The sequence below is a fragment of the Sebastes umbrosus genome, chromosome 21 (genome assembly GCF_015220745.1).
Source record: "Sebastes umbrosus isolate fSebUmb1 chromosome 21, fSebUmb1.pri, whole genome shotgun sequence".
Lineage (NCBI taxonomy): Eukaryota > Metazoa > Chordata > Actinopteri > Perciformes > Sebastidae > Sebastes > Sebastes umbrosus.
Genome location: NC_051289.1, coordinates 24,901,955 through 25,046,133, shown reverse-complemented (window position 1 = coordinate 25,046,133; position 144,179 = coordinate 24,901,955). Strand labels below are relative to the sequence as shown.

At 41.0% G+C, this 144,179-nt stretch overlaps 4 protein-coding genes and 2 long non-coding RNA genes across 12 annotated transcripts in view; 5 read left to right on the top strand and 1 right to left on the bottom strand.

Moving 5' to 3' along the window:
- The window catches only part of LOC119480346, a 6,630-nt gene extending 1,819 nt beyond the window's left edge, over positions 1-4,811 (top strand). Inside the window, exons 3-5 of the long non-coding RNA XR_005204879.1 lie at positions 3,538-3,540; positions 4,218-4,228; positions 4,799-4,811. This is a non-coding gene — a long non-coding RNA (uncharacterized LOC119480346). The remainder of the gene's footprint in view (positions 1-3,537; positions 3,541-4,217; positions 4,229-4,798) is intronic.
- The window catches only part of LOC119480319 (NACHT, LRR and PYD domains-containing protein 12-like), a 109,189-nt gene extending 83,641 nt beyond the window's left edge, over positions 1-25,548 (top strand). Inside the window, exons 9-16 of the mRNA XM_037756465.1 lie at positions 15,702-15,742; positions 15,934-15,989; positions 18,224-18,270; positions 23,144-23,361; positions 23,702-23,967; positions 24,276-24,392; positions 24,522-24,666; positions 24,859-25,548. Coding sequence (XP_037612393.1) covers positions 15,702-15,742; positions 15,934-15,989; positions 18,224-18,270; positions 23,144-23,361; positions 23,702-23,967; positions 24,276-24,392; positions 24,522-24,666; positions 24,859-25,229 — 1,261 coding nt within the window. The 3' untranslated portion in view covers positions 25,230-25,548. The remainder of the gene's footprint in view (positions 1-15,701; positions 15,743-15,933; positions 15,990-18,223; positions 18,271-23,143; positions 23,362-23,701; positions 23,968-24,275; positions 24,393-24,521; positions 24,667-24,858) is intronic.
- Positions 25,549-39,837: 14,289 nt separating this feature from the next.
- LOC119480963 (NACHT, LRR and PYD domains-containing protein 12-like) lies at positions 39,838-137,448 on the top strand. The gene is made up of 11 exons (XM_037757622.1): positions 39,838-39,856; positions 41,620-42,949; positions 43,007-43,480; positions 50,169-50,342; positions 61,377-61,550; positions 62,664-62,837; positions 63,688-63,861; positions 131,149-131,322; positions 131,984-132,157; positions 134,653-134,699; positions 136,493-137,448. Exons 1-11 carry the CDS (start codon positions 39,838-39,840, stop codon positions 136,897-136,899), a joined length of 3,321 nt encoding a protein of 1,106 aa, XP_037613550.1. The 3' UTR covers positions 136,900-137,448.
- LOC119480339 (beta-adrenergic receptor kinase 2-like) lies at positions 74,975-88,643 on the bottom strand. The gene is made up of 10 exons (XM_037756509.1): positions 88,514-88,643; positions 88,195-88,296; positions 87,089-87,163; positions 80,787-80,848; positions 80,633-80,684; positions 78,503-78,594; positions 78,298-78,397; positions 77,577-77,655; positions 77,025-77,155; positions 74,975-75,117 (listed from the first exon to the last, which is right to left on the bottom strand). The coding sequence occupies exons 1-10, from the start codon at positions 88,559-88,561 to the stop codon at positions 75,019-75,021; spliced, it is 840 nt and encodes a 279-aa protein (XP_037612437.1). The 5' UTR covers positions 88,562-88,643; the 3' UTR covers positions 74,975-75,018.
- On the top strand, positions 82,746-85,930 carry LOC119480323 (trichohyalin-like). 7 transcript variants are annotated; one of them, XM_037756478.1, is made up of 3 exons: positions 82,746-84,157; positions 84,380-85,303; positions 85,388-85,930. In XM_037756478.1, the coding sequence occupies exons 1-3, from the start codon at positions 83,510-83,512 to the stop codon at positions 85,811-85,813; spliced, it is 1,998 nt and encodes a 665-aa protein (XP_037612406.1). In that variant the 5' UTR covers positions 82,746-83,509; the 3' UTR covers positions 85,814-85,930. The 7 variants fall into 7 exon arrangements, with proteins under 7 accessions (XP_037612406.1, XP_037612405.1, XP_037612404.1 ...); XM_037756477.1 differs by having other exon boundaries at positions 82,749-84,157; positions 84,380-85,345; positions 85,430-85,929; XM_037756476.1 differs by having other exon boundaries at positions 82,899-84,157; positions 84,380-85,345; positions 85,388-85,929.
- Positions 100,301-101,564, top strand: LOC119480355. Its single transcript, XR_005204888.1, has 3 exons — positions 100,301-100,682; positions 100,789-100,959; positions 101,075-101,564. It is a non-coding gene; the product is annotated as an uncharacterized LOC119480355 (long non-coding RNA).
- Positions 137,449-144,179: the final 6,731 nt, after the last annotated feature.

The window sequence follows — 144,179 nt, the reverse complement described above, 5'->3', positions numbered from 1 at the left end:
AGTGAGAAAAGAGGCATACCAGTGAATCAAATAGGGATTCAGTTCCCGCTGGACCATTTTTGACACCAAGATGTCTGTCTGTATTGTATTGAAGGCTGATGAAAAATCTAGAAAAAGGGCTCTTGCATAGGTATTTAAGCTCCTCCAGAACAACAGAAGTTTTCCGTGTCTTGTGAAGTGACGGGGCTCCGAAGCGAGAAACGGTATCGTCTCCGACCAAAACTCCGGTGTCTCCCCTGTTCCCTCCGGCCGCGGTCGGGAGGCTGAGGCAGGAAAAGACAACACTAGGATCAGCATTGATTCATGGAGAGACCTTTGTCTAGTCAGCTAACATTACTGCCAAGCAGGTGAAATATAGAGTGATATTGTGGTTTTAGCTGACGTGTGTCGCCTCACTGTTTTGAAAGATGCTTGTTCATGTCTATGTAGAGCGAGCACAAGCGCGAGCCCAACGCTGACTTTCATTGACTTAACGGCCACAGGTGTCGCTGTTAACAAGCATTTCTGATTCTTACAAACAGTCCCTTTAACAATAAACACTTATAAAACAGGGAAACTGTGTCAGACCTCTCTGACTTCTTTCGTCTTCTAGTAGTTATAGTTTATGCAAGGGTTGTACATTGAAACAGAGAGATCATGACAGGATTTCAGCGCATGTTGTGACGGTGATCCTGCGGCTAGCGACCATGCTAGCAACAGGCACGGCATATTGGTATCTAGCTAGTTAGAGTAGTATAACTAATTCCATAAATACAGTCCTAGACTTTTTTTTTCCACGTATAGCACAGATGGAAAAAGTCTGAGATACCTTACTGGTGTGTTCATCACTGAGCTAGCTGCTGCCCAAATCCTGTCATGATCTCTCCGTTCCAGTGGACACTTCCATAAACTATAACTACTGGAAGACTAAAGAAGTCAGAGAGGTCTGACACAGTTTCCTTGTTTTATAAGTGTTTATTGTTTACACATAAAAAAAATCAGAAAGTAACAGCATGCTTATTTATATTGCAAATGTTGTTGTAATTCTATACTCCATTCATATCACCACTGGCAGGCAGTCACTGTTTACCGTGATGAATCTGCCACCTTGTGGTTTCTCGGAGCGTCCTCTCAATATGTGCGTACATGAGCAAGTTGCAGTTCTTTTATATAGTTATATAGTATATAAAGTTATTTAGCCTTCAAAATAATATACATTTTTTAAAAATGTCCGTTGTTCCTCTTTAATTAACAAACTTCAGCCAGATCACTAAATGTTAAATAAGACAGTCAGATAGGAAAAGCAGCTAATTCTTGTTTATTAAAGCAGGAGAGTTAAAATAAAGAAACATTTTCATTACAGACTGAATGCTGAATTCAAACAGAGAAGTAACAACACTTTAACTCTTCTCTGTGACCATCTGAGCTTCTGGACATTATCAGCCAAGTCTGGATATTCTTCACCAACAATCAGCAAATAATTTTAGTAATGAAGTAATGTCTCCACAGAGAGAAGACGGAGGAGCTGATGTCCAGATCCAGAACAAGACCTGGACCTCAGACAGCCAGTCAGACCAGAACAAGACCTGGACCTCAGACAGCCAGTCAGACCAGCACTGTACAAAGTAAGACTGTAGATCGGTCTGCTGATGTCTTCATGTCTGGAAACAGGACCGTTAAGATCTTCTCCATCATACATATCTGCTCTGCATCACTTGTCCTGTGTTCTCCTTTGAGAGGAAATCTGAACCCAAAAGAAATAATTTTACATTTTGTTTTGTTTTCATGATAGCACTCTGTCTTTGCATCAACCAATCAGAATGATGTTTGTTTTCCATCTGCATAAATGAAGATGGAGAACTATTAATTTCTGTTAAGGAACAACATCACTGTTCTATCACACACAGACAGTCACACTGATGAAAGACGAGTTATTTTCTTGCCATTGTTGCATAACAATACATGCTCATGGGGAATCTCTTGTTGGGTCTCTAAATTAGAGTACGGTCTAAACCTGCTCTATATGAAAAGTGTCTTAAGATAACTTCTGTTATGATTTGACTCAATATGAAAATAAATTGAAGTGAATTGAACTGAACTGAACAGGAGCCACAGACCTTGAACAACATTAGCTTTCCTGCTACAGTCTCCTTCTCTGACTTACAAACATACGTCTTGTCCTGCAGAGCAACTTGTTGAAAAAATATTAAAAATAAATAGAAAATTCTCTATGACGTTAGTTTTGACTTCAAGAAGGGATGATGACTTTATAACCTTTACTTCTTTATAGGTTCTTATATTGATTATTTTCATATTGGCTATTAAAATAATATGTGTCTTTGTTTTGTCTTAAACTGTTTTTTTTCTCTCTTTCAGCAGATAGTAGTCTGCAGGAGGTTGTAGATGAACATAAGATCAGTCTGAGGAAGAGATGTGAATGTGTGACTGAAGGAAGTGATGAAACAGGAAGTGGAACCCTCCTCAACAGGATCTACACTGAGCTCTACATCACAGAGGGACAGAGTGAAGAGGTTAATACTCAACATGAGGTGAGGCTGCTTGAGACAGCTTCCAAGAAGAAGACCCTCCATGACGCTCCAATCAAGTGCCACGACATCTTTAAAGCCTTAGCTGACCAACAGGGACACATCAGAGTCGTTCTGACGAACGGTGTAGCTGGTGTTGGAAAAACCTTCTCAGTGCAGAAGTTCACTCTGGACTGGGCAGAGGGCTTGGAAAACCAAGATGTCAGTCTGGTGGTTCTGCTTTCGTTCAGGGAGCTGAACTTGATCAGAGATGAGCAGTACAGTCTTCTCATGCTGCTCCATGTTTTCCATCCAACATTACAGAAGGTCACAGCAGAGAAGCTCGCTGACTGTAAAGTTCTGTTCATCTTTGATGGCCTGGATGAGAGCAGACTTTCACTGGATTTCAACAACAACGAGGTTGTGTCTGATGTCACCCAGAAGTCATCAGTCAACGTGCTGTTGACAAACCTCATTGAGGGGAATCTGCTTCCCTCAGCTCTCGTCTGGATAACTTCCCGACCTGCAGCAGCCAATCAGATCCCTCCTGCATGTGTTGACAGGGTAACAGAAGTACGAGGCTTCACTGACGCCCAGAAGGAGGAGTACTTCAGGAGGAGAGTCAGTGATGAAGAGCAGTCCAGCAGAATCATCTCCCACATCAAGACATCCAGGAGCCTCCACATCATGTGTCTAATCCCAGTCTTCTGTTGGATCACTGCTAAAGTTCTGGACCACATGTTGACTACAGACCAGAGAGGAGAGCTGCCCAAGACCCTGACTGACATGTACTCACACTTCCTGTTGGTGCAGACAAAGAGGAAGAAGCAGAAGTATGGTGAGGGACATGAGACGAGTCCACAGGAGCTGACGGAGGCTGACAGGGAAGTTCTTCTGAAGCTGGGGAGGCTTGCGTTTGAACATCTGGAGAAAGGAAACATCATGTTCTACCAAGAAGACCTGGAGCGGTGTGGTCTTGATGTCACAGAGGCCTCAGTGTACTCAGGAGTTTGTACAGAGATCTTCAAAAGAGAGTGTGTGATCTTCCAGAAAACAGTCTACTGCTTTGTTCACCTGAGCATTCAGGAGTTTCTGGCTGCAGTCTACATGTTCCACTGTTACACAAACAGCAACACAGAGGTACTGGAGGCCTTCCTGGGAGAACACTACAAGCACAGAGAGTCAGACCCAAAGTCTTTTCTCAATAACATCTCTAAGCTTTTTGGAAACAATGCTAGTCGTGGCCCATCTCTGGATGTCTTCCTGAAGAGAGCCATGGAGAAATCCCTTGAAAGTAAAAGTGGCCACCTGGACCTGTTTGTTCGCTTCCTTCATGGCCTCTCTCTGGAGTCCAACCAGAGACTCTTAGGAGGTCTGCTGGGTCAGACAAAGAGCAGTTCAGGAAGCATCCAGAGGGCCATCAACAACCTGAAGGAGATGAACAGAGATGATACCTCTCCTGAAAGAAGCATCAACATCTTCCACTGTCTGACAGAGATGAACGACCACTCGGTACATCAGGAGATCCAAGAGTTCATGAAGTCAGAGAACAGATCAGAGAAGAAACTCTCTGTGATCCACTGCTCAGTTCTGGCCTACATGCTGCAGATGTCTGAGGAGGTTCTGGATGAGTTGGACCTGAAGAAGTACAACACAACAGATGAGGGACGACGGAGACTGATTCCAGCTGTGAGGAACTGCAGAAAAGCTCAGTAAGTCCAGATGTGATTAACTTTGTAAATCAGTGTACATTAGTTTTGTTCTTGAAATATACATACTATAAAATTATTCCTAAGTGTTCCACGTGTTTATTACATAAATATGTCAGTTTTATTTTGTCACAGATGTTCTTGAGCGTTTCAAATGTTGAGTTAAAAAATGTTTCACAATGTAAGTTGTGTTTCTAGCTGTCAAGTTAATGAACACACTTATTCTATTTATTTCTAATATTTGTTACATTTTACAGTTTTTTCTTATTTATCTTTTTGGGTGATGGAGACGACATGTGAACCTCGTAAAACACCAGGGATCAATAAAGTATACCTGATTTTGATATCACTGATTAAACAGCATTTAATAAGTTTTTTTGTTTTTTTTTTACCAGCGCCCCCGTTGGTGCATCGGTAACAGTTCAGGCTGAGAATGGTACTGCAGCAACGAAATGCCTCCAAAACAAAAACCCAGAAAACGTTAAAAAAATTCAAATGAAGTTCTGTGAGAAGTTGATGAGACAAAAGCTGCTAAAATCAGGAAGACACCACAGTAACTGTAGAATGAGCTGAAGTGGTGTGAAGAGAGAGAAGAGTCACTCTCACCGGACTGCTTTTCCTCTCCGTCTATTGACGTTACAGAGACACACGGTAAAATAACACTTTAACACGTTATAGAGACACACGGTAAAATAATACTTTAACACGTTACAGAGACACATGGTAGAATAATACTTTAACATGTTACAGAGATACGTGCTAAAATAATACTTTAACACGTTACAGAAACACATGGTAAAATATAACTTTAACACCTTACAGAGACACACGGTAAAATAACACTTTAACACGTTACAGAGACACACGGTAAAATAATACTTTAAATTGTTACAGAGACGCACGGTAAAATAATACTTTAACACGTTACAGAGACACACGGTAAAATAATACTGCTGGTTGGCAGTAGATATCTCTGCAGCACAATACATTGATGTATTAAGCATAACGTCAAAACTGTTACTTCTTCACGTTCTTTTTGATAATGTTAATTTTTTAATGTTTTAAACTAAATTCTGGCCATATGTTTTTACATGTTGCACCTTTTAAGAAACTGGACCAAATAATTGTATTTATGTTTTTGAAGCACTTTGTACAGTTGTTTTTGAAAAGTGCTGTATAGATGGATTCTTCTTATTGCTATTGCTCTTATTATTATTATTATTGATTGAGTATGTAACTTTATCTGAAGGGTAATTTTGATTGCTATGCTAACAGTGATTTGGTAGCACAAGTGGAGAATATTCATCAAGTTAGTGAACTGATTAAGTAATGTCAGTTGCACGACAACATCAATCTAAAGTTTTAACATTAGCATTAGCTTGGGTTGTGCCGGTGTAAAATATTTCAAACCAGTTTGATATTAAGCCAAACATGGGACCGGACTGGTATATCGAATTTTACTACTAGGTGTAACACTTGACTCAGCCGCCGCAGAGAGCCCATACGTGAGAGTGGAGCGACTCCAGTCTACTTGGTGACAGTAATGCACCTCTAAGGTGGTTTGTCAACCACCAATAAACACTAAAGAAGAAGAAAAAGCGGCACCACATTACACATTACCTCGTGTGTTATTGGGCTCACCTCTTTCGTTGGCTTCAAATCCAGAATGTTGCCATGTTGATAGAGTTTTAGTTTTCTTTGAGACCAGATCTGCCATGTCTCGTCTCGTCACCCCAAAAAACACATGAACTTTCTAGTAAACAAACCACTTCTTGTTAATAAACCAACATAACATCATAATATCACGTTAATCACGTTGTCATATTGCTTATTAGTAATGCAATGCAGGCTGGATTTAGCACTGTGACTCCGTCGGCACAGGTTGTTGATGTAGGCTACTTTTTAATTTGCCAGAACGTGTCATAATAACAAATGTCGGTTCCGCCGGTTAGCATATAATCAAACTGGTTAAGCTCGTACACCGGACCGGACCGGACCGGCAAAACCAGAAATTGGTCCAACTCTAGCATTAGCCACCGTAAACTACTGGTCATACGAGACAAAGATTGTCGTTGTAAAACCCCTGAGTGTGTTGAATCGAGCAATGGTGCATTTTATTGCTCATGAAGTCAAGTTGTGTTCCATCATCTTGTTTTTAAGTCTTTCCTTTTATTCTGTTACTCACTGAAGGAAACTCAGGTGTTTCACCTCTTGTTGCTGTAGAGAAGAGTAGTAACAGGAAATACACAGCTTCCACCAATAACAGCGGTCTGATGAATATATAACAGCAAAATGGTAGAATTCAGACTTTTTAAGAGATCTTATACACACCAAAGATCAATGTTATGTTTTTAATGCAGATACACTGATAACATCTTTCTGATGACATTATTTTGAAAATAATGCAACCTTATTGGTTCTTTAATTGTGTTTGTGAGCTGAATACGTTTGATGCTCAGAAAAAAGTGTTAATGACAAAACGCCATGCTTTCATCAAAATATCTAATTGTATGAATGTTTAATATGTACAGGTCTAATATTATTACGCGATTTGTCTAATTTCTCTACCGTTTGGCAGTAGTCACTGAATTTTCCCAGTTATAGACGTGAACCTGACAGCAGCAGGTAGCTAGCAAAGAGAGGTCATCTTTATCAACTGTATTATTAGTACTTATTCACTGAGTTTTAAAAATGCTTTTCTAATCAAGAAGGCCTCATGCTAACTTTTTGGCGACAGACCTGGGATCAGATCACACTGACAGACTGGACATTATGGAAGCCTCAATGTAACTACATTTTCTCTCTCTTCATCTGAAAGATTAAAGAAAAACAAAGATTAAAAGTCTGCAGGCTTGAGAGAGAGTGATGAGAATTATTGTTTCATGTCAAACTATGAGATAAGATTAGCTGAACCACTGATGTGAAGAGTAAATGTTAACCAAAGAAGTATATATCATGTTTAGTCATCAAATGCATGAAGTAAATACAAACTCTCCTCTTTCATAATAACATATTTTGTCATTTTTGTGTCATGACAGACTTTCTGACTGTGGACTCTCAGATACTCACTGTGAAGTTGTGGCCTCAGCTCTGAAGTCCAACCCGTCCCATCTGAGAGAGCTGGACCTGAGTAACAACAACCTGAATGATTCAGGAGTGGAGTTGCTGTCTACTGGACTGGAGAGTCCAAACTGTAGACTGGAGACTCTGAGGTCAGTTCACTGACTGTAGCTTATGTAGTTTGTACACACACACTCTACACACTAGCTCTGCTCCAGATGGCACTAGTGAGGGACATTCACGTTTTCACGTTTTCACGTTGGCCACCGTAGCTCTCCAACACGCTTGGCACATGGGAGAGGCTTCAGTTGGTCGTAATCTCTTCACCTCACCGCTAGATATCGCCAGATCCTACACTCTGGACCTTTAACCACAGACCTTATTTCAGGCATCTAACTAAAAACCCATTGACTTCCAGACAAGGGAACAGAAAGGGCTAAAATGCTAACTCATTTCTGGGTTTTAGGACTCAATCCTGCAGCACTCTATTTGAACATGTCTAAAGGTGCAGCACTCTTCAACAAACACGTATTGCACCAACTTAAAGGCACATAAGTGATGATTATGAACGACACCATCTAATTAGAGGATTTTATGGGTCTAAGTTATTCCCACATTCTTTTTGACAGCAGATCTAACTGTGCACTGTTTTCATGTCAGCATTGTTCTTTTATTTGAAGCCACAGACATTTAGATCAAAAACCAAATACATATTCTGCATCAGAAACATCTTTGCATGTCCATAATTTTTTCAAGTCTATCTGAATACAATACTCACATGTTCATATGTACATTCAAAGAGTTATTGATGTCTGTCATCATTCCTTCTGTCTGTGAAGCAATCCCCGTATAACCTGAGTGTTACGAGATGAGGACTAAATCCACAGCCTTGTTCCGTGTAAAATGACCTGTAAAGTTGATCTTAAACTAATCGGGGGCTTCAGCAGTCTGAGTTAGATGTATTAGGGCTGGGTGACTTCGACAAAATCAAGTATCACTATATTTTTGACCAAATACTTTGATATTGATATTATGACGATATTTTAGGATTGACAATTGGTGCTTTCACAAAATATTTACACATTGAGATTTCTGATAAATAATCATCAGTAATGTGGATCTCACGACTAAGTGTAAATGACAAATAATAGAACAATAAGAACAGTCTGGTAAGTTCAGAAAATTACATCACTTAATGTAATGTAGCCTTTAAAACCAGGAAAACACAAAACTTATGCCATATCACAATATTACAACATCAAAAATCTAAGATGAAATCTCGTTATAATATGGACATATTGCCCGGCATTAGTATTTATCCAATAAGTATGTTGTGTTTGACAGTTTCCTTGTTGAGCTGCAGGAGGATTAGTAACACAAAGAGGGAATTTGGTACTAAACAGTCTGTAACTTTGGTAAACACTAGGGGTGGGAAAAAAAATCTATTCACCTATGTATCTTAATTTTTTAAAACGATTTTGAAATTGATATTTTATCAATATATTTGCTCCATTTGAGTCTATGCGGAGGTAGAAGGAAGTTACAGCTTTTATTGTTGTATTCTGAGTAACGTGACGTCATATCCATTCCGTATCCGTCACCCAAAACAAACCTCAGAAATTATAAAACATTGGAGGGTCAGCGTGGATACGACCTGCACCCTCACATGTTAAATCCAGCATGGTAAACACTACACATCCAGTAAAGGATGGAAACACTTTGGGTTTCACACATTGCAGAAAAAGCAGAGCTAGACATCACGGCTAAAGCTGCATGCTAACTCTGTCACAGACAGGAAATGTTATCGTATTGTGGTAACGTGCGGTCGAGCCGGCCGTCGCCCTCGTCTCCGTGGTTAAATGGGCCGACGCGACAACTGTAAAGTACCCATATACTGACATTTATGTTGAATGCATTCAAACGGCCCCGATGGAGCTGACTATGGATGCATAAAGAGAACGGAGCTGACGGGAGAGCTAGAGACCACCTTGGAGAAGTTAGAGGAAGTAGACACGTGGGATTACGTCCGCTCTTCAAAATAAGGTGTTAACAAAGGGAACTGTATATACTAAATACATATATGGAAATAAGATTGATTGGATTATATTCACCAGAAGTATATAACGTTACATGTCTCTTATAAATTAAAAAGAAAATACCACTAATTTGTGAGGGAAATTTATTTATTCTTTGATTTTTGGTTGCTGGATAAAAAATTTAATAAATAATTCCTGACAATGACTGCTATATTTGACTTTAGGACATCTCTGACTACATACATGCTTAAAATCAAAAATTTTTACTGGATTTATTTAGATATTTTCCAAGGTAAAAGTCCCTAGAAGTGTATGATTAAACTTTTCCCGCGGTCTAGTGTTAAAAAAGTGAACAAAAATTAAAATAAAACGCAAAATCGAATCACAATAAATGAGAATACATATAAAATCGTGATCAGGAGATAGTTAAATCGTCCGAGCCCTAGTAGACACCCACTTGATTTGTAGGTCTCAGACTGCTGAATCTTCATATTAGTTTAAGTTGAACTTATGACGTCATTTCTTACAGTGTAGTTGTGTTATGGAGGGACCACTTCACAGGAGGAATGATAACTGTCACCAATAACTCTTTTTATGTACATATGACATGTGGCTGTTGTTCATAGACACACTTGAACAAATGTGGACCTTTCCTGTAAATTACATAAACCTACTAAGCTACCAGATACAGTGAGAAGAAGGCCATGTAAGAAATGAAACTGGAATGGCACTTGGAGAGCGCAGACCTCCGCCAAGGTGCCCGAGTATGATTTCCCCCCTCTCTGTGCAGCTTGCGACATCATCCACGTGTAATTTTGTTTATGTTGAGACCAGATGTACGTAGCAGAGCATCGTAAAACACTTCATTCAAATTGGACAGAAACAAAGTAAAACTCACCTAAACGGTCGTTGTTACTCTTTCCAACAATCACCAAATGTGCTTTGGTCGAACTCAATGGTAATTTCACAGAGTTTAATGTGAAAAAATGCTGAATCTACAGTTGTCCCCCCCTCCCTCCACCTCTTGCTCTCTCACTGTCCCTCTCTCTCAGGGTGACGCGTCATGAAAGCGTTATCAGTTACACTGCACATGTCTTAAAGCCTGTGGTGTTAATGTACAGGCTGAGCGGAGCTACTAAAAAAAAAATTCCCGAAGCCGGATCATGATCCGCATTGCCACCAAAATCGAATGGGTTGTTCATTGTGCCATACCACACCCTTCCAAACAATTTCATTCAAATCCATCACGGACTTTTGGAGTAATCCACCAAACGGACAAACCAACAAACAAACAAAGAAACCAACGCCGGTGAAAACATAACTTCCTTCCTAGGCCTTCGGCTTTGGCGGAGGTAATGATGAAGTCCAACAAGTCTGATTTGATATTGATCCTCTAATTCCAGACTTGACAGTGATCAGCAGCATGTTATTGATGTGTGTTGACATGAATAGGTGTATGAATGTTGTGATGACATCTGGATGATGTCTGTAGAAGGCTGACATTATGATGATCCACAATAACACAATGACAAAGTCACTCTACTCATTTTAGGGAAAAGATCATTGATTAGGACATAGTAATGTTGAGCTACACATTTAAAACCTGAACACATCTGATTGGATTATAAAGTGATTTTTATCTTCATCATTTATTCTTTATTCAGATTGTGGAACTGCTGGTTGTTGAAGATTAGCTGTGCTTCTCTGGCCTCAGCTCTGAAGTCCAACCCCTCCCATCTGAAAGAGCTGCAGCTAGGTGGAAATGAGCTGCAGCATTCAGGAGTGAAGCTATTGCGTGGTTTTCTGGATAGTCCACACTGTAGACTGGAGACTCTGAGGTCAGACACCATTTTTTACTTCTGTACTGAGATTAATATGATGAAAGTTGTGGTGACACTAAACTGCAGACATAAGGCTGCTATTATACTGATCCACACTTACACCTAGCCCAAAGCACCGCACAGCACATTTTCATGCCTAGCGCCCACGTTGTGTAAGTAGCAGATGTACTTTTGCTGATTTTTTTGTTGCCTGATTTTCTTCCCTTCCCCCCAAAATCAATCCTGACATATAAACACATTATTAAACATTGAATGATTTCAAGTAGGAACGTTGTCTTCTAAACTTACACAATTTACTCTTTAATCAGACTGAGTTACTGCAGGTTGTCAGAGATCAGCTGTGCTTCTCTGGTCTCAGCTCTGAAGTCCAACCCCTCCCATCTGAGAGAGCTGCAGCTGGATGGAAACGACCTACAGAATTCAGGAGTGAAGCTCCTGTGTGGTTTTCTGGAGAGTCCACACTGTAGACTGGAGACTCTGGGGTCAGTTTAGTGACTCTCTGTTATTGTTATAGATCTTATATCTTTAATTAATAATTGAACCTGATTTATGTACAAACATCCATAAAGTTGTTAATGTCCTTTTCTTCATATTTTCATATTTCTTGAACTAAATTCAGTCTGCAGTCACAAAAGACTTGTTTCTTAAAGAAACTGTAGAAAATGTCCCCTTTTAGTTGTTATAGTAAATGGAATGTTTATCATTGTTGGTATATGGTCACATCTGGAAACCGAAGATCCTTTGAACTAATATCTGTTTTACATTGATCAAGTTTACTTCATTAAGTAGAAATATTTCTCTGGTTTGTTTCAACGTATTCCACAAATAATGTCTGATCATTGATATTGATCCTTTAGAACACACACACACACACACACACAATCACACACGACATTTGGATGATGTCTGTAGACATCATGATTGTTGGAAAGGATGTTGACTGTTGAAACAGCGCCCTTGTGTGGCAGAATGTTAAACTGCGCAGGACTTTGATTGAGCCTATTGGTTTATGTGATATAGGCTGTTTTACAGATGCTGAGCTAATCTGCTCATGCTAATGCTTGTTCATGCTAATGCTGTTAGCTGCTCTTTTTCTGGCAAACAGTTGGATTTAGTTAATGTTGGGATTCTGCTATGTATGTTTAGATGACATGGAAGCCTGTTTGTACTGCAACTTAAAATAGCAGTCAGTGTAATTTCTTCCTGTATATATCTGTTACTGATTTAATGTAACTTTACTGTCTGCTTGTTGATTAGGCTTATGAAGCGAGTGCTAAGTAACCAGATCATGGGAAATGAATTCCTATTGCTAATAATAAGCCATTTAAGTTAATTATAACTGGTTAATTGAATGCTCATTATATTGTGGCACTTTTGTTTGTTCTTCTTGTTATAGACCACACATTCAAGTTCACACATCATTCCACTGGACACCTTTAAGCCTGTGATTGCAATACTGTGCTGTTGTGTTAAGATAATTCAGTGAAGAGGAATCAACCGTATCAGAGCATCTTGAGTGTTCTTACCAACACACCAAGGCTACATCGCTACCCTTCAACCAACACCTATACAGTTCTTAGTGAATACCTATTCAATAATGATCCACAATAACACAATGACAAAGTCACTCTACTCATTTTAGGGAAAAGATAATTGATTAGGACATAGTAATGTTGAGCTACACATTTGAACCCTGAACACATCTGATTGGATTATAAGTGATTTTTATCTTCATCACTTATTCTTTATTTAGATTGTGGCGCTGCATGTTGTCAGAGATCAGCTGTGCTTCTCTGGCCTCAGCTCTGAAGTCAAACCCCTCCCATCTGAGAGAGCTGGAGCTGGGTAAGAACTACAAGCTGCAGGATTCAGGAGTGAAGCTCATGTGTGGTTTTCTGGAGAGTCCACACTGTAGACTGGAGACTCTGAGGTCAGACACCATTTTGTACTTGTGTACTGAGATTAATATGATGTGAAAGTTGTGGTGACAGTAAACTGCAGACATAAGGCTGATATTATACTGATCCACACTGAGTATCTTAATGCTAAAGTACATTTTCTTCTTCAGTGGTTTAGTCCATTGACTGTGGCAGAGCAATGTTGAGCTACACATTTAAAACCATCATATATCACAACACTTGACTTTCATCATGTTTTCTTTTTTTCAAAGAAATGATAATAAAAATACATAAATATAAAGAATAAATAAATAATCTCTATTTCAGCTATCAGATAATAACAAATATATTCAGTATTTACTTTTTCTAAAAAAATTTATGAAGGTATATGATGCTGATACTGACTGAAGAGTTTAAACTGAAGATGCTTTGATTTTATGACTCCACTATTCCTAAAATATATATTGTAGATGAGTTTTGTTCACATTTCCCCAAAATCCATCCTGACATATTTGGCATCTTTAGAAACTTTTAAATCTTGAGTTGAATCTTGAATCAGTTTCTGTGGTATTTGTGTTTGGCTGCTCAACATGAGTTTGTATAGATGGATCCACTGGTGGAGCTGTCAGAGTTTAAGAGATGAAGTCACTACGTCTTTATTGAAGTAGCAGCACATTGTTATTAATATTAATGAGAGCTCTGTTTCACTGTTGTATTTTACAGTTTTTAACCTGCATCCTGTTGGCTTCAGGTGTTTGGAGTTTACATTTTCTAAACTTTTACATTCTAAACTTTCTTCAGCTCTGAACACATTATTAAACATTGAATGATTTCAAGCAGGAACCTTGTCTTCTAAACTTACATCATTTATTCTTTATTCAGATTGAGGGACTGCAGGTTGTCAGAGATCAGCTGTGCTTCTCTGGCCTCAGCTCTGAAGTCCAACCCCTCTCATCTGAGAGAGCTGGATCTGAGTAACAACGAGCTGCAGGATTCAGGAGTGAAGCTGCTGTCTGATCTTGTGGAGAGTCCACACTGTAGACTGGAGACTCTGAGGTCAGTAGAGGGTCGGAGTCGGTCCATGCTGGTTCCAGCAGTATTGCACTAAACACTCAACAGTCAGTGTGATACTCCCGTGGGGTATCCCTGCAGCTCCACTGTGTGGGCACCCCAACCAACTAGTAACGCCTGGTTTATGGTGAAGTAGTGAAGCCGGCGTAAGGTGCGCTGTTCCAGTGTGCGCTGTCTTTCATTTCAACATGGACGCCTTCGAGGGAAAACTGGCCGATCAGCTTCGCCTGTAAAGACATCTCTACAACTGTTCATTGAGAGACCACAGGGACAGTCACATGACCACAGGGACAGTCACATGACCAGAGGGACAGACACCTGACCACAGGGACAGTCACATGACCACAGGGTCAGTCATATGACAGTAAATATTATAATAAAGAAATATTCCTCACGCTGGGTAAAGAAGAAGTTTTCTGCTGCAGGCTGTGAAAGAATGTGAAAGATCATTTTGTTAAAGATAAAAAAGGTCTGATGTAAAGAGTGGCGACCCGAGGGGAAGCACTGAGAGACAGGAAGTCATTTAGACTTGGAGGTCAGGGACAGTAATAATTACAGTACACAGATGTAATGTTTTGGCGGTACGTACGTCGGTGTTTACTACTGTTACCAGGCAAAATACTTTCCTCTCCGGTACCACTCGTTGACTTCTTGCTTTTCCACTTGATATTTTATTTTTACGCCTCCTGGCGTTTCGGAGCATACTGCAGAGAACAACGCTCTGAGCATAACCGCCTCTGTGTATGCTCGTAGCGTGCTCGCCATCTACGCAGGCCCTCGCCACAGCGTCTCACGTGAGTATAAACAAAGCTCGAGAGTTGCTAGTGCAGCAATTAGGATGAGAAACCTCACAGCCTAAATACCAGAGGTACTTATACTGGGATTCAAGGTATTTCTACTGGGAATCGAGCGTTGGGTTTCTGCACTGTTGGATGAGAACTGTCACACTGCAGAGGAAGCTTCACCTAGCACAAGAAATCAGGGATTTTTCCCACTGAGTGCAGTTTCTCCTCTTTTTCATGTGTAAATGTGTAATTGTTATTGTCACACAGTACATTGTACACAGCACAGCACCCAGTGAAGTTACCTTCTGCATTTACCCCATCCTAGTATTAAGGGCAGTGGGCAGCTACTATACAGTGCCCGGGGAGCAGTTTGGGGGTCCGGGGCACCCCGACAGGAACCGGCGACCCTCCGGTTCCCAAGCTGTCGGACTGAGCTACTGCCGCCCCCCCCACATCCTATGTTTCTTTTCTTCTCTGCATTCTTTCATTCTTCCACAAACAACAAAAAGCAAGCTGATAATGCAAAGCAACATTTTACAGTCAGTCAGCAATGTTTTTACAGACGTGTGAAAAGTGTAGTTAGTTGTGTTTTCTTTTGATGTGTTTTGGATCAAGACTAATGACTAGTTATTTCCTTTAATGTAGGCACAGAACATGATTGTCAGCAGTCAGTTGTAGTCTTCGTGGTGCAGATATGATGATAAGCATTTAATTCTGATAGATTGATGCTAACTCAAAGAACGGACAATTTTTCTAAACTTGTTCTTTAACTTTTGGGACTGTGTTGATCTCTACAGGACCAACAAGAAGGTCTACAAAGCTGCCAGACACAAAGAATGTGAGTATTGAAACAACTTCCCCCATTCATCAAACTATTGTACATTCACATCTGATCTTAAAATGACAATGTCCTCATTGTACAGCAAAACTGTTACTCAATCCCATCTTTGTTCCAGCTGTTAAGATCACGTCTATTTGAAGAATATTCATGAATATTTGATTTTTTTTTTTTTTCTCTTTCACTTTCAGATGACTCAGATGTCAAACTGAATGACGAAATAAACCTACCTAAGGACGACAAAAAGGTGAGAAAGGAGCAGTTGCACGGTGTGAAATCCTCCAGTATAAACTAGGGACCGACCAATTATCGGCCTGGCCGATATTATTAGCTGATATTCACAATTGCCGATTATCAGTATCGGCATTTTTTTAACCGATAACCGATAAAATACATTAATTTATAAATGCGCCACTTTGGCTCTGATCAGCCTGTTCTCTGTGTCAACCGGCTGTCAGTTCTCTCCACTATGCAGTCTGGCTCAATGTCCCGCCCACAGCACTATCTGATTGGTTGTAACCAATCAACACAGAGGGTTACCGTGCCTCAAACGTGCAGAGAAAAACAGACAAAGACTCAGCTCCGGTGAGCGAGCGGAGCCCTCTCGGTAAAACGGAAGATATTGATTATAAGTTGCAATAAACTTCCCAATCCTCTATGCTGAAGTTCCAGAACACCACGATCTTATGATCTATTTATATGATGACAAGCATGTCTAGTTTACCAGTTACACCTCTGAAAATGGCAGAATAATGCACGTTGTTGCAGTGATATTCAGTCAACTATAACGAGATAATAGCATTTATTTATTTAATATAGTGGCGTTAGTTATACCTCTGAGTAATATTGGTGGCATTGCAACTGAAACTTGCTTTAGCTGCTAATTTGCGAACGCACATTACTCGCCCGTATGAGTTGGTGTTTTTACATGAACCTTTACATGAACAACGTGAGCTAATGTTGAGCGTCGTAGAGCTTGAATGCGATAGCAAATGTCAATACGTTCATTTGTTGATCCATAATTTAGCCAGCTGACTAGCAAAACCATTGATCGGCTGGTCCTCTCAGTCTCAACCAGGACTAGTAACTAACGTTACTGCAGTCTGTTCTGTTTCTGGTAGAGACGTGCTGGATATTGTTGTTAGCGACTTTAAACGTAATTCATTCATTTAACTTTTATTTAAATCTCGAGGAATCATTGAGGACATGCCCTCATTTTCAATGATGTCCAGAGTACAATTAAAACTGAATAAATACACACACACACAAAAAAATAATTAACGAGAAAACAAACAGACAAAATCAGAACACAGTTATAATCAGTTACATTAAAGAGTAGAATAGTTGGTTAACATGGTTTTAAATTGACCTGGTTCAGTTGTGTTATAGTATCAGTAATATGTAATGTGATATATGATGCAGGCTTTATAAATAAATTGAAACCAGTACCGCTCACATGTTGCTGTTAGAGAGGCCCAGTGTAATGAATGTAATGGAACTGCATATAAGGCCTGTGTTAATCCATACATGCACTGCATAGATAGTGTACAGTTATCAGAGTTGAATAGTTAAATTTAAGTTTTGCCAGTTTTATTTATTTTTATACTTAATAAAACTTCATAGAGATATTGTTTATTTATTTATTACAATTTTCATGTAACTTTATAAGAAGCTGGGACCTCCCCTGCACTTTTATTTTAAGATAATATTGAAAAGTTCTCTTTTAAATAAACATATGCTTTAAGGCATTTCAACGAAGTTTTGTGTTATTCCCATTTTTGACACCAAGATTTAAATTTTTACTGCAAATGTATATCGTTTCAAAATATCTGTTATCGGTCTCCTTGACTACTAATAATCTGTATCGGTATCGGTCCTGAAAAACCCATATCGGTCGATCCCTAGTATAAACCATGGATGACTTTACTTGGACATTTATCAAGGATCTACCACTGAAGAACTGTAGTGCATTACACCTGCAGGCAGACATTTATTTAATGACTTAGATTGCACTCACCTGCAGAAGTTAATAGTGTGGAGTCAAGATCGCTAAACTATCATTTATTTACTAAACCTCGCCTCTGAGCTCTCGTCGGTGGCAGTACCATAATCGGTCTAGGAGCTGGAGCTGGTGCTAGAGCTGGTGCTGGTGCTGGTGCTGGTGCTGGTGCTGGTGCTGGTGCCGGTGCAGGAGCTGGTACTAGTGCTGGTGCTGGTACTGGTACTGCTGGTGCGTTAGTAAATCAGGAGCTAAATGCATGCTGATTATTGAGACCCATTTTCTTGGTGTAGTTGTCCTTCTGTGTAGCCTTCTCTAACACACCTTACACTGTCACTACATTGAAGTCATTTCCGCTCTGATTTATACAGGGTGCTTGAGTTGAGTATTGACAGTGTGGCTCTAGTATTTCGTCACTTTAACACTAAGACATGTTGGTATTTCTATTAAAATAACTAATTCTGTGCCTTTTTTAATTCCAGGCTCCAACATCCTTCTCACCTGAGCAGACAGCCGAATCTTCATACAGGTAATCGTATAAACACTGGACCCAGAGTGTGTAATATTGATTGCCAGAAACTATATTTAGTTTTGGACAAATCCGAATCACTTTGACAGGGTGGCTGGTGCTAGCCTGCATCGGTCACACACAGGATCGACACCAGACATGGACTTGGCAAGCTTTACTTTAGACCAGTGGAGACAATGTAAAACTTTTGACCTGGATAATTGTATGTCGTAAGGAAATGAAGAGGAATGTACCCTATCTGAAGCCTTCTTCTAAACTTTATCAGGAAACTGTGTCCCCAAGTCTTCCTCCCACTGAATCCTTCACAAAGTTGAGGGTTCCAAATTATGAGAGTTTAATAAGGAATGAACAACACCAATAGCGTGCTGCAGGGATGACGTATTTTTGTAGGCCAACCAGGAAGTTAGCATCACTCTGGTTCCCTCCACTAACAGCCAATGGGATTGTTCCACTGGGTTTTGGATTATTGCAGAAAATCAGGTCTGTGTTTATGATACTGACACGTTTTCTTCAGCAAGATAATCTCCAGAGTGAACACCACTTCATGATTAAGTGTGAATGTAATCACCAGAGGCCTGTACTACGAAGCCAGTTCAACATACCCAGGGTATCTTCTAGTTATCTGGCTTAACTAACCCTAACAACCGAGATCGAGAAGTTAAACACATAATCAGACTAATAGTAACACAGCTGAAGCTGCCAAATGCAGGAAGGACAGCTGTAAAAAAAAATAAATGTTGATGTATGAATGCGTAAATTAACAGACTTATTAATTTAACGGAACACTCAAAAGTCAGATACATTTGTCTAGATGGGGCAGGGATGTGTTAGGTTGTGTTTTTTCTTTTAATGTAAAAAAGTGTCTTGTTTCTGCAACATTTTTACCGGTTTTAGATTATGGAGGTGTTTTGTACATGCACGCCTCTGCTCAGTGCCTTCATATGCTTGATGTACAGTAGCTTACCATGCATCCTTAAGGTTAATCACAAATTGTAAATCTCTGACCCACCACTGTGAGTTGTACTCTCGGGTGGGATGGCCTGCACTGGCAACCCGTAGGCTCTCCCATTGGTACATCCTTATATATGAGGTGATTCTGGGTCTGCTCCCACAACACTTAAGTGTTTTTTGTTACGCAAAAAAATTGTGGACAGTATTCACTGCGTTCCCAGGACCTCTCTGTGCTCTCTGTCCCAAAAGCTAGGACAAAAATGTATGTATGAATTGTGGACCCCTGTCCGACACAATGTCCTGAGGAATACCATGCAGTCTTAAAATATGCAGAATGAGCAGGTTTGCAGTCTCCAAAGCAGAAGGTAGTTTAGGCAGGGGAATGAAGTGTACAGCCTTGGAAAAATGATCAACTATGGTCAAAATAGTTTTGTTACCTTCTGATGGTGGTAAGCCAGTGACGAGATCCACGGCGATGTGGGACCAAGGGCGGTGAGGGATGGGAAGAGGGCGAAGTAGACCAGCGGGAGCACGATCAGATGCCTTACTGTGGGCGCAGACGGAGCAGGCGGAGACGTACTCCTTGGTATCAGCTGACATTGAAGGCCACCAGAAGCGTTGCTGAATGAGGGTCAGTGTGTGATGAAACCCTGGATGACAAGCCACCTTGGACGCATGTCCCCACTGGAGCACTGAAGATCTCGCAGGCGAAGGCACAAACAGCCGGTTCAGTAGAGAACCTTCGGGAGCTGGATGATCCTCCAGGGCCTCCTGGACCACTCCCTCAACCTCCCATCTGACTGCTCCAACAACACAGGAAGAAGGCAGAATTGATTCCACCGGTGTCTCCTCCACCAGAGGAGCGAACTGTCGTGACAGTGCGTTCGGCTTGACATTCCTGGAGCCTGGCCGGTAGGTGAGGGTGAAGCTGAATCTTCCCAGGAACAGAGCCCACTGAGCCTGGCGTGAGTTGAGCCTGCGAGCAGAACGCAGGTAAGAAAGGTTCTTATGGTCAGTCCAAACCACGAATGGGTGAGCTGTGCCCTCCAGCCAGTGCCTCCACCGCCAATAGCTCCCAGTTCCCCACATCATAGTTCTTTTCTGCCAGTGTGAGCCGGCGGGAGAAGAGAGCGCATGGATGCAGCTTCTGGTCCGAGGTGGAACGCTGGGAGAGAACTGCCTCCACACCAGAGTCTGAAGTGTCCACCTCCACTACAAACTGAGCTGTAGTATCAGGGTGGGACAGAACAGGTGCAGAGGAAAACAAAGACTTCAACTTAAGAAACGCAGACTCAGCTGCAGGGGTCCACTCAAAGGAGCTTTAACAGAGGTTAACTTAGTTAGCGGTGTAACAACTTTACTATAGTCACGGATAAACCTACGGTAGAAACCTTTGAATTTGCTTTCTTGTTGTCGGAGGGGGCCATTCGGCCACTGCCTGAACCTAGGCAGGGTCGGTCTTGGTCAGCCCTTTCTCCACCACAAAACCCAAGAAACTGACAGAGAACAGACTTTATGTTAAGGCTGAGAAATGTGAGTTTTATGTGTCATCTAAGAGTCTTTGCAACACAAGTCTGACATGCTGGACATGTTCTTGGGGTGTACGAGAGAAAATCTAAATGTCATCTAGGTAGACGAAAACAGAACGGTTAAGCATATCACGCAGAACATCATTTATGAGAGCCTAAAACACAGCAGGAGCATTGGTTAGACCAAAAGGCATTACAAGGTACTCAAAGTGTCCCAGAGGTGTGTTAAAGGCAGTCTTCCATTCGTCCCCCTCCCTTATTCTCACCAGGTGGTAAGCGTTGCGGAGATCCAGCTTGGAGAAGATGGCAGGAACGAAAGCAGAATCAATGAGGAAGAGGATACTTGTTCTTGACCGTAATGTCATTTAAACCCCTGTAGTCAATACAGGGGTGGAGAGTCTTGTCCTTCTTGTCGACGAAGAAGAATCCTGCTCCCAAAGGGGAGGAAGAAGGACGAATTAGTCCAGCAGCAAGGGACTCAGTAATATAACTTTCCATAGCCTCTTTTTCAGGTCTAGAAATATTATATAACTTGCTGGACGGATAGGGGGCACCAGGGAGCAAGTCAAAGCCACAATCATAAGGTAGATGGCGTGGGTGTGGTAGTGACAGTGGTCGGAACAGCGGAGTGTAGACAATGTGAGTGACAAAAAAGACTCAAGTTGGTGATCGAAGCGGTAGTCCAATCAATGTGTGGGTTGTGAAGTTTTAACCAGGGGAGACCTAACACTAGCGGTGCAGTGGGTGATGAAATCATGAACAAAGAAATGGACTCGTGATGATTACCAGACAGGAGTAGTGAAACTGGAGTGGTACGGTGAGTGATGCGGGCGAGAAGCTTCCCATCTAGGGCGAACATGTCCTTGGGCTCGGGGAGAGACTCGGAAGGTAAGTTGAAGCGAGAGACAAAAACAGAGTCAATATTCATCGGCACCAGAATCAACCAGGACTTGTAGAGGTACGGAAACTTGAGAGCATGACACAGTACCTTTGAGCTGAATGCGTTTGGTGGAGGGTAATTCCGTAGCAGTATGGCTCACCAGCGCCCCTCTTGTGGCTGATGAGCCCGCTCTTTTGGCAGCGTGGGGCATCGGGCTATGATGTGGTCCGCCTGGACGCAGTAAATGCAGAGCCTCTGGGAGTAACGTTGACGTTCCGCAGGAGTTAGCCTCATCCTCGCCACCTGCATGGGTTCCTCAAAGGTGGAGTTACTTAAAGCCAATGGTGGCGAAGAGGTGGAAGATGGCGGCAGAGGAGATGCAGATGGTGCTGGCTGAAGAGTGGCCTTGGACTGGGAGAGGGAGAAGGGCACACTTTGCCTACCTGCTCTCTCCCTACGCCTCTCACGGAGGCGGTTATCTAAGCGAATGGCTACCGAAATTAGTCCCGAGGAAGTCCCGTCTCGGGCTGCTATTTCATCTTTTAAATCCTCACTTAAACCACGAAGAAAAACTCCTTGTAAGGGACATTTAGAACAGATAAAAAATGTGCGATTAATTTGCGATTAATCATTGACAATCATGCAATTAATCGCAATAAATATCTGAATCGATTGACAGCCCTAATATATAATAATAATTTGTGTTTAGGCTCAGTTAACATTCAAGATTATTTTGACTAGTTTATATGTGAATTTGCATATGCTTGATATATGGACATACATACCAATATTGTAATATTGCCTTTATTATACCCCCGCGACAAAGTAGTCGGGATTATATAGTGCTCCACGTGTCCGTCCGTCCTTCCGTCCGTTACGCTTTGGTTTCCGGAGCAGAACTCGAAAACTATTGAATTTATGAACTTCAAATTTGGTGTGATGGTTGACAGTTTGATCTAGTTGTGCTTTTTGGGGGTTAGAAGTCCAGGGTGCCCAAAATGTTTTACATTTTTCCAAAAGGGAAAAACCTTTGCGCCTTTAGCCTTGTTAATGTGGTGGTATTGATTTTAACATATCACCTAGCCCTGAAGGGTATTTAGTATTGTTTGTCAAGGTCTTAAAAAGCATTACATTTAATTTCAAAAAGTATGCAGACATAAGTGATAACGTTCTTTTTAATACAGGCTTTCCCTCTTAAAAAGGATTCTGTTTTTCCTTCAACAGGTTTGGGTTGAGGTGGCAGCAAACTAACAAACTCTGCGCTAGCATCCTGCCCAGATGCAGGCCGTGCTTCAACCTCAACATCAGAAATTAGATTTCAACATGGAGCTGTTTGGCCCCAGTTTTAAGCACAGATAAAAATGTGGATGGTGGTGATATGTCCCACCAACTTTAAAGAAATCATGTCATATCCCAACCAACCTCGTTTCCTTGCTGAGGCCTCGACTAACAGAGAGAGACTAACAGGCCAATAAATGCTTGTTATATCAGTTTGGCCCTCTTTGTCCTACAGCTTCAGATGTCCTGGTCCAGGTGTGTTCCAGTGTGCTTTGACTGGACTGGTGTTTGTCACAGCTCAGGAGGCGGAGCTACTGTACAGGACTGTCCAATGGGATGAGAGCCTCCTCCAATCAGCTGGCAAAATGGCTGCAGGGCCGCTGTTCAACATCAAGTGTTCTGAGGATGCTGCTCTCCGTCAGCTCCACCTCCAACACTGTGAAACAAAGGAAGGTAAAGACATTGTTAAAAATGATTAGTAAAATTGCAAAAATGTTTATTAATGTGTACTTTGTTGGAATTAGCTGCATTCGGTGACATGTGGAAATATATATATATAATTGTAATGGATTTTATGCACAACGCTAAATGCACACATCCACAGAGATCACACGTGGAACAGTAAAATAATAATGAATTCAAAAATACGAGGTAAAGAATAGAGTTGAAGTGGCACATCCTCGGGATGCTCCAGAGTTAGAGGCAATAGATTGCGGCAAGTGGTAAGAAATGAATTGGGTAGATGAATCTGTTCGCATTAAAACAAAAGTTTAACAGCTCTTTGCTTTCACAGCATTGCTCTGTGATGGCCTGTTGTCTGTCGTTCACATCTCTGATGATGAAATGAGCATCTTGGAGCCGCAGGAGATTACAGACACTCATGTGGTTGTGAAGATCTCTCACCTCTCTGCCTTTGGCCTGATCTGGGATATCGTTCATAGGATTCGGAACATCTTCTTGCCGATAAATGGACAAGTTCTGCTGTTCCTCCGACCTCCGAACAGAACACATCAAGTACTCGATGTCTTTCTGCTGAACAAAAACGTCCTTGTAAGCGAGGTAAAGCCATCTGTCATATGTGCTTATCATCAGCCACGCTCCCAGTTAGAATCCCGGGGTGATTGGGCTCCTTTGGTTGTTGGCCCTGAATGGAGGAACAGTTTCCCCCCTCACCATTACATCTCCTCCCTCCATTGATAACTTCAAACCTGTCTTAAGACCCATCTCTTTTCTTAAGTCTGTCAGTAGTCACCTTGAAGACTGGTCACATACTTTGCACTTTTGCACTTTGGTCAACATTTGTTGTTTTTAAGTGTAATCGACAATATGAGCATAAACGTCATATTAAAAATGATCTGTTACTGAAGGTTGAGGCCCAACAAGGAGGTGCTAAGAACATCAAGATCTCTGCCAAGTGTCTTCTCAACTTTGGTCAAAGTTACAGTGTCCACTGTGAACCTGAGGACTTCACAATACAACCTGATGTGAGTCAAGTCGCAGAATTATCATGAATATAATTTTGGCCGCATGTTGAAAATAGATTCACAATTAAGAAAGTACCAGATAAACATTTTTAATAAGATTGAAAATGACGTGATGCTTCTGGTTTTCAGCGTGCACCATTTGACTCAGATTATGGACCAAATTACCATCCGACATTTGAAGTTTTCCTGACTACGATCCCAGAGAAAGTGACTTTGATGGTCCGGGATCAAGAGAGGACAGGCGACGTCTGGAAACGTGATGTGTGTCTGACAGGTAAAGATTACCTTTTATTATTTTGATCAATTTTGAGATCACGATTATTTCTCATTCGCTACGAACACATTACATTACACTACTTTACCAACGTCAACATGTGGATACCATGACATTTCATTTCAGTTGAATTGCTCTTTAAAAGTGATTGTTGGTTTTTAAACAAAAGTCTTTTCCCTGGTTTTCTCCCAGATCTAAGAATGGAAATCCCTCAGAGGAACATCCCAGCAGAGGACAGCGTCCCAGCAGAGGGCAGGGTCCCACCAGAGGACAGCGTCCGACCAGAGGACAGCGTCTCAGCAGAGGAGAGGCTGCGGTTGGTTCGATCAAAGTTTGTAGATGTAATGTGTGATCCTAATCTGAACAAGCTTCTGGATGAACTCCTTCACCGTCGCGTTATAAGCGATGAAGAAATGCAGTCAATCAGAACAAAAACCAGGGCAGATAAAGCACGAGACCTGATCGACACAGCACGAAGAAAAGGAACTGAAGCCAGCTCAGTTCTGATCGCTGCTCTCCGTAAAGTGGATCCGTGGGTTTCCAGAGAGCTGAACTTAGGCTGAAACAAAAGCAAGAAGCTGGAGTGTGATGATGAATCTCTATAATATCTGGCTGTTAGAGACTCACATCACTTATTGTTATCTTTAAATGATAAATTCCGTCGTTGAAGCCTGTGTGGACTTTCACTCTGAAGGTGATTCACTGAAGTTTGGGGAAAAAAGTGAATTCATTTTCAAGCTCTTGTGGTTTGGTCTCAACATTTTATAATCATTTACTTGGGATAACTACTGATATGTTGTTGGTGATAAAGACCTGCGATAGAGAGCTTGTGACATTTCTATATGTTTTGGGACTGCCGTCTTATTGCTAATTTTTGGAAGTTGTTAATTAAGTTTTAATTAGGGCTGTCTAAGTTAACGTGCTCCTTTTTTCCCCCTGGGTTTTTTGTTGTTTGGTCATTTTATTTGTCAGTAGACCTTCTGTAACTTGTGCCTGCAATAAAGATTTAATTGAAAAAAAAATTGAAAAAAGGCATCACACTGTGATGGAACCAAATTTTGACTTATTGGATGGATGTTGAGCAGTGAAATTATTCCATTAAGAGATGGTGTCTGCAAACATGAACTAGACCAGACAGATGCTGTTATTAAATGAGACCTCAACTGAAACACAGATAGGCGTTAAATAGTTGTTCTAATGCAACAGCTGTAATTAACAGTGTGGACAAAGACCTTTTAAAGACAAAGACAAGATTTTGTCTCTTATCTGGAACAGATGGTGCCTTCAAGTGAAACTGGTGTGCTTGTGTTAACAACACAGGAAGTCGTGTACACGATATGGCGTTCAAGTGGTGAGAACACCGCTGCTAAGCAACGGCAATATTAACGTTACTGTCAGTGTCCAGAAGCCACAGATCATGTTTCACATATGAATAATATTCAGTTACTGTAATGCCTATTTCTCTCCTCACATGTTCTCAGAATCATCTTGTAGTGTACTGTTTAGCTGTAACATGAGACAGTTTGTGACCCGGCAGCCATGTTGAGATCAAGTGGAGGAGATACCAAGCACCGCCCACCAGCTGGAGCACAGCCAACAGGAACGCTCTCTCTCTCTGAAATGACCTGTGATTGGTCATGAGCTAGATGTTCTAAAGCCTGAAAACAGAGCAATGAGGAGGAGCAGAAGTCTAGTTTTCTCTCAGAACACTTGAATTACAATATGCTGAAAGGTTATTATGGGATTTTTGTCCAATGATGCCAAAAAAATTGTTGCCTACTGAAACTTTAAATTGACTTGAATTGTACGTCGCTTTATACAAAAGTATCTTCCAAATAAATGCCATGTTGGGTCTTAAGAAATAAAGCGGTTTCTTATAAATAAAACAACCGGTTGCATTGGCCGACACACACCATCGCTACTGGTTTCCTTTCCACAGCTTTGTTGTGAGTTTAGTTTCAGATATTTTAACAGATTTTTTGAACAATTTTCAGATATTTTTCAATATTTTTCTCACATATTTTACTTATCATTTTTGGACTTTTTTTCGGCTATGTTTTGCATATTTTACTAATAATTTTCGGATATTTTTTCAAATATTTTATATTTATATTTTATGAACAACGTTTTTAGGATATTTTCTACATATTTCTGAATTTTTTTTATGCTTTTAACTTGTAGACAGTCTTTTTTTGCAAATAAATGTTCAGTTTTCACATGTTCAACTAATATTTTTCAGACAATTTATAGGATATTTTACACATATTTTACAAATAATTTTCGGACATTTTTCGGATATTTTTTTATATATTTCTGAATGTTTTTTCATGCTTTTAGCTTGCAGAAAATCCCCTTTACAAATAAATGTTTAGTTTTCACAAATTTAACTATCTTTCAGACATTTTTTTATATATTTAACACATTTTTTGGATTTTTTTCACATATTTTTTCAGACATTTTCCCAGGTTTTAAGAAACAATATTAGGATATTTTTCAATATTTTTTCACATATTCCACTAAAAATTTTCGGACCATTTTCAGATATTTTTCAGATATTTTACTAATAATTTGTGGATACTTTTTCACAACACTGTGTGCAGCACATGGTGAAACATGTGGTGTCTGAACTCTACTGTTCTTATCTCTGTTAGAATCGTGATAATTGAAGGAGAGAAGAAGAACATCAACTCAATACAGTGTATTTGTTTTGGTTCATAACTTTGCTCTTCCTTGTCCTCACCAGGAGTCATCACCACCATCTCAAAGCTGACGAAGATGTGCGTCCTGCGACTGACTCCAGACAACCTGTTCTTCCTTCTGTCCGGTAAAGTGGTCAATGGAGGCGTCAGCATGTGGCATGAGCTGTCACAGGTAAGAGCTCCAGTTTCACCTGTCGGGAAATAAAACACAGTCACATGATGCTGACGCGATGGAGACTGACACCTGATCACATCTTAAATGGCAACTCTGTGGCTGTGTTCCTTTAATTTACTCATCAATTCATTGTTTGTTATTAGCATGACAGGACGGTACTGGAGAGTAGCAGAGATGATGTCTCTGTGTTTGAATAAATTATTTGTTATATACCTCCATCAGTGAATGGACGTTTGTATGGACTGCAGTCATAGGAGTGTCATAATAAAGAATACATCTGTAAAAGAATAAGAAAATAAACGTGGAAATGTAAAGAGGAATAAATGAAAGAATAAATAAATATAGAAAAAAATGTAAAATAAAGACAAAGACAAATAAGATATAAAAGAATAATCATAAGCATTTTCATTTATTTGATAATTTACTTCTGTAAATATTTATTTCTGTATTTTTAAAAGAAAAATCTATTTATTTATTTTTTGCATATACATTAATGTGTTTTTTTCTGTATATATTTTTAAATAAAAGTCATCAGTTCATGTGTGCAGGAATTGACTATTCAGCCTGGGCAGGAAGGCTCGCCCAAAGCCAGTTGATTGACAGCTTGTTCCTTCAAGGAATAGCAAAAAGCAATGGGGATACTGCTGGTAGTATAATCTATAATAATACATAATTTATTATTATATACTGCTGGTAGTTTAATCTATAATAATACATAATTTATTATTATATACTGCTGCTAGTTTAATCTATAATAATACATCAACATTTATTATTATATACTGCTGCTAGTTTAATCTATAATAATACATCAACATTTATTAGTTGATTAGATTTTCTTTTAATAAACTAAATTCTTAAAGTAACTAAAGCTGTAAAGTAACTAAAGCTGTTAGATAAATGTAGTGGAGTAAAAAGTAGAATATTAGTGGAGGAGAAGTAGAAAGTGGTATATGTAAGTATGTACACATATGTCAAAATTGTACTTGAGTAAATATACTTAGTTACATTCCACCGCTGATAATAGAACATAATAGTGAGTCAACATGAAGTTGGGTCAGATTTGATCAGCTCTGATTCTGCTTGTTGATTCTTCTTTTTATTGGAGTGAGAAAATCAAAGTGTGCTGTAAGCAGAAAGAAACCAGCTTTATATCCAGCAGATTCAGGCCAACATAAGTCATTGATGATAAATGAGGCATTGGATGAATTAATGAAAAGAAGTGGTTTCTTGCTGATATAAATGTAGTTTGGATGTGTTGTTGAATTGATCCTCCGTAGTTTCATATTTATAACGTTTATCCTTCATGAAGCCTGCCCAACCGCTCTGTCTGCGCAGGCACACTGTGTGCAGCCAACGGCTCCGCACGCTTTTTGTCTGGAAGCTTCTAGAAGGTTCCACGTATGAGACCGGCGCCACTTTAACTGTTTTCTATATATGAACGGGGCCATTTTAACTGTTTTATATCTATGAACGACGCCATTATAACTGTTTTATATCTATGAACGACGCCAGTATTACAGTAAAGTTTAGTAAAGTTTGACAAAGTGGACAAATTCAGGACGGTTTATGACAAGCTAGCTGGCTAACAGGCTGACATACTGGTAACCGTTACGTTCAGTTAGCTAACGTCTCTTCAGTGACTTGCTGATTTTTAGACCCATAAAGAGAGTAAATAGTTGTGTATGTCAAACGTCATTATAACTGTTATCTAGTAAACTAAACTTAGCAAGCTATGTTCATTTAGTTAGCTGTTAGATAGTTAAAGTGGTCTTTAGCTAACTAGACATGTTTATCTGATTAGCTTTAGCTAGCTAGTTGGGCTGAACATTTAAATAAATATATCAAGCTGTGATTTTTCTTACTAATACTGTATTGTGATTTAAAAAAAATATTTTCTCTAAATCAATCTCCTGTTTTTCTGCTGATTTGATGGTCTAATGTTACACAGTTACAGTGTTAGAAAGTACATTTACTCAAGTACAGATTTTAGCTACTTTGTTGTAAGGTAGTATGTAAAGTTTTACTTTTTACTCCATTTATCTGCATTTACACTCTACATTTATCTGACAGCTTTAGTTACTAGTTACTTTACAAACATATAAAAATGTACAGCCGAAACGATCGATTAACTTATTAATTGATTGACTGAAATTAATTCATGACTATTTTTGATTGTTGAAGTCATTTTTTAAGCAAAATCATTTCACAAATGTGTCGATTTGCTTCTTTTCCTTTTTAATTATTTTATTGTAAACTGGAAAAACAAAGTTTTGAAACTTGTGTTTGGTCGATTATTTCTCTGTTGTTACAATGCTAATTGGCATTGTATTTTACATCGTTGGAAAGCCTGTTAATTTACCTTCGCAATGATGTCCAACTTGTAAGGATCATGCATTTGTGGGATGAGCAGCACAGCTGATTATGTGGGGAGCGCCCAAGAAAAATTTGCCAAAATGCTCCGTCAATGGTAAACAGTGTATTCTCCTGTTGGAATTGACTCTTGCTTTGAGTTGTTTGGTGGATTGGATGATTGAACTCTCTATCAGTAACAAGGAACAAACAAGACATATTGGCAATTTTACACTTTATTAATGTAATACACAGTCAGGAGCCTCAGTAGCGGTGGAAGATCCATACGCAGCCACAACAGCCTGGCACCTCCTCCTCATGCTGGTCACCAACCTGGTCACACGTTGCTGTGGGATGGCGTTCCATTCCTCAACCAGGATTCGTCACAGGTCAGCCAGCGTGGTTGTGTTGGTCACTCTAACATGTGCAGCAAGCCCAAGCTGATCCTACAAGTGTTGAATTGGGTTGAGGTCTGGACTCTTGGCAGGCCGTTCCATTCTCTCTACTCCCACACTGTAGAGGTAGTCTGTGATAACCCTGGCTCTGTGGGGGTGAGCGTTGTTTCTTGGAGGATGAAGTTAGGTGCCAGATTGTGGCGATATGGGATCGCCACTGGCTGCAGAATCTCATCGCGATATGTCCCTGCATTGAGATGGCCTTCAATGATGACAAGCCTTGTTTTGCCAGAGAGGGAGATGCCGCCCCACACCATGACACTGTCCCCAACAAAAGCTGTTACTCGATCAGTTCAACAATCAGCATAGCGTTCTCCACGTCGTCCCCATACTTTCACCCTGCCATCCAACTTTCGCAGACAGAACCTGGACTCATCACTGAACATGACATTCCCCCACATGTTCAGGTTCCATTGTCTGTGTTGTCGACACCAGCGCAAATGGGCCTGACGGTGAAGGGCAGTCATTGCAGGCTTCCTGGCAGCCTTATGAGAATACACTGTTTACCATTGGCAGAGCATTTTGGCAAATTTTTCTTGGGCGCTACCCACATAATCAGCTGTGCTGCTCATCCCACAAATGCATGATCCTTACAAGTTGGACATCATTGCGAAGGTAAATAAACAGGCTTTCCAACGATGTAAAATACAATGCCAATTAGCATTGTAACAACAGAGAAATAATCCACCAAACACAAGTTTCCGAACTTTGTTTTTCTAGTATATATAAATCTATCTAATGATGTAATATGTCATAGTTTAACAGTCACAGGGGACGTTTTCTTTCTGTTAATATTTAAAGTACATTCTCCTGATTATACGTACATACTTTTACTTAAGTAACATTTTCAATGCAAGACTTTTATTTGTAACAGAGTATTTTTACAGTGTGGTATTAGTACACTTACTTCAACACTGCACAGTTGTCAACACAATACGTTTTATTAACAATCACAAACTTGCTTTGTAAGTAACCTAAGGTACTTTTTTAATTTTTTTTTTAAATTACCATTTTAGCTGTCATTCATATGATATTACATTAGCGGTTTACTTCATTAGTCAAAGATATTCAGTGTTTAAAGTAATTAGCTTGTTCAAGGTGAGACGTGTTCAACTTTAATGGTATATTTAGTTGTAACAGTTTGACTCTGATCAATAAATGTCAGGTTGTCCTGTATAATGTTAATAATTCATGTTGAGTCTAATTGTCTGATAAATGTTAGTTGTGAGTGACACCTACAGTACAGGTACTTATGGTTCAAACCTTGTTTACGTACAGTGCAGTAAATAACACCTGACAGGTGTGTTTTTGTTAAAAACAGCAGGAATGTGATGAAGCTGCAGGTGTTGGGAGTTCTTTTTCTTCATCTGTGCTCGTTGTGTTTTTAATGCAGTGTGTTTCTTTGCTTCACGGTGTGAATAGTTGACCTCATAGTCATATCAGTAACACTTGTTATGTGAATATAGACAGTAGAAACGGGTTTATCAAGAAAATCAGGTTAAACAAATGTTAAATCTAATGTGATGTAATGTTTTACTGATTTAATTTTAGATGTTTAAACTCTGTTTTTTTGTCAGCAGCTCAGATGTGGCGGAAGAGGAGCTGCAGGTGGAAACACTCGAGGATGTTGTGAGCTCAGTGGATTTGAGTCTTCCTGAGGACGGTGAGGCTCCCCTGTCCTACCACAATGATCTGACAGACAGCTGCATGGAGACAAAGAGGTCGAAGGAAGCAGGTTAGTTTTTACCTCTAAATCTTCTATGGATGACCATTTGATGGCTGCAGTGGTTGATGAACAACAAGCTGAGCTCAGGTAAACTTTAAGATCGGGATGCATCCATACTAGGGGTGGAACAGTTCACAAAATTCAGTTCATATCACGGTTTTGGGGTCACGGTTTTCGGTTTGGTTCGGTACATTTATGTTACAGCGGGGAGGTCATGTTCTGATTTCAACATGCTTTTCATTTATTTGGCAAAAATAAGTTAACAAATGTTTGCCTTAACAAAAGTATGGCTTACACAAGGAACATAAACACTTCTTCATTGTCAAATCTTAACTGTAAGAATAGGTCTTCTACAGTAATTCGTGCAAACAAAAAATGCAGCTTTGTTATTTTCATATAAATATGATGTAATTATAGACTATGGCCATCAACATAAATTGAAGGATAGGCTCAACCAGAATTATACAAAAAAAAAAAAGAACAGTATAATATGTGTCTCAATTCCCTGATTATCAGCTCTTAATGGAAAGATTAGTTTTTCCACTCAAAAAGTGCAGTATTTGGAGGAATATGGTTGGATTTCTGTGCCACTGTGTTATTTAAAAATAATGAATAAATATAAAACACATTACAGGGATTGTGCTGCTGGAATTACTGTGTTGCTTAAGTGTCGGCGAGAGGGAATATGATAGCGCAGCTCAAGTAACGTTACGTTAATCATATGCTGAATTCCAGCGTCCTCCATGACTGCATATGGCTGCATATCTTTCACTATAAACCTCCCCAATGCTGTAGTCATGTTTTTTACCCTCTCTGAGTCTGCATGTAGAGGCTGTTTAAATGCTGCAGGGAGGAGTTGGTCTTTCCTACCCGAAGTGTTGCCACTAGCATAAACCACAAATGTTGCACAGTGCTCACACAGTTGCTGTTTTATTCACCACATTTTCCGTCATTTTCATGGTAACACTAAATCCGTAATGCTCCCATACAGCAGAGCCAAATGATGCTGGTAGATCTTCTAACTGGACTTTATCTCGCCATTTCCTTAACTGACTGACAGCCACACTTGCCACTTCATCCGTGAAAGGGGCTGGGTCACGCTTCATCAACACATGCCCAGTAAAATCTGGTCTGCACTCGCCGAAATTGAGCCAATAGCAACGCACGACCGCAGCCTCAGTTACACTGCACATTTGTTTAACCCCACAACTGAAAAACCCATGGCTGCCCGTATCCCAGCCTCCTTCATTAGGCCTTGATTTCTAACTCTACATGAAAAAAAAACACAATCGGCCTCATAACTTATTTCAAATGAACCGAACAAGACGCTACCAACTGAAAGTGCCTGAACTGTACGGAGGCTCAGCTCAGAGTAGCAGGAGTCAGATTTCACACAGCGGTCCAGAGAGAGTTGACAGACAAGATGATTGCGGAGGATTTGTTGTCGAAGCGAAAAGCTAAAGCGCCTATTTAGTAATATTTCAAGTCAGGCAACTGGCTGATTGTATTTACTGCCCCAGCTCCATCGGGCAATCCATATTATAGGACCCTGATTGTTGCTCAGCTAATGGAACATTCATTCAAGATAGGAAAACCCACACAGCTAGCTTTAATAAGCTGTTAACTACGTTAGTTATCTTTGTAAGTGTAGTTAGCTGACAGCTATGTTTAGTTTGTTACCTCCGCCAAGGCCAAAGGCCTAGGAAGGAGGTTATGTTTTCGTTGGTTTGTTGGTTTGTTTGTTGGTTTGTCCGTTTGCAGGATAACTCCAAAAGTCTGCGATGGATTTGAATGACAGGGTGGGGTGGGGTGTGGTGCTTTGAACAGTCCATTTGATTTTGGTGGCGATCCGGATCATGATCCGGATTCAGGAATATTTTTAAGAATTCCGATCAGCCTGAGCATTAAAACCACAGGGTATAACACATGCGCAGTGTAGCTGATGACGCGTTGATGATACATGACCCCGCCTTCTTCCTTCAGAGAGACAGACAGAGGGTGGGGGGAACACCTGTAGATTCGGCCTTTTTTCATTATTTCATTAGTTTTTTCACATTAAACTCGGTGAAATTACAGTTGAGTTGGACCAAAGCACACTTTGTGATTGTTTGAAAGAGTAACGACGACGGTTTAGGGGAGTTTTATTTTGTTTCTGTCCAGTTTGAATGAAGTTTTTTACGATGCTCCGCTACGTACAGCTGATCTCAACATAAACTAAAATACACGTGGATGATGGTGCAAGCTGCACGGGGGGGGGGGGGGGGGTTTGGGTAGAGGTCTGCGCTCTCCGAGTGCCATTCAAGTTTTTAGCTACAATATCCCCCAGCTAACTTCACTTACCAAGATAACTAGGTTTAGCTAGCTGTCAGCTAACTACTCTTACTAAGATAACTGGGTTTAGTTACTTGTTAGCTACATTACCTACCAGCTAACTACACTTACTAAGATCACTAGGTTCAAATGCATTCTCATTGAATTAACAACTACCAAATGCTGTTTACTAGTAACTTTTTGAATGAGATATAAACATTTAAACTTTATAGTGCATGATCATCTTCTCAGTCAGGCTAGTCTTTATCTGTTGAGACTGTTTCTTTAGTCAATCTGAAAGTTGATAGTGTTACAAAAAAATAAAAATACATTGTTGTTAAAGTTGAAAGATATGTAATTTCTGGCTACTATGTTTAGAAGAAAGAATAATTTTTCTTCCAGATGTTCAGAAGAATCTCATAAACATAAAGATGTCATAACATTTGACCAAAACTCATTTTAGTTCAACCTGTTCAAGCTAAAAGAGATTCTTATAAACTGAGTGTAGCAGTTGCGTACTCTCTCTTGCGTTGTGTTATTAATGATGTACACACAGCGTGACTTTTGGCTCCAACTTGCCGTTTATTCTGGTAATACAGAAATTATGTTAGCTCTTCCACAGTCAGTCTCACAGCAAAAAAGCTTATCAAAGATGCACGGAGACGGCATATGCAGACTGTTCACAAGATTTTTACATACAAGCTAACATTAATAAAAATATATAAATATATACAACATGTACCTGGTAATACAGAAATGATGTTAGATCTCCCACAGTCTGTCTCACAGCGACAACGCTTCTCAAAGATGTTAAAACAAAATGAAATCAGTTGAAGTTGCTGTTGATTAGCCAGCTACAGCTCAGACTAAGCTAGCAAATGTCACCAACAACGTACATACAATTTACAGAAAACACACTTTTACCCATAAAAACAAGGCTTGTGATCTCTATATTTACGGAGCTAATTGAAAGTCAACCTACCACGGAGACGGCATATGCAGACTGTTGACAAGATGCGGGGCGCACCTGTCAAGTCTGCAGGGGCGCAGTAGAGGGCACTCATGCTAAGGACACACAACGGTCTACATGGCAACCTCCATTATAATCAGATAACAGAGTAAATAATATATAAAATGAATAATAATAATTAAATAATAAAGTAAATAATAAAGTAAATAACATGATATTGAAACAGATGACAAATAATAAATTAAATTCAGTGTACATACATTTAAACATGTTAATACAGAGTTAGTAATGGCAAGTGTAATCATTAACTCCGCTACATGAGCAACACACACAAACTTTCGTAGATAAACTCTGAGGTCAAAGATTTCCTGTAAATGGAGAGGGGAGGAGCCACACTGATCCAGGTGATCTAGGTACATGAGAACAGAGAGGCAACTCTGAAAGAGTTCAGTCTGTCAGCTCATTTTTAGTCGACGGAGCAGAAGGATGAAAACTGAAGACTGAAGCAGGGTGAGTGTTAATCCAACATTTTATTATTTTACTGTTAAACTCTCTGAGTCAGTTTTGTCCCTGTGGACTGTAGAAGAGAGAAATGTTAGAATGAACTCAACAGTTTGATTCATCTGTGAACACAACGTTGTGATTGGCTGAATAATACTCATTAAACCTGCTGTAACCCAAGAAAACAAGCAGAGATTTAAAGAGAACTGACCAGGTGGAGTTCTGGGTGGTTTTATTATACTGTATACTGTGTGTGTGTGTGTGTGTGATAGAGAGAGGTTGTGTGTTACTTCTCTCAGTCTTGCCTGTGACTCACAAACTTTTTTCCGTTAAATGTTCACAGTCAGTGTTCTGGTTTAACCTCTCAGACTGACATCAGATAAGAAGATGAGTGATTGTGTGGAGGAAGAGGAGGACAGAGCAGAGTCTCTAGTCTCTGGCTGTCTGTATATGAAGAGTGATCAGTCTAAAGATGATCCTCTGACCTTCAGTAATGAACCTGGACCCTCAGAGTCAAAGTAAGAGAGCTGCTACTAACTCATTGATAGGACTCATTTTCACTTTCCTCTACCAATACTGTTTTCTGTTGCTTTTGTGTTTGTATTTTCAAATTTCTACTAAAATGTATTTGCTAACTAAAGTTGAACAAACTTTTCTTGACAAAGAGAATTAAATTAAATTACTTCCTGTTTTTTGATTAATGCTCTTCCTCAAACAGTGAATGGGGAAGTGGTTAATAGTCAGACGTCATTCATCACCATGGCAACCAGATTGCATGGTTTTCCAACCCAGTTTAGATAAATTTACTGTTTATCAGACCACAAATGAGACCAAAATGATCTCAACACCGACTCTCTCTCACTCGCTCCCACTGCTGCACCGAGGAGCTGCACTGCCGCACACTGCCCACAGCGCACCGTAGGACGGGTAGACATGCTGCCAAGGTCCGCCGTTCTAAATGCAGTTTCAGGAAGTTTTGGAGGTTCACCGTCCACCAGTACCGGCCGCTCTCTCCTCAGCTTCAGCACCGACACTGCACTGGGCTGCACTGAGATTAGTTTATTTCTCTAATGGGACTTTTTGTCTTGTTTTCTCTTGGACTGAAAGTTGCACTCCCATCGTTCGGACCCGTTAGAGGCCCGCAAACCTCCAAAACAGCATCGGCTGTTTTCCGTTAATTTATCTCCAGCAGGAGGACACGGTAAAGAAAAGAGCGAGTAAGAGAGACAGACAGTGTGTTGTGTTCATTCTGATGGTGGGATTTTGTGTAATCCACTACGTTGATTGCAGCCGTTCTCGGCACTCACAAATGCCATTGTGAAAATAAACACACTAAACTAAGGTGGAGGAAAACTAGAAAATAAAATGAAAACCCTCAGTTAGTTAAAGTTTTAGCACAAAATTAAGTTATTTATCAAAAAAAAAATTGTCAGAGTGTGGCTTATCAACTTAGTCAGGAAATGACTCAAATAAATATGAAATATTGTAGAAATACCAAAATACACTGGAGGAGGGCTTTAATTTGTGCATTCTTCCTCTTTGTATCTGTGACAGCTGTCAGTCACCCAGAAAAGCTGTAATCTAAGAGGACTAATAGAAACTTTTAAACCACATTATTGACAGTAGCAGTAGTTTGTGTGTTTAGAGCTACTGAAATGACTTTGTCATCAGAGAATTTATCAAGGATTCATGTGATATGAATAAAATCATCTTGGTGTTTGCAGAGTTCAGTTCAGACAGAGAGCAGAGTCTCCAGTACCCAGCTGTCTGTCTATGAAGAGTGACTGGTCCAAAGGTTCTCCTCTGAACTTCAGTAATGAACCTGGACCCTCAGAGTCAAAGTAAGAGACTGTTTTTACTGTAAGCTGACCTGATGGACGATTATGTATTGAGGATGAGGACAAAATGTTCTGCTAAAAGACCTATATTCCTGATGCAGAACTATTAGTGCAGATACTGTTTCAAACTAAGATGGATCTTAATCTGGGTTTTATAGCCGCAAACTACTGATTGTATTGTACTGATTGTACTGAATGTGCTTCAAATGTGTAATTAATTTTTTTCATATTTATCCTAAAAATACTGTGTTGGTTTGACGTTTCCTAAAATCAGCTGTTATGACAGCTTTTTTGAAGGGGGGTTGTATGTATACTCCCGTGTTCTGGGAGGTAGAATTACTGCTTTTGTGAATGGAGTCTGGTGGCTTTGGAGAGAGCGATATAACGGCTTCAGTTCCCCGTCAGAAAGGGCTATCTGACGGGGAGGTAAAGCGGCTGTGGATGGGAGCGGCAGCAAAACGTATTTCAGCCACCTAAAAATATATATATCTGTTTAAGTGTACGCTATATTTTGAATATTTTCGCTGCTTTGCCTCGCCATCAGACAGCCCTTTCTGACTGAGAACTGAAACCGTTTTATCGCTGTCTTTAAAGCCACCAGACTCCATTCACAGAAACAGTAATTTTGCCTCTCAGAACAGGAGAGTAGCTGGTCTACCGCTGCATCCATCGGTTAGTTAGTTTGTGTTATTGTGTGACTTTCTGATCTGAATTAATTTAGCGTCCACAGCAGTACATCGCTTAGCTTCCTGCTGGTACTCCGGTCTGCTTCTCCAAACTGGGAGCACGCCGGCCGCCATCTAAGTAACTGTGTGTAACGTTAATACACTGACTATAAGGACGTATATACAGTATATACTGTACATGTAGCAGCGTCATCATGCAGAAACCTACGTCAGGTCACCATGTGGGAAAACGTTTTTAGAAGGGCTTGAAAGGAAAACAGCATTTTGATGCTAAAACATACGTCTGTAGTGTTCAGATTTGAATACATAAGGAACACCACTGGGGAGATACAGAATGATATAAAAACTAAATTATGCCATGCAAATGCCATGATTTTGTTGGTTGTGTGTTTGATCATTATATTTCTACTAAAATATTTTCTAACTGAAGTTTAACACACTTTTCGTGACACAAAGAGAATTAATTTATACATTCTTCCTCTTTGTATCTGTGACAGCTGTCAGTCACCCAGAAAAGCTGTAATCTAAGAGGACTAATACAAACTTTAAACCACATTATTGACAGTAGCAGTAGTTTGTGTGTTTAGAGCTGCTAAAATGGCTTTGTCATCAGAGAGTTTATCAAGGATTCATGTGATATGAATAAAATCATCTTGGTGTTTACACCTGAAAACCTCCATTTCACTATTTACACTTCAAGAAAATATTCATATTTTTGCCCGAACGTTGAAGTCATTGTAAAGATGTACAACTATTCAAAATCTGAAAGAATGTGCTTCAAATGTGTAATTAATTTTCTCATATTTATCCTCAAAATACTTTGTTGGTTTGATGTTTCCTAAAATCAGCTGTTATGACAGTTTTTTTGAAGTGGGGTTGTATGTATACTCCCGTGTTCTGGGATGTAAAATTACTGCTTTTGTGAATGGAGTCTGGTGGCTTTGAAGAGAGCAATATATATATATGTTAACAATACACACTTATAAAACAGGGAAACTGTGTCAGACCTCTCTGACTTCGTTCGTCTTCCAGTAGTTATAGTTTATGCAAGTGTTGTCCATTAAAGCTACCATATTGGTAGTTAGTTTGTAAAATAACGTTAGCTATAACTACTTCCATAAATACTTTACTAGACTTTTGTTGACCACGTATAGCACAGATGGGAATAGTCCGAGATACCTTACTGGTGTGTTCATCACTGTGGAAACTACAAGCTAGCTGCTGCGCAAATCCTGTCATGATCTCTCCGTTCCAGTGGACAGCACTTCCATAAACTATAACTACTGGAAGACTAAAGAAGTCAAAGAGGTCTGACACAGTTTCCCTGTTTTATAAGTGTTAATTGTTAACACATAAAATAAATTCAGAAAGTAACAGCATGCTTATTTATATTGCAAATGTTGCTGAAATTCTATACTTCATTCATATCACCACTGACAGGAAGTCACTGTTTACCGTGATGACGCTGCCACCTTGTGGTTTCTCGGAGCGTCCTCTCAATATGTGAGTATGTAAGCAAGTTGCATATTTTTATAGTTATATAGTTTATGTAGTCATTTAGCCTCTAAAATTGTATTAATATTTAAAAAATGGCCGTTGTTCCTCTTTAATAAACAAACTTCAGTCAGATCACTAATGTTCAATAAGACAGTCAGACAGGAAAAGCAGCTAATTCTTGTTTATTAAAGCAGGAGAGTTCAAATAAAGGAACATTTTCATCACAGACTGAATGCTGAATTCAAACAGAAAAGTAACAACACTTTAACTCTTCTCTGTGACCATCTGAGCTCCTAGACATAATCGGTCAAGTCTTGATATTCTTCACCAACAATCAACAAATGATTTTAGTAATAAAGTAATGTCTCAACAGAAAGAAGAAGGAGGAGCTGATGTCCAGATCCAGAACAACACCTGGACCTCAGACAGCCAGTCAGACCGGCACTGTACAAAGTAAGACTGTAGATCGGTCTGATGATGTCTTCATGTCTGGAAACAGGACTTATTGTTTTAATACACTGACAATTGTTGTGACAACCCTTTAAGATCTGCTCCACCATACATATCTGCTATGCATCACTTCCTTACTGAATCTGAACCCAAAATAAATAATTATATATTTTTATGTTTTGTTTTTATGATAGCACTCCATCTTTGCATTAACAATCAGAATGATGTTTGTTCTCCATCTGCATAGATGAAGATGGGGAACTATTAAACTGTGTGTGAAGCAACAACATCACTGTTCTATCACAGACAGACAGTCACACTGACTAACAGCCAGACAGCAGCCTGAGACACAACAAGAGACACAGACTTTGAACAATAGCCCACATTAGCTTTCCTGCTAAAGTCTCCTTCTCTAACTTACAAACACACGTCTGGTCCTGCAGAGCGACACGTTGAACAAGCGACCAAACAAACACCCACTGAGGAAAGCTGCACTGCTAACATTTGTTCAGGCCACAGTAGAGTGATAATTAGCTCGTCAGCTGCAGCACATTAAACATCTTAAGAAGTGCTATGATATAATATCTAATATCAACATTGGTTAGTTGAGATGTTTAACAGGGTCCTGTCACTTCAGTTCCTCTAATAACAAAACAGTGTCTGCACTCAGCTGGTAAGTTTCAGATTTCAGCACATTTGTTTACTTTGTCTTTTGCTGTTTTCTGCTCTGTGTTGTGCCAAGCCATGAATACATGCACTTCTACTGCAGGAAAAACTGAGCTGAGCTGTAGTCACATCAGAGGTTAATTTATTTACTGATGAAAACTCAATATTTCCTTCTGCTTCACATAATAGTCCTCCACCAGCGGGGGGCTTTTATTTTGAAGCAGCTATAGGTAACGCAGTGTATTGGTCAACAAGACAAGAACATATTCTGCATTATTTGATGAGGTTTAAATATTACAGGGAGGTAGGAACAGCCACAGTGAGCTGTTTAGATGAAGAGCTGCTGGCGAGCAGCTGAGGCTCCGCCTCCTCTGCTGTCAATCAAACATGTACACCAACACACAGTCAGAGGCTGAGAGGAAAAGGAACATTTCTGATGCTTCTCTTTACAAATATAAACTATTTACAATAAATGTAGAAATCATGTTGACGTTAGTTTTGACTTCAAGAAGGGATGATGACTTTATAACCTTTACTTCTTTATATGTTCTTATATTGATTATTTGAATATTGGCAATTAAAGTAATACGTTTCTGTGTTTTGTCTCAAACTTGTTTCTCTCTTTCAGCAGATAGGGTTCTGCAGGAGGTTTTAGATGAACATAAGATCAGTCTGAGGAAGAGATGTGAATGTGTGACTGAAGGAACTGATGAAACAGGAAGTGGAACCCTCCTTAACAGGATCTACACTGAGCTCTACATCACAGAGGGACAGAGTGAAGAGGTTAATACCCAACATGAGGTGAGGCAGCTTGAGACAGCTTCCAAGAAGAAGATCCTCCATGACGCTCCAATCAAGTGCCACGACATCTTTAAAGTCTTACCTGACCAACAGGGACACATCAGAGTCGTTCTGACAAACGGCGTCGCTGGCGTTGGAAAAACCTTCTCAGTGCAGAAGTTCACTCTGGACTGGGCAGAGGGCTTGGAAAACCAAGATGTCAGTCTGGTGATTCTGCTTTCGTTCAGGGAGCTGAACTTGATCAGAGATGAGCAGTACAGTCTTCTCATGCTGCTCCATGTTTTCCATCCAACATTACAGAAGGTCACAGCAGAGAAGCTCGCTGACTGTAAAGTTCTGTTCATCTTTGACGGCCTGGATGAAAGCAGACTTTCACTGGATTTCAAGAACAATGAGGTTGTGTCTGATGTCACCCAGAAGTCATCAGTCAACGTGCTGTTGACAAACCTCATCCAGGGGAATCTGCTTCCCTCAGCTCTCGTCTGGATAACTTCCCGACCTGCAGCAGCCAATCAGATCCCTCCTGCATGTGTTGACAGGGTAACAGAGGTACGAGGCTTCACTGACGCCCAGAAGGAGGAGTACTTCAGGAGGAGAGTCAGTGATGAAGAGCAGTCCAGCAGAATCATCTCCCACATCAAGACATCCAGGAGCCTCCACATCATGTGTCTAATCCCAGTCTTCTGCTGGATCACTGCTACAGTTCTGGACCACATGTTGACTACAAACCAGAGAGGAGAGCTGCCCAAGACCCTGACTGACATGTACTCACACTTCCTGTTGGTTCAGACAAAGAGGAAGAAGCAGAAGTATGATGAGGGACATGAGACGAGTCCACAGGAGCTGACGGAGGCTGACAGGGAAGTTCTTCTGAAGCTGGGGAGGCTTGCGTTTGAACATCTGGAGAAAGGAAACATCATGTTCTACCAAGAAGACCTGGAGCGGTGTGGTCTTGATGTCACAGAGGCCTCAGTGTACTCAGGAGTTTGTACAGAGATCTTCAAAAGAGAGTGTGTGATCTTCCAGAAAACAGTCTACTGCTTTGTTCACCTGAGCATTCATGAGTTTCTGGCTGCAGTCTACATGTTCCACTGTTACACAGACAGCAACACAGAGGTACTGAAGGACTTCCTGGGAGAAGACTACAAGCACAGAGAGTCAGACCCAAAGTCTTTTCTCAAGAACATCTCTAAGCTTTTTGGAAAGAATGCTAGTCGTGGCCCATCTCTGGATGTCTTCCTGAAGAGAGCCATGGAGAAATCCCTTGAAAGTAAAAGTGGCCACCTGGACCTGTTTGTTCGCTTCCTTCATGGCCTCTCTCTGAAGTCCAACCAGACACTCTTAGGAGGTCTGCTGGGTCGGACAAAGAGCAGTTCAGGAAGCATCCAGAGAGTCATCAATAACCTGAAGGAGATGAACAGAGATAATACCTCTCCTGAAAGAAGCATCAACATCTTCCACTGTCTGACGGAGATGAACGACCACTCGGTACATCAGGAGATCCAAGAGTTCCTGAAGTCAGAGGACAGATCAAAGAAGAAACTCTCTGATATCCACTGCTCAGCTCTGGCCTACATGATGCAGATGTCCGAAGAGGTTCTGGATGAGTTGGACCTGAAGAAGTACAACACAACAGATGAGGGACGACTGAGACTGATTCCAGCTGTGAGGAACTGCAGAAAAGCTCAGTAAGTCCAAATGTGATTAACTTTATAGATCAGTGTAGATTAGTAGTTTAGCTCTTTAAATATACACACTATAAAATTATTCCTAAGTGTTCCAGTTGTTTATTACATAAATATATCAGTTGTATTTTGTCACAGATGTAGACTTGAGCTGTTTCAAATGTTGAGTTAAAAAAATGTTTCAGTTGGTTGTGTTTCTAGCTGTCAAGTTAATGAACACTTATTTTATTTATTTCTAATATTTGTTACATTTTACAGTTTTTTCTTATTCATCTTTTTGGGTGATGGAGATGACATGTGAACCTGGTAAAACAAATAAAAAAAGCAAAAAATCAGCTGGCTGGTGGGGCGCTGGGTCTAACCAGTGTAACGGCAGCAACAGAACGTTTGCTGATCCGGTGGGGAGTCGGGGTGTTCCTGGGATCAGAGCCCTGGTGCAGGGGTTTACACTGGCTGAATTTGAGCTAATTGCTAACTGGGGTAAGTCTCCTGGAGCTGCCGCACACTCTACTCCCGGCGAAGCAGCCTCCCAGCGGCGAGGAGGACGAGGCGGGGGTGCGAGTTGTTTTCTCGTTTCTGCTTCTTCTAATTTAATCCAGACAGTGCATTGTCCGCTCAGAGCATGTCTGTTCTCGGGAACCGCTCCTACAAACAACTTCACACTCGACATTCTGCTGCCTTGGGTCCTGAGCAATACACCTGCCATGACATAGTGGCGTCACACACCCAAGTCACGGCTGCTCACTGTTAGGAACACCGGTAAAATACACTCTGTTTCACAGGAAAAAACAGACCCTGGTAGCTATTACTCAGTCACAAACATCTGTGAAATACACTTAGCGGAGGTAATTTCCAAATAGGTGTATTAGTTGCTTGCTTTGACATAACCACCGCGGTTGTAAAGTAGAGCATGGATTTAATTATTGGAGGTATTTTCCTGGAGGTAACGTTATTAGTGTTATTTGTTAGTATCAAGTCTGACACCGGGGAAATACCGTCTTACTCACAGGGGAAAACACACACAGATCACAGCTTACTCACGATCACACCGGTGAAATACATAGAAGAGTTTGGTTGTAAAGTGAACTGCAGTCAATGAGCTGTGGTCTGCCTGCTGTGGACGACATGCTGGACTCAGTCTGCAGAGCTGTGAAGCCCCGTCCCCGCTGCTGCACAGAGTGCTGGTTGCTCGTTTATTCAAAGTTTAATAATATTGAACGTGTTTCACGTCAAAATTGCACCAAATTTGACAATGCACGTCCTTGGTAGTTCCATATCATATCATGTTAGCTTGTCAGGAAGGAGGCTAACACTCAAAACACTAAATTTTGGTGGAGAAAAACTGGCATGGAAATTTTCAAAGGGGTCCCTTGACTTCTTACCTCAAGGTATGTGGCTGAAAATGGGTTCTATGGGTACCCACGAGTCTCCCCTTTACAGACATGTCCATTTTATAATAATCCTATGCAGTTTTGGGGAAAACATGCAGTTCTTTGAATGCAGTATACGTGTGTTATTTTTGCCTATTTTAAAAATGGTGTATTTTAATATTTCTACATACTGGGGACCCTAAACAGTCTTGGAAATGCATAAATTGCATAAATGAGCCCAATTGTATTCAGCAGGTGGGTTTTAAGGAGCTAACTATGTAAAACATATTCAATTAAGGGAACTTGGGATCCTAGTACCATTTTGCATCTTTATAATAAAATACAATAGGTGCTTAATTTTGGCCCGTGGCCCACCATTGAGTTCCAGTTTTGGCCCTCCAAGGGAAAAGTTTGTGCACCCCTGCTCTATGGGGTCCGAAACCACAACACCAGATACTGTTTTGATATTAGTAATCAGTCTAGATAGAGTCGTAGCTCAAGCCTGATGAGCCAAGAGTTTCCCTGCTTTGTCACCCATTTAAAAAAAACGTTGCTTGGATTGAAATAACTGTTTCTGTATCTTGCTAGTAGAAAGCACATCAAATTTAGACTGAAGCTGAAGGCATTCTTTGTAAAGTGACGGGGTCGGAGCTGAGGTGTACTTGTTGTCAACTCTGAAAATGTCATTAATTGTTGCAGCTAGCTCTGCCTTTTCTATCTTATTCAGGTTGGAGGTATATGATATGGCTTGTCCACGCATATAAGCTTTAAAGGTTTCCCACAAAATTGATCTAGAGATCTTCGGGACGTCATTAATGTCAAAGAAAAAGGAAATCTGTGCAGCTAGGAATTCTTTAAAAGGAGCTTCGGCTAGCAATGAAGAGTCAAATCTCCACTGTCTGTGGGCTTGGACACTGCCAGGGAAACTGATGTCAACTGATGTAGGGGCGTGATCTGAAATCACTATACTGTGATATTCACAAGAATTTACCCCTTGCAATAAAGAATTATCCAGAAGAAAAAAGTCTATCCGGGAGTAAGAATGGTCGACATGTGAAAAAAAGGAAAAAGCTGTCTAGGGTGGGGTCTTGAACTAAATTGAAGTCACCGCCAATAATGAAACGATGATCGTCAACATTGGGGAGAGATAAAAAAAAAAGTAAGAAATTAATTTATCATCATCCCATGTAGGTGCATAGACATATGCCAAGACCACGGGCATGTCACAAAGCCTGCCTGATACAATCACAAATCGGCCATTAGGGTACGAGATGGTATTTGATAGTTCAAATGGTATGCTTTTATGAATGAGAATAGCAGCACCCCGTGCCCTTTCTGAAAATTTAGAGTGGAATAAATTCCCCACCCAGGGTCGCTTAAGCTGGAGGACCTCTGAGGAACAAAGGTGTGTTTCTTGTAAAAAGAAAATATCACCCCTGAGATGCTTTAAATGCGCCATCACTCTATTCATTTTAACTGGATGGTTAGCACCCTTCAGGTTCCAAGAAATGAAGCGAAAATTCTTACGTTGACTTGTCATATAGAAATCCTACAATATGTATGAGGTAGTGACCCTCCCTGCCCTGGCAGACTCCGGAGCCAAAAAATGAAAAGAAAAAAAAAAATTATAATAATAAAATAAAAAACTTTTGGCTTCCCTAAACTCTCTAACTAACTCAAGCGGTCTCTCAATTAAATGAAAAGTAAACACCATTACTTCAAAAAAGGACAGCTGATTATAGTGAAAAAATATCAATTTACAGACATAAATAAGGTGTAGGGACCCTCTAGTAATACATCTCAATATTTATTATGAACACTTAAACAGTAGCAGAACAATCTTACCTTGTTAAATATTATAAACCCCATTTGTTTTAAATGAATGAAGAAATGAATTTGAAAGACAGCATACTCAAACAGGCCTGCTCCCGTATGCTCAAACACACAAAACACCTCCATATGCATTCTTATTAAAGCACCCTTACGTTTGTACACTTACTCAAAAAACAAAAAAAACAAACAAAAATAAAAAGTATATACTCCATACCGAGTATGGCTACTGTATGCTCCGTAGCACTCAACTACGCTTATTCTTACAAAAAAAAATAAAAAAAGCCTAGTTGGTAAATATGACCAGACCATGAACTTAACTTGAGGTAAAGTCGGTTGGATATTAACAGCTTGTTTTCAGAGAAATAATGTGTGGCATAAAAAAATGGAAAATATAAGTAATATTAAGTCATGTCTTGGTTTAAATATCCCAGAGACACAATGGGTATACATCAACTACACAGAAAAAAAACACAGTTAAAGATGTAAGTGTGCATTAGCTGCTACTTTCGCTACATAAAGAAAAAGAGAAACAAAAGTGAGCGCTATCATCCCGACTTGTCCAACAACGGGGCAGTCAAACAATGCTACCTGTTGCAGAAATAATAACCATACACAGTACCGCTGAACTCTGGAGAGTTACAGTAATGTAAAAAAAAGTGCTTCTCTTAACCGTTCCAATGATAAAGAGGAAACGTAATGAAAAGAAAATGTCCATAGTAGTCCTCAACATCCAAAGGTTTGAATAAAGAGTAAGAGCATCAATCTCACTCCAATTAAACCGGGAGAAGGATAAAGTCCAGGAAACCGAGGGATTGCCTACTCCGGGTAGAGCTGAGCCGGAAGGCAAAGCTCTCGATCTACCGGTCAATCTTCGTTCCTACTCTCACCTATGGTCATGAGGGTTGGGTCATGACCGGAAGAACGAGATCGCGGTTACAAGCGGCCGAAATGGGTTTCCTCATGAGGGTGGCTGGCGTCTCCCTTAGAGATAGGGTGAGAAGCTCAGTCATCCGTGAGGGACTCGGAGTAGAGTCGCTGCTCCTTTGCGTCGAAAGGAGCCAGTTGAGTTGGTTCGGGCATCTAGCACGGATGCCCCCTGGGCGCCTCCCTTGGGAGGTGTTCCAGGCACGACCAGCTGGGAGGAGACCACGGGGAAGACCCAGGACTAGGTGGAGAGATTATATCTCCACTCTGGCCTGGGAACGCCTCGGGATCCCCCAATCAGAGCTGGTTAATGTTGCCCGGGAAAGGGAAGTTTGGGGTCCCCTGCTGGAGCTGTTGCCCCCGCGACCCGATCCCGGATAAGCGGTTGAAGATGGATGGATGGATGGATGGATGCCTGGTCCATCACAGAACCCGTTCTTTCCCTTGGAAACCATGAAAACATACCACAAAGGGTCTGGGGGTACCACCTGGTCTGGGTTTAAGCTCATATACCGGACTGGACCGGACCGGACTGACAAAACCAAAAATCAATCCAACTCTAGCATTAGCCACCGTAAACTACTAGGGGTGTGACGAAATATCCTGCGACTAAATATCACGATATAAAAACGTAACGATATGCATCGTCGCGATATCAGAGCATAATAGGTACTACGTACATACTGGCTCCAGGGCTAAGGCAAAGCTGTAATCTCTTCCTGCTGCTGTTCAAAGCCTATGGAGGGAGGCTGAGTACGCGTCATATCTTTGGGGTGCAACACATGTGCAGTAAAATCTGGTCTGCCCTCGCAGAAATTGAACCAATCGCAACGCACAGCCGCAGCTTCAGTTACACTGCACATGTGTCATACCCCAAGAGCCATGTCCGCCCGTTACCAAACCTCCTTTCATAGGCCCACACACACACACACTGAGCAGTCAATGAACAGCTGATTAGAGGGGCCGCGGTGGAGACGAGTTGACAACTTTTCCCGTTGCTGTAAGTGCAATAAAACTTTACAAGTGTAAAGCCAAGATACGTTATTAAACTTGTTCAACAAGCATAAACACGATGAAATGGTTAAACATGAAGGAAAGCAACATTTCAATCTGCTCTGTCCGCTGTCTCTCATCCTCCACCGCTATGTTTACACAAGGAGAGCGCGTTAGCTCGGCGGCTAACAGCTAACTGTAAACACGTGTTAGTTATTTAATTGAGTTGTGACTGAAACTAAAGCTGGCAGTAGGCTGTGTAGTCTAACTGTTTAGGTTAGTTTGCCATGTATCTAACTGGTAAACTGATCAGCTGGCTGAGACAAAGCCTCCCCTCCCCCCTACCAGCCCTAACGTTACCTGCAGCAGTGAGTGACATCAGCAGAGGACAGGAGGAAGGATTGATACTGACTGATGGAGGACAGAGGACAGGAGGAAAGACTGATATCATAAAAAAAATTAACTATAAGGCAAACAACAGCATTGTTTTGCATTTTATGTCTTTTGAATAAAAGGCTATGTTTTCAGTCATATATTTTCATCATTCAAATTTTTAAAATTATTGTTATAATATCGTATCGTATCGAGATCGTGCACCCAATATTGTCTATCGTGTATCGTATCGTATCGTATCGTATCGTGTTTGTCGTTGTAAAACCCCTGTGTGTTGAATCGAGCAATTGTGCAATTATTGCTCATGAAGTCAGGTTGTGTTCCATCATCTTGTTTTTAAGTCTTTCCTTTTATTCTGTTACTCACTGAAGGAAACTCAGATGTTTCTCTCTCTTGTTGCTGAAGAGAAGAGAAGTAACAGGGAATACACAGCTTCCACCAATAACAGCGGTCTGATGAATATATAACAGCAGAATGGTAGAATTCAGACTTTTTACACACCAAAGACCAATGTTTTTAATGCTGATACACTGATAACCTTTTTCTGATGACATTATGTTGAAAATAATGCAAACTTATTGGTTCTTTAATTGTGTTTGTGAGCTGAATAAGTTTGATGCTCAGAAAAGAGTGTTAATGACAAAACGCCATGCAGTCATCAAAATATCTAGTTATATGAATGTTTAATTATGTACAGGTCTAATATTATTACGTGATTTGTTTCATTTCTCCACCGTTTGGCAGCAGTCACTGAATTTTCCCATTTATGAACGTGAACCTGACAGCAGCAGGAAGCTAGCAAAGAGAGGTCATCTTTATCAACTGTATTATTATTACTTATTCACTGAGTTTTAAAAAATCATTTATCATCAAGAAGGTCTCATGCTAACTTTGTGGAGACAGACCTGGGATGAGATCACACTGACAGACTGGACATTACGGAAGCCTTAATATAACTACATTTTTATCTCTCTTTATCTGCAAGATTAAAGAAAAACAAAGATTAAAAGTCTGCAGGTTTAAGAGAGAGTGATGAGAATTATTGTTTCATCTCAGACAGTGAGATAAGATTAGCTGAACCACTGATATACCAAACTGTTTAGTTATCAAATGCATGAAGTAAATATAAACTGTCCTCTTTCATAATAACATATTTTGTCATTTTTGTGTCATGACAGACTTTCTCGCTGTGGACTCTCAGCTACTCACTGTGAAGTTGTGGCCTCAGCTCTGAAGTCCAACCCCTCCCATCTGAGAGAGCTGGATCTGAGTGACAACAACCTGCAGGATTCAGGAGTGAAGCTGCTCTCTGCTGGACTGAAGAGTCCAAACTGTAGACTGGATTCTCTGAGGTCAGTTCACTGACTGTAGCTTATGTAGTTTGTACACACACTCTCTACTGATGCTCCAGATGGCTCTAGAGAGGGAAATTCACGTTTTCATGTCGGCCACCGTAGCTCTCCAACACGCTTGGCACACAGGAGAGGCTTCAGTTGGTCGTAATCTCTTCACGTCACCGCTAGATACCGCCAGATCCTACACTCTGGACCTTAAACCACAGACCTTATTTCAGGCATCTAACTAAACACCCATTGACATCCAGACGAGGGAACAGAAAGTGCTAAAATGCTAATTAATTTCTGGGTTTTAGGACTCATTCCTGCAGCTCTCTATTTGAACATATTTAAATGTGCAGCACTCTTCAACAAACATGTATTGCACCACCTTAAAGGCACACAAGTGATGATTATGAACGACACCATCTAATTAGAGGTTTCTATGGGTCTAAGTTATTCCCACGTTCTTTTTGTCAGCAGATCGAACTGTGCTCTGTTTTCTTTTTTTTCTTTTTTTTCATTTTCTTTTTCCTTTATTTGGTTTTACTCTGAAATTTACATAAACATACTTAATTACAGTATATACAAATATGAAGTGAACCAACTTTTCCACCTTTTACAATGAAATTATAGAACACACAAATAGAACATAAGGTGCTTTTCATGTAAAATAAGATCAAATAAATAATAATAATAAAAAAAATTACACTTAGAAAAAAAGAAAAATTAAACAAAAGAAGGGCGTTTTGGGGAGATATACTTTTCCCACTCCTTCCAAATGTCATCAAATTTTGTTTCTTGAAGCCTCATTGAAAAATTAATTCTTTCCATTACAAATATTTCATAAATAATATCGTACCAGTTCTCTAATGATGGGGTATCTGGTTTAAGCCATTTTTTAGTTATTGATTTTGTAGCAGCTACACTCAATATTCCAAATAAGTATTTTGTTTTAATATTTGTGGATTTTGAAAGTAGAAGACCAAACAGGAGTTCGTCCCACTTAAAGACTATGTTTGTACCAAATATGGTAACTAATTCTGTGTAAATCTTACGCCAAAAAGAATTTACTTTAGGACAGGCCCAAAACAGGTGATAGTGGTTAGCTACCTAGGAGCCACAGTTCCTCCAGCAGCTGGATGAGCCTGAATGATGAGACTTCTGAACAGGTGTAATAAAAAATCTACTAACAGTCTTCCAGCCAAACGCTCTCCACAAGGTTGAGCTCGATATCTTCCATGAAATTCACAATATTGTAACCAAACTTCTTCTGGAATGCAGCTATTAGTTTCACGTTCACATTTTTGTTTCATGTAGGTCGTGCTTGCTATTTCAGCCTCCTGAAGTCCTCTATATATACTTGAAATAACTTTAAGCCCCGAATCTGTTCTATAGGCACTTATAAAAACATTCAATAGGTTGTTTTCGAATGCCTTGTGACTCTCTAACATAGAACTGTTTATGTGATGGCGTACCTGAAGAAATCTAAAAAAGTCGCTATTATTTAGCCCAAATAGTCTTTTCAATGTCTGAAAATCAGTCAATGTCCCCTGGTTGAAAAAGGTACAGTATGAAGAGAGGCCTCGATTAGCCCAACCCTTATAGCTTGCATCCATTTTATTTGGGGTGAAACAAATATAGTACCCTAGGCAAGATATTAATTTTTACTGACTCAATTCTTGACTCAAAACTTAATATTGGAATTAGATTCCATCTATTTATGTCTTCTTTTATTTTCTGATTTAACAAATTAAAATTTAAGGCATACAATTTTGTTAGGTCTTTTGGGATGTTTACTCCTAGATATCTAATGTGATCCAAATCCCAGTTTAATTGAAACTTAGAACTTATGCTCTGGCTAGGCTTGTAATTGAAACTTAAAATTTGGGTCTTTAAAATATTCAATTTATAACCTGAAATGGAACTAAAAAACTCCAAAAATGACATTAATTTCAAAATTGAGCTCTCTGAGTTCGACAAATTAATTAAAACGTCATCCGCGAATAAAGAGTTTTTATGATCTTGGTCCAACAATTTTATACCTGTAATATTTTTATCCTGAGTGATCCCTTGACTTAATGCTTCAATAAACAAAGCAAGCCCTGTCTTGTCCCTCTTTCCAGGCCGAATAAGTTTGATACGGCTCCATTTAATTTTATTCTTTACTTTGGGCTATTATATAATGCTTGAATAGTTTTAATAAAGGTCTGATGAAATCCAAATTGCCGCAAAACTCTATATAAAAACTCCCAATTAACTCGATCAAACGCCTTTTCGGCATCAAGGCTCAATAACACTGCCTCGAGTTTGTTTTCAACAATATGATCAATCACATGTAATGTTCGGCGAATGTTATCTGAAGTCTGCCTTTGCTGAATAAAACCCGTCTGATCTAAACTTATTATTTGGGGGAGGATTTTTCCTAACCTCTTTGCCAAAATGTAGGTAAAGATCTTATAATCCTGATTCAGTACACTTATCGGCCGATAACTTCCACATTCAAGTTCATCTTTACCCTCTTTTGGTATCAAATAAATCATAGCTTCTCTCCAAGAAGGAGGAGTCATGCCAGTCCTGAGTACATGGTTAAACGTGTTCTTCATTATGGGGGTCAGCAGATCTCTCATTTCCTTGTACCACTCAGAAGGAAAACCATCTGGTCCTGGTGCTTTATTAGGTTTTAAATTTGATATTGTCCCTTTAATTTCTTCATCCTTAATTTCACTAATTAGACACTCATTTTGTTCATCTGTCACCTTTGGTAGTTTTATCAGGTAAAAAAAGGCTTCCATCTTCGGTTCATTTATTTTGTGTATATTAATTTTTTTATAAAAAGTTTCAAATGATTGTCGTATATCCTCTGCTTTGCAGTGTATGGAATTTGTTGTAGGATCCTTTATTTTATAAATTGTATTTTCTGCTTGTTGCTTTTTTAATTTATAAGCGAGTGATTTAGCCGATTTTCCTCCTGCTTCATAATATCTTTGTTTTAGAAAAATCAGCTTTCTTTTAATATCATTTGACAAGATTTCATTTATTTAATTCTTTTTCCTATCTATTTCCATTTTTGTTCTTAGATTCAATGTCTTTTTATGTAAATTCTCTAATTATTTTAATTCTTTTTGTAACCGATCCAATTTCTCTTTTCTCTGCTTTTTCAATTTAGAGCAATAGCCTATAATTTCCCCCCTAAGAACAGCCTTGCAAGCATCCCAAAGAATCGGTGGGGAAACTTCCCCGTTGTCATTTTCTTCAAAATAGTCTTTAATATCTTTCCTTATTTGCTGCCTCATTTGATTTAGAACCCCGGTGTTTAACCTCCAGATAGTGCTCTTCTTTTCAGAACCTAGTAGTAAATCCATAGAGATTGGGGTGTGGTCTGATAAGTCCATTGTCCCAATATTGCAATTTATAACCCAAAATAAATCTCTTTGAAATGTAAGAAAATAGTCAAGCCTGGAATAGACAGAGTGCGGATGAGAATAAAAGGTATAGTCCCTCTTTGGCGGGTTCAAATCCCTCCATATGTCTGAGAGTCCTAGCTCTCCCATCATTAATTTTATATTTTTGGTAGTTTTCTTTTCACCTGAATAATAAGATTTTGAAGTATCCAGGGTCATGTGAAGTCTGACATTAAAGTCCCCCCCCGCAAATTAGGATGCCCTGGGCCTCGGAGTTTATCAATTCAAAGATTTGTTTATAGAATTTCCATTCAGATCCTGGGGGAGCATAGACATTCAGAAAAGTAACTAAAACACCTTGCAGATACCCCCGGACCAGAACAAATCTTCCATCGATATCTTTCTTTTCAAATGTGCATTCAAAGTTTAATTTGCTAGAAATTAAAATCGCTACCCCTCTCTTAGAACCCTTTTTACAGCTAGATGAGTGCTGATTAAACCTCCATCTCTTAAGTTTTTCATGTTCCAGTTCCGTAAGATGAGTCTCCTGGAGGAGAGCTACTTCTACTCCCTCCCTCTTCAATTTTGCCATAACTTTGCTCCTCTTGATTGGATTTCCCAGACCATTTACATTATAGGTAATTATTTTAAGTGACATTGTGTATCTTTAAATATACTTTAAGCCCCCTCAAGCCTATACATGAATCATATCTTACACCCCTGGTGCTATAAGGAACAGTAGCATAAACAATAACCAATAACACAAAAACAAAACCATAACAGGTAACAACACTGACTTCCAAAATGAAGGCCTCGTTTACGGCCTCCTGACTCTGTTGGAAAGTGAGTATGGAGGGAAAGTCTCTTCCTCCTAGCAGTGAAAGAGGGCTCTCTTCAGCCCGTGAGCTGATGTATAGGTCCATAATGTCCAGTGAGAGGTGTCCCGACCACATATCTGACCTCTTTATGCCCTTAATAAAAATACTAAATTTGAAAATAAAATCCGTCCCATAATATTATGTACAACATTGTTCAAGATTCTTAGAAGAACTATTGTACCTAAATATAACCCTGTCGTAGCCAAAGTACGTTACTTATCCAGTGTCTTGTCGTCGGAATGCCCGGAGCCGGTCCCTGAATCCTTGCCCGGAGCCTGCAGTCTCCCGGTTCCTTCGTTTTCCGCTGACTCGCCAGGTCAGCCGGGTTATCTGGTCCAGAAGCGAGGTTGGCTTTTTCAGAACCGTCACCTGCATCCCTCTCTCTGCCATGTCCGCCGTCGCCTCCTCTGCCGAGTTGTAAATCTCAGTGCCTTCTTTATAAAACACTCTCAGTCTGGCCGGGAACGGAGTTTGAAATCTTATGTTTCTTTCTTTCAACACAGTTTTTGCTTCTGCGTACTCCCTCCTCTTCCTCAGCAGCTCCGGTGCGTAGTCGTGGTCCAAGTGTATCCGTTTACCTTGAAAATCCCTTCTTCTGCCAAGCTCTTTTAATCACCTCCTCCTTCATCCTGTAGCTGGAGAACTTGACCACCAGCGACCTTGGAGGGGCTTCGGCCGGAGGTTTTGGAGCTAGCGCTCGGTGAGACCTCTCGATGTTTAGCTCTGTAGACGAGGGGAACTCCAAACCTTTCCTTAGCAAGTCTTCCACGAAAGTAATCATTGTAATCATGCCTTCTTCAGCTCCTTCTCTTACCCCATATATTCTCACATTTTCGCGTCGTGACCGGGCCTCCAAATCAGTCAGTTTATTCTCCGTTTGTATCTGTAGCTTCACCAGCTCCGACAGAACATCCTCCGATGACTGGATTCGGGCCTCCGGCGTGTTGATCCGCTCCTCCGCTTCTTCCACTCTTCTGTAGATTTTATTTATATCCTCTTTTATGCCCTGTAGTTGTTTACCGGAGTCATTCCTGAATTCTCGTAACTCTTTCAGGATTAAGCACAGGCTGGCATCGGGACTCGGCCCCACGGCAGGGTCCGGCGTGTCTTCCTCCATGTTGCTAATGCTACTAGCTCTGTTTTCATGTCAGCATTGTCTAATTATTTGAAGCCACAGACATTTAGATTGCATCAAAAACCAAATAAGTATTCTGCATCAGAAACATCTTTGCAGGTTAATTTTTTTCAAGTCTATCTGAATACAATACTCACATGTTCATATGTACATTCAAAGAGTTATTGATGTCTGTCATCATTCCTTCTGTCTGTGAAGCAATCCCCGTATAACCTGAGTGTTACGAGATGAGGACTAAATCCACAGTCTTGTTCTGTCTAAAATGACCTGTAAAGTTGATCTTAAACTAATTGGAGGCTTCAGCAGTCTGAGTTAGATGTATTAGGGCTGGGTGACTTGGACAAAATCAAATATCACTATATTTTTGACCAAATACCTCAATATCGATATTGTAGGGTTGACCATTGGTGCTTTCACAAAATAAACTGGGAAAAAAAAGTTTGAAAACTTATGTTTGGTTGATTATTTCTCTGTTGTTACAATGCTAATGGTCATTGTATTTTACATAGTTGGAAAGCCTGTTTATTTACCTTCACAATGATGTCCAACTTGTAAGCATCATGCATTTGTGGGATGAGCAGCACAGCTGATTATGTGGGTAGCTCCCAAGAAAAAATTGCCAAATGCTCTGCCAATGATAAACAGTGTAATCTCATAAGGGTACCAGGAAGCCTGCAATGGCTGCCCTTCACCACTGTTTACCATTGGCAGAGCATTTTGGTAAATTTTTCTTTGGCCCTACCCACATAATCAGCTGTGCTGCTCATCCCACAAATGCATGATCGTTACAATTTGGACACCATTGTGAAGGTAAATAAACAGGCTTTCCAACGATGTAAAATACAATGCCAATTAGCATTGTAACAACAGAGAAATAATCCACCAAACACAAGTTTCCAAACTTTTTTTTCCAGTTTATTTACACAATGAGATTTCTGATAAATAATCATCAGTAATGTGGATCTCACGACTAAGTGTAAATGACAAATAACAGAACAGCTAGAACAGTCTGGTAAGTTCAGAAAATTACATCAATTAATGTAATGTAGCTTTTAAAACCAGGAAAAGACAAAACTTTTGCCATATTACGATATTACAACATCAAAAATCTAAGATGATATCTAGTCTCATATCAAGATATTGATATAATATGGATATATTGCCCAGCCTTAGTATGTATCCAGTAAGTATGTTGTGTTTGACAGTTTCCTTGTTGAGCTACAGGAGGATTAGTAACTGAAAGGGGGAAGTTGGTACCAAACAGTCTGTCCAAATCTATCCACCTATGTATCGCAATTTTTTTTTAACAATTTTGAAATCGATTTTTTAATGCCAGAATTAATATATTTGCTCTAATTGAGTCTATGCGGAGGTAGAAGGAAGTTACAGCTTTTATTGTTGTAGTCTGAATAACGTGACATCATATCCGTTCCGTATCCGTCAACCAAAACAAACCTCAGAAAGTATAAAACGTTGGAGGGTCCGCGTGGATACAACCTGCACCCTCACATGTTAAATCCAGCATGGTAAACACTACACATCTAGTAAAGGATGGAAACACTTTGGGTTTCACACATTGACAGGAAAAGCAGAGCTAGACATCACGGCTAAAGCTGCATGCTAACTCTGTCACGGACAGGAAATGTTATCGTATCGCGGTAACACGGCGGTCGAGCCGGCCATCGCTCTTATCTCCATGGTCAAATGGGCCGACGCTACAACTGTAGAGCCCCAATATACTGACATTTATGTTAAATGCATTCAAATGGCCCCGATGGAGCTGACCATGGATGGATAAAGAGAACGGAGCTGATGGGAGAGCTAGAGACCACCTTGGTGAAGTTAGAGGAAGTAGACACGTGGGACTACGTCCAGTTTTCAAAATAAGGCGTTAACAAAGAGAACTGTATATAGGAAATATATATATGGAAATAAGATTGATTGGATTATATTCACTAGAAGTATAAAACATTACATGTCCCTTATACATTAAAAAGAAAATACCACTAATCTGGGAAATGTCTTTATTCTTTGATTTTTGGGTTGCTGGATAAAAAATGTAATAAATAATTCCTGACAATAACTGATACATTTGACTTCAGGACATCTCTGACTACATACATGCTGAAAATCAAACATTTTTACTGGATTCATTTAGATATTTTCCAAAGTAAAAGTCCCTTGAAGTGTATGATTAAACTTTTTCCCCATGGACTAGTGTTAAAAAAGTGAACAAAAATTACAATAAATCGCAAAATCGAATCACAATACTTAAAAATCACAATAAATGAGAATACTTATAAAATCGTGATATTGAATCAGGAGATAGTTGAATCATCCCAGCCCATGTAAACACCCACTTGATTTGTCGGACTCAGACTGCTGTTTCTTCATATTAGTTTCAGTTGAACTTATGAAGTAATTTCTTACAGTGTTGTTGTGTTATGAAGGGGCCACTTCACAGGCGGAATGATTACTGCCACCAATAAGTCTTTTAATGTACATATGACATGTGGCTGTTGTTTATAGACACACTTGAACAAATGTTGACCTGTCCTGTAAATGACATAAACCTACTAAGCTACCAGATACAGTGAGAAGAAGGCCATGTAATAAATTAAACTAGAATGGCACTCGGAGATCGCAGACCTCTGCCAAGGTGCCCGAATACGATTGCTCCCCCTCCCGGTGCAGCTCGCGTCATCATTCACGTGTAATTTAGTTTATGTTGAGATCAGCTGTACGTAGCAGAGCATCGTAAAACACTTCATTCAAACTGGACAGAAACAAAGTAAAACTCACCTAAACCGTCGTCGTTACTCTTTCCAACAATCACCAAGTGTGCTTTGGTCGAACTCGACTGTAATTCACCGAGTTTAATGTGAAAAAACACGGAATCAACAGTTGTCCCCCCCTCCCTCTGTGGCCCGGGCCCAACAGCCAATGGCAAGGCCGCAACTTAAGATACCAGTTAATTTAACTATGAATGATTTTACTTGGAGCCGACAACGCCACCTAGGAAATACTTATAGCCTAGGACTCTAGAAGACTCAGGTTCTTTTAAAATCAGGTGAGCAGAGTTAAAAACCAGACAGAAGTCCAAAGTAAAATTAAAACCAGATTTATTACAATTTAAATAACATGGGTCTAAATTAATGATTAATTTAAAGGCTAAAAGGAATAAAATGCTACTAGCAGCAAGGTTAAAACGCTATAAAAAGTCCAGTCCAATCCAGTGATCCAGTCCAATCCAACCCGGCTCTCTAATCCAGTCCAATCCAGCGGCGCCTCCCGTGTCCGTGTCTTGGTTTCTCCCGTACTCCTACCACGCCGTCTACCCGTCGCGGCCTTCTCGCCAGCCCCGTCCGAATCTGTGGAACGACAGAGACACCAGGACCAGTAGTGTGTTCCCCACTGCTAGGCTATCACCAACTCCAGCTACGAGCTTCCGTGGCCTGTCTCAGTGTGTCTGCCACTCAAATGTACCAAAGGGAACTTACGATTTCCTTGCCGACCCAGGTCTGAGTGAATCTGCGTTGGCAGACACGGTCTGCTGCATGTAGTCACACCGCACTCGCTGGTCGCTGGGCTGGTAAGTGGTAGTCGTCAGGAAAGCTGTTCTGTCCCACCGCCGTCCCTGGACTGTTTCTCTGAATGAAGAACCCCCCGTCTGCTGCGAGCCACTCCCTCCTTTTCTCCTCTCCGTTTGTGTTGCATCTCGCTAATTGCATGCGGCTTCGCAACACCTGTCGCTCCTCCCGTGATCAGTTTTCTTAATTGGAGGTGTGGCTGTCCATGGGTCATAACTCCAGTTCATGACATCTCAAATAAAAACACAATTCAATCCATGTATTAAAAACAACCCAAACAATTAAAAGGTCGGTGCACCTACAACACAACATGCAGGGATAAAACATGCAAAATAATTTAGAATAAACAACCGTAAAACATGCAGCATGCACAAGGCATTTTTGACCCTGTCACACCCTCCAACCCCCGCTCTCTCTCTGTCTCTCTCTCTGCAGGGTGACGCGTCATGAAAGCGTCATCAGTTACACTGCGCATGTCTTAAAGCCTGTGGTGTTAATGCACAGGTTGAGCGGAGTTATTAAAAAAATTTCCTGAAGCCGGATCATGATCCGGATCGCCACCAAAATCTAATGGATTGTTCATTGTGACACACCCCACCCCTCCAAATGGACATACCAACAAACAAACAAACCAACAAACAAACAAACCAACAAACAAATAAACCAAAGCCGGTGATAACCTCCTTCCAAGGCCGGAGGCCTTGGCGGAGGTAATGGTGAAGTCCAACAAGTCTGATTTGATATTGATCCTCTAATTCCAGACTTGCCTGAGATCAGCAGCATGTTATTGATGTGTGTTGACATGAATAGGTGTATGAATGTTGTGGTGACATTTGGATGATGTCTGTAGAAGGCTGACATTATGATGATCCACAATAACACAATGACAAAGTCACTCTACTCATTTTAGGGAAAAGATCATTGATTAGGACATAGTAATGTTGAGCTACACATTTAAAACCTGAACACATCTGATTGGATTATAAAGGGATTTTTATCTTCATAATTTATTCTTTATTCAGATTGAGGCGCTGCATGTTGACAGAGATCAGCTGTGCTTCTCTGATCTCAGCTCTGAAGTCCAACCCCTCCCATCTGAGAGAGCTGGAGCTGAGTGGAAACTACCTGCAGGATTCAGGAGAGAAGCTCATGTGTGGTTTTCTGGAGAGTCCACACTGTAGACTGGAGACTCTGAGGTCAGACACCATTTATTACTTGTGTACTGAGATTAATATGATGTGAAAGTTGTGGTGACAGTAAACTGCAGACATAAGGCTGATATTATACTGATCCACACTGAGTATCTTAATGCTAAAGTACATTTTCTTCTTCCGTGGTCAAGTCCATTGACTGTGGCAAAGCAATGTTGAGCTACACATTTAAAACCTTCATATATCACAACACTTGACTTTCATCACATTTTCTTTTTTCAAAGAAATGATAGAAAAATACATAAATATAAAGAATAAATAAATAATCTCTATTTCAGCTATCAGATAATAACAAATATAATCAGTATTTGTGCTTTCTAAAAATTGTATGAAGGTATATGATGCTGATACTGACTGAATAGTTTAAACTGAAGATGCTTTGATTTTATGACTCCACTATTCCTAAAATATATATTGTAGATGAGTTTTGTTCACATTTCCCCCAAAATCCATCCTGACATATTTGACATGTTTAGAAACTTTGAGATCTTGAGTTGAATTTTGAATCAATTTCTGTGGTTTTTATTTAAGTTTGGCTGCACAATATGAGTTTGTATAGATGGATCCACTGGTGGAGCTGTCAGAGTTTAAGAGGTGAAGTCACTACGTCTTTATTGAAGTAGAAGCTCGTTGTCATTAATATTAATCAGAGCTCTGTTTCACTGTATTTTACAATTTTTAACATGCATCCTGTTGGCTTTAGGTGTTTGGAGTTTACATTTTCTAAACTTCTACGTTCTAAACCTTCTCCAGCTCTGAACACATTATTAAACATTGAATGATTTCAAGCAGGAACGTTGTCTTATAAACTCACATCATTTATTCTTTATTCAGATTGTGGGACTGCAGTTTGTCAGAGATCAGCTGTGCTTCTCTGGTCTCAGCTCTGAAGTCCAAACCCTCCCATCTGAGAGAGCTGGAGCTGAGTGACAACAACCTGCAGGATTCAGGAGTGAAGCTGCTGTCTGGTTTTCTGGAGAGTCCACACTGTAGACTGGAGACTCTGAGGTCAGTTCACTGACTCTCTGTTACTGTTATAGATCTTATATCTTTAATTAACAATTGAACCTGATTCATGTACAAACATAACTTACATCCATAAAGTTGTTAATGTCCTTTTCTTCATATTTTCATGTTTCTTGAACTAAATTTAGTCTGCAGTCACAAAAGACTTGTGTTTCTTAAAGAAAGTGTAGAAAATGTCCACTGTTAGTTGTTAAAGTAAATGAATGTTTATCATTGTTGGTAAATGGTCACATCTAGATACAGAAGATCCTCTGAACTAATATCTGTTTTACATTGATCAAGTTTACTTCATGAAACAGAAATATTTCCCTGGTTTGTTTCAACGTATTCCACAAATAATGTCTAAGTAAGGGATAATGTACAGCTAGCCATTCATTGTTGTGAAAGAATCTCCGACATGGTGATGCTGCACCCCGACACGAAGCGGAGGGGTCTCTCATCACCCTGAAGGGGATTCTTTCACAACAATGACCCGCTGGCCGTACATTATCCCACTTATTACACGGCTACTTACTGAAGAAATCAATATTTTGACACAAAAGCGGTCCTCCAGAGTCCGACATCAGACCTGCGTCCATAGCAGTGGTCTGTTACACATAGCAATGGACTGTTATACATAGCAACGGTCTGTTATACATAGCAACGGTCTTTTATAAAGAAATTACAGACCGCAGAACGCCGTGATTGACCAATCAGAATCGAGTATTACACAGAGCTGTGTAATAATCATTGATATTGATCATTCAAAACACATGCACACACACACACACACACACACACACACCAAATGCAGCTGTTTAAAGGATCACTATAATATTGATCCTCTAATTCCAGACTTGACTGAGATCAGCAGCATGTTATTGATGTGTGTTGATATGAATAGGTGTATGAATGTTGTGGTGACATCTGGATGATGTCTGTAGAAGGCTGACATTATGATGATCCACAATAACACAATGACAAAGTCACTCTACTCATTTTAGGGAAAAGATCATTGATTAGGACATAGTAATGTTGAGCTACACATTTAAAACCTGAACACATCTGATTGGATTATAAAGTGATTTTTATCTTCATCATTTATTCTTCATTCAGATTGAGGGGCTGCAGTTTGTCAGAGATCAGCTGTACTTCTCTGGCCTCAGCTCTGAAGTCCAACCCCTCCCATCTGAGAGAGCTGGATCTGAGTGGAAACAAGCTGCAGGATTCAGATGTGAAGCTCATGTGTGGTTTTCTGGAGAGTCCAAACTGTAGACTGGAGACTCTGAGGTCAGACACCATTTTTTACTTCTGTACTGAGATTAATATGATGTGAAAGTTGTGGTGACAGTAAACTGCAGACATAAGGCTGATATTATACTGATCAACACTGAGTATCTTAATGCTAAAGTACATTTTCTTCTTCAGTGGTTTAGGCCATTGACTATGGCAGAGCAATGTTGAGCTACAAATTTAAAACCTTCATATATCACACCACTTGACTTTCATCACGTTTTGTTTTTTTCAAAGAAATGATAATAAAATACATAAATATAAAGAATAAATAAATAATCTCTATTTCAGCTATCAGATAATAACAAATATATTCAGTATATGCTTTTTCTAAAACATTTATGAAGCTATATGATGCTGATACTGACTGAATAGTTTAAACTGAAGATGCTTTGATTTTATGACTCCACTATTCCTAAAATATATATTGTAGATGAGTTTTGTTCACATTTCCCCCAAAATCCATCCTGACATATTTGACATGTTTAGAAACTTTGAGATCTTGAGTTGAATCTTGAATCAATTTCTGTGGTTTTTATTTAAGTTTGGCTGCACAATATGAGTTTGTATAGATGGATCCACTGGTGGAGCTGTCAGAGTTTAAGAGGTGAAGTCACTACGTCTTTATTGAAGTAGCAGCTCGTTGTCATTAATATTAATCAGAGCTCTGTTTCACTGTATTTTACAATTTTTAACCTGCATCCTGTTGGCTTTAGGTGTTTGGAGTTTACATTTTCTAAACTTCTACGTTCTAAACCTTCTTCAGCTCTGAACACATTATTAAACATTGAATGATTTCAAGCAGGAACGTTGTCTTCTAAACTTACATCATTTATTCTTTATTCAGATTTAGGGACTGCAGTTTGTCAGAGATCAGCTGTGCTTCTCTGGCCTCAGCTCAGAAGACCAACCCCTCCCATCTGAGAGCGCTGGATCTGAGCTTCAACAACCTGCAGAATTCAGGAGTGAAGCTCCTGTGTGGTTTTCTGGAGAGTCCACACTGTAGACTGGAGACTCTGAAGTCAGTTCACTGACTCTCTGTTACTGTTATAGATCTTATATCTTTAATTAACAGTTGAACCTGATTTCTGTACAAACATAACTTACAGCCATAAAGTTGTTAATGTCTTTTTCTTTATATTTTCATGTTTCTTGAACTAAATTTCGTCTGCAATCACAAAAGACTTGTGTTTCTTAAAGAAAGTGTAGAAAATGTCCACTGTTAGTTGTTAAAGTAAATGAATGTTTATCATTGTTGGTAAATGGTCATATCTGGATACAGAAGATCCTCTGAACTAATATCTGTTTTACATTGATCAAGTTTACTTCATGAAATAGAAATATTTATCTGGTTTGTTTCAACGTATTCCACAAATAATGTCTGATCATTGATATTGATCATTCAGAACACATGCATGCTCACACACACACCAAATGCAGCTGTTTAAAGGATCAATTTAATATTGATCCTCTAATTCCAGACTTGCCAGAGATCAGCAGCATTTTATTGATGAGTGTTGACATGAATAGGTGTATGAATGTTGTGGTGACATCTGGATGATGTCTGTAGAAGGCTGACATTATGATGATCCACAATAACACAATGACAAAGTCACTCTACTCATTTTAGGGAAAAGATCATTGATTAGGAACACATTTGATTGGATTATAAAGTGATTTTTATCTTCATCATTTATTCTTTATTCAGATTGTGGAGCTGCAGGTTGTCAGAGATCAGCTGTGCTTCTCTGGTCTCAGCTCTGAAGTCCAACCCCTCCCATCTGAGAGAGCTGGAGCTGGATGAAAACTACCTGCAGGATTCAGATGTGAAGCAGCTGTCTGATCTTGTGAAGAGTCCACACTGTAGACTGGAGACTCTGAGGTCAGTAGAGGGTCGGAGTCGGTCCGTGCTGGTTTCAGCAGTATTGTTGTGATGTGTTTCCTCAGTTAAGCTGTGAGAGGAGAACGGTGACACAGAGAGAGAGAGAGAACAGTCAGCCAATCAGATCAGCCAGAAGCTGGTTGTGATCATGTGTTAGAGTTGATGTGAAGAAGATGTTGTTGTTGTGTTCATGTCTCCAGGAAATAAAGCTGGACTACAGCTGACGGCATCACATCATGTATAGAGACAGTGGTTCCCACCCATCAAACTGTCGTACCATCAAATCTGATCAGAAAGTCTTTGTTGACTCATTTATCAGTTCATCTCTGTCACAGCTCTGAGATCAGTCTGACTGAAGCCTCAAATCACTGGCTCTTATTTCATAGAACCATGGTTACATTTAGTAACCATGATGTGGTTTTTCTACAGACCAGAAGCTCTGCTGAAGTCCAGTAATCATTTGTCACTGTTTTCTAACATGTTTGAACCCTAACAGCAGTAAATCCATCATTAAAGTGAGCAGTGAATATCTCTCTGATTCTGCAGTAATGATGCGTTCAGGACTCTCAGCAGTTTATTTCCACTGTGTACTTCAGTGAAATCTACAGACTTGATGTCTAAAGTCTCTGCAGGTCTGTGAGTGCTGAGCTCAGTGTGTTCACTCCAATACGTTAAATTGAGAGCTGAAAGGAAGCTGGCTACGCTACACAGACTGAAGTCCCTGCTGCTCTTTATACTGATGTTTTATTTCTATTTTTATTTTACCTTTATTTAACCAGATAAGTCAACTGAGAACCAATTCTCATTTACAATGATGACCTGGCCAAGAGGCAGCGACAGAAGGCAAGGCCATACAAGATATTAGATCATAGAACATAAGTACGATAAGGGCAATAAAACATTAGACAACATTAAAACATCACAATATACACAGTATATACAATAATATATATATATATATACAGTATATATATACTGTATGTGGTGTGTTCCAGAGAGGCAAATTCAGGATCAGGTGCAGTGATCAGAAACTATCTCTTGTAATGAGTTCTTAAAGGAGGGTAACAGGATGAGGGTGTGGAGGTTTAGTGTCTTTTGTAACTCGTTCCAGTCACTAGGAGCAGCAAACTGGAATGAGTGACGACCAAAGGAGGTGCAGACTTTAGGAACGACCATGCTGATGAAGTAGCTAAAAGATAAATTGCGGTTACTGTTGGAGCTATTGAGTAGTGAGCGGAGATATAGAGGTTGGTTCTGCCAATTATAGTTTTATAAATGAATTGTGTGCTGCATCAGTGACTGACAGCTTATGAAGGCATTCTCTGTAAACACTGATTCATGACTTCTGTTCTCTTCTTCTCTCATCAGATGGAAGCGGTGATCTCTCTTGTTAGAGTGAGTGATCAGAAAAGTGGATGTGTTGAGAGGATCAGCCGTGTCCTGATGATCCACAGAGGTTCACCACCTGGACCTGCATCTTATTTTGTCTTTTTTATTCATTCATATATTCGGAACACAAAATGCCTCTGCAGAATAGTTCAGTTTATGACAACATAACTGTAGATTAACACATTCAAATAGATCTTTCTGCTCTGCTTTGTGTTGCACCTCCACCCTGTGGAACGATGGAGTTTGTCTGTTTATTTCCACATATTTCTAAATAACGGTGGAAGTTGATAAAGTTACCTTTCTAAACCCAATACCAGCCGTTTCTCATATTATAAAAGATAAATGTTTGCTTGTAACAAACAGAAATAATTAGATAAAATCTGAATTCAATCAAGGCTTCAGTGAAGTTTCTCAACTGACTACAAACAGATTATGTCTGGATTTTGGTGAAAAGTCAGCACCTTCATATTTTATTTAGTATATAATTTTGATATTTCTTCCATTTATCATGCTTATTATTCAATCTGCATTATGTAATAATTTGTATGTTGTATATGTAAATATTAAGGTTATATTATACAAGTTAAATTGATTGTGGGAGTGGGTATGTGCCCTTCATTGTTGGTATGGACCTCAGGTAGATATACCAGCTGGGAAAAGCAGTGTGGTGTGTGAGAGAGGGGGAATCAGGTTAAGTGTCACCTCAATCCTGGAATCTGCTACCTGTGTTACCCAGTTTTGTTGTCCAGCTACCTGCTAACTATTGGGGAGAGTTTTGTGATTGTTGTAACGCTTCTATAGTCTAAGTAAAAACCTGAGCTATGGAGACATCCTGGTTGGTCTGCTGCTGCTCACTTTTCCACCACGCTCGTTGTGCACCTCAATCCCGCTGGCCTTCGTCCTGGTTCTAAGTGTCCACCCCCTCAAAACCTTACAATAATGTTTAGAGTAAAATGTTTCTCTCTGACTGACTTTGTTTTGTAAAGATTAAGTGTCATCATAATGTAGTTAAACTTGATTTAAAATGATGGAACTGGATTTGAAATTAAACTCAAGTTAAAATTAAACCTGATTTTAAAAAGTTTAATTTTCATTTCAGGTCCAGCAGGGTGACAAATTATTTTCTCTCATGCCATCAAACTATAAAATGCTCACGATGAGTTTTTTGGTGGTGATGAGGATGACCTGATGTACTGCTGGTTGTTAGATCTTTACTAGTGCAGTGTCCGTTTAGAACACGCCTGTTCAGAACGGCCTGAGGTTGCTAGCAGCTAACGATAGCTAGCAGCTGACGATAGCTAGTAGCTAACGATAGCTCTCTGGTCTGACTCTGGTGGCCAACTAACTAACGTTAGTTATCTCCCAACAGAATGTAAAAATGGCCAAATATAACCAAAAACAATAGTTCAGACTTACTTATGAAAGGTGATTCCTGAGATCTGTTTTGGATCGTGTGACGGTTTGTACATCCCCAAGCTGCACAAGTTTCAGGTATTTTTCCATTCACGGCTTCTGAAAGTTGCCCAGTCCAATATGGCGCCCACGTTGACGTACGCTCCAGGAGTCAATGCGGTGTCTACGTATATACTGTATATGTCTATGGTTACAACGATTAAAGTCAAATAAAAACTTCCATTAACTGACAGCCCTGTAGCTACGACTGATGAATTCAAAGATGTGTTTCCTGTTTTGGTGTGATCTCCTGGTGGATTCACAGTGGAGTTCACTTCTTTGACTCTGACCCTGCATTGCCAGAATACAATCTGCAGCATTGCTGTCATTACAGTCTGTGATCACTCTGCTGTACATTTCAGAATATGTATAATATATATTTCTGACGTCAGAATAGTGACATTATAGCCCCTTTTGGTGCTGAATGTGGAGGAATATACCGCTCTCCCCAGGCAGGTCCCTCTCCACCCCATCAGGGATACAACCGTGAACACCGTGACGTATGAGGTCTCTCGTCCCAGCGGTGTTCCCTGGGTGTTGAGGGGACCCTCAGTCCCCCACGGAGAATGGTAACCAAGCGCTGCTTGTGCTTCCTGGCATCCAAGCGAAGGCTAGCAAACCACTTCCGATCTGAAGAGCCCTTCAGTGGCGATGGGGGCTCCTAGGAGATCATATCCAGCAATACATGGTGAGATGTCTGCTGTCTGAGGCAGCGGGGCGGGGGTGTTAGGCCCAGAAGACATCAGCGTACCGCCCAACACAGGTTCTAGATGCAGCAACTCTATGGTAGTTTTTATTGGACTTTATTAGTTGTAATCCACAGAAGACAATCCACAAATGTGTACCATGATTTCCAAATATTTCATTATCCACAAACATGTATTTGTGTTGTGTAAACTCATATCCACAAAAATAAAGGGCGATTTGCAAATACGCATAACTTCCTCATCTCCAGGTGAGTGTGCTGTGCTGTGCTTGCTGAGCCTTTACTGCCGTTACCTACAGTTGTTCTGTTAAGTGGAACTATAGTGAGGTTACATTAGAGGATGTGACACGGACCTTCTATGTGTGAACACTTCCGGGTCATGATAATAAACGGACTACGTTACTACACTGTTGAGCCGACTCGCTGTCTACTTAATCTGCACTCTCACACACACAGTAACGTAACATGGCGTCAGAAGAAACACGGAAAAGCAGAGAAGAAGTAAAGAAAAACTAAACCTGAAAACCGACAGAGAATGGACGGAGGTGCGGTGTTGCCACCGAGAGTGGACGGGAGCGCCACGGTGCAGCAGTTAGCGCCGCCAGGCAAGTTTGACTTTACCAATGCTAACGAATGGCCGAGATGGATGAAGCGCTATGAACGCTACAGAATAGCAACTGAATTGGACAAAAAATCACAGGAATTCCAAGTGAATGCTTTTATGTATGCTGCTGGAGACGACGCAGAAGATATCTTAAATGTGCTGCCGCTCACAGAGGAGCAGAAAAAGTCATACGATGCTGTTACGCGGGCTTTTACGGCGCATTGTGTGAGCAAGCGGAACGTCATCTTTGAAAGAGCACGCTTCAACCGGAGGAGTCAAGAGCCGGGTGAGAGCGTGGAATCTTTTATAACGGCTGTACATACACTGGCGGAACACTGTGAGTTCAGGGCTCTGAGAGACCAGTTAATCAGGGACCGAATTGTTGTCGGCATAAGAGATGCTAAGCTGTCGGAAAGCTTACAGCTAGACGCTGATTTGACATTGGGAAAGGCCATGACGAGAGTGAGGCAGAGTGCAGCGGTGAAAAAGCAACAGCCTGTGCTGCGTGGGACAGAGCAGACGACGGGACATGTTGAGGCTGTACACAAAAAGTACAATAAGGTACCAAAGACGGCGAAAGGAAAAACTGACACACCGTCATCAGGATGCAGCAGGTGTGGACAAATGAAAAAACATTTCTGGAAAGACTGCCCTGCTCATGATGCCGAGTGTAGGAAGTGTCATAAAAAAGGACACTTTGCAAAGAAATGCAGGTCAAGCGGCGGCGTCCATGACATCACAGACGCACAGACAGGGAGCAATGAGGAGGATTTTGCTTTCCTGGGAGAAATGTGCTCGGATGAGGAGGAGGAGTGGATGGAACTGTTGCAGCTGAACAGGGAAAATACTATTTTTAAACTGGATACTGGAGCCACTGTTACAGCAATCCCAAGCAGCACCTACTCCATCAAAAGTCACGGGACACTGCAACCGCCAGGAAAAGTGCTGTATGGACCAGGAAATCACAAACTGGATGTTAAAGGACGTTTCAAAGGCAAGTTGAACTTTGAAAGTAAAACAACAGAACAGGACATTTATGTTGTTGTTGGGCTGTCCAAGCCACTACTGGGTCTTCCTGCATTAAAAGCTCTTGCCCTGATAAAGCGTGTCCGCACAGTGCAGGCACATCAGGAGGATTTTAAAGCGCAGTACCCCGCAGTGTTTTCCGGTTTGGGGAAATTAAAGGAGCCCTACAAGATTGAGCTGGAGCCAGGGGCGGTTCCATACGCCCTGTTAACGCCACGTCGGGTGCCCCTGCCCATGCGTGATAAAGTGAGAGCAGAACTGAATCGCATGGAGGACATGGGAGTGATCTCCAAAGTGACCCAACCCACACCATGGTGCGCTGGTATGGTTGTGGCACCGAAGGTGCAGCCAGGAAAGATACGGCTGTGTGTGGATCTAACACACCTGAACAAGTGGGTGCGGCGAGAGAGACACATACTCCCAGCAGTCGACCATACACTAGCTGGGGCGAAAGTCTTCACGAAGCTGGATGCCACTTCCGGCTTCTGGCAAATCCCCTTGTCAGAGGAGAGCTCGCTCCTCACAACATTCATCACCCCATCCGGACGCTACGCATTCAACCGACTGCCGTTCGGGATCTCATCGGCCCCAGAGCATTTCCAGCGTCGCATGTCACAGATGCTGGAGGGGTGCGAAGGAGTCGTGTGTCATGCGGACGACATCGTCGTGTACGGAGAGGACATGCAGCAACACAACGAGAGACTGCACCAGGTCCTGATGAGGTTGAGAAAAGAGGGACTCACGCTAAATGAAAAATGCGTGTTCGCCAAAGACAGCATCATGTTCTTGGGTCACCGTGTCACAGCAGATGGCGTGACACCCGATCCAGACAAGGTTAGAGCTATTATGGAGATGCCTGAACCTACCGGGGTCGAAGGAGTAAGGAGAGTGATGGGGATGGCAAACTATCTGGGCAAGTTTCTACCCCACCTTGCATCATACACGCGACCAATCAAAGATCTGCTCAGTGAGAAAAATGAGTGGTGCTGGGAGGCGCCACAAAAAGAGTCATTTCAGAGACTGAAAAATGAGCTGAGTTCACCACGAGTGCTAGCTCCATACTCACCGATAGCAGAGACATGCGTATCAGCTGATGCCTCGTCCTTTGGCTTAGGGGGTGTCCTGAATCAACGACAAACAGATGGGACATGGAGACCAATTGTGTTCATCTCCAGAGGTCTCTCCGAGGCTGAAAAACATTATGCACAGATCGAAAAAGAGGCTTTGGCAGCTACATGGGCATGTGAGTGCCTGTCACCCTATCTGCTGGGACTGCAGTTCAAACTAGAGACAGATCATAAGCCTCTAGTGCCACTGTTGAGTACAAAGGCACTAGATGAGCTCCCGCCCAGAGTGCTGAGGTTTCGACTGAGGCTGATGAAGTTCACCTTCGACATAGTGCATGTGCCCGGTAAACGCTTGATAACAGCGGACACGTTATCAAGAGCCCCGGTGAAACACATGTTCACACAAGATGAAAAAGACAATGAGGCAGAAGTCAAAGTGTTTGTGGACGCTGTCGTCCATAGCCTTCCTGCTACAGAGGCAAGATTAAAGGGAATCCAAGAGAAACAGGCAGCTGACCCTACATGTGCAAAGCTCATCGAGTACTGTCAGACTGAGTGGCCTGAGAAACACGCCCTTCCTCCTGAGCTGGGGCCATACTGGCCTGAAAGAGAAACCCTCAAATTGGCGGGAGAGCTGCTCCTCAGAGGTCAAAGAATCGTGATACCCCACTGCATGAGGCCAGAGATTCTTCGTGACCTTCATAGCGGCCACCAAGGTATAGTCAAGTGCAGAGCGAGAGCCCGCCAGTCCGTCTGGTGGCCGGGACTGTCTGTACACATCAGTCAGCTGGTGGAACACTGCAACACATGTTCACAGCACAGAGCAGAGCACAGAGAGCCTCTGCTTACAACTCCGGTGCAAGCTAGACCCTGGCAAAGAGTGGGTACAGACTTATTCTTCTGGGAGAAAAAGACTTATCTCCTAGTAGTGGATTACTTTTCACGCTACATTGAAGTAGCCCAACTCAACGTCGCCACTGCCAACACAGTTATTGCAGCCCTGAAGGAGGCGTTCAGCCGCCACGGTATACCAGAGACAGTTATGTCAGATAACGGACCGCAATACAGCTGTGAACTATTCAAAGACTTTGCCACTGAGTATGGATTTACACATGTCACCAGCAGCCCGAGGTATCCACAAGCGAACGGAGAAGCCGAGCGTGCTGTGGCGACGATTAAAAGACTGTGGAAAGGAGGAGAGGAGAAGCTAAAAGCTTTGATGACATACCGCGCAACACCTCTTGAGTGCGGTTACTCACCTGCACAACTCCTCATGGGGAGACAGCTACGTACCACCATACCACAGCTCCCAGCGAGTCTTCATCCCCGCTGGCCGAATATCAGAGGGTTCAGGAAGTCAGAGAAGCGCGCAAAGGAGAACCAACGACGCAGCTACAACCGGCGGCACAGAGCCCGCCCTCTGCCACCACTGCAGGCTGGCCAAAATGTATGGCTGGCAAAAGAGAAAAGACCAGGGACAGTTGTTCAACATGCCACAACACCCAGATCTTATATTATTGACACTGATGAAGGACAGGTCAGGAGAAACCGCACACAGGTTCGCACAGTAAACCATCCACAAGTGCAGTCAACACCACCTGATACACCTGTCACACCCTCAGAGCCAGTTAACACAGAGACACACACTCAAGAGACAAACACACCATATGTGACTAGCTCAGGCCGAGTGTCACGCCCACCTGTGCGTATGGACTTGTAAGTGAGTTATTGGGTGGGGGAAAAGAAAAGGGAAAATTGTTGGAAATAAATGTTTTCTATTTTCTGTTTAGGAATGTTAGAAAAATGTTTATTAATGTTAGAAAAATGTGATAAGACATTCTAGGTGTTTCAGAGGTCAATGTCTGAGTTCAGTGCTAAGATACCTGTAAGAGGATGTTATTACAGCAGAGTTGAAGGTGTTAAAAGAGGGTGGTGTTCTTACTTAAAAGGGGAGGTGTTCTGTTAAGTGGAACTATAGTGAGGTTACATTAGAGGATGTTACACGGACCTTCTATGTGTGAACACGTCCGGGTCATGATAATAAACGGACTACGTTACTACACCGTTGAGCCGACTCGCTGTCTACTTAATCTGCACTCTCACACACAGTAACGTAACAACTAGTATCATATGAAACCATAAAGCCTAAAGGAATCCATCGGTACCGACCAATTTGCAGACCAGTATAACATAATGAAACCTGTCATACCTCATTTAAAATAGCCTTTTATTTGGGTTTAAACAGCTTTTTAAAACATGTTAAACCTCCTTTACAAAGATGTTTGTTGGGATTAACACTTAAAAATATCTCTAGTAATCTTACCAGTAACCGTTTTTCCACTTCAAAATTAATATTTTTATTCAAATTCAACAACTGCAATAAATCAATAAAGTCATTTTTGTTATATTGTTTTCAGGGCCGTCAAAGTTAACGCGATAAAAACATGTTAACACAGATTTGTTTTAACGTCACTAATTTATTTAATGTAATCGATATATCGGAGGTTGAAGCGGCTCAGTTTTAAAGCTAGAGTGAAGATACTGGTATCATAGTAAACTATAAAACCTGATGAATCCATCGGTACCAACCAGGTCAGACTAGCTTGTCAAGAAAGAGGTTAAATAAGACTCCAAACTTACACTAACATTTTGAAGAGGAAAAAACTGTCGTGTCCGTTTTCATGTAGAGCAACCTAATCCACACTCCGGAGGAAACGTTTATATAGTTGCATTAACTTATTAAATTATTCATATAAATCAATTCAGAGTGTTTCTCAAATGTTTCTTTGGAAGGATAAACCGCAAACAGATAGAAAAACATCCTGAGAGATGAGAGATGTTTGTTGTGCTTCATTATTAATGCATTCACTTCTAAAATCCACTCTGAGAGACGCACAATAATGTCATCGATCTTCTCCTTTTTAAGGTCCTGTTTGTTTCTAAATATGGAGCGATGTTGTTTTGGCTGCCTGCTGAGAAATGAATGGGATGTGTTGGTTGATAACAGCTGTATAAAACATGGACGTCGTCTCCGTGACGTCACCCAGAGGTTTCATTCAAATAAAAAATAATGACCTAATATAAGGTTCTTCTTCACCTCAATTCAGTGACATTTCTTTTGTTATTATTCGTTGAGTATATATCACTCTTTAACAGGCTGCAGCATGACAGCAGCCCAAAAACTGAAGCCAAAACATCTGGATCGCCGGCTGCTGGCTGGCTGTTAGTTTAGGAAGAGCTTGATTTGATATGTTTTCTATGAGCAGAGCATTTTAAACGTCAGTATCGCCGTCGATCTTGTTCATTTAGTTGTGAGAAGCAAAAATCTCGAGTTAGGCATCTTGTTCCCTCGAGTCGGGTATCTCGTTCCCCCGAGTCGGGTATCTCGTTCCCTCGAGTCGGGTATCTCGTTCCCTCGAGTTAGGTATGTCGTTCCCTCGAGTTAGGTGTCTCGTTCCCTCGAGTTAAGTGTCTCGTTCCCTCGAGTTAGGGATCTCGTTCCCTCGAGTTAGGTATCTCATTCCCTCGAGTTAGGTATCAACAATAACAATAACAATTAATTAATGGCTACACTTATTTTTGATATTATTTTTGCTACATTTAATGACAAATGTATTTATCGAATCATTTATTTATTTATTGATTGATTGATTTTTGATTTTGGCAGGTTCCCTCCTCCATTATAAAATGCAGAATTTAACTGCACCACACCGCAGTAGTGTGGACGCGAGGCATAAACGCAGCAAGTTATGTGTTTTAAAACTAAACCGTATTAGTGTGGATGTAGCCTAAACGGAAGTTTGAATCAGCTCATTCTTCTTCTTTTGGGGACAAATCAAATAATAAATATTAAGTTGGGTGTTTTTATCTCTGATTTGATCTCTGATAGTTATTACTGAAGGAAAGAAGAAGAAGCATCAATATAACGGCTGATTACAGACTGATAGACGTCAGATATTAGCGCTCTGGACGGATTCAAAAGGTGATATGTAAGTCAGCCCAGCTCCCCCTGGAGAAGTGAGTCCTGTGATAACGGGGTTTAACAGAGATACTTACACACTGGCATGAGGTTTCTTCTTGGAGAAGTCGCAGGCGAGGCCGAGGTCGGAGATACGAACATGACCGTGTTCATCCAGCAGGATATTAGCTGGCTGAAGGGAGAGAGAGAGAGAGAGGGTGGTACTGATGTAGAATACGAGAGATAAGATCATAAGCATAGGAAACAATGTTGGAGACCTCACTAATTCACAACTTAAGTCCCAATTTCCGCTGACCAGGAGAAGATTCAGCAGTGAAAGAAAACCTCCTGTCCTGGTTATCCTCTCGCTGTTTGGCAAAAACCCGTTGACTCACTCCCTCTCTCTCTCTCTCTCTCTCTTCCCCCTCCGACTCTCAGAGCATTATCTGCATTGTTCTGCACTGTTTATTGAAGCCCTAAAACTGTTCCCTGACTTCCAGCAAAAATATGTCTGTTATTATGGCAACCGGTCCAAACAGGAGAATCAGAGGAAACACAGAGGACAGCTGAAAACATGGCTGACGGGACTCTGTGGAGGTGTGATGGCGGCTCGGTGAGTCGCGGAGCGCACAACTAAAACGTCCAGGGTTTCGATCTGTGTCACACGCCCTGTTTACTAGAATGATCTAATAAATAATCTGAATATTAACCCTTTATAACCGGTTCACCTCCAGCGGGAGATCGTACATCATCATCCTGTTTGGTTCATTCTTTCTGCAGCAGAAAGCTACGGCTTCTGTTTTTAGCTTCATCACGTTGCACGATCCTGATGACATCATTACGTTACGTTTTGTGCAGAACGTAACAACAGGTGCAGTTTGCGTTGGTTCAGGGGGCCGTAGCCAAAAATGCATGTAGGGATATCTTTATTTTTCATATAAACACAGAACTAATTTATTGTAATAATGAATAATATCGACCTTATTGTGTCTTCATATTGACAGATTAAGAAGCCAACGAGATAAGAAGATAGATTTGTGGTCTTCCGGGGGACATTTTACCACCTAAAAGGGGCCCTGGTCCGGGGTTGGACTTTCTTAAAAGTACTTTAATGTTCTGTGTGTTTGTTTGACCAATCAGCGACAGTCATCGCTGCAAACTCCACCCCGGAAGTCCCTGTACTTTCAGAAAGTACGACCCCCCGATCAGGGCTTTTTTGGGGGTAAAATGTCCCAAGAACTTAATTTAGACACCGTGGTCCCTGCAGTCGAAATGCAATGAGCTCCTCAAAAGGTTCCTAGTTTCGGGGTGGAAGTTCCTGTAAAAACGAAGCTCAAGTACAGGAACTTTCAGGGTGGAGTTTGCAGGGATGACCATCGTTGATTGGTCAAAACACACACACACAACGCCGCTGCTTCAACTCGTGGGTGCTGAGGTGGACCAAATAACACTAGGTGCAGCAGACGCCTCCGTTCGTCTGTGAAGTTGGTGCAGTAATATTAAGTTTAAATGTAAAGTAGTAATTAGTCCGAGCAGCGCTAACAAAACATAAACCAGCCGGTAGTGCGCCATCTTTGTTATTATCTGGTGCACGCTCATTACACAAAGCACCGATAGGCATGAAATGCGGAGAGAGGACGTCTCTGTTTTACACACCCACACAGACACAAAGGAACCAGAGCTTTTACAAATCTGCACCTTAGAAGGCAAAGAATCCGTTTTTGTGACACAAAGCTCAGTGTGCGTTTGGACGAAGAACATCTGTATACCTGTAGACGTACCTGTACCTGTCTACTTTATTAATCTTCTGCATTTAACCCGTCCAAACACTCCGTACACAAACACACCAAAAGGGGGAGAGAGGCCTGAGGGCTCAATAGCAGGAGCTTCTTAAGCATCTGATCCTGACTTCTGGTTGCCAGCTGTTATTCTGCCAGAGATGTTTTGTGCCATCTGGCCAGAGATTCAAACCGGCAACCTTCGGGCTACCTACCGCCCAAGCTGCACCCCCAGCCCGACCTAATACAGCAGGCTAGAACCGGCCCAGCAGAACGGTGTATTAGTGGGACTGAGCCAGAGTAAACTCCAGTGTGCGTCTACCTTGAGGTCTCTGTAGACGACGAAGCGGTTGTGCATGTGCTCCAGACCCAGGATGATCTCAGCGGCGTAGAAACGCATCTCTTTCTCGCTGAACACGCCGTGCTGAGACAGGTGGTAGTGCAGGTCGCCACCTGAACACACACACACACACACACACACACAGAGAGACATACACAACACAGAGTAGGTCAGTATGACCTCATGATACCTGAATCAATACCCATCAATACGCTGTGGTAATCCTCTCAGAGGGGAGAGAAGGAGAATCGATGGGAGGCCTTCTGTGACCCTCCACCCCGACTGTCTCCGTCTTCACGTGCATCGACGAGCTGTATTTATAGCCTCATACTGTATCATGATGACTGTGTTGGCTTTAAAAAGGTGACTCAGGGCTTTGATCGGGAGTTTAACCTCTCATGAAGCTCAGAAAAACAGCCGCTCGCCGGTAAAAACCCTTAAGAGGAAGTAGGAGACGATGGCTGAGTAATCCAATCTGTGTGTCTCAGCCTGGAGTTTAATCTGGGGCAAGGACGGGGTCAAAGGTCATCCTACCGTTCATGAGGTCCAGGATGAAGCAGAGCTTGTCGGGGGTGTGGAAGGCGTACGTCATGCACACGATGAACGGGCAGTCCTGCAGACACGGAGAGTCAGAGTCAGAGAGATTAAACCAGATCACAAACTGACTCGTTCTGTTTTCATCAGATCATTTACTGAGGTCAAAGTACAAATACAACAACGTACAAGTACTCCATTACCAGTACAAGTCCTGCATTCACAATTTTACTCAAGTAAAGTACTCATTGTGCAGTAAAATGTACTTAAAGTATCAGCAGTAAAAGTACTCATTGTGATAAGGTTAACATGTTTTTTTTTTATGTAAAATCTTATTCTGTAAGGTAACTAAAAAGTACAAGTCACTCTGAAATGTAGTGAAGTAGAAATAAATAAAGAATGATGAAATGGATATACTATATATATATAAATAACTGTAGGTATGACTCATTAACCTGTGCGTACATGGAGAGATGTGTGTAATATTATTGATGTAGTTTGAAGGAGTGTGAATGATGCGGTCGTGTTAACCTAACCGGTCGTCCAGTCTGACGTGAGTGGTGTAATGTAAGATAAACAGCTCGTATATTACCTGTCAGTGAATGTTGATTAATTCACTGTGTGATGCAACCTTCTTTAATGAATCTCCTCTGAGTTCTAACACACTGAGTGTTTCCTGAACGTAGTGAAGCAGCTGCAGGTGTGAGTGTGTACGACTCACCCCTGTGCTGACTAACGACAGCATGATTCTCTCGTTGAGTGCTAGAGTCTCCCCCTGCTTCATCTTGATCCTCTTCTTGTCCAGACACTTCATGGCGTACCTGACATTCAGACAACAAAACGCCACAGGTTACACACCGTTGGCAAAGGTCACGGCGCGGCGACCTGACCGTGTCCCTTTACAGACGTTTATTCTGCGTCCTTACATCTTCCCCGTGTCGGCCTTCCTGCAGCCGTACACCTCGCCGAAGCCGCCCCTGCCGATGATCCGATGCACGCTGAAGTCGTTCATGGTCAGCTGAGGATGGACAGAAGGAGAGGACGGACTTAAACAGACAAGAACCCCAAAACAACCTGTTCAAACAAAGTCAGGTGTGAAAGCTGTCTGGTACGGTCCGATTAGACGGGTTTATCGGCTATCGGTGATTGGATCAGTACATCGCTGGTTGCTGTTTTTTTCTGCGAATTTTGTCATTTTATTTTGCAAATTGAATAGTCTGCTTCCGAAGATATGGAGGACTGAACCAGCCAAATAAACAAATAAATAAACAAATAAATAAATGTAGCATTAAATGTAGCAAAAATAATATTAAAAATAAATGTAGCCATTAATTAATTGATAAAATGTAAAATTGATATTTCTGTTTTAATTTGCTTCTTAATTTATTTATCTTCGCAATAATTCCCTTATTTATTTACTCTTTTGTTTAGTTTTCCCTTTATATTTATTTATGTTTACTTTTAATCATTTTTTTATTTATTTGCATTTATTTGTATATTTTTATTCATTTTTTAATTAATTAAATAATTATTTATTTTATAATGTAAGTATTTATGTAGCTATGCATATTTATTTATTTCTGTATTCTCTTTATACATTTCTGATTAATAAATAACTAAAAAATAAATGCAAAAATAAATAAATACATTTAAAAATTCATAAAGATAAATACATAAATAAATAAAAGGGAAAATTAAACAGAAGAGTAAATATATAAGGGAATTAATAAGATAAATAAAGACAAATAAAACAGAAATATAATTCCCTTATTTATTTACTCTTCTGTTTAGTTTTCCCTTATATTTATTTATGTGTTTATTTTTTATTGATTTATAAACTAATTAATTAATTAATTAGCATTTATTTTCTAATATTTATTTTAAGATGTATGTATTTATTTATTAATGCATGATTTTCCCTTTGCATTTCACCCCTTATTTATTTCCCCAAACTTATTTATTCCTGTATTCTCTTTACTGTGTATATTTCTGATTAATAAATAAAGAAATAAAAAAAGAAATGCAAAAAGAAATACATTTAAAAATAAATACATAAATAAATAAAAGGGAAAATTAAACAGAATAATAAAGAAATAAGGGAAATAATACAAAGATAAATGAATAAAACACTGTTCTGATGTTGAGTCCAATGAATGAGCTACCTGTCAGCCCGTATGATGTAATGTTTACACCTCTTGGTTCATTTGTAGTAAGTCAGTGTGAACATGAAATGGACTGGAACTAAAAGGCAACAGTGCATCTTTTATTTCTGTGTTTTGGTCTGGACCAGATGTTTTCATACGGAGGCGAGAGAGCTGAGGCAAAGATAGATGTCATAACGCAGTCAAATCTAAAAACACGCAGACATGAAACACACATTTTAGGTTCAGTTTGAATTACACTTTCCGAGGGTTTCATAATTTCCGACGTCCACCACAAATAAACTCCCAGAAATCCACTTAGAAATCAGAGGAAAAAGACGCTCCTTATATTACAGAACTGGCTTGAGAATAGTCACGTTTTTAACTTTTCTTCAGTATCACAGTGATAGTTGTCTGTACATCCATGAGTACACTGCAAACAGGAGCTGCTACTAGTTAATTTGGCATACCTTTAATGATGCTAATTTGCAAATATGGGTTTAAAAGTCTAAGCTAAGTGTTGAGTGAGAGTGGTGTGAAAAAACAACGGCTTGTATATCCGCCGTCCTCGCTCTTCCTGTTGCCCTTTCCTGAATGATGGATACAGATTACCGCCGCCTGCTGGTGTGGAGAGTTATTTCGCAGAACGTACGTGCTAACTGGCCGTCAGCTTCAGTGTTTGAGGTGTGTTCAAATGCAACTTGTCGGCCAAAACAAAGGAGACGTGAGGCGACGCAACAGTCGGCCTTCGTCACCGCTAGTTCTCTGATGTCGGCTTGGTCTCACGATGCATCGACACTGTTCTTCTATTCCTGGACACTCTCCTCTATCCATGCATATACAGATCATCTGAACCTCTGGACCAAATGAACCAAACTACAGGTTGAGAAAGTGACGTTTAAAGCGTGTACTCACATGGATGTTGAGCTCCACGTTCTTCCACTGGCAAAAACGAGTAAACTTGTCACTGAGGGAAGAAAAAAAAAAAACACAATATAATGTGAATTTACTGTATTAGGTGAAGACATGATGAAACTATTCCATCCTTCACCTCTCTCACCAGCCTCACCTCTCAATGAACTTCTGGAAGATCTTTCCTCTCAAGCTGTCGCAGATCTCCACTATGTATGGCTGCAGGGGGACAGACAGGTTTCTCTCAGTTACTGTGAGTGTGAATACATCCTCATGCAGTGTTGAAGTTAATTCACTTCACAGAAACGTCACAGAAGACGCCTCTTTGTTTCCACCTTACTACATTTGAGCGACACTGAGGGGCTCATAGAAACACACAGGAAACACTGACATGTAGTCAGCGAGGAGCTCCAGAAGAAGAGCCATGTTGTCTTCAGACGGAAGAAATAGTTGATTAGATTTACTGAGCTGAAAGAAAACAACCCTTGTTTTTAAAGTTGATTTTCCTGGGTGGCCTTTATGGCAATTTATGCTCCTCTCTATAAATGTATAATTACCAACGGCACGAATCGGGAGAATCTGAAAACAATGTTGACTCCCCGAGCTCGCACCCAAAGTTCAGCTGTGACGAATCCCCGCGTGGCGAATAGAAACGGGGCAGCCAGCCAGGCACGGAGGGCAAGAATGGAGGAATATTATTGTGTCTGACTGAATTCTCTGAACTGTAAAACACAAGTTCACGCTTGAATCGACACCTCGGGAGGAAAAGCACCGTCTCGGAAACACGTTTCCAACCAAGCAGGCATATCGGGTGTGTTTTAACAGGTAGGCTATATAGTGTAGAGCAGGGGTCTCCGACAAGTAGCTCGCTACCCGCTGACCGTATGGATATACATTTAGCAACACAAAGTATTTTTGTGAACCTGTTTGAATTTCTATCCAATCAAATTCACAGACATCCCGCCTCCTTCCGACACAAAATGATGTCAATTAAACGAGTTACGCTGCGTTCAAGTTCGGTTAACATCAGGCCGGTGGTTCACAAACTATTTTCCTAAAACCTCGAACAAAATCTTCAGTTTGAATAAATGAATTCAGTGTATTAAATGAGCTATTTGTTTTATTGAATCAACTTTCTTTAATGAATAGAACTCGTCAGTTTCGTCAACATAAATAAAGTGATGATGACAGATTTGCCAACCTAATGCAGTTACATAATATGATCTTTTACTTATTTACCATAATATGATACGACTAAATTAATTTACTATAAAAAAGCCAAAATACATTTTTTTTTTATAGTGATAATACAGTTATGTGACATAAATTTATATTTCTGTTTTAATTTGTTTCTTCATTTATTTATATTTGAATTAATTATTTTATTTATTTACTCTTCTGTTTAATTTTCCCTTTTATTTATTTATTTATTTATTTTTATGATTTTTTAAAATGAATTGATTATTTTTTTTGCATTTATTTATTTATTAGAAATGTATAAAGAAAATAATACAGAAATATATAAGTTTGGGGTAATAAATACGGGGTGAAATGCAAAGGGATAATTGAGCAAAATAAATACATTAATTTTAAAATAAGTATAGAATAAAAAATGCAAAACATTAACAAAAATAAAAACATAAATAAATAAAAGGGAAAATTAAACAGAACAGTAAATAAATAAGGGAATTAATACAAAGTATAAATAAAGCAAATGTGAGCATGGCTCACTATTTTTATACTGTAAAATACATTTGTAGAATCTTTTGTAATATACAAAATCTGAACATGTTTATGAACCTATTGTATTACATTTTTATATATAGATAAATGAAAAAAAAAAACTTTGAACCTCCATTTTTCAGTTTTTCCGTCTGGAGAAGTCATGTGACCACAGTGCAATGTGACATCACATTTTGAAAAGTGACATCACATCACATTCTGAAATGTGACATCACATCCTGAAACGTGACATCACATCACATTCTGAAACATGACATCACATTCTGAAACGTGACATCACATCAGAATGTGGCTTAGTGACATCACATTAAACAGAATGTGGCTTAGTGACATCATAAAGTCACTAGAATGTTGTGTGTGCACCAGTAGAAGCTCCTGCAGTCTAACAACTCAGTTATAGTCGAACCTTCACCAGAGAAGCATCTCTCAGTGATAACAGAGCGTGTGACCAGAGCGACAGTTAGTCAATCTACTACATACCTGCTATAGCTACTTCAATACAGCGTTACTACTGTATTGTCCTCGTATAATACTGCTGTATTATACTCCGTACAGCGTTACTACTGTATTATACTCCGTTACCACAACTAACACCTCCGTTGTGCTACGATGGAGAAGATCGTCCGTTCAAGAAACGAGGTGAGATCTTCTCAGCCAGACACCTTTAAACACACTTTGTTCAGCGTTACACTGATCTAGGCCTTTAAACACACTTTGTTCAGCGTTACACTGATCTAGGCCTTTAAACACACTTTGTTCAGCGTTACACTGATCTAGGCCAGCCCACATCTTCATCTGCTTTTTAATCTTTTGTCTAAACTTTTGACAAATGCATGAGCAGTATAAGATACGTATGTGGACTAAAACAGGGCTGTTTTTTACAGTTAAATTAACAAAAAACAGAACTGAAAACATATTCTAAGCTTCACCAAAAGATTTTAGATCAACCTGATCTCCAAAAAACTGATCTGAAACTGAAGTTATTGACAGTATAAATGGTGTTCTGTGTGTATAGTATAAAGGAAACAGTAGAAAGATGTGATTCTGTGGTGTGAGGCTGAACTTGGCTAGACTCTTGTGACCAACTGAATCAGTGTGTTTCAGAAAAAGTAGCTTCACAGTGCTCTTTAGAAGCAGATGGAGTTGGCTTCAGTACTTTCAACTGTCTCTTTGTGTGATCCAACGTTAGGACGGGACTGTTTTCTCAACCTTTACATTTGTGTCTTTCAGTCACTTAACCAAGAGCTGGTTGAAGCCGCTACCCAGCAGGCTCCCAGCAAGGAGATGCAGTATCTCAGGAGAGCCCTGATGGACGTCCAGAAACAGAACTTTGAGCACGCCGCTGAAACCGCTGCCCTGAGGGAGCAGATGGCCGCCAAGGAGTCCAGCTGGGAAGAGGAGAAGATGAGGATCCTGAAGGCTCTCAAGTTAGAGAGACTCATCAGGGAAGAAGCCCAGAAGGGCCTCAAAGGACAGGATGAGCACAACCCTGACCTCCAGGTTCAACTCCTCCAGACTCCCAGCAATCAGCTGAAGGACTCTCACCAGCACAACACTGAGCTGGCCGCCGAAATCGCTGCCCTGAAGCAGCAGATGGCCGCCAAGGAGTCCCGCTGGGAGCTGGAGAAGAACAAGATGCTGACACAGGTTCAGATCTACCTGCAGAACAAGGAGCAGGAGAATCAGAAGGTGATCAACTCTCTCAGGCAAAGTCTTCTTGAAAAGCTGAGTGGAACGATGATGGTCAAACAGACTCCCAGCAACCAGCTGAAGGACTCCCACCAGGTCACCGAACTGGCCGCCGAAAACGCTGCCCTGAGGGAGCAGATGGCCGCCAATGAGTCCAGCTGGGAAGATGAGAAGATGAGGATCCTGAGGGCTCTCAGGTCAGAGAGACTCATCAGAAAAGAAGCCCAGAAGGACCTCAAAGGACAGGACAAGCAAAACCCTGACCTCCAGGTTCAACTCCTCCAGACTCCAAGCAACCAGCTGAAGAACTCTCAACAGGTCACCGAGCTGGCCGCCGAAAACGCTGCCCTGAGGGAGCAGATGGCCGCCAATGAGTCCAGCTGGAAAGACGAGAAGATGAGGATCCTGAAGGCTCTCAGGTCAGAGAGACTCATCAGGAAAGATGCCCAGAAGGACCTCAAAGGACAGGACAAGCAAAACCCTGACCTCCAGGTTCAACTCCTCCAGACTCCCAGCAACCAGCTGAAGGACTCTCATCAGCACAACACTGAGCTGGCCGCCGAAATCGCTGCCCTGAAGCAGCAGATGGCCGCCAAGGAGTCCCGCTGGGAGCTGGAGAAGAACAAGATCCGGATGGCTCAGAGAGCCATCAAGATACAGGCTCAGAAACAGGAGGTGACCGACTCTCTCAGCCAAAGTCTGTTTGAAAAGCAGAATGAGATCATGATAGTCAAACAGACTATCAGCAACCAGCTGAAGGACTCTCAACAGGTCACTGAGCTGGCCGCCGAAAACGCTGCCCTGAGGGAGCAGATGGCCGCCAAAGAGTCCGGTTGGGAGCTGGAGAAGAACAAGATCCTGATACAGGTTCAGAACGACCTGCAGACCAAGGAGCAGGAGAAACAGGAGGTGACCGACTCTCTCAGTCAAAGTCTGCTTGAAAAGCAGAATGAGATTGTGATGATCAAACAGCTCTGGACTGAAAAGTGTATAAAGGCCTGTGAAGCTTGGAAGGAGGAGAACAGGGAGATCAGAGAGACCTGTGAGAGAGAGCTCCAATCTGCACTTGATCAAAAGAATCTGATGGTCAAATCTCTGCAGGACGAGTCGGACAGGAAGGTGAGCCAGGTCGTCCTGGAAAAGGATGATCTGATCACCCGAATGACGACAGCCAAGATGGCTCTGGAGGCCGAGTGGACAACGAAACTCGCCGCTCTGGAAGATCAGACTCTAAAGAACGAGGTCCGGCTGAAGGAGAAGGAGATGCAGCTCCTCCAGAGCGAGGTCCGGCTGAAGGAGAAGGAGATGCAGCTCCTCCAGAGCGAGGTCCAGCTGAAGGAGAAGGAGATGCAGCTCCTCCAGAGCGAGGCCAAGTGGTCAACGAAGCTCGCCCCTCTGGAAGATCAGATCCGGCTCCAGACCGACACCACCACAGACCTCCAGGCACAACTCCTCCGCCTCCAGGAGCTCCACCAGAAACTTGACCTGGGAGCACTGCAGATGACCGCGGAGGAGATGAATGCCAAGAAGAAGGAGTTAAAGAAGCTGATTGTGGAGAAGGAGAAGGAGGAGAAGAGACAGAAGAAAGAGAGGGAGGAAAGAGAGAAGAGAGAGAAGAAGGAGAGTGAGGAAAGAGAGAAGGAGGAGTTGAAAAGTGTGAAGAAGGAAAAGGAGGCTCTGGAGAAAAAAGAGAAGGAGGACTTGAAAAGGGAGAAGAAGGAGAGGAAGGAGAAAGAGAGGAGAGAGAAGTAGCATCCTTTCTCTCCACATTCTTCCCCCATCCCCCTTCTGACCATCCTGCCCCTTCACCCCCTACACCCCCTACACCTACACCTACACCCTCTACACCCTACACCCACACCCCCTACACCCTACAACCCCTACTCCCTACACCTACACCCTACCTGCTCTATGTGAAGTGATTTCACCCCCTACACCCCCTACACCCTACAACCCCTACACCCCCTACACCCTACCTGCTCTATATGAAGTGATTTCACCCTCCTCCCCACAGTGACGTGGTCGCCTCCTACCATCACCCCTCCATACTCTCTCCCTCCTCCCCACAGTGACGTGGTCGCCTCCTACCATCACCCCTCCATACTCTCTCCCTCCTCCCCACAGCGACATGGTGGCTGAGTGATTCGGCCCTTGTCTGCTGGGTTGAATCCGGGTGATCCGGTTTCCTCCCATAAATCATAGTATATAGTATATCATTAAAAAAAATATTAAAAAGTCATAGTATATAGTATGTCATTAAAAAAATATTAAAAAAGTCATAGTATATAGTATGTCATTCAAAAAAATATTAAAAAGTCATAGTATATAGTATGTCATTAAAAAAATATATTAAAAAGTCATAGTATATAGTATGTCATTAAAAAAAATATTAAAAAGTCATTGTATATAGTATGTCATTAAAAAGAATATTTAAAAAATCATAGTATATAGTATGTCATTAAAAAAATATTTAAAAAATTATAGTATATAGTATGTCATTAAAAAAAATATTTAAAAAATCATAGTATATAGTATGTCATTAAAAAAATATTTAAAAAATCATAGTATATAGTATTTCATTAAAAAAAATATTAAAAAGTCATAGTATATAATATGTCACTAAAAAATATAAAAAATCATAGTATATGGTATTTCATTAAAAATAAAAGGTGATAAAAAGTCTTAGACTTAAAAACGTAATTAAAAACAAAATCTACTACATCCATTTAGAAAAAGCAGCAAAGGTTAGTGTGTGTGTGTGTGTGTGTGTGTGTATAATTCATACCCTCACATGTGTTGAGGGTGTGAAGTACCAAAATAAGTGAAGTGTACAGTATTTCTAGTCAGTCATTGTCGACCAACACTGACCGGAGATCAAATCAGTTGTTGTGCTGAGAGTTCAGCTGTTTTCATTCCATTATTCTTTTACTGTTTCAGGTTATACAAATATTATTTTGAAAAATAATATCCGTATATTGCACAATAACATTAATATGTGATAAATGTGTAGAAAGGTTGTAGTTTTACCTGGAAGAGAGTCGGGGGAACCTGTTTCTTTGCTAGGTGGCTCTGCACGTGGTCCACGGCTTTCTTAGAAAATGGCTGAGACAAAGAAGAACAAATAAAAAGGAAGGGTCATTAAAAACAAAACAAAAAATGCAGCTTTACCAGTATTTTCACTTCTGTTTTCTGTGTGTGAGGATGTACAGTCCCCTAGTGCAACATGACCAGGACGCTACCACCAACAACAACACTAATATCTGTGTTTAATAACTTCCTCTCTTCAGACAGCAGCTCACTCAAATGGACGACGGACGACGGTAGAGGAGCTGTGAGGATCTTCCCATCATCACTCTGGGTTCCAGTATGTGCTCGGATGTTTAACTTAACAATAAATCCACTTTCTTTGAGTTAGTAAATCATATGTACAGTTATTTTATTATATTATCAACTGATCCTGGGGTCAAGTCTGTGACTTCATCTGGACAACATTTAGGAATTATGTCAACTTGATAAAAAAAAAAAAAAACTGAGAAATCAACAAACACTACTGTTGAACAGTTAATAATCAGCTGTTCTATTGATGCTTTCTTCTTTCCTTCAGTAATAACTATTATATTATATTATTATTACTTATAACAGAGATAAAAACAGAATAATTCAGACACCAAATCATTTATTTACATCTAACATCTAACATCCAACATCTAACATCTAACATCTAACTCAACTGTAGAGGGAAAACCATAGAAATATGAAATAGGAGTAGAAGGGTCGTTGAACTGTTCGACTATTACAAAAGAAAATGCTGATTGTTGTCATGGTGACAACAGAATGGGGCCATAAAGTGTGTGGTCGCAGCTCGCCGGTAGAGAACGGACGCAGCGCCAGGAGACAGCTGGCTGGCTAGTTAGCTAGGTAGCTTCTCCCCAGGCTCAACGCCACACTGCTTACAGAAAACTTGAGAAAAAAGTCGTCACTCATCTGGCGATAGCGTTGTGCTTTCCTACGCTGTGACAAGAGTGTGTGGACGTAGCATTAAGTTGTTCAGTTTGACTCATTTCCTCTGGCTCTCTATGCTTAATAACGTTACTGTGTACTGTGTGTGAATGCGGCCGTGACGGCGCCCTCACGTGTGAACAGGACAGCAGCTCCTTCATGATGTAGCCGTCGTAAATCTGCCGGCTGCGGCTCAACCTCTCCTCCTCCGAGTCCAGCTTCTCGTAGTCCTTAATCTGAAACACACGAGACACATGAGGTCATCGTCAACGCCGCAACAAAACAACGCTTCCTGGGAGGGCTAAAACCCAGAATGAGCGGGATTACAGGCCTAATCTCTCACCCATCCCACGATGCCCTCTAATCCCACGCACGCACGCACGCACGCTCGCACGCACGCACACACACACACACACACACACACACACACACACACACACACACACGACTTACTTCTTCGTAGAACTTGAGCTGTGGCACGGCCTCGTCGATCTCATTCATACAGAAGTCCTTGAACAGCAGGAAGCCTGGAGGACACAACGGAGAGAGACTCAGTGAAGAGAAACAAGCCACACTAGTGATACAGACACTCACTGCTGGTTACAGTGAACTTGATGCCACTGATACAAGTCTGCTATGTTTGGTTTTAGAGGAGACGCTGATGGTGCAGACTGAAATATCTCAACCATATCGGATGGATAACCGTAACATCTGGTAGATATCTACAGCCTCCTGAGGATGAATCCTACAGACTCTGGTGATCCTCTGACGTCATTATCATGACGATGAGTTGTAGGTCAGTGACGTGACAACGTGACAACGTGACAACGTGACAACGTGACAACGTCACCGGTAACACAGCGAGACGCCTCTCTCAAAATTTAACAATAAAAACATTACATTTAAACGCTAGACTTGAGTACAGGTTTGTTGGTAGCTCTCTTGAAAGTAGTCTTTGTTTCACTTTCAGTTCCCGTTGCAAAATATTCTATCCATCTACTGTAGGTAAAACACTGACCTCATACAACCCCACTGAGAAACATCCAAACTATCCCTTTAAATGTGCTTTTACAGTTGAGTTTTAGCATGAGGAGACAGGAAAACCCTCCCCTAGAGTTAATGGAATCATAGTGCTATACATGTAATGTAAAGGGGGACATCAGCCCAGGGCACTTAAAGTAATACAAATAAATGAGGTTACCAGTAATAAACCGGCTCCCTCGTCTGAAGTCAACGGGTTTTGAAGTGTTCATTTTGTCAATAAAAGATTTGACGATAAGTATTCGTTGATGTCTTTTTTATTTCATGACCAAATAGTAACAACATCGTAAATTAAAAAAATAAGACGAGACAAAATAGTCGTCTCTGTTCGGGCAGACAAGGAATGTTACTCTAGATCTTTTTTCTCTGTCTGATAGCCGACCCTTTGTTAACCGATTATTAACCATTAACAGAGATAACAAGATTAAAATGGGCTATTTAGAAAGGACCAATGTGTGTGACCCATTCAAACATAACCAATACAAACTAATGGTGTTGTTTTTAGTAATAGCGGACAGCCTGTCTGCTGGCTTTATGAGCAAATATATGGAATAGCAACATGTCCACATGCTGTGGGGTTATTCTGGTGCGCAGTCTGTTGACTGTGAGACCCACGGCAGAGTATATCTACAGGATATATTGACTCAAATTAGACTCAAAATAAAACCGACTAAAACAAAACAAAAAGACTAAAATGTGACTTTAAACTATAATCTCCAGTAAGAGACTATTGAGGGTGTTTTCACACCTGTAGATCGTTAGGGTTAGGGTACACCTGTAGTTGGTTAGGGTTAGGGTACACCTGTAGATCGTTTGCTCTGGTCTGAATCAGGGACTAAACTGTTACCATTTTGCCTGGAGGTTGGTTTGTGTTCACACGGCAGCATTTACAAGCGGACCAAAATGTTGGTGCACAAAGAAACTGCTCTCTGATTGGTCAGAAGTTCCACGTTGGAAAACTCCCGGAAGTAAACAAAGAAGAGCAGACTTCCAGAACACATCAATGGAGGGACGACTACATGGCTTGATCTTCGCCCTGGTCAACTTTTCTTTTTACCGAATAACAAGTTTTCACTCAAGGCAACGATACAGTTTGAGAATGAGGAGCGGCTGCGACTGGAAAACAATGTGTTGATGCACTGGAGTCGCCGATCAAGACGTACGGAGGACGGAGGAGGAGGCGTGCATTAACCCTCCTAAACTGTTACATGCTCATTGGCCGAACATATTTCCAAAGATCCATCAGGTATGCCCGAGGTCTTCAACACAGCCTGACGTTACACCTGTTTAGTACTGATGTGAGTAGCGAGGGCAAGCGTTGGCTCTTCTGTAGTAATGTTGTCTGGTGTGCATGCACAGTGCAGCTCGCTACCGGAGCCGGTTTAATCCAAAAAGGTGCAATGCTTTCTCCATTTGGGCCGCAACGAGGTCACATCATGTTCTCACCACAAACGGAGCGTACCGAACCGTACCACAGTTTGTTTGGAAGCGAACCGAGACCACCCCTTCAAGGAGGTCTCGGTTCGCTTGTTTTGATGCTGCACCCGAGTGCGATTGCCCAAACGGACCGCACCGAGAGGGTGAACGCTCCAGGGTTCCATTCAACCCAACTAAAACCAGGCAGGTGTGGATACGCCCTGAGACTAAAACTACATTGAAAATCCTTGTCAAAATGAACAGGGGTCTTTAGTTAGATGTCTGAAATCAGGTGTGTGGTTTTAACACAAGCTGAAGAGACTTTAACCTTTAGTTCAACCACAGGAAATATGTCAGTTAATATCCCACTGCTGAGTTTTGAAGCCTTTATGTGTCTTACAAAAGACGGCTGCTAACAAAATGAGACGACTAAACGTCATCACGCCAAACACTAGTCCACCGTTAGCTTAGTGGTGGTGACGAGAAGTCATGTGACCGAACAAAACATGTGAGTATCATAAACGTGTGTTCGTCACAGAGCGGATTTTCTGTAATAATCTAAAACCCAACGGAACATCTCATTGGCTGTTAGTGGAGGGAACCAGGGAGATGATCACTTCCTGGTTGGCCTACAAAAATGCGTCATCCCTGGAGCTCTGTATTCAGCAGCTGATGCTGTACCCCCCCCACCCAACACACACACACACACACACACACACTAACAGCCCATAATTAGAGGAGAAGGCACCAGACATTACCGGCTGAAAATGACTCTGTGACACCAACAATAGATAAAAATCTCACGACGTGTCGTGTTGTCAAATCTGCTCTCACTGAGACACTATCTGGGGACGAAGAGGAGGAGGAGGAGGAGGAGGAGGAGGAGGAGGAGGGGTGGTGATGGTGGGGAATAAAAATGCATCCACGTTGCTTGCAGAGATGAGGCGCTCTGTTGCCATGGTAATTGCCTCCGTGGCTACAGGCTATGTGTGTACAATGGTGTGGAGACACAGAGATGAGATGTACAGTAGACGCCGCTGTTGCTGCTGCCGCTGCTCGCCGGGAGGCCGCTGAGTTACGGCGATCTCCCTGATGAGGACTATAAAACGTCTGCAACGTTGTGACGCGACGTCCCAGGTCACCGTGGTCAAAACTAAGACGTCAGGAGGACGGAGACGACGGGAGACGACAGGAGACAGGAGGACGGAGAGTAGTATTGAGCCAACAGGCTGTGTATATGAGACACGGTGTGTGCGTGTGTTGGCGCTCCTCTCTGTGGTTTTACCTGATTAGCATCCGGTATTAGCCAAAATAGACGGCTAACAAGATTCCTATAGAGAAAGAGGCTAAGAGAGATCACGAGTCTGGTCGGTCACTCTATCCTGTAGGACGCCGCGGCGTGCAGCACGGTGGATTGTCACACAACAAGCTGTTAGGTGAGGTTGTATGTGGCATCCTTTCTAATAAATGCATCAGAATAACATTTAATGGAGTGCATTTACATCCATCTTTAGAGAAGTATTGCACCGCTGGGAGGACAGTTTTTTCATAAAACTAGTCCGTCAAGAGGTATAAAACAAAAATAATAAAACAAATCTGTAGAATAGAACTGTTTCAGAACGAGAGAGCTGTACATTTCTGTGCAAAAATATTGATCAGATGAGCAAAAGTTCACAGTAAAGAGAATATGTGATGCTTCAGCCGGGTTTCCACCAAAAGGAACTACTTTTCAAGGAACTAAAAGGTTCCTTCTGCCCAGTGTTTTCTGTGTTCTCACCGCGATCTAAAGACCTGTGAAGATTAGGCTAATTAGTCTTCTGACGTATGAAAAAGCAACATGACGTGATAAACACACTCTGCAGCCTGCAGTTCAGTGTGTCGCCCGTTTTACCCAAGAAACACGATCAAAAATAAACGTTTTCTAACATTGCAGCTTGCCCTCGTGATCTCTCTCTCTTTTAAATGAGTCGAGAGCCGTCAAAAGGTTCCTAGTTCCCGGGGGAAAGTTCCTGTGGTGGAAACCGGGCTCAAGTACAGGAGCTTTCGGGGTGGAGTTTGCAGGGATGAACGTCGCTGATTGCTCAAACACAGCGCCGCTGTACCGCTTCATTCATAAACAAGAACCATTTTAGGACGAGAGGAGAACATTTCTCTTTGTTTGATAACATTAAAAGTACTTTTAATAAAGTACTACCCCCCCACCAGGGCTTTTTGGGGGGGTGAATATCCTTTGAAACTTTATTTAGACCCTGGTCCCTGCAGTCGAAACGCAATGAGTGAATACAGCGAATAGTGAATATAGCTATATAATATGTACTGTTGTACAGATTAATGTTCATTATCCTGAACTCATCAGGTCAAAAGGTAAACCTGGAGGAAGGGTTGACTTTGCATCAACAGCAAACTGAAGCAGATTAAAGAAAAAGAAAGCAGCTTCTTTTCTGAAGTATGATAAAGTAAAGTTATAAAAACAGGGAATTAGAAATGACACAGTCTGGTATCAGAGGCCTGATTCTCTCTGCAGATAAACTAAAAGGCTTCTGCCTCTGGAATCAGGCAGAAAATGAGCGTCTTCGCCTCTAAGAAGTGTCTTTTGTGTGAGTTCTGTGTCCTCCCTGATTCAGTTTTGAGGCTGGCCCGCTGCAGGAGGAGCCATTTGTTTAGAGCCTCTGTGGCCTCCTATCATCCATCCTGCTCGTCTTCCCCTCTCTGCTTTATCTCTGCTGCAGACCTGATGCATCATTTCCCCCCCGCTCCGACGCCGACGCCGAGGCTCATACAAATAAACGCGTGCTCACATGCATCCACACATGCTGTGTGTACTGTATGTACACAGCCGAGTGCACGGGGCATCCTTGTTTGCAGAATGGGTGCTACCGAACACACACACACACACACACACAAACACACATAAACACACACACACATACACACACACACACACACACACACCTCAGCTCAAATCAGACACGAGGTCCTCTGAGCTTCGTCTCGTTAGCGAGATCACCTGAAATGTCTAAAAATACCAGACTGCCGTGTTCCTGCGTCCTCCATCACCTGCACACACACACACACACACACACACACAGACAGACAGCCATGCACACTCACATTCACACCTAAAGGCAATTTAGAGTCGTCATTTAACCTAACCTCCAGTACATGTCTCTGAACTGAGGGAGGAAGCCGGAGAAAACCCACACCAACACGGGGAGATCATGCACTCACCACAGAGAAGAATTATGAAACCCAAAAATATAAAATATGAATGTCTCCCTTTTGGTTTCTGATTTTGAACACAGAACAACTGATTTACAGAGCAGACATGTTGCTGTACAAAAACATGACGTTTCATTTCAGTTGAATTGCTCTTTAAAGGTGATTGTTGTTTTTTAAACAATAGTCTTTTTTGGTTATCTCCCAGATCTAAGAAGGGAAATTCCTCAGAGGAATGTCCCAGCAGAGGACAGCGTCCCAGCAGGGGGCAGCGTCCCACCAGAAGACAGCGTCGCAGTAAAGGACCTCGCCCCTGCAGAGGAGATGCTGATGTCGCTTCGAAAGCAGTTAGTAGAGGGATTATCTGATCCTAATCTGAACAAGCTTCTGGATATACTCCTTCACTATCACGTTATAAACGATGATGAAATGCAGTACATCAGTACAAAAGACAGGGCAGATAAAGCACGTAAACTGATCGACATGGTAAAAAAAAAGGGAACTAAAGCCAGCAAAGTTCTGATCGATGCTCTCCCTGAGGTGGATCCATACCTTTCCGAAAAGCTGAACTTAAGCTGAAGCAAAAGAAAGAAACTGTGGAGTGTGATGATGGATGTCTATAATAGCTGGCTGTTTTGGAGACTTATATTACCTATTGTTATCTTTAAATGAGAAATTCCATTGTTGAAGCCTGTGTGGACTTTCACTCTGAAAGTGATTCACTGAAGTTTGGGGGAAAAAAGGGAATTATTTTTCAAGCTCTTGTGGTTTGGTTTCAAGATTTTATAATCATTTACTTGGGATAACTACCGATGTGTTGTCGCGATGAAGACCTGCGATAGAGAGCTTGTGACTTACGGTTGTCGACCAGAGTGGACTTCAATATGGTCTAATGTCTATGGCCTACCGATTTATTTCAAGGTTATCCATAGGGCCTATGCTGTGCCTTACTGACGTTGTAAATGTGTCTGAACAGATACAACATGTGTGATTAATTTGCGATTAATCGTGATAATCATGGACAATCATGCAATTAATCGCAATTCATGTTATATTCTATTGCCCTAATTTTTAGATAATAAACTACTTTGGTAATTTTATTTTACAAGTCTGTAATTTAGTATTCAATTGAAGTTCAATATTGTACTTTTAACTTCACTACATTTATTTGACAATATTAAATATCTTTTTTTTTGCAGATTTAGATTATTAATATATAATTAACTAATAATTATGATGTATTATCATAGATTAAGCTACCCAGCAGTATAGTTGAAATGAGCTCGACCCTTACCAGCTGTAACATTAGTGATGTTTACACATCAATGCATCTAAATCATTCATTATAATCCAGTGATATATTATATATTATTCTGAATTGGGACATTCTGCATAATGTGTACTTACTTGTGACAAAAAGCTGTGATCAATCCCAATTCTCTTAATTGCATCCACGTTTCCCTCACTTGCATCTTTTCCTTGCGTCTTAGTCCCTCCCACCAGGGAAGCATGAGAGACGCAAGGAAACCATGCGAGGAGAGAGGAAACCAAGGCCTATTGAAGGAGGCTGGGACATGGGTCTTGGAACGGGGTTCAACTTACTACGCATGTGTTGTACCTCAAAGATATGACGCGTTGATGACGCATGACCCAGCCTCCTTCAATAGGCCTTGGAGGAAACAAGGAAATATAAGGCCTTTCCCATTTCTGAATTTATACTGCTCGATTCCTCTCCTCGACTCCTCTCCTCGCAACTTAGTCCCGCCGAGATGCGAGATGCGAGCGGAGGAGGCGAGGAAGAGACACGAGGAGAGAGGAAGAGAGGAAATATGTTTTTAGAGACATGAGACGTCCTTTCCTATGAAGCGTCACGTGAAGCGTCACGTGAAGCGTGATCCGTTTCTGATGACAGCAGCAGGATCAGCTGTCAGTTGACTTTAACAGCTGTTTATGTCTGAACTGATCTAATACTAATAAAGACACTAAAGTTATTATCAGTGGCAGAGCAGCAGTGTTTCTCTCTGTAGCCTGTTACCTGTTTAACAAACACCTGTACATGAATAACAGCTGCAGTCTGTATTTCTACTGTGGACTGAGTCCTGCTTAGAGGACTAGGAACCATCTCTACTGGAACAATGCCTTTATATTACTGTATATTATATAATCTCTGCAAGCCTGTTGCAAGTGAAGGTTGATTGCACCAGGTGCACTGCCTCCTGCCAGTCTTCTTCATTGTATTCATTACCCAGGTCACCCTCCCATTTTCGTGACAATTTGGTCGTGTCATATTTATCATGAGAGTAAAGTACAGAATAGAAAACGGATAATCCGTGATTTAAACCCTTCTGCTCACGGATAAACTTTTTTGCCTGACTGTAGATGGAGATGTCCTCAGTAGTACCGCTAAACCACCTTTTTCTTTAGGCTACTGCAGAGAACTAAACCTTTGTCTCGGTCTTTTACCATGCCAGATACATTTTGAAAAGGATCTCTCCATTTTGAAAAGGATCTCTTTGTTAACTTTTTTGGAGATGCTCAGTGGCAACATTTGTAGAGGGTATAGAAGTCGAGGGAGTACATTCATCTTTATCAGACTAACACGACCAATAAGTGAAAGCAGAAGATCATGCCACCGAATCAGATCTTGTTTCACTGTAGTAAGTACAGGGGCAAAGTTAAGTTTCCATAAGTCGTGGGTATCTGGTGATATTTTTAGACCTAAGTACGTGAAACCAGCAGTGGACCACTTGAAAGGGACATTTTTTTCTCTTCCTGATTTTAACAGCTGCCGTAACTACGACAACCACAGACTCATTCGGCTGAAAGTCGCCAGTTAACAGGGTCGCCTGATAAACCGTAACACCGGTAAATATGCTATTTTTTAGCTCTGTCACGTTAGCTCAGTATTTACATTCTGCATAAACTCTGTAAACCGTAAACATACACTCTGTTTTACGTCTGTCTTTACAGGTCCATCTGTGAGAAATGACCGACAGAATCATCCCAGAGGAGGAGAAAACTTTAGCTGTGAAAAATAGAAGATGTGAAACAGTAGTCAGTTCATTATTTCTGGTAAAAGACACCTGATAAACGTATGAAAGTATTCAGAGTAATGGTATATTATTTACTGTAGAAGCTGTCTCTGTGTTACCATGACTACAAACCGGATAACGTTACACTCACCGTAGCTGAAATAGACTTTATCCTGTCTCTGTCAACATAACTGAAGGTTGAATTACTGATCTTATGTAAAAACTGCTCAGTAACCACAGTATCAGCAGGTACTGGGAGGACTTATAGGGTAGTGTGTCCATGTTTCAGAGTAACAGTTTTACTTGTCAGACAGTTATTGCCATATTTATGCTGTGAAATGTTTGTCAAAGCTGCAGGTTAATTGTTCACGTTCAAAATGCTGTGTATAATAAATATTGTCCTCTGTCTACTCAAATAAAGTTTGACTGTGAAACAGAAATGTGTTGTGTTGCTTACAGTCACTATTTACTACCTGTACCTGCATGACATTAATTAAATGAATTGTTCATATCACCTGTTTAAACAGTGTAATTACATAAAGCTTTTGTGAAAGAACATGTTATACTTATCTAACACCACCAGATCATTAATAGTAAATTTAAAAATGACAAAAACCCTCCTTAAAAATACACATCTTTATTCACAATAATAACACTGAATTATAAATTGGGCACACATAATTCCAAAAGTAGCAAAGCCATGACTTGTATGTAAACTGTGCAGATCGTGTCCTCCTTCAGTGTAAAGGGTTTCTTGACAGACTGGCTGGGCCAGTATCGGATGGATGGAGAGTGTTTGTGTGAACTAATATAAATTACAAGTAAAAGCCATTAACTAAAAAGTAAAGAAAACTTACATTTAATTTCAGTGGGAACAGTGTTGTTGGTCACCCTTTTTTGCCAGTGCATCAAAGTTTGGTGTCAGTTTGGTTGTGGCAATTCTAAACCAATCCCACCTACTGCGCACAGAGGTTTAAGGGAAAAACAGTAATTTATGAAAAAAGAAAATGAAAACGTCCTTTTAAACACAAAGCAAAAACCTTGGCTAATTAAAAAGTGCCGAAAGGTAGATTCGAACCCTGCTCTACCGGGTGAGCTATAACACACAGTGGGCCCTTTTCGGCGCACCACTATATAAATAAATAACACCACTCGTGTACGCACGTGTACGAAGGGTGAAACAGAAAACTTAACTTGCAAAACAGCTGAAAGAAGTAACTATGCAACTGCTTCCAAGAGGAGAATAATATTATAATGATATTATGGTCTCGCAGATAGGAAGAAGAATGGCTTCATTCAAGGTGAAGACCGTGGTGACGGTCAGAGTGAGGTCGAAATAGATCTTAATTTTTTAAATAAGGGCTATTAGAGTGTTCGTACTGGGGAGTGGGATCAACTGAAACGCCGGGTATTGCAGGAAAAAGGCAAAATGAATGCGGTCTTTACTATAATTTGGACAATTTTGTACCAATATTCGACGGGCCGGATTAAAAAGCCCAACGGGCCGAAAACGGCCCGTGGGCCGTAGTTTGCCCATACCTGTTGTAGAGTGAAGTTGTGTCAGCTACTAATAGAGTTCTCAGGTCACAGTGGTCATCCTGGTCTCCATGGATACAGAGACTGAGGAGAGTCTGGTGGGTTCAGGGCCGAGCATCAGGTCACTCAGATGACCAAAAGCTAGACCTAGCAACTTAGACTTTAGTAAACTTTTACGTATTATTTAGCCAGAAGCTGCCAGTATTCACGTAGTAATGTCTTTTAATCGCTCTACGAGGTCGGGACTTAACGTTACAGAGAAGATGTTAATTTCTCCTCTGATCAACAGCTGTCTGCTCTGAGCTCACAGCATCTCTCTCTCTCTCTCTCCCTGCTTGCTCGCCCACTCACTAACTCTGGTAATCAAATCTACACACATTCATACAGTTGGACTGTTTGTTTTTCATATGAGCTTCTCTCATGAGTCTGTTGAGTAAATCTACACACACTCATCATAGCTGTAACGCAGACAGACAGACCAGTCACCAAACAGTCTGCTAAATAAACAGAAACTAAAACAACTTAAACATGACAAAGTTACAGCTTCCAGGATTGAAGGTGGGTCCCAGACAGCCGGTACTGATCCATCCTGAGCTTCAGTTTGTAGATTACCATTTCTATGAGAGAATTGCCATAATCTCATGTCATATACACATTTGAAGGTGTCCCTGTGCCGTTTTACGCATGGCCAAAAAGTAGTTTAAATCAGTTAAGAATCAAGTTTCTATTTAAGAGCAACAAACAGTATTCATTACCTAGTACCTACCTACCATCCTGCACAGCCCCTGCTTGAAGTCTGTTCCCAACACTACTACTCCGCAGGATGAATGAATCATGAGTTAAACCAGGCCACCGTGCCACAACATTTGTGAGACACATTTGCGAATCACAAATCACTTGCACGTTTAGGGAGTGAAAATGCTTCCCGTTAACATAAGCAAATTCATTCTCTGATTGTGCCCTTATAGCATTGTGAGTGCAGTCGATCGCTCCGATTACATTTGGAAATCGGCTCATCACTGCAAATTGCACTTTAATGTTTGCCTGTTCAGCCACAGTGGAGGGAAATCTTATGTATCTTGGCGACATACGGATGAGGCCGACCCATACGGCTGGCATGGCGCGGCTCAGCGATGACTGGGAGATACCCGACTGATTACACAGCTCCCTTTGAAAAGCTCCTGTTGCAAGGAACCCGAGTGTGGTGAGGACTTGGATTGGCAATGGCAAGGCGTGATTTCTCACAGTCTCCCTCTCCAAAGCTGGACCCAGTTCAGCACAGAGCTGTAAAATGATTACTCTTGGCAATCTGAATCGGCTCATAAGCCAGTCGTCATCTTGGGCCAACAGGTCAGTGTGATCCCTAAACACACACTGTAAACAATTGCTGTTAATTTACAGCAGAATTTCAACAGTATTAACCTGTTATTGCTAAAAACAGCGCTTTACTGTTAATACAAAAGAAAATCTGTTAAATTACGCTCATAGGCCGTTTTTTAACTGAACTATAATGTATTCTTAAAAAACAGCACTTTACTGCTGATCAACTGTCTAAAGTATCATGAATAACAGTTTCATGCAGTATTTTTTGAATTCTGGGAAGAGCAATTTCACCTGATCTGCACATGTGAGGCTGGATCCGTTCTTTTATTCATCCATCCCCATCTTACTGATTATTGGTGAGTAGTAATTTTATTTAATTAATAAATCTGTGCAAAGTTTATCAGTGATGTTTCCAGTTAGTTTGCATTACAGAATATGTGCATGTCATGATAGAGGGATTCAACAGCTAGCTAGAATTTCACAGATGATTGCACATTAATCGGACAACACAAGGAGCTCATTTTAATTTCTATGTATTCAAGTTAATATCTAAGTTAATGTGCTGACACATGTATTTTGCCAGTGAATTCATGCATAACGACGGTGTATACATTTTACAGTCTATGGAAGTCCCTTCAACATTTAAAGTAACATTAAGACTTCAGTGCATGTTGGTTATTGGGTGGTAATTCAGCAGAGCAGATACAAAATTGAAGGCAAGTTTATTTACTAGCTAACTAGTGTTTTTGAATGATATCTGAAAACCACATGTTCTATAGATCAGATGGTCAGAATATTCATAATTGATCAAAAAACGGTTTCTCAACCAGTAATGCACACCACTCAACACAATTCATTTCAAACATTGACTAAAAATCCATGAAGTTGACTGAGGAAAATTCTTTCTAAGTTTCAGGTGAAACAGCAGGAAGCTATTGGCGCTGGATGGTCAGCCTTGAGGGCCACTTCATATGTGAGGGGATCCAGCCCACCTTCTTGATGGGGCTTGCTGCATTATTTTCCACCTTCTACACCTGCACGCTCAAATTAATCTCAAGGTTAGATACTTTCAGTAAAACCTGTATTTTTATTGTGGCATTAATCTAAGTGATTCACACAACTTGATTTTTACACAGTACCTGAAGAAACACTATCATTTTTCAGGTGCACCGTAGGAATAAACCCTGAGAGAGGCACCAAGGATGGACAGGGCAAAGTCTTCTCAAAGAAAACTGGCAAATTCACGAGCTACAAGACAAGACTACAACCGTATATCCACATGTATCCACTCTGCTGATGGGACTCATGGACTTGAGTGGGACTTCATTTAAAATGGTGAGTTTACATTACATACATGATAAGAGGAAATGAGGGGTACACACGCTGATTTTGTACGTGAGAAGTTACAATGAAAGTTATGTTGGAACTCATATATCTCTCTCTCACACAGTCAGCGGGCTACCAAGGCTGGATTGAGAGTACTGGTGTCTTTGAGTGGGCCATAAGTCATTCGCTAACTCACTCCCCCATTATCGCCCAATACTTGGACTTCCACACTTATCCATGTGCCTTGTTAGAGCCTGAATATTCATACTTGGACATGATGTCACATGTCTGGTGGTGTTGGTGCTCATTAGTATATAGACAAATTATTTTGTATTTAATGTTAATTTTTTTTTTAAATTTGTACCACTGATATGCCTTAAGGCTCAGCAATATATTCAGTATATTCACATGTTACATGATATAAGGCAAAATATTATTTGAGAGTTTTGTTTTAACTCTATGATATAGCTCAACTCTCTGTAACTGTTCCACAAAGTAAGGTTAGTAAGATTGACAGATGTCTTCAGAAATGCTATTTCTTCTGAAATTTGGTTTGTTATCTGTGTCAGGTTTTTGTTGGCGCTGTGTTGAACTTCATATGAAAATAAAAAATAAAGTGCAATAAGATAAGCTGTAGATGTTCTTTTCTCACACATTGTACATGATTGTAAAATCAATGAATTAGCTCTGTTCTTCACTCACATGTTGTTATGGTTTGCATTCTGTGCTTGTAGCCAGCTATAAACAGACATTTTGGGCCTTATAGCCTTAATTACAGCCTTTTTCTTAACAAGTGCCTTTAATTGTATTTAGTGTGACTATTCCTATGTCTGTAACCTGCTAAGTCAATTCATCTAGGTAAAAAATAATGTTTATTAAAATGTATGTAAAAAATACAACCTAAATAGTGCATTGAAACAAATCAGTAAGATAATGTAAAAGAAAGGTGAAAAACAGCTATATAATGTATCCTTAAACAGTAAATTAACTGTAAAATACTGTGAAATTAATCAAAAAACCAGTATATACTGTATTTTTCATTAACAGTACAAAGCTGTAAATTTCAGCGACAGTATGATACTGTTAATTTTACAGTAGAATAATGGCAACCCTGCTTCCAGCTCTTTACTGTTATTTTACTGGGAAATTCTTAACAGTGCACGCTCCCTCCGAACTCTGCCATTGGCAATGTCCTCCAGCAGTGCCAAAGCAGCCATTGTTTAGCAAGTACTTGCCATCATGTTTACGCAGCCTTTTATAGGCTACATCTAATTGTCTACACCTTGTCAACTTCATAACGCATCACACGTGACTTATTCCTCTTCTTCCCAGGGGAGATGGGTCTGTGCGCCTCACTTCCCGTGCGTCATGGATGTCTGTGCGCCTCGGCAAGTTTGCAGTCCTTGAGGTGTTTTAACATCTCTGTGTAACAGAAACAGAGACAACTTTCCAGTTTACTTGCGATGTTGGTTTTGGCATGGTGGTTAAGGCATGTCATCTCAGGGAAATTAGTTTAAATGTGTTTTTGTTGTGCCATTCTGATGTTAAACATTATGCTCAAACTAGTGAAGAAATATGTGTTCTTTTTAATCTCACTTCATAAACAAAGCTCAGTAAATTGAGTGGAAAAATATTTTTACACATTTGGCGAGTTTCAGTACTTTGTAGTTTGACGCTGCCAAATGACAGAGTTTGCGGGATGGCCCGCACATTTTCTCGACTGGTCTAGAGTTTGCGGCACGGTCCGCACATTCTCCTGTCACGTTGATTTTTATACATCCCGTCGTGAGCGTGAAACACAGCGTACGCAACATTTTAGTACGTGCGCACCGTTTAAACATGAGGCCCCTGGTGTTTCCTTTGGTGCTTTGGTGTCTTGTGGTTTGTGACTGGTAGTTTGTGGTGCAGTAGCTCCCCCTGGTGGTGTGATGGGCTGTAGTGAATCCAGTTACTTGAGGGTTTCTTTGATGAAACTGTCTACTGAGGGTGATCGGTTTTGGATGGTTTTGGATTTGTTGGCAAGCTGCTCGCGGCGGTACAGGCGTGGGTCTTTGGGGAGTTTTGCAGGTAAAGGTTGGGGCTGTCTGGGTTTCTGCTGGTTGTCTTGTTCCTGTGATGGTTTGGTCCTGTTGGGGTCTTTTTGTTGGTGTTTTTCAGTTTTGGGGGGATGGAGGGGTTTTTGTGATGGGTGTAGACTTTTTCCTTCTATTGAGAGTTTATTTTTTTGTTTTTCTGGTGCAAATGCTGACGTCCAAATGTTCTGCATCTCTTCCTTGGATCGGGGTCCGGTTGCCATGGTTACTGGGTGATGTATGAGTGTTTAGTGTGTGTGTGTGTGTGTGTGTGTGTGTGTGTGCGAAAATATATAAATGAATAATTAAATAAATAAATGTATAAATATATAAAATAAAAAGTAGAACAGAAGGTTGCGACAGTGTTTAAATGGGGCTAATATGCCAGAGTGCAGTGTTGTGGAGAAGGACAAGGAAACAGCATTGAAACAGTTGGCTAGGCTGCAGTACTGGACTGAATACATAAAATAAAATGAGGATAAAACTAACAAGCGTTATAGTGGCAATTAAAAAATAAATACACACAAAAAAAAGACTTAGAAGGGGGAAATAAAATACTGGCTTCTGATGTAAAACAAGTGATTGTTGGTGATTGTTGGGGTGGGATGTGCTTGGTGAACTGACTGGTGGTGTTGAGTGAGGGGTGAACGTGATGCGGAAGTGAGAATCCGTGTCTGGAGAATGATTTAGTGATGTGTAGTGATGGGAACTCCGGCTCTTTTTAGTGAGCCAGATCATTTGGCTCAGCTTACCAAGAAGAGCCGGCTCTTTCGGTTCCCAAACGGCTCTTAGTTTTACCACTTCTGCCTTTTATAGTTCAGCCAAATTTAACGCTGTTTTGACCTTTGATTAGTATGTGTGCACTTATATCACTTAAATTATTCAATATATTTATACTAAACCTTATAATTTACAGAATACCGTAATTTTACATGCTGCTTCGTTTCCGACTGTCACTCATCTTGTCTGCTATTCGCGCACCGCACTCCTCTCTCTTTCTCTTGCTCTGTACCTGTAGACCGTCAGCACGCGGCGCACCCCCGGCCCTCCCTGCTTGATGGTATGATCCTTCTCTGTCATCACCTGATTGGTCGCACGGACATCATTAACACTACATTCAGTCAAAGTCAGTGCATGGAGTGCCCGTGGCGCAGAGAAGATTGTCCTATCATTCTGCCTTGAATTAATAAAAAAAAAAAAAAAAAAAGATTAAAAAAAACGGCTCTCGGATGGGAGCCGGCTCTTATTGTTCACTTAAAAGAGCCGGCTCTTTGAACTGGCTCGTTTGCAACGAGAACAGGTAAGTGTAGAATGTGCAGAGTGCTACTGAGTGAGGTGAGTGAATGTGACTTAATTTCGTTAAAAGGCCATGCCTATGTTGGCTTAAAATAAATGAATAAACAGATAAAAGATCAAGTAAAAAGGCTTATCCTCTCCGTTATGGTGGCGTTGGGCTCCTGCTGCATTCCTCTCTCCTGCTCAGCTCAATTTTCAATTTGAGTTTAGCAGGAAACAAACACTGAAAAACTCAGGTGATCGCTCGATAGAGAAACGCTCTGCTTTGCTCTCGCTCTCGTAGTGATACGTGCTCTTTCGTTAAAGTTAAAGGAACGAGGGCCGGGAGGAGGAGTTAAAGGAGCGAGGGCCGGGAGGAGGAGTTAAAGGAGCGAGGGATGGGAGGAGGAGTTAAAGGAGCGAGGGCCGGGAGGAGGAGTTAAAGGAGCGAGGGATGGGAGGAGGAGTTAAAGGAAGGAGCAAAGGGAGGAGAAGCAAACACAGTATCAGCAGTGATTCATGGAGAGACCTTTGTCTGGTCAGCTAACATTACTGCCAAGCAGCTGAAATATAGAGTGATATTGTGCTTTTAGCTGACGTGTGTCGCCTCACTGTTTTGAGCGATGCTCGTTCATGTCTATTTAGAGCGAGCAAGCGCGAGCTCAACGCTGACTTTCGTTGATTTCAAGGCCACAGGTGTCCCTGTTAACAAGCATTTCTGAAAGTTACAAAAATAGTCCCTTTAAGATGATGGAAACTGGATTTGAAATCAAACTCGGCACACAAGTTGCACAAACATTCACGTGGACTCAAGTATGAACTGATTAGAGTTTGGTGGTCAAAGCTCAAAGGTCACTGTGACCTCACAAAACACATTTTTGGCCATAACTCAAGAATTCATATGCTAATTATGACAATTTCACACAGGTGTTTATTATGATAAAATTATGAAGTGACGACATTTTGGACAGACGTGGATGTGAACTGTAACTTGACTGGTTGGGGGAGGCAGACAACTGTGAGGTGGTACATCTAGTTTATTTTCTTTATGAAGAGAAACTGGTTTATTTATTTCATTCGTTGATTAAGTATTTTGAGTTATTTAATTTTGAAATAAGTTAGCTAACTTTGCGATATTAACAAAGAAACGTAGCTAACGTTAATGTTAACGGTCACTTTCATTTTTTAAAACTTCAACATGTTTCTGTGGTTTTATGTCCACATTTTAAGATGAACTAATATCTGTTACTGCACTGGACATTGAACGCATCATTGTAGTAAAGATGAGACTGCAGGTATTTTGTCATATTAGTATTCAACAACTGTGTTTGACAGAACCTCTTTAACATCTCACACAATAAATCAAAGTTGACAGTGTTCCTCAACAGGGAGAGAAAACTGCATGTTGACATGTTATAATAAGTGCAGGAGTATATTCTAGTATACATTACAGTCCCAGTAGCTACAGTTTGAGCCTCTCATGTCTGCTTAGCTCTGTGACTTGAGTTTAAAGGTCAGACTATTTTCTGATAAAGTCCTTCATCAGCAACACTTAGAGCTGTTTTAAAGACTCCACAAAGACTCTTCTGAACATCTGCTGCAAAATAAAAACACATTTTTAATAACTGGAAAAGGCACGTCCTTACTCTTTTTTTGTAAAACACAAGCAAAACGTTCACACCTTTTTGTATGATATTGGAAGAAACATCAATATAAAGAAATGTAAGTCATATGATAATATAACATATTTTAAAATTGTGCTTCACATTGTACTAATTGAGCAATAAGATGTCATTTCTGGCCACCATCTGTGTTTGGATGATGAAGAAGAGTTGCACAGTTGCAACTCAGGAAAATGGCTGAAATTATTTTTTATTGTGTAACAGACAGAATCATTTTTCATCCAGATATTCAGAAGAATTTTATTTGTATAATTCTGTAAAAGAAAACAAAACAGAAACAAATACTTGAGTTATACAGCGGGTAAAATAAATATTGAACACGTCACCATTTTTCTCAGTAAATATATTTCCAAAGGTGCTATTGACATGAAATTTTCACCAGATGTTGGCAACAACCCAAGTAATCCATACATACAAAGAAACCAAAACAAATAAGTTCAGAAATTGAGTTATGTGTAATAATGTGAAATGACACAGGGAAAAAGTATTGAACACATGAAGAAAGGGAGGTGCAAAAAGGCATGGAAAGCCAAGACAACAGCTGAAATCTATCAGTAATTAGAAAGCAATCCGACCCCTTGTCAGTGCAAATTAATATCAGCTGGTTCAGTCCCGACTGATGGCCTATAAAAAGGTGTCTCATGACCAAGGTGTCACACAACAAACATCTCATGATGGGTAAAAGCAAAGAGCTCTCTCAAGACCTTCACAACCTTATTGTTGCAAAACATACTGATGACATTGGTTACAGACGCATTTCTAAACTTCTGAATGTTCCAGTGAGCACTGTTGGGGCCATAATCCGGAAGTGGAAAGAACATCATTTCACCATAAACTGGCCAAAACCGGGTGCTCCTCGCAAGATTTCTGACAGAGGAGTGAAAATAATTATCAGAAGAGTTGTCCAAGAACCAAGGACCACTTGTGGAGGGCTTCAGAAAGACCTGGTGATCTGGTGAAAATTTCATGTCAATAGCACCTTTGGAAATATATTTACTGAGAAAAATGGTGACGTGTTCAATACTTATTTTACCCGCTGTATACTAAATAGATGTATTAACATGATTTAAAGATAAAGCTGAGATCTCTCCATTCCTACACCACCAGGTTCTTGTTTGGTTGGCTTCGGGAGTGTTACTAGATCAAGTTTTACACCCTTCATTCACCACACGACCACTCATCCATCTCCTGACAAACTAATCACACTGACTCACACACCTCATCACCTCACTATGGTTTTTCAACTTCTTAAAGAAGAACAACATTTTATTTCATTTTTGTATTTTATTTTTAGCTTTAGTAACTTTAGTTCAGTTGACTTTCTTGTCAACTAAAATAAAAGAAGTTGTATACATTTAATTGAATTTTTGCATTTCGTTTCATTTTTACAAAGACCGTGAATCGAAGCCTCATTGAAGAGAACGGAGCTGCAACAACTTATGAGACATAATAGAGCATGGGGATGAGCATCATATACTTCTATCATTATATAACCCTTATACACTTTCACTCTTTACTTTAATTAATGAATTCATGTTTATTTCTGATGTATGACTAGAACAACTTGACACACAGTGCTGAGCTGCATCTCAAATTAATCTTCAGGTTTCCAGCTTTCAGATGATGTACACCACTTCTATGTGACATCTACTGTTAACTTCTCCCCCTAAAGACCCCCTGGACCCCCCTAAAGAAGACTAAAATGGGTCTATTGTGGGTCTCAGAGGGTTAATTCAGCCTGTTCAAGCCGAGAGAGATTCTTATGAACACATCATGTTAAATGGCTGTGAACACACACACACACAGTCACAGATGAACTCAGCTGATTTCCTGTAAATGGAGAGAGGAGGAGCCACACTGACCATGTGATCCAGGCTCATGAGAACAGGAAGGAAACTGAAAGTGAAAGTGTTCAGTCAGTTCAGTCAGCTCAGACGAGTCGACGGAGCAGAAGGATGAAAACTAAAGACTGAGGCAGGGTGAGTGTTAATCCAACATTTTATTATTTCACTGTTAAAGTCTCTGAGTCAGTTTCCTCCCTGTGGACTGTAGAGGAGAGAAATGTTAGAATGAACTCAACAGTTTGATTCATCTGTGAACACAATGTTGTGATTGGCTGAATAATCCTCATTAAACCTGCTGTAACCCAAGAAAACAAGCAGAGATTTAAAGAAAAGTGACCAGGTGGAATGCTGGGTGGTTTTAATATACTGTATACTGTGTGTGTGCGTGTGCGCGTGCGTGTGCGTGTGCGTGTGTGTGTGTGTGATAGAGAGAGAGAGGTTGTGGGTTACTTCCTGTTCTCTCAGTCTTCTCTGTGACTCTTGAACAAACTTGTTTTCTTTAAATGTTCACAGTCAGTGTTCTGGTTTAACCTCTCAGACTGACTTCAGATCAGAAGATCAGTGATTGTGTGGAGGAAGAGGAGGACAGAGCAGAGTCTCCAGTCTCTGGCTGTCTGTCTATGAAGAGTAGAGTGACTGGTCCAAACGTCTTCCTGCAGTCTTCAGTAATGAACCTGGACCCTCAGAGTCAAAGTAAGAGACCATTTTCACTGTAAGCTGACCTGGTGGACGATGATGCATTGAGGATGAATACAAAACATTCTGCTAAAAGATTTATATTCCTCAAAATGCAGCTTCATGTTGTACTGATTGAGCAAGAAGAAGTGTTATTTCTGGCTACCATCTATGTCTGGATTATGAAAAAGAGTTGCAACTCAGGAAAATGGCTTAAACTATTTTGTATTATGCAACAGACAATAGATTTTTCTTTCAGATGTTTAGAAGAATCTTAGTCAGTTGACCAAAACTCATTTTAATTCAACCCGTTCAAGACAAAAGAGATTCTCATGAACACACCGTGTTAAAAAGCTGATTTGTGTGATATACACACCCTCATAGATAAACTCAAAGGTCAAAGGTTTCCTGTAAATGAATAACAGAGCAGAAGGACGGAGACTGTAGACTGAGGCAGGGTGGTAGCAGGGCAGCGAACCTGAAATATTTCTAGCAATTGTGCATTTTGCGATAGAAGCAACAGATTTGGCACAGATGTAGGTTTATATGTTATGAAAAGATGTAGACATAGGGGCGCTGCAAATTTTGGCACAAAATATTCCAAAATGTTGCAGAATATTTTCATTAGCAGTAGAATTGACAGAGATATTGCTGGACAAAGGTCTGGGTCACCAGTAACTTCTAATCACAGTTAAAGCGATGCTGAACTTTGGTAGAACTTTTGGTTGCTAACTAGCTGTGATATATGACCAACTAGAGGAGATAATCACTGATTGCTCCCGTGAGCGGGTTATGGTTTGTTATGCTTTTTTTTCTCTCTCTCTATTTACTCCCTTGCTAGTGAAACAGGTTGCTTTCACTCATGACCCGTTCTGTTGAGTTAAAACAAACTCAGGTCTGTTTGCCCGGTTAGTACAGTTTGTTTGGGCTGGTGTGAAAGCTCATTCAAACTCTGGTGAAGACCAAACAACCAAACTCTGGTCCACCTTAAACGTTTGGTCTCGGTCCGCTTCCAAGCGAACTCTGGGAGCGTTTCGTTTCTGGTGTGAAAGCAGGCAAACCAACCACCAGCAGATATGTGATTTAAGTATGATTTCAAAAGCTAAACTACTAATAAACCCATCTGCTGATGGTGAAATCTGTTCAGGAAGTGATCTTATCGATCTGTATTTAAACGTTCAGGAAAACCACCCTATGTTTATCCTGACAATGCTACATTCTGTTTCATACCGTCTGCCTGAATATACCTGTATTCACCCTCTGTCTGAAACGCTCCTTTTATACACTACGAAAAATTTGCTTCAAATCCTGGCGCTCTTCCCGGGGGCTTGATTTAGCAATATCTAAAGATATTCCTTTAGACTTCAGTAATGAACCTGCACCCTCAGACACAAAGTAAGAGAGCTGCTATATTCAGATATCTACACAAATGGATTTGCCAATTCAAATTTAACAAACTTCGTCAAATAAACTCTTCCTCTTAGTATCTGTGACAGCTGTCGGTCACCTAGAAAAGATGTAATCTAATCTAAGAAAACAGCTACAAGCTTTTAAACCTCCTTATTGTTGACAGTAGCAGTAGTTTGTGTGTTTAGAGCGACCTTAATGACCTAAAAAGAGATTCATGTGATATGAATAACATCATCTTGGTGTTTGCAGAGTTCAGTACAGACCGAGAGCAGAGTCTCCAGTACCCAGCTGTCTGTCTATGAAGAGTGACCGGTCCAAACGTCTTCCTCCAGTCTTCAGTAATGAACCTGGACCCTCAGAGTCAAAGTAAGAGACTGTTTTTACTGTAAGCTGACCTGGTGGACGATGATGCATTGAGGATGAAGACAAAACGTTCTGCTAAAAGATTTATATTCCTCAAAATACAGCTTCATGTTGTACTAATTGAGCAAGAAGAAGTGTAATTTCTGGCTACCATCTATGTCTGGATTATGAAAAAGAGTTGCAACTCAGGAAAATGGCTTAAATTACATTTTATTATGCAACAGACAATAGATTTTTCTTTCAGATGTTGAGAAGAATCTTAGTCATATAAGTCTGAAAAAACAAACAGAAAAAGCATATTCGTTTTTAACCACATTGATTTAAACATGAAAATGAGATAACATTTGACCAAAACTCATTCAAATTCAACCTGTTCAAGACAAAAGAGATTCTCATGAACACACCGTGTTAGAAAGCTGATTTGTGTGATACACACGCCCCTCATAGATAAACTCAAAGGTCAAAGGTTTCCTGTAAATGAATAACAGAGCAGAAGGATGAAGACTGTAGACTGAGGCAGGATGAGTGTTAATCCAACATTTTATTACTTTACTGCCAAAGTGTCTGAGTCCGTTTTCTCCCTGTAGAGGAGAGAAATAAGCCGCTGCCACCTTGTGGTTTCCCGGCGCTCCAATGGAATATGCGCGTCCATGAGCAAGTTGCAGTTCTTTTTTTCCCCATCATGTTATATAGCCTCCAGAATAATATCAATGTTTTAGTGGCCAAAGAGAGCTGATGTCACTTTGGGTAGTTTAGTTTGAGTTAGTTAGGTTTGAACTGAGGTTAGAAGTGGTCTAAATATTGAGGTAGAACAGCAGTCTAAGACACAGCATGTACAGTAACACTGGTGTTCCTTGTGTTCCTTGTTAGAATAGAATAATATCAATGTTTTAAAAATGGCCGTTTTTCCTCTTTAATAAACAAACTTCTGCCAGATCACTAAATGTTCAATAAGACAGTCAGACAGGAAAAGCAGCTAATTCTTGTTTATTAAAGCAGGAGAGTTAAAATAAAGGAACATTTTCATCACAGACTGAATGCTGAATTCAAACAGAAAAGTACCAACACTTTAACTCTTCTCTGTGACCATCTGAGCTTCAGCATCGACCAAGTCTTGATATTCTTCACCAACAATCAACAAATGATTTTAGTAATAAAGTAATGTCTCCACAGAGAGAAGAAGATGAGTCATGCTTCTGTGGAGGAGCTGATGTCCAGATCCAGAACAAGACGTGGACCTCAGACAGCCAGTCAGACCAGCACTGTACAAAGTAAGACTGTAGATCGGTCTGATGATGTCTTCATGTCTGGAAACAGGACTTGTTGTTTTAATACACTGACAATTGTTGTGACAACTGTTTAATATCTGCTCCACCATACATATCTACTCTGCATCACTTCCCTTCTGAATCTGAACTCAAAAGAAATTATTTAATATTTGTATGTTTTGTTTTTATGATAGCACTCTGTCTTTGCCTTAACAATCAGAATACTGTTTGTTTTCTATCTGCATCAACATCACTGTTCTATCACAGACAGACAGTCACACTGATGAAAGGGGAGTTATTTTCTTGCCATTGTTGCATAACAATGCATGCTCATGGGGCATCTCTTGTTGGGTCTCTAAATTATAGAGTACGGTCTAAACCGAGAGTCTAAAATCTAGAGTCTAAACCTGCTTTATATGAAAAGTGTCTTAAGATAATTTCTGTTATGATTTCACTCAATATGAAAATAAATTGAACTGAACTGAACAGGAGCCACAGACTAGTTGAAAAACTATTAAAATTAAATATAAAAATCACGTTGACGTTTGTTTTGAGTTCAAGAAGGGATGATGATTTTATAACCTTTACTTCTTTATATGTTCTTATATGGATTATTTTCATATTGGCAATGAAAATAATGAGTCTTTGTTTTGTTTTAAACTTTGTCTCTCTCTTTCAGCAGATAGAGGTCTGCAGGAGGTTGTAGATGAACATAAGATCAGTCTGAGGAGGAGATGTGAATGTGTGACTGAAGGAAGTGATGAAACAGGAAGTGAAACCCTCAACAGGATCTACACTGAGCTCTACATCACAGAGGGACAGAGTGAAGAGGTTATTACCCAACATGGGGTGAGGCAGCTTGGCACAGCTTCCAAGAAGAACAACCTCCTTGACGCTCCAATCAAGTGCCAGGACATCTTCAAAGCCTTACCTGACCAACAGAGACACATCAGGGTCGTTCTGACGAATGGCGTCGCTGGCGTTGGAAAAACCTTCTCAGTGCAGAAGTTCACTCTGGACTGGGCAGAGGGCTTGGAAAACCAAGATGTCAGTCTGGTGGTTCCGCTTTCGTTCAGGGAGCTGAACTTGATCAGAGATGAGCAGTACAGTCTTCTCATGCTGCTCCATGTTTTCCATCCAACATTACAGAAGGTCACAGCAGAGAAGCTCGCTGTCTGTAAAGTTCTGTTCATCTTTGACGGCCTGGATGGAAGCAGACTCTCACTGGATTTCCACAACAACGAGATTGTGTCTGATGTCACCCAGAAGTCATCAGTCAACGTGCTGTTGACAAACCTCATCCAGGGGAATCTGCTTCCCTCAGCTCTCGTCTGGATAACTTCCCGACCTGCAGCAGCCGATCAGATCCCTCCTGCATGTGTTGACAGGGTAACAGAAGTACGAGGTTTCGCTGACGCCCAGAAGGAGGAGTACTTCAGGAGGAGAGTCAGTGATGAAGAGCAGTCCAGCAGAATCATCTCACACATCAAGACATCCAGGAGCCTCCACATCATGTGTCTAATCCCAGTCTTCTGCTGGATCACTGCTACAGTTCTGGACCACATGTTGACTACAGACCAGAGAGGAGAGCTGCCCAAAACCCTGACTGACATGTACTCACACTTCCTGGTGGTTCAGACAAAGAGGAAGAAGCAGAAGTATGGTGAGGGACATGAGACGAGTCCACAGGAGCTGACGAAGGCTGACAGGGAAGTTCTTCTGAAGCTGGGGAAGCTGGCGTTTGAACAGCTGGAGAAAGGAAACATCATGTTCTACCAAGAAGACCTGGAGCAGTGTGGTCTTGATGTCACAGAGGCCTCGGTGTACTCGGGAGTTTGTACAGAGATCTTAAAAAGAGAGTGTGTGATCTTCCAGAAAACAGTCTACTGCTTTGTTCACCTGAGCATTCATGAATTTCTGGCTGCAGTCTACATGTTCCACTGTTACACAGACAGGAACACAGAGGTACTGGAGACCTTCCTGAGAGAAGAATATGATGAGGAGACGGATGATGATGATGATGAGCGTGATGACAGCGAGAATGACCATTGCTCATCTTTGGATGTCTTCCTGAAGAGAGCCATGGAGAAATCCCTTGAAAGTAAAAATGGCCACCTGGACCTGTTTGTTCGCTTCCTTCATGGCCTCTCTCTGGAGTCCAACCAGAGGCTCTTAGGAGGTCTGCTGGGTCGCACAGACAACAGTCCAGAAATCATCCAGAGAATCATCGAGAACCTGAAGGAGATAAACGGAGATGATACCTCTCCTGAAAGAGACATCAACATCTTCCACTGTCTGACGGAGATGAACGACCACTCGGTACAGCAGGAGATCCAAGAGTTCCTGAAGTCAGAGAACAGATCAGAGAAGGAACTCTCAGAGATCCACTGCAAAGCTCTGGCCTACATGCTGCAGATGTCAGAGGAGGTTCTGGATGAGTTGAACCTGAAGAAGTACAACACAACAGAGGAGGGACAACGGAGACTGATTCCAGCTGTGAGGAACTGCAGAAAAGCTCTGTAAGTCCAGATGTGATTAACTTTATAGATCAGTATAGATTAGTAGTTTTGTTCTTCCAATATACACACTATAAATTATTCTTAAAATATAATATTCTTATAAGTGTTCCATGTGTTTATTACATAAATATATCAGTTTTATTTTGTCACAGATGTTCTTGAGCTGTTTCAAATGCAGAGTTAAAAAATGTTTCAGTAGGTTGTGTTTCTAGCTGTTAAGTTAATGAACACTTATTCTATTTATTTCTAATAATTGTTACATTTTACAGTTTTTTCTTATTTATCTTTTGGGGTGATGGAGACGACATGTGAACCTGATAAAACAAATGAAAAAAACAAAAGATCAGCCGGCTGGTGGAGCTCTGGGTCAGAACGTTTGCTGATCCGGCGGGGAGTCGGGGCGGTCCTGGGATCAGAGCCCTGGTGCTGGGGTTTCGTTTTCTCGTTTCTGTCACTTCCAATTTAATCCAGACAGTGCAGCGTCCGCTCAGAGCATGTCTGTTCAGAACGGGCCGAATGCTTGGCTTGTGTTGTTGCTGCTTGCAGCTTTCTCGAGAACAGCTCATACAAACAACTTTACACTCGACATTGCACCTCCTTGAGTCTTGAACAATACACCTGCCATGACATAGTTGCATCACACACCCAAGTCATGGCTACAAGAAAGTCGAGGCCTGACCTTGCTGGTTGGCAGTAGATATCTCTGCAGCACAATACATTGATGTTTTTGGCATAACGTCAAAACTGGTACTTCTTCACATTCCTTTGATAATGTTAGTTAATTCTTTTACTGTTTTGAACTAAAAATTATGGCCAGATCTTACATGTTGCACCTTTAAAGAACCTGGACCAAAAATAAAAAAAAAGAATTTCTGTTGCCTCCACACTGATTTCCACTGTATTTATTAGGGCCCGAGCATCGACAACGTTGGGCCAGCGAAGGCCCTATTGAAACTGTAAGGATTATTATTATTATTAAAATGAATTGCCTTTTTGAGGGCCTTAACATGCTCAAAAAGTTGTTAAACTTTGCACACTTAAAAATGTTTAGATTTGAAGGGTCTCAGGCTTGGGTGTTGCAAAATGGCTCGCTAGCACCCCCTAGAAAGTTGAAAAAATTGAGCCTCTCGCTACAGATTCACCTACATGTATGAAATTTGGCAGACAGATGTAACATGTGAAGACGCACAAAAAAGCCTCTTGGAGGTATGCTCAAAACTCAACAGGAAGTCAGTAGCATGGCGGCCATTTGGCGTGATTCGCCATGAAACAGGAAGTTGCTGTAACTTCAGCATACTTTGTCAAATCTGCTCCACATTTCTCAGCCATGATGGTGGTCCAGGCCTAAGGTAATTTTCTTGTCAATATAGATTCATAGCCCCGCCCCAATACATTAGCCACGCCCCCTTTCATAAATCATGAACCATTTGTCCTAGACTATTGTGGGAGGTGTCATATCACTCAGCAGAGGATTCCTGTTAAGTTGGTATTGTTATCCCCACCCCCTACACATCAGCTACACCCTCTTTTATAACTCATGAACCGTTTGTCGTAGAGTCTTGTGGCATTGCGTCATTGCACTCATCAAAGTTCCGGTTTCATTCCGGTTTCATTTTTCCTGGCAGCATCAATCGGCGTCCCGCCAGTACCCCCAACGTGCGGGAAGGTGCGAGGGGCCATTCATCGCTGCTTGCAGCTTTAATTAGGGCCCGAGCACCGATAACGTCGGGCCAGGGAAGGCCCTATTGAAACTGTAGGAATTATTATTAGGGCCCGAGCACCGACAACGTCGGGCCAGCAAAGGCCCTATTGAAACTGTAAAAATTATTATTGGGGTTCCAGCCCCGAAGGGGCAGAACCTTTCTAAGTTTGTGCTGATTTCTTATTATTTGTTGTCTTATGCCGCTGCTGAAATTACCATGAGCTAGAAATATGAAACTTGGCCCAATAACTGGAAATGATGTGCAAATGCTTCTCAAGAAATATGACCCTAATCGGCCACATGATGGCACTGTAATTAACGGCCAAACGCGTGATTTTGGAAAGGCCACACCCCTCACACCGTAAGTCTGATTTACTTGAAATTTGACACACATGTCCAGCTCCATGTGGACCACTAAAGTCGGTCTGACTAAATTCCACCATTTTGAATTTTTTGAAAAACACATTTACCACATCTCCTCCTAAACCGTAGGTCCGATTACTACCGAATTTTCTGTGGATCATTATTGGACCACGTTCATATAAAGTTGTGTAAAGCTTGTTGATATCTCATTGCATTTTGAAGATGTTGACCAACAAACTTTTTAATGGTCGGGGCTTGGCAGGGAATTTGCCATAATTCATTGACCATTAATCCCATCATCATAAATCTTGGTAGATATCTTCAATACATCTTTGGGAATAGGCATAACAAAGCAGTTTGAGCTCAACCCTTATGGGGCGCCAAAAATATAAAATATTTGTACCTCAAGACCTGGTGGACAGAATTTCATCAAATTTGGTGCACATGTTCTGGGGGCAAGTATTAACTAAGATATTAAGTGTCATATTGATCTGTGCATTATATGCTAAATTATGCTTTCGATCAATTTGCCGTGAGCTGGAACGAGCTAGAGACATGAAACTTGGTACCATAACTGGCCATGATGTCATAATGCTTCACATAAAATATGATCCCAATTTGCCTGATGGTTGCGCTACAACTTTTTCTAAACTTTTAAAGGCCGGCCCCGTCACAGCACAAGTCGGATTCACTTGAAATTCGACACCCATGTCCAGCTTTATGTGCTCTACAAAAAAGCCTCTTGGCCCACTAAAATCCGCCCACTAGATTTTCCTCCTTTTTGAATAGTTTGAAAAACACATTTTTGACATTTCCTCCTAAACCAAAGCTCCAATTACTGAAAAATGTTCAGTGGCTCATTATTGGACCAACTTCATCAAAAATTACATAAACCTTGTTGATATCTGATTTTGTTTTCAAGATATTGACCAATGAACTTTAAGAGGGTGTGGCTCAGCCTATCAATAGACCTAACTCCACAAGGGTTTGGCCCATCATCTCAAAATTTACAGGATATGTTCACAAGTTTACCTGAAACATATCCTGAAAGTTTCATTCAAATCGACCTCTAGTGGGTAATACCAGTCACACTATACTTCAGAAATTGTAAAATCAATTAATCTAGGCTTGTTGCAGTAGTTGGTGTTACCGGTGTTATACGATGGTCGGGCACACACCGATTAAAACACCGTAGTTTTGCTTTTTTTTTACAGAAATAAAACCCATTTAGTTCATTTTGGCGGATCAGTGCCATGTTGTCAATAGATAGTCGGATGACGGACTTTAGAAGGTGACCAAGAACGCATCTGTTCCATTCGTCACAACTCCAAGCAGAAAGTGACAGATTTCACACACAGGACCAGAGAGTGTTGACAGACAAGATGATGTGAAGCGAAAAGGAAAAGCGCTTATTTGGCAGTATTTCAGATTTAAACCCAATGCTGTAAGGGAACGTTATGTTGTTATGGACGTTATAACGTCAATGAGCCCATCGCTGCGTGGTGGACGTAGCATTCTGACTTTCATTTTTAGTTTGCGGTGGAAATGGAGAGAGAAGACAACACAGGACTTTGAGGCTGTTCATACAGAGTTATCATCTATCAGCCATCCAGGCATGTGTGCGTTCACCAATAGGTGAGTTATGTGTTACATTTGGTGCCTTGAGTTTATATTGATGTTGTTATGTGTTCTGTTTGTTAGCATAAAGTCCGCTAGCCACATTGCTAACGCGCTAACGGTTGCTGTCAGTAGGCTAATATGTGTAGGCTGCTCTGAATGACACTCTGTTGTGATTAGTATAGTAGTATTAGTATAGTATAGTAGTATTAGTATAGTATAGTAGTATTAGTATTAATATAGTAGTATTAGTATAGTAGTATTAGTATAGTATTAGTATAGTAGTATTAGTATAGTAGTATTAGTATAGTATAGTAGTATTAGTATTAATATAGTAGTATTAGTATAGTAGTAATAGTATAGTAGTATGGTATAGTAGTATTAGTATAGTAGTAATAGTATAGTAGTATTAGTATAGTAGTAATAGTATAGTAGTATTAGTATAGTAGTAATAGTATAGTAGTATGGTATAGTAGTATTAGTATAGTATAGTAGTAGTAGTTTAGTAGTATTAGTATAGTAGTAATAGTAGTAGTTTAGTAGTATTTGTATAGTAGTATTAGTATAGTAGTATTTGTATAGTAGTATTAATATATTACAGTAGTATTAGTTTAGTAGTATTTGTATAGTAGTACAGTATTGTAGTATTAGTAGTAGTATTAGTATAGTAGTATAGAAGTGTCTACAATGACGATGTCTCAGGCTAATGCTCATGTTGTGTTATAATTCAAGTGACCAACTAAATAGCAGTTTACCTTTAGGTTATGTTAGGGTGACCATATTTACAAATCCCCAAACCGGGACCCTTAAGTGTACTGCACGTTCACGCACACGCACATTCACGCACATTAGTGTGAAATAAGATAGTAACTAACAGACCAGTGTAAACAGAACCTAAGCGACACATCCAATTTGGGGGATTGTCAGTACCAAACTATCTCTAAACTAGATTAAAGGGAAAGTGAGCTCAATTTACCGTATTGACGGTTGCTACCAAATTTTCTGTGGATCATTATTGGACTAAGCTCATCAAAAGTTGCATAAAGCTTGTTGAAATCTTACTTCCTTTTCCAGAAATTCACCAATGAACTTTGAGAGGGCGGGGCTTAGAGGGAAATCGCCGTATTTCATTGACCATCAGTCCAATCATCTAAATCTTGGTAGATATCTTCACTACGTGTTTGGGAATAGGCGTAACAAAGCTGTTTCAGCTCAACCTATGGGAGACGCCACAAATACCAAAAAACTCTCAAAACCTCAAAACCTTGTCGACAGAATTTCACCAAAATTGGTGCCCATGCTCTGGGGACAAGTATTAATCAAGATCTGAAGTGTCATATTGATAGGTACATGTAGGCGTGGCCTATTGAGCATTTTATGCTAAGTTATGCCTTTGCTCAATTTGCTATGAGCTGGAAAGATCTAGAGTCATGAAACTTGGTACCATAAATGATGTCCTAATGCTTCACTTAAAATATGATCTCAATTGGCCACATGGTGGCGCTATCACTGACAATTTTAAAAGTCGGCCCCCTCACATTTAAAGTCCAATTGACTTGAAATTTAATACACTTGTCCAGCTGAATGTGCTCTACAAAAAAGCCTCTTGGCCCGCTAAAGTCCGCCAACTGGATTTTCCGCCATTTTGACATCTTCTCCTAAACCACAAATCTGATTTCTACCAAATTTCTGTGGACCATTATTGGACCAAGCTTTTCAAAAGTTGCAGAAAGCTTGTTGATATATCATTGCATTTGAAGATGTTGACCAATGAATGTCAAAAGGGCGTAGCTCAACACATAAACAGACTTAAGTCAACAACCATTTGGCCCATCATCTCCAAACTTGCAAGCTATGTCCACAAGAGTACCTTGAGCGAAAAAAGGTTTGAACTCGTGAACTGCTGCTTGCGGCTGTAATTGTACTTTTTAGGGCCCGAGCACCGACAACGTCGGGCCAGCGAAGGCCCTATTGAAACTGTAGGAATTACTTTTATTTCTTTTTCTCCCAAATGAATAGCCTTTTTGAGGGCCTTCACATGCTCAAAGAGTTTTCAAACTTGGCACACTTATCAGACGCGGTGAAAAATTTGATATTTTAAGGGTCTCGGGTTTGGGTGTTGCAAAATGGCTCGCTTGCGCCCCCTAGAAAGTTGGAAAAATTGAGCCCCCCTTCACCTACATGTATGAAATTTGGCAGACAGATGTAATGTGGAGACGCACAAAAAAGCCTCTTGGAGGTATGCCCAAAACTCAACAGGAAGTCAGCCATTTTGAATTTAATGTGCGATTTTTTCCCATTTTTAGCATGTACTTCAACGAACTCCTCCTCGTTGAACGGAGTTGCTGTAGCATGGCGGCCATTTGGCGTGATTCGCCATGAAACAGGAAGTTGTTGTAACTTCAGCATACTTTGTCAAATCTGCTCCAAATTTCTCAGCCATGATGGTGGTCCAGCTCTGAGGTCATTTACATGTCGATACAGATTCAGAGCCCCGCTCCAAGACGTTAGCCACGCCCCCTTTCATAACTCTTGAACCGTTTGTCGTAGAGTCTTGTGGGAGGTGTCATTGCACTCAGCAGAGAGTTCCCGTTTCATTGGTATGGTGATCCCCGCCCCCTATACATTAACCACGCCCCCTTTCATAACTCATTAACTATTTGTTGTAGAGTCTTGTGGAAGGTGTCATATCGCTCAGCCAAGTTCCTGTTTCATTGGTGAAGGTTTTCCCCGCCCACTACACATTAGCCCCAACCCCTTTCATAACTCATGAACCGTTTGTCGTAGAGTCCTAGAGGCGTCATTGCACTCATTAGAGTTCCTGTTTCATTGTGCCTGGCCACGTCGATCGGCGTCCCGCCAGTACCCCCAACTCGTGGGAAGGTGCGAAGGCCCGTTCATCGCTGCTTTCAGCTTTAATTCTATTTTGTAACTGCTCTGTATATATTCTGTTTTTGTGTCTTTGAAGCACTTTGTAAACTTGTTTTTGAAAAGTGCTGTATAGATGGATTCTTCTTATTAATATAGTTCTTCTTATTATTATTGATTGAGTATGTAATTTTAGCTAAAGCAGCCACTGTGGCCACGGGTGACAATTATGGGGTAATGTTGAATGCTATGCTAACAGTGATTTGGTAGAACAAGTGGAGAATATTCATCAAGTCAGTGAACTGATTCAGTAATGTCAGTTGCACAACAACATTAATCTAAAGTTTTAACTTTAGTATTAGCTTGGGTTGTGCCGGGGTAAAATATTTAAAATCGGTTTGATATTAAGCTAAACACCGGACCGGACTGGTATACCGAATTTTACCACTAGGTGTCACACTTGACTCAGCAGCAGCAGAGAGCCCATGAATGAGAGAGGAGCGACTCCAGTCTACCTGGGGGCAGTAATGCACCTCTAAGCTGGTTTGCCAACCGCGAATAAACACTAAAGAAGAAGAAGCGGCACCACATTACACGTAACTTTGTGTGTTTTTTGGCTCATCTCTTTCGTTGGCTTGAAATCCAAAATATTGCCATATTGTTTTAGTTTTCTTGAGACTAGCTGTGGGCTGCACGGTGGTGCAGTGGTTAGCACTTTCGCCTCACAGCAAGAGGATCGCAGGTTCAAGTCCAGCTTGTGGCCCTTCTGTGCCCCGTGTTAGTGTGGGTTATCTCCGGGTCGTCCGGTTTCATCCCACAGTCCAAAAACAGGTTTGGTTAATTGATGACTCTAATTTGCCCACAGGTGTGAATGGCTGACCCTTAATAGAATAAGCGGTTATGGATAATGAATGAGACCAGAGGCTTGTACTACGAAGCAGGATTTGTGGTTAGCGAGGTAACTTCAGGGTTATCTCTGGGTTTTCCAGCTCTTACTTCTTACCGGGGTAGATCACCATGGTAACTGATGCTGAACAGCTAACCTGCTCCGGAGCAGGTTATGTTCCAGATAAGAGATCAACTCGTATGAAAGCACCTCCTACTGACTAATCAGAGCTAGGTGCGGTGATCGTATGATAATATTACACACATATGAAGAAGTTTAAGTCATAATCCAGGCTTAAATTAACACAGTTTAAACTGACAAATGCAGGAAGGACAGCTGGATTTATGCTGTGGGCGTTTACCGCTTATTATTTTTTTATTTATATTTTTTAACTTCCTCTTGAGTCTGTTTCACACCGTCAGAGAGTGGGGACGCAGGTGAAAGAAGGTTTAAATAGTCATAGACGCCACATGATACACAGGGTAAAATGATGAGTAATCTAATCATCTATTTCACTCTTAAACGCTATTTATATTTAGAGAAGTAAATCTGACTTTTGAGTGTTCCGTTAAATTAATCAATCTGTTAATTTACGCATTCACACATCGGGAGTTTTTGCTTTCACCAGCTGTCCTTCCTGCATTTAGCAGCTTCAACTGTGTTACTGTTAGTCTGGATTATGTGTTTAACCTCTTCGTATTTGTCTAATATAATATAGGTCGCTCTCTTCCTTTGTTAAATGTGCCGCTCTGCCTGTCTGTCTGTAGACTTTTCCATGTCTGTGATTGGTCAGATGCTGCAAACACCTCCCCGTTCATGTGAACGCGCTCACAGCCAGATGGAGAAACCCTGAGTTGACTTACCGAGTTGATAACCAGCTTCGTAGGACCGTTTAGCGAGATCTCGTTTGTTAGGGTTAGTGAAGCCAGATAATGAGAAGACACGCCTCAGCTCTGCCATGATTCTGATCTTCTAGTAAACAAACATCTTCTTGTTTATAAACCAACATAATATCATAATATTACGTTAATCACGTTGTCATATTGCTTATTAGTAATGCAATACAGGCTGGATTTAGCACTGTGACTCTGTTGGCACAGGTTGTTGATGTAGGATACTTTTTAATTTGCCAGAACGTGTCATAATAACAAATGTCGGTTCTGGTTCCGGTTAGCATCAAATCAAACTGGTTTAAGTTCGTACACCGGACCGGACCGGACCGGGCCGGACCGGCAAAACCAAAAATCGACCCAACTCATGCATTAGCTGCCTATAACTACTGGTCAGTGTAGGTTCCGGTTCCGGTTAGCATAAAATCAAACCGGTTTAAGTTCGTACACCAAACCGGACCGGACCGGCAAAACCGAAAATCGACCTAACTCTAGCATTAGCCGCCTTAAACTACTGGTCATATGAGACAAAGATTGTCGTTGTAAAACCCCTGAGTATGTTGAATCGAGCAATGATCCATTTTATTGCTAATGAATTCAAGTTGTGTTCCATCATCTTGTTTTTAAGTCTTTCCTTTTATTCTGTTACTCACAGAAGGAAACTCCGGTGTTTCTCTCTCTTGTTGCTGTAGAGAAGAGTAGTAACAGGAAATACACAGCTTCCACCAATAACAGTGGTCTGATGAATATAGAACAGCAGAATGGTAGAATACAGACTTTTTAAGAGATCTTACACACTAAAGATCAATGTTATGTTTTTAATGCTGATACATGTTCTCTTTCTTCATCTGCAAGATTAAAGAAAAACAAAGACTAAAAGTCTGCAGGTTTGAGAGAGAGTGATGATAATTATTGTTTCATGTCAAACAGTGAGATAAGATTAGCTGAACCACTGATGTGAGGTGCAAATGTTAATCAAAGAAGCATATGTCAAACTGTTAAGTCATCAAATGCATGAAGTAAATATAAACTGTCCTCTTTCATAATAACATATTTTGTAATTTTTATGTCATGACAGACTTCCTGACTGTGGACTCTACGATACTCACTGTGAAGTTGTGGCCTCAGCTCTGAAGTCCAACCCGTCCCATCTGAGAGAGCTGGACCTGAGTGACAACAACCTGCAGGCTTCAGGAGTGAATCTGCTGTCAGCTGGACTGGAGAGTCCAAACTGTAGACTGGAGACTCTGAGGTCAGTTCACTGACAGTAGCTTATGTAGTTTGTACACACACTCTCTACACACTGGCTCTGCTCCAGATGGCTCTAGAGAGGGACATTCACGCTTTCACGTCGGCCACCGTAGCTCTCCAACATGCTTGGCACACAGGAGAGGCTTCAGTCGGTTGCAATCTCCTTACGTCACCGCTAGATACCGCCAGATCCTACACACTGGACCTTTAACCACAGACCTTATTTCAGATATCTAACTAAAAACACACTCAAACAACCCATTGACTTCAAGACGAGGGAACAGGAAGTAATAAATTGCTAACTCATTTCTGGGTTTTAGGACTCATTCCTATAGCACTCTACCTGAACATGTCTAAAGGTGCAGCACTCTTCAACAAACACATATTGCACCAACTTAAAGGTACATACGTTAGTGATGATTATGAACAACACCATCTAATCAGAGGTTTCTATGGTTCTAAGTTATTCCCACGTTCTTTTTGACAGCAGATCTAACTGTGCTCTGTTTTCATGTCAGCATTGTCTAATTATTTGAAGCAAAAATCAAATAAATATTATGCATCAGAAACATCTTTGCAGGTTCATATTTTGTTCAAGTCTATCTGAATACAATACTCACATGTTCATATGTACATTCAAAGAGTTATTGATGTCTGTCATCATTCTGTCTGTGAAGCAATCCCCGTATAACCTGAGTGTTACGAGATGAGGACTAAATCCACAGTCTTGTTCTGTGTAAAATGACCTGTAAAGGTGATCTTAAACTAATCGGAGGCTTCAGCAGTCTGAGTTAGATGTATTAGGGCTGGGTGACTTGGAATAAATCAAATATCACAATACTTTTGACCAAATATCTCGATGTCGATATTGCGACGATATTGTAGGGTTGACCATTGGTGCTTTTTGATAAATAATCATCAGTAATGTGGATCTCATGACCGTGAAGTGTAAATCACAAATAATAAAACAGCTAGAACAGTCTAAGTTCATAAAATGACTTCACTTTACTGTAATACAGCCTTTAAAACCAGGAAGAGACAACACTTATTCAATATCACGATATTACTAGGGCTGTCAATCGATTAAAATATTTAATCACGATTAATCGTATGATTAATCGCAAATCAATCACACATTTTTAATGTGTTCAAAATGTACCTTATAGGGAGATCTGTCAAGTATTTAATACTCTTATCAACATGGGAGTGGACGAATATGCTGCTTTATGCAAATGTATGTATATATGTATTATTGGAAATCAATTAACACAAACAATGACAGATATTGTCAAGAAACCCTCACAGGTACTGCATTTAGCATAAAAAATATGCTCAGATCATAACATGGCAAACTGCAGCCCAACAGGCAACAACAGCTGTCAGTGTGTCAGTGTGCTGACTTGACTATGACTTGCCCCCAAACTGCATGTGATTATCATAAAGTGGGCATGTTTGTAAAGGGGAGACTCGTGGGTACCCATAGAACCCATTTACATTCACATATCTGGAGGTCAGAGGTCAAGGGACCCCTTTGAAAATGGACATGACAGTTTTTAATCACCAAAATTTAGCGCAAGATTGGAGTGTTATTTAACCTCCTTCATGACAGGCTAGTATGACATGGTTGGTACCGATGGATTCATCAGGTTTTCTAGTTTCCTATGATACCATCTTCATCATCATCATCTTCACTCTAGCTTTAAAACTGAGCCGCTACAACCTCCGGATGATCGATTGTGTTAATGCGCTAAAGAAAATATTGGCGTTAAAAAGATTTTTGCATTAATGCATTATTAAGGCATTAACTTTGACAGCCCTAGATATTACGATATCCACATCTAAGATGATATCTCGTCTCATATCACGATATCGATATAATATGGATATATTGCCCAGCCTTAGTATGTATCCAGTCATGTTGTGTTTGACAGTTTCCTTGTTGAGCTGCAGGAGGATTAGTAACTCAAAGAGGGAATTCGGTATTAAACAGTCTGTAACTTTGATTTATCGGACTCAGACTGCTGAATCTTCATATTAGTTTCAGTTGAACTTCTGAAGTCATTTTTTACAGTGTAGTTGTGTTATGAAAGGGCCACTTCACAGGAGGAATGATTACTGCCACCAATAACTCTTTTAATGTACATATGACATATGGCTGTTGTTTATAGACACACTTGAACAAATGTGGACCTTTCCTGCAAATGACATACACCTACTAAGCTACCAGATACAGTGAGAAGAAGGCCATGTAATAAATGAAGTAATGAAGTCCAACAAGTCTGATTTAATATTGATCCTCTAACTCCAGACTTGACAGAGATCAGCAGCACGTTATTGATGTGTGTTGACATGAATAGGTGTATAAATGTTGTGGTGACATTTGGATGACGTCTGCAGAAGGCTGACATTATGATGATCCACAATAACACAATGACAAAGTCACTCTACTCATTTTAGGGAAAAGATCATTGATTAGGACATAGTAATGTTGAGCTACACATTTAAAACCCGAACACATCTGATTGGATTATAAAGTGATTTTCATCTTCATCATTTCTTCTTTATTCAGATTGAGTGACTGCAGGTTGTCAGAGATCAGCTGTGCTTCTCTGGCCTCAGCTTTGGAGTCCAACCCCTCCCATCTGAGAGAGCTGGATCTGAGTAAAAACGACATGCAGGAGTCAGGAGTGAAGCTGTGTGGTTTTCTGAAGAGTCCATACTGTAGACTGGAGACTCTGAGGTCAGTTCACAGACTCTGTTACGGTTCTAGATCTTATGTTTAATTAACAATTGAACCTAATTTATGTACAAACATAACTTACATCCAAGTTGTTAATGTCCTTTTCTCCATAAAGTTGTTAATGTCCTTTTCTTCATATTTCATGTTTCTTTAACTAAATTTAGTCTGCAGTCACAAAAGATTTGTGTTTCTTAAAGAAACTGTAGAAAATGTCCACTGTTAGTTGTTAAAGCAAATTAATGTTTATCATTGTTGGTAAATGGTCACATCTGGATACAGAAGATCCTCTGAACTAATATTCAGGGTTCCTACGCAGTATGGAATTTGATTTTCGTAACTTCCAGGTCTGGATAAGTATGGAAAAAAGAAAAGAGAATGGAAAGCATTTCTGTTTCCAGACTGTTGCTCCTATTCTGCTTTCTAAGATTCAGAATTTCTAAAAATCAATAGATCACACAAGCAGAGTGTTTTTCACGGTGCTTGGAGCAGCCGGTGCAGCCAAAATGTTTATTTCATTTCATGTCATGGTTTATTTGATACAATTAATACAATGTACATAGACAACTTAAAAACGGCTATCTGATGCAAGTATCATAGTGCTTATAGTGGATGCTAATTTGCAACATCTGTCCCCAGAAGGGCTTTTTGTGAAAATAAGAGATTAAAACAGCTGAGTACAGGAAAAATAAATAAATACAAAGCACACATTTAAAAACTAGACATGAGTACAGGTTTGTTGCTGAATTAAACAGGATTTGGTTGCTCTCTTAAAAGTGGTTAAGTTTGCAGCAAATTTCAAGAGATCAGGTAGGGAGTTCCAAGACTTTGTCCTTTCACAGAAAAAGCTGTCTGAGCAAAAGATGTTTTGCAGAATGGAACTTTACAATTACTATTTGAAGCTGCTCTGGTGGATCTGCTACAGCTCTGTAGTCTCATGGTGTATTTACAGAGAGGCAGAGAAGCAAGTCCGTTCAAACATTTAAACACAAGCTTTACATAATGAAAATCAATAAAGTTTGCAAAACTTAACATCTTGTATTTACTCAAAATGCAGCAATGATGATACCTTATTTGCTTTTTGTCCAAGATTTCCAAAGCCCTGTTGTAAAGACACTATGGATTTTACTACAGACTGGTTGGCCTGGGACCAGGCAGCCAAACCACAGGACAGATGTGAGAATCATTGAATATAGAAACAGCAAGGCACAGTCAAATGTCAAGCAATTTCTTATCATCCTAAAACAGCCTTTATCATTTTACAAATCTTTTTAGCATGACTTTTAAAGGGACTATTTGTAACTTTGTACGCGCATAAATGTAGCGGGTCGTCACACATGCGCGCTCGCATATGCGCGTTCGCGGTCTAGCCGCTGTACCCTCCTCCTCTGCCTGCTCGCCTTCACTCAGACAGCTCAGCTCGCTCCACGTCTAGACGTGAACGCGCGCTCACTCCACACTGCAAAAGAGTTAGTTTAGCTCTGAGAATATCTAGTGAATGTACAGGGGACGTTTGTGCAGAAATAACTGCTGCAGCTCCTCCAGACCAACAGAGGTTTTCCGTGTCTTGTGAAGTGACGGAGCTCTACAGAGATTTACGTTGTCTTCTCGTTACCGACCGGGTGCCGGTGTCTCCTCTGCTCTCTCCGGCTGCGGGCGGAGAGAGCAGGGAGACACGCTGGAGAGCCTCGCTGCCTCAGCCTGCACTTAGGCAGGAAAAGCCAACACTAGGATCAGATCTAAATCATGTTCATGGAGAGACCTTCGTCTGGTCAGCTAACATTACTGCCAAGCAGCTGAAATATAGAGTGATATTGTGCTTTTAGCTGACGTGTGTCACCTCACTGTTTTGAGGGATGCTCGTTCATGTCTATTTAGAGCGAGCAAGCGCGAGCCCGACGCTGACTTTCGTTGACTTCACGGCCACAGGTGTCGCTGTTAACAAGCGTTTCTGAAAGTTACAAATAGTTCCTTTAACATCAAAATAAATGATTATTGTACCTGCGGTCCCAGGGAACCTCCGCGCCGCCGGTGCCGGTACCGCTGCTTTTGCCAGACAACAGCGGAGCACAGCGCTCCAGAGAGCCGGGGAGGACAGAGAACAGGCGGGCGGGCGTCAGCTCCGCGCAAAGCAGTGGAACAAAAACACCGACACATCTCCAACAGTACAATAATAATGCACTTTGCGTGCCTAGTCTACATACAGTAGAGCACAGAGGCCGTTTCAATGCTGACAAGCGCCCGTGTCTGCCTGTTTATTCACTTGAGGGGCTCGGTGATCCTGCGGATCCCAGCTGGACATCAGATGAGTAGGCGGTCCTTAATGTGGCCAGGACACATTCCGTACACACTGCTAAAAGAATGTGGTCATATTTAGCCCGACCACCTCTGAATGTGGTTCTGAAAGATCCGATCTCAATGCGTCCTCAATGCGCCTTGAGTGTGGTCACACCTGTACTTAGAGCTGTCCACTTGTGATCGGATCACTGAGGATGCATGTTAATGTTTAAATGCTCCCCGAAAATGCCTTTAGGTTTTACAGTTGAATCCCAAACTACTTTGGCGTGGTTAACAGTTTGAAAAAATAGGTTCCGTCTTTGTTTAATCAGTGCATGTGCTTGAAGTGTTCTTACGTTAGCGGAGGCTTTCTTTGGTAGCTTACAGCAGGCGCTGTCAGTTGTGTTTTGGCAGGCTGCCTTGGCGTCCACCGCTTTTACTCCAAACACTGGTTTGCAGCATGGTTTGCAGTCACACACCAGTCCGGCCTCCAATACCGCCTCCACACTGAAAGGCGGTGTGGTCGAATCAACGAGCTGGGTCCGGTCGTCTCGGGGATGAACCGTCAGGTCGGCAGCAGGCGATCCAGCCCTCGCACCGGCCACCTGGACCATGCCAATGCCCAATTCCGTTGGCTCGGCAAGCCCCGGTCCTGCCTGTTGATGTCAAGGGTGGTCCGTCACTTCATCAGCAAGTGTACCTGTCAGGCTGCCGGTCTTCAGGACCCCACTGCCATTTAACGTAGTCAGATAGGCAAACTCCGGCCCGGTCCGTTCATCTCGAAGACGGCTTGTCAGCTCAGCAGCGGGCGCCTCTGTCAGCTTACCGGCACCAGCTAGCTCTGATAGCCCTGGCCCGTAGTCGAAGAGCTTTCCTGTGCAAATGCCGTTTTGGCTGTGCAAAAGGCCAGTGGCGTGTGGACCTGGGTTAAGCTATAAGTCACCCGCTAGCAGGACTAGAAGAGAAAAATGTATTGTCACCTGTAAATTGTCCATTTTTTGTGCAGCTGGAGTCCTTTGTTTTGGTGCGCAAAATAGTACGCGCAGATCGAACAGTAGATGGTAAAATGGCCATATCCAACGTAATTCAGATTAAGTTGTCCGGGATAAGACGATACGTTTGTTTATTACGCTGAATCATCGCTGGAGAGATCCTGGGTGACAGAGATCAAGGCATGATTGGTTCAGTGCAAAGTAGGTGAGCAGCAGGTAAAAGCGCTGGTGTTGATTGTTTGATGCGTGCTGCCGTTCTTGGCATCGTTTCTGGCCATCATGCACATTGATTATTTGCTTTTTAGCACCGAAAAGCCTTTGCTGGTTTGTCGTTAAAAAGTTGGCTGAGAGATTTTTAGCTGAAAGTGGGAAATTGACAAATTTGGTAAGAGACACAGCGAGCACAGAGCCCAACTGACCGTGTAGGTGTGCCATCTACTGTACCAACTACTTTACTACTGTGTGAGAGGGCGCGGGCCAGAGTGAGCTTGATGTCGTCGAAAGCAACGCAAGAAGTAGGCTCTGACTGAACGCACACTCCTACAGAGCTCCCTTTACGCCTGTACGTCACAGCCAGGGCTGGCGCCTCCATAGAGGCCAACTAGTCAACTGCCTAGGGCGGCACTTTGTCAGCCAAATGTGGGCCAACTATTCATCATGAGCAACATAACAATTATAATATAATAATAAAAAGTAACCGGTAACTGCAGGCAGACGGCACAGAACAGAACGCTGCCTGTCAGACTGGGATAATCTAATACTTTACATATTGTGGGGGGGTACGAGCGGCCCCTCCTAATTTGGACTGATCCTCGTTTTGGCTGAAATCTAATTGGCTCAGTCATTTACATCATGAACGTGATGAACTGTGACCAGTGCTCCAGCTGGCCGGTCTTGTTTTGATTCAGTGGTGACGTGCTGATACAAAGTGAGGAGGTGTTGTCCACGATAAAGAGTGTTGAAGGTCTTCATCATCATCATCAAATTCTCTTTATACCACAAAGCCGAAGCACTGTAGTCTTGTCACAGTGTCCTCCCAAATGTGGTTTGAAAAGTCTGCTTTTGTCTGTAAAAGTCTGGAATTTTTAAATGTAAAATTTGTAGGAACCCTGAATATTTGTTCTAAATTGATCAAGTTTAGTTAAAGAAGTAGAAATATTTCTCTGGTTTCTGATTGTTTCAACATGTTCCACAAATAATGTCTGATCATTGATATTGATCCTTCAGCACACACACATACAGTAGATGAACACAGAGATCAGCAGCATGTTATTGATGTGTGTTGATATGAATATTTGTATGAATGTTGTGGTGACATCTGGATGATGTCTGTAGAAGGCTGACATTATGATGATCCACAATAACACAATGACAAAGTCACTCTACTCATTTTAGGGAAAAGCTCATTGATTAGGACATAGTAATGTTGAGCTACACATTTAAAACCTGAACACATCTCATTGGATTATAAATTGATTTTTATCTTCATCATTCATTCTTTATTCAGATTGAGGAAATGCTGGTTGTCAAAGATCAGTTGTGCTTCTCTGGCCTCAGCTCTGAAGTCCAACCCCTCCCATCTGAGAGAGCTGGATCTGAGCCTCAACGAGCTGCAGGATTCAGGAGTGAAGCCCCTGTGTGGTTTTCTGAAGAGTCCACACTGTAGACTGGAGACTCTGAGGTCAGTTCACTGACTCTCTGTTACTTTTATAGATCTTATGTTTAATTAACAATTGAACCTAATTTATGTACAAACATAACTTACATCCATAAAGTTGTTAATGTCCTTTTCTTCATATTTTCATGTTTTTTTAACTAAATTTAGTCTGCAGTCACAAAAGACTTCTGTTTCTTAAAGAAACTAGAAAATGTCCACTGTTAGTTGTTAAAGTAAATTAATGTTTATCATTGTTGGTAAATGGTCACATCTGGTTACAGAAGATCCTCTGAACTAATATTGGTTTTAAATTGATCAAGTGTAGTTAAAGAAGTAGAAATATTTCTCTGGTTTCTGATTGTTTCAACATGTTCCACAAATAATGTCTGATCATTGATATTGATCCTTCAGCACACACACATAGATGAACACCGAGATCAGCAGCATGTTATTGATGTGTGTTGACATAAATAGGTGTATGAATGTTGTGGTGACATCTGAATGATGTCTGTAGAAGGCTGACATTATGATGATCCACATAACACAATGACAAAGTCACTCTACTCATTTTAGGGAAAAGCTCATTGATTAAGACATAGTGATGTTGAGCTACACATTTAAAACCTGAACACATCTGATTGGATTGTAAAGTGATTTTTATCTTCATCATTTATTCTTTATTCAGATTGAGGGGCTGCAGGTTGTCAAAGAAAAGCTGTGCTTCTCTGGCTTCAGCTCTGAAGTCCAACCCCTCCCGTCTGAGAGAGCTGGATCTGAGAGACAACAAGCTGCAGGATTCAGGAGTGAAGCTGCTGTCTGATCTTATGAAGAGTCCAAACTGTAGACTGGAGACTCTGAGGTCAGTAGAGGGTCGGAGTCGGTCCATGCTGGTTCCAGCAGTATAGCACTAAAAACTCAACAGTCAATGTGTTACTCCCGTGGGGTATCCCTTCAGCTCCACTGTGTGGGCACCCCAACCAACCAGTAAAGCCTGGTTTATGTTTGCCCTAGTGAAGCCGGCACGAGGTGCGTTCGCCAGAAAATTACGTCATCACGGCTTTCGCGTGGCGGGCGAAAGGCTCAGCAAGTTGTCGTGGGGGTTTGTGGTGCACCTCTGAATTTTTGTAACTATGTGCCGACTGCGCGTGCTGCACCTTTTCATTTTAACATGGGGCATGGGGCTTGGCTAGTCTTTGAGGGAAGACTAGCCAAGCAGCTTCGCCTGTACAGACATCTCTACAACTGTTCACTGAGAGACCACAGGGACAGCCACATGACCACAGGGACAGTCACATGACATAAAATACTTGGAGATAAATATTCAACACACTGGGGAAAGAAGAGGTTTTCTGCTGCAGGCTGTGAAACAATCTGAGAGATCGTTTTGTTAAAGCTAAAAAAGGTCTGATGTAAAGAGTGGCGACCCGAGGGGAAGCACCGAGAGACAGGAAGTAATTTAGACCTGGAGGTCAGCGACAGTAATAATTACGGTACACAAACGCAATATTTGGCGGTACGTACGTCAGTGTTTACTACCGTTGCCAGGCAACATACTTTTCCTCTCCGGTCCCACTCGCTGACTTCTTGCTCATCCAGTTGATATTTTGTTTGTACGCCTCCTGGCGTTTCAGAGCATACTACAACGAACAACGCGCTGAGCGTAAACGCCTCTGTGTATGCTCGTAGCGTGCAAACAAAGCTTAAGAGTTGCTAGTGCAGCAACAAGGATGAGAACCCTCACAGCCAAATTACCAGAGGTACTTATACTGGGATTCAAGGTATTTCTACTGGGAATCGAGCGTTTCTGCACTGTTGGGTGAGACTGCAGAGGAAGCTTCACCTAGCACAAGAAATCAGTGATTTTTCCCACTGAGTGCAGTTTCTCCTCTTTTTCATCTGTAAATGTGTTATTGTTATTGTCACACAGTACATTGTACACAGCACAGCACACAGTGAAATTACCTTCTGCATTTACCCCATCCTAGTATTAGGGGCAGTGGGCAGCTGCTATACAGTGCCTGGGGAGCAGTTTGGGGTTCCGGGGCACCCCGACAGGAACCGGCTACTCTCCGGCTCCTAAGCCGTCGGACTGAGCTACTGCAGCCCCCGCACATCCTATGTTTCTTTTCTTTTCTGCATTCTTTCATTCTTCCACAAACAATAAAAAGCTTAAGTTTATAATGCAAAGCAACATTTTTGAGTCAGTTGCAATGTGAATTTACAGTAGATTGAAAAGTGTAGTTAGTTGTGTACCACCGGCTCCTGTTGGTAATTAGCCGCGAAGGCCGCAGCCTCCTCAGCTGAAGGGAACCTCTTCTTAGCTCCGCTTTCCAGCGTGATCTGCAGGCGAGCTGGAAACAGAAATGCCGGTCTGAGGCATAAGTTGTACAACTTAGCCATGACATCTCGGTACTTTGAACGCTGCTCCAGAACCTCCAGGGTGTAGTCTTTGAAAATCTGAACGGGTGTCCCACGGTACTGGAGGTGGCCTCGCCTCTTACGTGCTTCGCGGACAATTAGGTCCTTGGTTTGGTAACGGTGAAGCCGAATAATTACAGGCCGAGGCCTCGACCCCGTCTGAGGCTTGGCTACAAGCGACCTGTGCGCACGCTCCAACTCGGGAGGAGATTGAAGAACCTGGTTGCCAAGCAATTCAACCAGGAGTTCTGAGAAGAAGTTCGTAGGTCGGGGCCCCTCGATAGACTCCGGGAGACCAACAATGTGGACTATTTCTACGGCTCCGACCTTCCAGGTCTGCGGTCTTAGCAATGAGCTTGGCGTTGCTATCGGCTAGGGCCGTGCACTGCTCCTCCAGCGCTTGGATTCGCTGATCTTGAAGATCAGCAGTCGACTCCAGAGAGTCAATACTTTGACCGTGCTCGATTACCGCAGCCTGGGTGTTGTTCAGCTTCACCTCGAGGGCCGCGAAGACTGTTTTAAAATCAACGGAGATGCTAGCTCTGTGCTCCTCTAGCAGGCCAGCAATGTCCGCCAAGCATGAATTAACGCTACCACACATATTCGGAGCTTCGACATCGCCCTTCCTAGACTTTGCTGATTTTGACATTATGCCAGTACTGCAGGAGCTTAATATAGCAGATACTGATAAAAAAATATGCTATTTAAATCTCAGAGGTTATAGAAAAGTACTGTTTTAAAGTACTCTTTTTTGAATAATTACTAGTTATTGCCTTTATTGTAGGTACAGAACATGATTGTCAGCAGTCAGTTGTAGTCTTTGTGGTGCAGATATGATGATAAGCATTTAATTCTGATAGATTGATGCTAATTCAAAGAACTGACAATTATTCTAAACTTGTTCTATAACTTTTGGGATTGTGTTGATCTCTACAGGACCGACATAGATGAGTCCATCAGAGCTGACGGACACGGTCACAAATGTGAGTATTGAAACAATTTCCCCCATTCATCAAACTATTGTACATTCACATCTGAGCTTAAAATGAGCATGTCCTCATTATACAACAAAACTGTTACTCAATTCCATTTTTGTTCCAGCCGTTAAGATCACGTCTATTTGAAAAATATTCATCAATATTTGATACCTTTTTACTGGTATTGGTATCGACTAGGGTGGAGTCAGGTAAAATGGGACACTTTTTAGTAAATGATTCATAAGACCATCAAATAAGCTATGCATGAGATCTAATGATATTTTTATAAATTGGCAAGGGGCTCGCAAATATTTATTTGTTTAAAAAAATGTGAAAAATTATAATTGTTTTGGAATTATGAGAGTTTCAACATCAGCGTTTCAGTATCAGCAAATTCCCTCTTGAGCTACGACACAATGTTCAGGTAAAATGGGCCAGCTGTTCAGGTAAAATGGGCCAGCTGTCATGTAAAATGAGCCAGCTGTTCATGTAAAATGAGCCAGCTGTTCATGTAAAATGGGCTAGCTGTTCAGGTAAAATGGGCCAGCTGTCATGTAAAATGAGCCAGCTGTTCAGGTAAAATGGGCCAGCTGTCATGTAAAATGAGCCAGCTGTTCATGTAAAATGAGCCAGCTGTTCATGTAAAATGAGCCAGCTGTTCATGTAAAATGGGCTAGCTGTTCAGGTAAAATGGGCCTAATTTAGCTGACATGGTTAAGCTAAAATGGGCTGGTACCTGAAACTACTTTTTTTTTTTTTTTCAACTTTTTATTTGAAAGAACCTGTCAAAACATTGCTCATAACATTTTGCTTTGTTTGTAAGCTAAGTTATAATTGCTTTATCATCCTTATTAGTGATGAGTGACATTATGTTAGGCATCACTTACCATACAATTTCTCTGACATGCTTCATGTAACACTATGCCCTGCCCATATTAGCAACCTCAGACCAATAAAAACTATTGTTATATGTTAACTAGTGTTGTAGCAACAATGTAAGACCAGTTACTGTGATTGGCTGTTTCCCTTTTAGAATGATGAATACAGACTACTGCCGACTGCTGGTGTGGAGAGTTATCTCCTCTCACCAGGAGCATAACGTACGTGCTAACTGACTGTCGGCTGTAGTCTTTGCGGTGTGTTCGAGTGCGACTTGTCGGCCAAAACAAAGGCGACGTGAGGCGACGCAACAGGCGGCCTTCATCACCGCTAATTCTCTGATGTCGGGTCGGTGTGTCCCCAGCTTAAGGAAACAAGTTCTTCATCTATGTAAATAGAACTAGCGGTATACCGACGGATTAATAGAGGGCTCCTTCATGAAACCATCCATCCATTACCTGTGACGGCTTATCCTTAGAGGGCCGCGGCGGGGCTGGACCCCATCCCAGCTGTTACTGGTGGGGAACACCTGGACAGGTTGCCAGTCAATCACAGGACTGACACACACAGACACACACACACAGACGGACAGCCATGCACACTCACATTCACACCTACAGGCAATTTAGAGTCGTCATTTAACCTAACCTACAGAACATGTCTCTGAACTGAGGGAGGAAGCCGGAGAAAACCCACGCCAACACGGGGAGAACATGCACTCACCACAGAGAAGAATTATGAAACCCAAAAATATAAAATATGAATGTCTCCCTTTTGGTTTCTAATTTTTAACACAGAACAACTGATTTACAGAGCAGACATGTTGCTGTACAAAAACATGACGTTTCATTTCAGTTGAATTGCTCTTTAAAGCTGATTGTTGGTTTTTAAACAAAAGTCTTACCCTGGTTATCTCCCAGATCCAAGAATGGAAATTCCTCAGAGGAATGTCCCAGCAGAGGACAGCGTCCCAGCAGAGGACAGCGTCCCAGCAGAGGACAGCGTCCAAGCAGGGGGCAGCGTCCCACCAGAAGACAGCGTCCCAGCAGAGGACAGCATCCCTGCAGAGAAGAGGCTGCATTTGCTTCGAAAGCAGTTAGTAGAGGGAATGTCTGATCCTAATCTGAATAAGCTTCTGGATGAACTCCTTCACTATCACGTTATAAACGATGGTGAAATGCAGTCGATCAGAACAAATGACAGGGAAGAGAAAGCACGACAACTGATCGACACGGTAAAAAGAAAGGGAACTGAAGCCAGCAAAGTTCTGATCGATGCTCTCCCTGAGGTGGATCCATACTTTTCCAGAAAGCTGAACTTAAGCTGAAGCAAAAGAAAGAAACTGTGGAGTGTGATGATGGATGTCTATAATAGCTGGCTGTTTTAGAGACTTATATTACTAATGTTATCTTTGAATGAGAAATTCCATCGTTGAAGCCTGTGTGGACTTTCACTCTGAAGGTGATTCACTGAAGTTTGGGGGAAAAAAGTGAATTATTTTTCAAGCTCTTGTGGTTTGGTTTCAAGATTTTATAATCATTTACTTGGGATAACTACCGATGTGTTGTTGCGATGAAGAGCTGCAATAGAGAGCTTGTGACTTACGGTTGTCGTATGTATGGTCTAATGTCTATCGCCTACTGATTTATTTCAAGGTTATCCATAGGGCCTATGCTGTGCCTTACTGACGTTGTAAAATGTGTCTAGTTACTTTGCATATCTGTACTTTTAGTTCTGTTAATGCTCTAGGGACATTTCTATATGTTTTGGGATTTTCAAAAGGGTCCCTTGACCTCTGACCTCCAGATATGTGAATGTAAATGGGTTGTATGGGTACCCACGAGTCTCCCCTTTACAGACATGCCCACTTTATGATAATCACATGTAGTTTGGGGCAAGTCATAGTCAAGTCAGCACACTGACACACTGACAGTTGTTGTTGCCTGTTGGGCTGCAGTTTGCCATGTTATGATCTGAGCATATTGTTTTATGCTAAATGCAGTACCTGTGAGGGTTTCTGGACAATATCTATCATTGTTTTGTGATGTTCATTGATTTACAATAATAAATATATACATACATTCACATAAAGCAGCATATTTGTCCACTTCCATGTTGATAAGAGTATTAAATACTTGACAAATCTCCCTTTAAGGTACATTTTGAACAGATACAACATGTGTGATTAATTTGCGATTAATCGTGATAATCATGGACAATCATGCAATTAATCGCAATTCAATATTATATTTGATTGCACTAATTTTTAGATAATAAACTATTTTGGTAATTTTATTTTACAAGTCTGTAATTTAGTATTCAATGGAAGTTAGTTCAATATTGTACTTTTAACTTCACTACATTTATTTGACAATATTAGATACCATTTTCTTTACGGATTTAGATTATTAATATATAATTGACTAATAATTATGATGTATTATCATAGTTAAGCTACCCAGCAGTATAGTTGAAATGAGCTCGACCTTTACCAGCTGTAACATTAGTGATGCTTTCACATCAATGCATCTAAATCATTCATTATAATCCAGTGATATATTATATATTATTCTGAATTGGGACATTCTGCATAATGTGTACTTACTTTTGGTACTTGAAGTATATTAATAATAAGTATGTTATTAAGTATACTGAAGTAAAATGTTGAATGCAGGGGTTTTACTTGTAACCAGTATTTTTATACTGTGGTATTAGTACTTTTACTGAAATAAAAGATCTGCGTACTTTCTTCCACTGCTGGTTGGCAGTAATGCAACTTTTTGGATGCCAACCACCATTTAAAACCAAAGAAGAAGAAGAAAATACTGAATAGCTGCTTCATTCCTCAATTATGTAAAAGAAACACCCACAATGACATATTTACATTTTAAAAGGAGCCATTCCTTCAACGTGTGCTGTCGTGTAATGTCTTTTGTTCTTCACTGTACATCGCACATATTGCTTTTATTTTGTATATACTGCGAAGTTTATTTTGAAAGGAAGTAGTCGGATATGATAAACGTCACAACCAAAACCAATCAGGTCAAACCTCACATCTCTTCCTCATCTCCACCACCTTGACGGGTGGTCAAGGGTGGTCATCTCTTCCTCATCTCCACCACCTTAACGGGTGGTGGAGGTGAGGAAGAGATGTGAGGATAGAGGAAACGAGGAAATATGAGGCTTGTTGGAGATGAACTGCGCCTCACCTGGAAAGTAGATAAGATGAGGCGGCAGCGGGGGGGGGGGGGTCGACAAAAGGCTGTGATCAAGGGTAAATCCTAATTCTCTTAATTGCATCCACGTTTCCCTCACTTGCGTCTTTTCCTTGCGTCTTAGTCCCTCCCAACAGGGAAGCATGGAGAGGCGCAAGGAAACCATGCGAGGAGAGAGGAAATCAAGGCCTATTGAAGGAGGCCGGGACACGGGTCTTGGAACGGGGTTCAACTTACTATGCATGTGTTGTACTCCAAAGATATGACGCTTTGATGACGCATGACCCAGCCTCCTTCAATAGGCCTTGGAGGAAACAAAGAAATATAAAGCCTTTCCCATTTCTGAATTTATACTGCTCGATTCCTCTCCTCGATTCCTCTCCTCGACTCCTTCTCCTCGCATCTTAGTCCCGCCCACGGGAGATGCGAGCGGAGGAGGCGAGGAAGAGACACGAGGAGAGAGAAAGAGAGGATGTTTTTAGAGACATGAGACGTCCTTTCCTCTGAAGTGTCACGTGCTTATATTAGCTATTCATTATTAGTGTCTGTAGTTATTGATATTCTGATTGTGAATTCATTATTTAATAACCCAGAATAGTATTGTTGTGTCTTTTGAACACTAGAAATGATTTATTAGGCTGAATGTTTTGGGGAAAATGTAAATGATGTGACTCATATCAGGAATTATCAGCCTCACATGTGACTGAATGGAAATGAGGATAAATGATGTAAAAGGTGTAAAAGACAGACCCTCCTTCTCTCTCTGACTTTATCTGTATCCTTAATAAAAGTTAACGGGGGAAATAATAGAAAAAAATATTTCTAATGAATGAAGAAAGTTGTTTGAGGTCCGTTCGTTGTCAGGTCCTATAAAGCTCTCTCAGTGAAAGACTGCTTCAGTAGGCCAATCGGTGTGTGAAGCAGAGATACTGCAGGTCCTTCTGCTGCTGGAACACTTCACCATCAACATGGTCCATCTGTTATTCACACCTACAATTACCACAGATTTTAACTAGATGGTGAATCAGAAGACAACTAAACTATAAAACGTTTAATCTGTGATCTGTCTTCACTCCGGTATGAAACTCAGTGAGGTTGACATGTATCAGATCAGTCCGATCAGCTGCAGTATCCAATCAATTAATGATATCCATAAGGGGGTGTGTCGGTCAGTAAAAAACTTTTGAAGGATACACTGGAGGTTACACTGGTGTTCATGGCTCCTCCGGCAAGCTTCCTCGCTCCTCGAGATGCGTTTTAGGAATTGGGATGTCGATTCTCCATGTGGGATCTACAAGGAGGATCAACATGGAGGAGCAAGGAGTAGCGACATGGAGGAGTGACATGAATAATCTACATGGAGGAGCGACATGGAGGAGAAATATGGAGGAAAAACATGGAGGAGCAATAATAATAATAATAATAATGATAATAATTTATTAATATAGCACCTTTCAAAAGAAGGTTACAAAGTGCTTTCCAATAAAATCATGATAAAGATAATTAACACCCAGAACTTAAAATCTAAACAAAATAAAATCATATAAATAGTTACAACAGTGCACCATCAGTTAAGAAAAAGCCATAATATAAAAGTAAGTCGAGAGAAGAGATTTAAAGGAAAATACTGAGATCCTCAGGTAGGGAGTTCCACAGCTGAGGGGCCCGGACTGCAAATGCCACAGTTGGTCACCTTTGTTGACAAGTTTGGATTTTGGAACTGTTAGTAGGGCCCTGCCAGAGGATCTCAAGCATTGATCATGCTCACAGGGAATCAGCAAATCACCGATATAGGCAGGAGCCAGACCATTCAAGGCTTTAAAAACAAGCAGTACAATCTTAAAATCAATTCTAAAACTCACAGGTAACCAGTGAGAAGCAGCAAGGATCGGTGTGATGTGGTCACTTCTCTTGCAATAGGTTTGCAATGTTACTCTGTCTAAGCTAACCTGGCTAAAATTAGGTCTAAAGGTCTCATATTATGCTCATTTCCATGTTCATAGATGTATTTTAATGTTGTACTAGAACATTTTTACATGCTGTTATGTTAATAAAACCCTTTATTCTTCTCATACTGTCTGCCATATGTTGTTGTATTCACGTGGAAATATTGAAATTTGAAGATCTCGCATCAGCTACACGATAAAGAAAATGTTTTCAGACCAAAAACGCACTGGTTTGAGAATTGACCCAGACAACAACACAGAAGTCAAACACTCAAGTTAATTTTATTCAGGAGAGGCCAACAACTTTCACTTGTAGCCAATCAATCTGCACAACATATGACCCTCTCAAAGGGAAAACATACTATTTACACAAGGGAGAAGAGGCAGAGAATATTGCAGGGAGCACATGATGTTATGTTCACAATATATGTATCCATTTTTGACCTATGGATTGTCCATGTTATATTTTCATTATGTTGTTACTCTGTACACACCACATCTATTACACGTCTGTACATCCTGGTAGGGGGATCCCTCCTCTGTTGCTCTTCCTGAGGTTTCTTACATTTTTTTCCCTGTTCAAAGGGTTTTTTCCTCATCCTATGAGAGGGTCGTACTGTAAAGGACAGAGGGTGTCGGATCCTATACAGATTGCAAAGCCCCCTGAGGCAAATTTTTAATTTTGGGCTATACAAATTGAATTGATTTGACCTCTGCTGAACCTTCTTAGTGACACTACCGATATTCTGCTCCGACTTGATGGTGAAGATTGAGCCCAGGAAGCAGAAGGACTCCGGTGTCAGGTTCTCTTTATAATATCATGGTGGATTACTGGAACAAAAACATTTAACATGGTGTGCAGGCCGGACACAAAAAGTCCTCATGCCTGTTGGGTTTTGCAACACACACCCAGTGATACCAAAGGCTGCATGATGTGCATTCAATCTGAAAGTAGATAGATAAGTTAGATTTGTTATAAATTAAGAATGCACTCTCCATGTAAAAAACTTTAAAGCCTTCCTACCCAGTGATCAACAGGTTCCTCTGAGGGCTCCCTTTCCCCAGGGTCCTTTTCTCCACGTGCCCTCACAGGTCTGTCAGGTCGTCTGTTAATATATTCAAATTTCACAGTGGGTTAAGTATCGTCAAATGTTGCAACAACTACACAGCTATAACAACTGTTTGAAAGTTACCAGAATCATTCATCAGTCTCATGGCTATTTGTGTTTGCAGTGTTTACGCCATCTTCATCCACAACAAAGTCCATGCTGCCTCCGGTTAAGAGACACTCAGCTACCTTAAAATACAGGTCAGTGTTATTTGAGTCAGTTATTAAAAAGTGTTTAAAGCCTTACTAGGGTACATGATCTTACTTTGCAAACTAACACTCCACAAGATGTGGAATCTTGCTGACGTGGATGAGAAACTGTGTCACACATCCATCGTGATATGTTGACACTCTTTTTCCGCAGAGAAAGCCCTAAAGCAAAAAATAAAACATTTTGTTAGGTTTGTTACTTGCAAATCAGAAACTAAATGAAACACATGAGAATAAATCATGTATTTGCTCACCTTGTTGAATCCCTACATTGTTTTAATTGATTAGAGGTGGTTCCAAATGGGTCGATAAACACAGCCCATCCTTCATTTGGATACATGGCCTTTTACAGATATAGGATACTTTAACATTTAGTGGCATAAATTGCATTAATTTAGGTGCACTTACTACTAGAGTCCAATGATGAATTTACAGACAGCCCCGACCAGGGTGTCCCACTCCCTTAGGTCGAGTTGCAAGTGATAATTTAAATTTTTAAGATTGCATAATTGTAACTAACACCTTTTAAAAGCAACCGTTATCCTTACCTTTCTCATCCCCCTTGATCTACCATTCCATATCGCTGTCATTTCAAAGGTGTTAATGATTCTTACAGGCCTTTCAATCCTTTTTGCCGCCCACAGCAGGTAAGCATTGGCAATCTACACAAAAAAAATATTCAAATTAACTTTCATGTTAAAGAGGAAAAATCAGAAGCAGTTTAGCAAACAATACTTACCTCACTCTCCAATTCCTTCCCAGGTGCCAGCCTCTGGAGATCCGCAGTAAAAAGTTTGTACGGTCCCACTTTTGCCCACAGTATCTCCCCTTTGTTTTTCAATATATCCTCGAGAGCTGGAAATTCAGAACATTTCAATAATTTAAATTATTAATGAAATGATCTATATAGAGTATGTTGCATTATAATTGATGTCACATTACTGAATGGGACGTATACCCTTACTATGGGTGGGTTGACTCTCTCCTGATGATGTGGCAGGTGGAGGATCAGAGGAGGGGGTGGGGAGCAAGCCAAAGGGGACTTGTTATTTTTTGCCAGCTTTGCATGAATGCTCTGGCTCTGTAAATGGAATTATTTGAACTAGGTTGGCGATGGTTTTGGTTGAGTTGTTACTCAAACTAACAACTTTTCCCTGAATTGAAGTGATTGTTAATGGTCCAAGCATATCGGTTTCCAGTTTTCCTCCTTTTCTCTGTTGATCTCTTATATTTTGTTTCAGGACGACATCTCCGACTTGAAAATTGTCCTGCTGTCCTTTTTCCTGCTTGCGCTTACGGATTTTGTCTTAAGATTTTTGTACATTATCTTGCACTGCCTTGTAGACAGTTTTTTGTTTGGCAAGTCCCTGGAACAGCTCCTCCCTGATCATGAAACCCTCCACTTTGTCGGTTGTCACCTAAAGTACAAAAATGCCAAGTGGTGTTAGAGTCTGAGCTATTTATCCACGTAATCATGACCATAACCCCTTGACTCCAAACCGAATAGAGCCACTTACCTCGTACTCCTTTGGCACCTCCGATGGGAAAAATAACAGCAGGCATTTTTAAATCTGTAATTTATTCCATAGCATTCATGTTGTGTAGGTGTATGATCTGCCAATTTAAAAATATGCAACTTACCTTTGGATGGTGCTATTAAGTTTCTCCACCAAACCATCGGTTTGGGGATGATAGGGGGGAACAGAAGGACCGTTGAATGTCAAGGGCCTCACCTTGTCTGGCATTCACCTTAAATTCCATTTTACAGAAAAAAAGTGAGCATTTACAGTATGGCTAAATAATAAGGGACATTTCTCATGAGTGTTCTACCTGTTTTTTAAACTCTGTCCCCTGGTCTGTAAGCAGTCTCTGAGGTGAACCAAATTTGTATACAAAATCAAGAATATAATTGGTCACCTGCTCTGCAGACTTATTCTTCAGAGGGTAGGCCTCTGCCCACTTTGTGAAATAATCAGCCATTACACAAATGTATTGATTACCACCCTCAGTTGCAGTTAACCTCATTAGGTCCATGCCAACAAGTTCAAATGGCTCGGTTACCTGAAAAAGTTGAATGACAATTAGAGATCTGTATGAAGTAGCACATTTAGCTACATGGGACATTCAG

Bases quoted from the DNA above. Each gene is read 5' to 3' on its own strand.
- LOC119480963 (XM_037757622.1), top strand. The intron at 62,838-63,687 runs GTCAGACACCAT...TTCTTTATTCAG, and splicing joins TGTAGACTGGAGACTCTGAG to ATTTAGGGACTGCAGTTTGT. The intron at 134,700-136,492 runs GTGAGTATTGAA...GTTATCTCCCAG, and splicing joins TGACGGACACGGTCACAAAT to ATCCAAGAATGGAAATTCCT.
- LOC119480323 (XM_037756473.1), top strand. From the start codon at position 83,510: ATGGAGTTGGCTTCAGTACTTTCAACTGTCTCTTTGTGTGATCCAACG. The intron at 84,158-84,379 runs GTCACCGAACTG...AACTCTCAACAG, and splicing joins AGCTGAAGGACTCCCACCAG to GTCACCGAGCTGGCCGCCGA.
- LOC119480339 (XM_037756509.1), bottom strand. From the start codon at position 88,561: ATGAATGAGATCGACGAGGCCGTGCCACAGCTCAAGTTCTACGAAGAA. The intron at 80,849-87,088 runs GTAAAACTACAA...GTCCCCCTGCAG, and splicing joins TTCCCCCGACTCTCTTCCAG to CCATACATAGTGGAGATCTG. The intron at 75,118-77,024 runs GTAGACGCACAC...CTCTCCCTTCAG, and splicing joins TCGTCTACAGAGACCTCAAG to CCAGCTAATATCCTGCTGGA.